A 124,397-nucleotide genomic window follows, 5' to 3' on the forward strand; every position below is an offset into this window, starting at 1 on the left:
TTGAGCCACAAGGTGAAACGTGAAGGGCCATGACGATACTATCATTTCCATATAGGTTGGCAGCAAAATATTTATCACTGAAATACCCCAAGACCAGTGGGTAGGCTTAATGAATGCCAATGAGTATTGGGCTTTCTCCACGACCCGTTCACTGTCCAAAGGGGCATTACCATGTCTGTGGAAGATTCCCACACAGGGCCAAATGAGGAACTTCCCCTTTTAACTAGTGCAAAACGCAATGAGACCACAACATGTTCATTTGTTTCCCGAGTAATTACACTGAGCCCAGCATGAGAGAGAGCTCTCTCATTTGCTGATGACAAAGAGTGCGGTGTAGTGTTGTTCACAGAAACCAGTGAATTAAAGGAGAACGCCGGGACTAGCTGCATCTTGATGCCTTTTATTTTCAGCTGCATCTTGATGACATTTATTTCCTTGCTTGGGGTTTGTTGTTGCTGCCAAAGCCATTGTCGACGTGCCTGTGCAGCTGCTCGTGCAGTTCCTTGCTGACCTGCAAGAGGGCAGTGCAGAACAAACCTTCTCAATGTGGGGCTGACATGAAGTAGGTTTTGGCAGGGTTCCATTCCCATGAACTGTTACAATCATAACCCAGCATAAGTACCACAGGTAGTGGAAAGAGAAAAGAAACAGCATGCAGAATATAGCGTTACGCCGACAGAGGGAACATATCAAATAATATGCAAGGGCCACAACAAAGTAGTTTTCGGGTTCGGGAATTCAGCCTTAGGGCCGTACAGGAATTTGATATTAACGGTGAAGAAGTATCACTGAATTTGGTGATACATGGTTTCAAGCTTTTGTATCTTCTGCCTGACAGGGCTGTAGAGTCACAGAGCTGTGCAGTACAGATATAGGTCCTTTGGTCCATCTTGTCCCTGGCAACCAATTTGAAAGTTGTAATAATATCAGCTTCTATAGCTTCCTCTGGCAACCCATTCCAGGCAAGTGAGTGAAAAGGTTATCCCTGATCTAAATCTCTTCCCTTTCATCATAAACCTATGGCCTCTAGTTTGAGACATCATCATTTTATCTGCTCCTATAGTGTAAATGGTCCTTGATTATGTTGGCTCTTGCTGAGGATGACACAGTGGTTCAGCAGTTAGAGCTACTGCCTCACAGCACCAGAGACCCAGGTTCGATCCTGATCTCAAGTAGTATCTGTGTAGAGTCTGCATGTTCTCCTTGTGACTATGTAGGTTTTGTCCGGGTGCTCTGGTTTTCTACTACATCCCAAAGACGTGTAATTTTGTAGGTGAATTGGCCATTGTAAGGAAGAATCAAGGTTAAGCAGAGCAAGGACAAGAAATCCCTCTTGGCAATCGAAGAGAGAGTTAGCCTCTCAAGCGTGTCCTTTTTACTATTTAGTGGTACTGCTTAATGGCATGGAGTGTCTTGTAGCAATTATAATTGGCTATACCTTCAATAATGCATATCGCACACAGTCATTCAAGACTGATGTTGCTGTACTCCCTCCCCTCTGATGATGTGGTTAACTCACTGATGAAATCACTTCTAGAGTTGACAGTGTGAATTGCTTCATTAACAAACAAAAGAGCCCTGAAGGATATTGTGAGGGTTTAATTATACATCCTTGGTATATCTGGATGACCACATGATCCCTTCATTCTCGACTCCTCCCACATCCCAGATGGAATAATACATCCAACATCTTGCCCAAGGGTGACTGTGGAAATGCATGGCTAAACACTGAGCTGGCTGTGACACAGTGAGCTCCAGTGGGCTGTGAGGAAGCATATCCTCACCATGGTCACCGTCCAGTCACTGGAGGAGTGGATGGACTGGAGATAGACGGACTTTGATGTTCTCTAGAAGTTATTACTGTGCTCGTAGTATCAGTCTTCAATGAGGTATGGTATCACCCCAGACAGCCACATGAGTGGCAATGGTGATATGTACAAAACACATCTGCAAACACCGCTACAAATAAAACCAGCACATTGAATGTATAGTCCGACACTAAGAGTGTATTAAGAGCTTCTCATTTTACATTATTTTTATAAATACAGTTTTTACAGTTATCTTCATTTGTGGCTGTATAAGGCTGTGCTCAGAACTATATTCAGACACCAAGTGCTGCTATGTGCTGAGGTTCTACCTGTCCCTGGTGTTGTGAATGATGGGACCGACCCTGTTGCTGCATAATGTTACAGACATTGCCGCACTCCCTGTCCTTTCTGGAAAAGTTATCCCGAAAAACACAATCCATCAGGCAACATCCTGCAGACACAGCGGGACAAGGACTCGATGGTCCAGTGGAGTGTTTCCCTAATCAGACTGTCCAACTCATCTGACAACACGCCTCATTGTCAGAGCTCACACAGAATTGATGGAACGAGCCTGATTCCCTATCTGTGGGTGATCTTTCCTTTCACGATGCCAGCCTTTCCATACTCATATGGGAATGTACTGAAGGAAACCGATTTGTTTTCATGCCCTTATGATGTTTAATCTGATTTGTTCCCCACAGATTCCTTACAGATTAATCTCTAATTCAAGACATTGTTGAGGCATTTGGGGTATGGTGTTCAGATTTGATCGCCATGCTATAGGAAAGATGTCATTACCTCAAGGGCCGTGAGGGCTTCTAGTTTAGGGAGAGGTTGGACAAGCGAGGGTTTTATTCTGTGGAATGTTGGAGACTCTAGATCTTATAGAAGTGCATAAAATAGATAGGGTAGACAGTCAAAGCCTTTTTCCCAGGGTGGAAATGTCCAACATTAGAAGGTGTAGCTATAAGTGAGATGGGGAAAATGTAATGGTGATGTGTGGGGCAAGAGTGTGGTTGGTGCCTGGAACATGTTGCCAGAGGAGATGGTGGAAGCAGATACTATAGTGGCGTTTAATAGACTTTTAGATACTCACATTGAAGTGCAAGGAAAAGAGGGACATAGATCATCTGCAGACAGATGAGATCAGTTTAACTTGACATCATATTCAACACATCCTGGGGCGCTGCATGATGGCTGCCTCTACCTACAGTCTGTTTGTTTTTCTGTCTTTTTTTAATTTTTGGTTTATTTGGGGTATGTTTTGGAGGATTTTTTTCTGTTTTTTATGTGGGGAAGGGGGGTTGGGTAAGGGGGGAACCGTTTTTCCGTCACTTCCTGGTGAGGATGCGACTATTTTCGCCCCCCTCCTCGCGGTCTAACAACTGGATTGGCGCAGCCTTTCCTGCCGGGGACCGGGCCAGAGCTTCAGCAGCGGCGGCGCAGCGCTGGATACATCACGGAGCGGGCGATGCCTCACTTGGGATCGCCGTTTGAAGCTCCGGAGTGTTGGGCCTGCTGCATCAACATCGCGGAGCTGTGGTTTGTAGAGCTCCCAGCACGGGCGACGCTGACCAACATCGCGGAGTCCTGGGACCCTTTGCCGTTGAATCTCCACCTAGCTCGGCCTGAGGACTTCGGGAGCCGCGGACTTCGGTAGGAAGTGGCCGATTCGGTGGTCCAAGCCGCTGAGGATGTTCTTCCGTTCCAACGTCGGAGTTCCATCGTCCCGGCGAGAGGGCCTGAACATTGGGCCGCCCGTAGCGGCGACTGCGGGGGGCTCGGTAGTCCCCGACCACGGGTGAACATCGGGGAACATGAACGAGGAGGTTGACTGAACTTTTGTGCCTTCCTTCACAGTGGGAAACTTTGATACCGCTGTGGGGATGTTTGTGTTATGGACTATCGTGTTCTGTGCTTTTATTTTGTTTTATTCATATGGCTGTATGGGGAAAAAACATTTTGTTGTCTAAGTACTTGTACTATGGACAATGACAATAAAGTTGAATCAAATCAAATCAAATATTGGGGGCTGAAGGGCCTATTCCTGTGCTGTACTACGTTCCCGTGCTGTGTTCTATTTTCTATGTAAAATCGTAGGGGGCATAGATAGGGTGAATGGCAAAGATTTATAGGGTTATGACTATTGGGTTAAAATAAGGCAAATGGGATTTACGTCGATGGGCATCTTGATCAGCATGGATGAGTTTGGCCGAAGTGCCTGTTTCCGTGTTGTATGGCTATATGACTAATCAAAGAGCAACCCGAATAATGAGGCATTGACTGCAGAATTAACCCATCTCAAAATCGGGACCATTATATTCTGTGAGGCTCCTGATGTCTTTCATCCTCCAGGCACCTTACTAATGGATTTTAATATTAGCAACCTTCTTGCAATACTTTATTCTTGCTGCGATGATTGACTTCACATTACCACAGGGAACAAACCTGCTGGGTGGCCCGTTAAAGCTTGTTGTGTGCATAAATATTTAATGATCACAGCATTTATCCTTTGACTGATAACAGTGGAGCTCGCCATTAATTTGCTTTCAGTCACAGGAGCCATTCTCAGGGTTGGGAATAAACCTGCAAAATATTATGATTTTTACACCTGAAGCTTGCAATTGAAACATTATTTAACTCTAAATCCCCTCAGCATTGAAATCCTAAGATGGGCACACTACACCTGTTCTGCCTTTTTAATCAATGATTCCTTTGCACCAACAATTATCAGCTAACTGCAGCACTCGATCCATTGGGCCCATGGAAGCTCCAGGCAGGGCAACGGCATCTGACTTCCTCTAGCAACAAGCTCTGTCACATCCCTATCAATTCCCTTTGATACTTTGGTCACCCACCTACACTACGGATAATTTACAGCGGACAATTAACCTACCAATCTGCACATCACTGGGAATGTGAGAGGAAACTGGAGCAATGGGAGAAACCCTGGTCATAGGGAGAAGATGCAGATTACACATAGGTCAGAATCTAACCCGTTTGCTTCGAGCTGATTGCCACATCACTGTGCCTTAAAGGGCCTGTCCCACTCGGGCGACCTAATCCGCGAGTTCTGGCGAGTTTGCCCTCGACTCACTCGCAGCATGGTCGACACGAGGTCGTAGGAGGTCTTTGTAACTCTCCTTCATGCTCGAGAATGGTCTCCGCGTACTCGAGGCCTCAGCTAGGTCGCGGCGTTTTTTTTCAATATGTTAAAAAATGCCCGCGAGTAAAAAAAGGCTGCCATGGAAAAAATCAATACTTTTTTTACTCGTAGGTTTAGTCGTAGCAGGTCGTAGTAGGTCGGCATGTTAGTCGTAGGTAATCGAAGGTAGTCGTAGATAGTCTTCATCATAGTCAAAGGGAGGTTGAAGGAGATCGAAGGAGGTCGTCTTTATTCTCCACTATTCGGTGTCCAATTTTCCCGAAGTTAGTCGTAGCTAGTCGAAGCTGGTCTTCAACATAGTCGAAGGAGGTCGAAGGAGGTCTTCTACATAGTCGAAGGAGATCTTCAAAATGTCATTTTTTCAAACTCTTCTAAACTCGCCAATTAGGTCGCCCAAGTGGGACAGCCTCTTAAGTTTCATCTTATTTCTCTTGTCTCCTCTCCTTGTCACATTTCCTTCGGACAAAACTAAATTTCTGATCATGTTACAGGTGCAACTGAAGTGGAAGTTGTCAAACCTTAATCCAGCAGCTTGCTGCATGTGCATCAAATATACACAAGAAATTTATGTTTATGTGAATTAATAGTTGAACCTTTGCTCTTCTAATCTTTGTTCTTTTTCAGTTTTAAAATGCTTGCAGATGATCAGTCTTGTTAGTTTATCACTGCATTCTCAATGGTCTCTTTAGCAAGGTAAAGGGGGATGAAAATGTGCTGGAATTAATGCTTGGGATATAAATCAAATCGCTGCAGATTAAACAATTAATTGGTCAGCATCTTAAAAATCCATTGACTGTAAATAAATTGTTTAATTTGTGTGCTTTAAATGTCAGGTCATCTAATCTTAATCTCGGTAAATGAGTTTTCAAACATTTGCGGTGGTCAAATCTGTTCCCTCTTTGGATTCATCCCTGCTGAACATGACTGTTGACACTACCTCCAGCACAATGCCTGGCTATGCGTTCTTCATCACAGTGCACACTTCATCCTCCCCCACGGAATCTTTTACCATTATCATAAATCAGCGTCTCTCAGTATTTGCAGCCCTGCCCTGGAAATAGTTTCTCTATTTTAAATATTACTGCAGGTTCAGAGTGGCACAGTTGCGCAGCACCTCACAACACCAGATTCCCAAGTTCGATCCTGACCTTGGATGCAGTCAGTCTTTGCACTTTCGCCCTGTGCCCATGTGAGGTTCCTCTGGATGCTCCAGTTTCCTCCCACATGCTAAAGACGTGCTGGTTTGCAGGTTAATTGGTGTCTGCCCATTGCCCCAAATGTGTAGGGAGTGGATGCAAAAGTGGGATGACGTAGTGTAAATGGGTGATCGATGGCCGTGTGGGCTTGATTGGTCTAAGGGCTTGTTTTCATGCTTTATATTTCAATCAATTCAATCAAAGCTAATTCTGGTGGTGGCAACAAGACAACAAATGTGCACCATGGATTAGGAAAGATAATTTGCATAGGAGCAAGATTATAGTTTTACATTGAATCACACTGAGTTCAAGAAAGCCTTAGATAGTCTTACAATTATAAATATGAATGCACAAAGTATATTAAACAAAGTTGGAGAGTTTCAGCCATAGTTATTAATGTGGTAGTATTGATTAAGAAGGATCTTGCCGTGCAAGTGAGAGAAGATTTCCTGGATGTCAAGAACAGTGTCTACTTGGTTAAAATTAAGGAACAAAATCTACTTGCGTTGCTGGCTCGAAGGGCCGAATGGCCTACTCCTGCACCTATTTTCTATGTTTCCTATGTTTACTTGGAGGATTGTACAGGCTGCTGAATGGTGGGGAGGATGTAGAGGTGCAATTTTACAGCGAAATTGTGCAGGCATACAAACGTCATAACGATTTCAGCCACCCTCATAAGCAATGGAAGACTAATATTGTAAGGGAAAGAAGAAGAGGAGGAATCTCAGAATTTTGTACGAGACATTCATGACCAGTATATTTCAACATGTAGTGAGAGGCATCATGGACTTATTTCTGGGGAATGAGATGGAGCAATTGAAGTGATGGAGGAACATTTTGGGGACAGTTATCAAACCAATTGGTTGAAACAATAATGGAAAGTGGTATAGGCCATTCGTAAGATAAAAATAACCTATTGGAAAAGGGCCATTTTAAATAGGATAAAAAGATTCGGCCCAGGGCTAAAATGGAATCAAAAGCTGGCAGACATCATCATTGAACAATGGTTTGGGTGCATTCCAATTAGAGGGAAACATAGTGGAATTAAAATTATTATTTCGATGATCAAAGGGATAGAGGGTTGAATAAAACATTACAAGTGTGTATGACAGATATCAGAGATACAACATCAAAACATCCAGGCTGATTGCAGGAAGCAGAGGGAAAAGAATAGGGAACATAACTCAAGTTAAGATTCGGCGACCGTTTCACTGAACATGTGCGCTCGGTCTGCCCAGGCCTACTGCCTGTCCAGCAGAATATTCCCAGCACGTTCTGTTTTCATTTCTGAATTTCCAGCATCAGCAGTTTCTCTTTGATTATCAATAACGTTGTACCATGGTTTCTCACAGTTATATGTGTAAGAAGGAACTGCAGATGCTGGTTTAAACCGAAGATAACACAAAAAGCTGGAGTAACTCAGCCTGACAGGCGAGACCCAAAACATCACCCATTCCTTCTCCCCGGAGATGTTGCCTATCCCGCTGAGTTACTCTAGCTTTTTGTGTCTATCTCACAGTTATATTGCAGGTAGAAGAACACCTGTTGATTCTATAGGTGTGTGCCCCCTGCCTAGAGCTTCTGTTAGGGGATGCCAGGTCAGACACAGGAATTTATTCATAGCCATTAAAACAGTCCAACTGAATTGCATCTGGAATTTCTAGTATTAATATAAATCAGTTCTTTATTAACAATCTTTGGAGTGGATAGTGTGTCAGTGAACAAAGTTGAATGCTTGCCAGACTGTCATAATGAAAGACTGTGCGTTCACAGAGCACAAAAACCCTGGTAACAGAGCAGAATGTTGTAGCTGTTATTCTAAACAGCCGCTCGGAGCTGCACACCATCTGCCGAGTGGTTTGGCCTTTTGCAGTTGGATTAGTTCATGTGGAAAACTAAACCATACCTCAGTTACTTTTTTATTTATGGTTGCCATGTTGTATGCTTGATTGGACAATGCTACTGAATTAGACTGCTCAATTTAACATGCGCTGGCTGTGTTTGAAGAACCATTTTAGAATGAGATTTACAACCTGACCCTTACCTAGTCCTTTTTGGTGGAAGCACTTAGAGGAAGTTTTCAATTTGAATGTAAATCACACTGTCTAGGAGATGGAATTGTCTTAAGGCATTTTACTCAATATTTAACATGGGCCTGGGTGTATTTGGGACAATCCAAAGGGAGTTTGTCACCTTCATTGCCTTTAATGGCTCATTCATTTAATACTCTGGTGTTAATATCATTTGACACTCTGTTGATCCTTCCACATAATGTCTGACATCCCTTGCTATTAGTAGGAGCACTTTCACAAAACATATCATAAAATCATTAACACAACCCATATCCCAGTCCCTCAAATTGCTACAGCAAGAGGGCAATAACCTGTATGATGCAAACGGTGGATAATCTCTGGTGTATAACATCAGTTAGTTATGGAAGTCATTGAAGAGTGAGATCTTCAGTTGGCAATTGGGATGTAGAATTCCAAAGTGAGAATCATGGATGGTAATTTTCCCAGCCGAGAGTTCCATTGCAGTGGACCAGTGTTGGAGGAAGGATATTATAACCTTTGGTCATTTCCAACGAGTCAGTAAAATGTCTAATTAACAATTTCCATCACTTGTTTACGTTTATAAGTCTCATTAATGAGCTCTCCTCTATATATTGGATTTCTTCCCTCCCCAATCTCAGTCCTGATGCAGAGTCTAGACCCGGAAAACAACCAACCCTACACCTCCACAGTTGACGTTTGACCCATTGAGTATTGGGAGGTGCAGCAGTAGAGTTTCTGCCTTACAGTGCCAGAGACCCAGATTCGATCCTGGCTATGGATGTTACTGTAGGTGCTCTTTGGAGTTTGCACGTTTTCCTTGTGACAATGTGGGATTTCTCCTGGTGTTCCGGTTTTATCCTACATTTTGGACACCATATCTGAGGAAGGATGTGCTGGCTTTGGAGAGAGTCCAGAGGAGGTTTACAAGAATGATCCCAGGAATTAGTAGGTTTACCTATGATGAGCGTTTGTCGGCACTGGGCATGTACTCGCTTCAGTTTGGAGGAATGAGGGGCGACCTCATTGAAACGTACAGAATAGTGAAATGCTTGGATAGAGTGAATATGGAGAGGATGTTTCCACTAGTGAGAGAGTCTAGTATTAAAGGTCATAGCCTCAGAATTAAAGGATGTTCTTTTAGGATGGAGATGAGGAGACATTTCTTTCATCAGAGTGTGGTGAATTTGTGTAATTATTTGCCATAGAAGGCTGAGGAGGCTATGTCAGTGGATATTTTTAAGGCTGAGATAGATAGATTCTTGATTAGTCCAGGTGTCAGACGTAATGGAGAGAAGGCAGGAGAATGGGGTTAGGAGGGAGAGATAGATCAGCCATAATTGAATGGCGGACTAGACTTGATGGGCCGGGTGGCCTAATTCTACTCCTATCACTTATGACCTATGATTCCAAAAACATGAGAGTTTGTAGGTTAATTGGCTTCTGTAAACTGCCCCAAGTGTGTAGGATAGAAGTAGTGTATGGGTGGTCGCTGGTCAACATGTATTCGGTGGGCCGAAACACCTGTTTCCACGCTGTGTCTCTAAACTAAACTAAACTATTTTAAACTGCTACAGATGTACTGTAGAAAGTATGCTGACTGGTTTCATCATGGTCTAGTATGGCAATTCTATGCACAGGAATGCAAGAGGCTGCAGATCATGGTGAAACCTCAACCTGGTAAAGCAGGAATCCAATATCCTGGGGTTGGTAGACTCCAAGATAACTGGAATGTCTGACCTGCTGTTGCCTTCAATCGTCTCCACCCCATCTTCAGTCTCAATGCCTTCTGCCGGCTAATTAGCCAAGAAGAAATTCCATGGGACAAAACACGGATCAGTACAGGGAGATACTGCTGTATACAACACATAGTAACAGGTCCTTCAGCCCAAAATGTCTCTGCCAAATATAATGTCAATTTTAACTGTACATCTGCCTGCAAGTGGTCTACAACCCTCCCTCCAATCCCTACCTCTTCACGTCTCAGCGAAAATGCCTTTTGAACATTGCTATCATATATGCTTCCACCACTCGCCTGACAGTGCATTCAGACACTACTGACCTCTGTGTAAAAAACTTGCCTCATAAACCTGCTTTATCTTTCTACTCTCACCTCAAACCTGTGCCCTCTAGTATTTGACATTTCCATCCTGAAAAAAAAGATTCTATCATCCCTATCTATGCCTCTCATAATTGTATACACTTCTATCAGGTCACCCCTCAGCTACCCAAACCACAGTAAAGTTTATCCAATGTCTCTATTCAGCTAAGAAGGTCCCACAGCTCTTTACCTAGAATCTCATCACAAGCTGTTCACAACTACTGGACCTCTGGAAGTACAAATTGTGGATATACGAAGCCTGAGGCTTATTAGAATCACAAGTGCCTCCACTGTAAGGAGGTCTCCGACCACAGATGCTGTTTAAGTTATGTTGAACTACAGGCTAAGAAAGCAGGTGTTTTGGTCAAAGTGATTACACTGCTTCAGGTGGAGCTGAGAGCCAAATGTCACAGTGAGGGAGTGCTGCACTGTTGGAGGTGCCAACCCTTGGACAGCCCATTATAGGGTGATTTCACGAAAGGTCACTGGAGCGTAAATCCCCACTCACGTGACCGAAAATTTTAACTGGGGGACAAGCGTCACTTCCGGTACATGTTAGTGAATGGGAAAACACGCACTTTCACACCCGTTAAAAACATCGAAAACGGCCCGTTTTTGAGCTGCAATTAAGTGAGCCAGTCGGGGTGACCGTGAGGCACAGCTACCTAAATTTACAGTCCAAAAAAAAGATAGAAACTAAGGTAAATACAAGAGCGAGCTGAAGGTGTAAAAAAGGCGGAAGTGCTAGCGGACTTTTTTCTTGGAGATTTAAAGATCCAAAATATCGGGAATTATCGCGTTTACTCGCTGCATTTCATCAAAAGTGGCATTATTGACTTTTTATCTTTATTCATTTGTTATATGAAAAGTATTAAAAGTTAGAAACCCGTCAGTAAAATTGCAAAATCGCCCATGGTTCTCGGATGGGGTTTAACATGCAAAATGAAAACGCTTCTGAAGCTCCATTTACCATTTAAATAATCGTAAGTTTGCATCTCAGTAAAATTGATTTCCAAACGCATTGAGATTTACGATTATTTAAATGGTAAATGGAGCTTCAGAAGCATTTTCATTTTGCATGTTAAAACCCACCCGAGAACCATGGGCGATTTTGCAATTTTACTGACGGGTTTCTAACTTTTAATACTTTTCATATAACAAATGAATAAAGATAAAAAGTCAATAATGCCACTTTTGATGAAATGCAGCGAGCAAACGCGATAATTCCCGATATTTTGGATCTTTAAATCTCCAAGAAAAAAGTCCGCTAGCACTTCCGCCTTTTTTACACCTTCAGCTCGCTCTTGTATTTACCTTAGTTTCTATCTTTTTTTTGGACTGTAAATTTAGGTAGCTGTTCCTCACGGTCACCCCGACTGGCACAGTTAATTGCAGCTCAAAACCTGGCCGTTTTCGATGTTTTTAACGGGTGTGAAAGTGCGTGTTTTCCCATTCACTAACATGTACCGGAAGTGACGCTTGTCCCCCAGTTAAAATTTTCGGTCACGTGAGTGGGGATTTACGCTCCAGTGACCTTTCGTGAAATCACCCTATACAAATGCCAGTCCACCAGATGTTAAAAGCAGGGGCAGAAAACCAGGGGGGGGCGCCAGAGCGGACATGTCCCCTCCATGTTTTGAGAGGTGGGGGACATCCCCCCCAAGTTTTTGTGATCCGGATTTTAAAATCCGGTGAAATCTCCGCTTTTCGCGAGACAGTGGGGGTGGGACTGATGATAGAGCGTGGTGATTGGAGGAGGGAGACATAGCACAGACCTGCGCTTCATCTGCAGCCAGGATCGATCCCGGCCGGGTCTCCGGCGCTGTCCCGTCCCCACCCGAGTACCCCCCCCCCCCCCCCCCCCCCACGGGTGGCTATAGAGGTCGGCGGAAAAGATACTCCGCTATAGGGTCTTTGGTCGGCAGTCAGACGGGCCAGCGCAGAGAAACAGCGCTAAACCCAGCTAACTCTGCCTGTCCCGCCAGGTGAGCTTACAACCCTTCCTGGACTTGCGGGAAATATGGCCAGCGTGGAGAAGCAGCGCTGGTATCCCGTCAGTCCAGACAGGGCTGTAGTTAACCCGGTGAGACAGGCAGAGTTAAGCTGCATTTAGCGCTGGACTGAGCCTCCGAAGCCTCGCGCGCTTGTGTGTGTGAGTGTGCGCATGCGCGTGTGGCCGCCAAAAAATTGTGTCCCCTGGTCCCCTCCATGTTTTGATAGCGAGTTCCGCTCTTAGTAATGGGGCTTTTTCACGGGGCGAGTTGACGCAAGATATCACCAGAGTGAAGTGGTCGTGGTCCAGCACGAGTCTCGCACGATATAACGGGGGGTAGATAAAGAGTTCCCACGGTACTCGGCATTTCTGTTATTTGTGCGAGTGACTTGTCTGTCTCCCGAGCTTTCGCGTTAAATCTTGAATGAACATCGTGAACTACACGTGACACAAATGATGTAACTTTTTTTTTCACACACTATAAATATCCTTCCTTGGTTGAATTGGCTCATTTGGAGACATGTTTTACTGTGTATGTGGGAGACACAGACAGGGCCGGTGCTAGGAATTGCGGGGCCCAATTAGAAAATTGATGGCGGGGCCCCTACTCTAGAAAAGTAAAAATTTATGTATGTTTATATTTCGTGTAGTATGCTCGTCTTTAACCAAAAAAAACATTAAATGCTTGATATACTAAAATTTTGAAAAACTATATGAAAGTGTCACACATCTAATAAAATGAGCGGCACTTTGAAAGATTGAATGTGTGTGTGTGTGTGTGTGTGTGTGTGTGTGTGTGTGTGTGTGTGTGTGTGTGTGTGTGTGTGTGTGTGTGTGCGCGATTGTGTCTCTGTGTCTGTGTGACTGAGTGTGTGTGTTTGTGTGTATGCGTCTGTGTGTGTGCGTGCATGGCCGGCCTTAGGGGGTTTAAATGGTTTAGAGATGTTTAGAGGGCTTCAGATGGGTTCAGGTGTGTTTACAATTGTTTAGAGGGGAATAGAGGGAAATAGGGGGGCTAGAGGGGATTTAGAGGTGTTCAGAGGGTCCCAGAGGGGTTTAGAGACGTTATAAGCCCCCCGTGAGAAATTGTATTTCTCTGAAATTGAAGATAGACATAAAGCTGGAGTAACTCAGCAGACAGGCAGCGCAGCGACTCTGGAGAGAAGACCCTTCTTCAGACCGAACTGAACTCGCGTCGGTGAGAGTACTTGTGATTGTCTGAAGAAGGGTCTCGACCAGAAACACAACCCTCTCCCCAGAGCCGCTGCCCATCCCGCTGAGCCACCTTCAACTTCAGAGCCAAACAAAAAACACAGAGTGCTGGAGGAACTCAGCGGGCCAGGCGAATGCCTCACCAGCTGAGTTTCTCCAGCATTTTTGTCTACCGCTAAACATCAATGATTCCGGGAATGCTGAGGGGACAGGGTGATAGAGAGGGAGTAGGAGAGCTAGAGAGAGACGAGACGGGGAGCGGGAGAGAGAGCGCGAGAGAAAGAGGGAGGGAGGGAGTGAGCAAAAGACAGAGAGACACAACGTGGGTCGGTAGGTGAATGACTAACCTGCACACCAGGAAGAAGCCCCTTCTCACGGTCCGGGGCCCTCACTCATGATGGTGAGTTAAATGAAATTCTCAACGTGTCATCGATCTACATTCCTCAGTAATGTAATTGTGTTTTAAACAAGTATTAATGACGCCGCGTGAATTTTATTCAAAGGAACACGGCGTCATTAAATGAGTCTGAAGAAGGGTTTCGGCCCGAAACGTCGCCTATTTCCTTCGCTCCATAGATGCTGCTGCACCCGCTGAGTTTCCCCAGCAATTTTGTGTACCTTCGATATTCCAGCATCTGCAGTTCCCTTTTGAACACGGCGTCATTAATACTTGTTCAAAACACTATAACATTTACTGAGGAATGTGGATAGATGCAGATTCATGACGTCGCATAACAAGGTGTTAACTACTTACCGTTAAGAAGTGCTAAGAGCACTAGTTAACAAATCGTTTGTGTATGATGGCCGTGCAGCGGTTGTCATGCATGTTCGTTTAAAAAAAATCCGGATGGCGAATTAAAAAAAATCTTTATTTAACAAAGAGAATTCGTATTTCCGTACGAAATACTGAACATTAGTGCGGGGCCCCCATTAGGCGCGGGGCCCAATTGGGAGCAATCGGTCAAATCGGCTTAATGCCGGCCCTGGACACAGATGGACTGAGCACAGTACCTCAGTCTTACTGTGTGTGGGAGAGGGGGAGAAAGAGACGTACACTCACAGAGGCAGAGTCTCTCAGCCTGTGTAATAGGGAGGGAGAGAGAGAGAGAGGCACACACAAGGTGGATGTGAAATCTCACCTGCCTGTTTCAGTGACAGACACCCGCCGCCAGTAAATGAAGACACCCCCATCTGTCTCCCCCTCCTCTCCCTCGACTCCCCCACCTTTCCCTCCCAACTCCAGTCCCGTCCCGACCCCCTGGGAAACTGAATAGAGCAACAATATAGATATAGAAACTGAAACAATATAGAAACTGAATAGAGCAACATGGCAAAAACATCTCTGACACGCTTTACCCCCTTTCTTTGAGATTTTCTGGGAGCCATCTCTGCAAGTGTTCCTGTTAAAAAGATTATCCAACAATGACAATTAGGTGGGACGTCCTCGAAGGACACATGTTCCCTTGTCGATATTGAGACCACCTTTTTTATTCACCTTCTGTCCCCTCTGTCCAGCTTCCGGGTTCACCGTTCGCAGGAGTTCCCACGGTACCCGCAAGAGTTATTACGGATATCGCACTGGCCACTACGTCCATATAATGTTGCAATGCTCAACCACAAGTGTATAAGTCACTCTTGGAGAAATTCAAACTTTCTTGAATTTTCTCCCGAGTGACCAAGATACACGATTACCTGCCGTTAGCGCTACGGTGGTCCACGGTGGTCCACGAATGCCGTACTGTTATCGCACGAGGTTCCCACGATGTTAAACTCTGGTTAACTCTTGCTTCAAGTCGCCCCGTGAAAAGGCCGCTTTAAAAGAATCACCAGTTGCAAAAGCACCAAAAAAAAATCGGGCAGAAGCAGGCAGGGGGCGGAAATCACTGTCAAAACATGGGGGGACACAATTTCTTGCGCGCACACACACACGCGCGCGCACACGAGGCTTTGGAGGCTTTAGCCGTGGGCCCTGTGGACGGTAACATCAGGAACTGACCTGGTTGGTGATCAACTCCGAACTTCAGCAACAGCAGCTTCGTACGCCTGAATCGTGGGGCTTCAACATCGGGAACCTTGATCGTCTTGACGCAGCAATTTTACCGCAGAGCGATGGAAAACTCCCGCGGCCGATTTTACACCGCGTGGGCGATGAAAGGCCCCGTGAAACCAAAGATCATAGAGCGGAGCTTTGCCACGAACGGGCTGATTCAAGTTCCGTTCCATGATCTTTCCTCCTCCAGGATGTCTCTCTCCTCCAATCATCGCGCTCTATCCTCAGTCCCACCCCCCTACTTCTGCCTCTGACCGACACCTCCCTCCTCCAATCATCACGCTGAATCATCATGGTCCCCCCCCCCCATTGCCTGCTGACCGTCGCCTCTCTCGTCCAATTGGCGCCCTTGATCATCAGTCCCAAACCCACTGTCACACGGAAAGCGGAGATTTTTAATAGATTTTTTTCCACCGAATTTCTAAATCCGGACTACAAAACATGGGGGGGATTGTCCCCCACCTCTCAAAACATGGGGGGAGGGGCGCGTCCCCCATGTCCCCCCCCCCCCCCGGGATTTCCGCCCATGGAAGCAAGCCATTACCCCTTAAGAATAAAGAGTAAGGCATTTAGAATGGAGATGACAAAACACTTTTTCACACAGAGAGTTGTGAGTCTGTGGAATTCTCTGCGGTTCTCTGGATACTTTCAAGAGAGAGCTTGATAAGGCTCTTAAAGATAGCGGAGTCAGGGGATATGTTTTCTCACAGAGAGTGGTGAGTGTGGAATTCTCTGCCTCAGAGGGCGGTGGAGGCAGGTTCTCTGGATGCTTTCAAGAGAGAGCTAGATAGGGCTCTTAAAAATAGCAGAGTCAGGGGATATGGGGAGAAGGCAGGATCGGGGCACTGATTGGGGATGATCAGCCATGATCACATTGAATGGCGGTGCTGGCTCGAAGGGCCGAATGGCCTACTCCTGCACCGATTGTCTATTGTCTATTGTCTATCCCCTCAAGCCTGCCCTGACATTCAATACATTCATGACATCAGCTTAAAAAATAGAAACACTGGAAGAACTCATCCAGACAAGCTGCATCTGTGGAAAAAGTAATCAGTCACATTTTTTCCATGTAACACTTCTGTCACTGATCCCAAATGTATACTTTTTTTTCTCTCTCCACAGTTGCTACTTGACTGAGTGAGTTCTTCTGGTGTTTACAGTTTTTTGTTACAGATTCCAAAATCTACAGTTTGATTTGTTTTCCTTCTTTGTGCTAAACCCCTCAATCCCCTGATCTTTCAAAACATGTATTTACCTTCTCTTTGACTACCTGTGATGATACAGCCTCCACACTCCATGGGGTAGAAAGTTCCTGAGATTCACCTCCGTCTATGAGAAGAACATTTCTGTGCACCTCAGTTTTAAATGGCCGCCCCTTTAAACTGCAACTCTTTTGCGACTCGTGGAAACATCTCAACGTTTACCCTGTACCACACCTTAAGACTTTATGATTGAATAAAGTCAGCCCTCATTTTTCTAAACTCTAGGGAGTATAGACCAAACTAGTGTAGCCTCAGTTCACAGGACAACTCTCTCATCTCAGGAATTAGCCTGGCGAATCCCCTTTAGACAGCTTTAAATGCAGCTATGTCATATCTACAGTACGAGGACTAAAGTTGTGCACAGTTCTTCAAGTGTGGCATCACCAACACCCTGTAACAAATCCTCCCTGTTCCTAAAATTTCAACTTCTTTGCAATAAATTGCACAGATTTGAAGAAATGGGAAAGATTTCCCCAGGATCCTGGCAAACATGGAATTATTACATTGCTGCTTCACATTGCTGTAATAAATTCTATTGCTTCACATTGCTGCATAAATTCCACAAGGCAGTGAAAAGAAAAGGGCTGTAAAAAAAAAGAAGATATTAAGCTCCTGGGCATGTCACAAATAAATAAATGGGGAAATGGACAGATAGGAATCCTTCATGAGCCAACCTCGACTCAATGAGCCAAATGGCTCTTACTATATCATGAGGAAATATGGCAACCTGAAAGGAATAGAATTGTGGGATCAAGGCAGGGAGCTCCCCTGGCGTGGATTTGATTCATTCATCCTGCATTGCAAGCCTTTGCGCTTGTGCTTGTGATTTGTTGTGGATTCTGTGCTGTTATGTAGTGAGGACACACCTGGTTATTCGAATGAAAGGAGGGTCAGAAAGGTGCTGATTGGTTGTTTGAAGTGAAATGGGCAAAAAGCCTGGCAGAGAATTGGAGTGAAGTTAGACACTGATTGATGAGTGCAAGGGGAAGATTACAGTGGCTTGTGTTGGTTGGCCAGTTTTGTTTAGTGCTGTTACACCTGGTAACGCGGCCGTACTTGAAAAGCAGTGGGAGGTGAACTGCCACAAAGTGGGAGCTGGGATTACTGGATAACCCATTGCCGTTCCTAGGGGTCTGGATGATGGCTGCCCTCTCTTGCCTGGGACTGCTGCTCACTGTTGTTGTCTTTGAGCGTGAGTATCAACATAGAGTCTCTGTCAGTCTTTCTAACATCACAGGGGCAGGCTGGAGTCAGTTGGACAGTCTGGAACTGGGACAAACTGGTCTCACTGAGACAGACTGTGATTGGAATAACCTATGATTAAGACGGGCTGAGATTGGAATAGGCTGGGATTGGGACAGGCTGGGATTGGGAAAGGCTGGTTGGGGACAACTGTGATTAGGACAGGCTGAGGTTGGGACAGGCTGGGTCTGGAACAGGCTGGTCTCAATGAGATGGGTTGGGACTGGGACAGTTTGATCTACAGCTTGTCCCATGTTAAAGACCCCTGCAGATGAGAAGGGCCTCTCTGGGAATAACAGCCATTTATCATATTTCTTGCACCTTTTGCATTCTCCTATGACATGAAAGGAGGCCGTTCAGCCAATTAAGTCTATGCCAGCTCTCAGAGAAATTCCATTGCCCATTTATTTAATGTAGCCCCTACTATTTCCCACACCCATTTGATTCTCCCACGCTCACAATAGTGTAGGAGCAGATACAGTGCCAAAGACACAGCTCACTCACTCACTCACTAAATCACTCACGCACTCGCTCACTCACACTCCAGCACTCACACCCATACACATTTGCTCATATACTCATTTATAGACACACTCACTTCCTTACACACTTACACTCACATTTATATACCCTCACACATTGACTCACACATTCACTCACACCTCCTCACACTCATTCACTCATATACACTCAATCCTTACACACATTCACTCACATACACATGCACACCCCTCGCACTCACTCACATACACTGAAACATATTTACTCACACGTACACACTCATGCACTCATTCCAATACTCTCACTCACACACAAAATCATCCTCACACTTACACACACTCACAAACACACCTTCACACACTCATTAACACACTCACACAACATTCATTCACACATGCACAGACACACAAAACCCGCTCAAACGCACTCACGACAATAGTCAGTCTGAAGAAGGTTCTCGACTCGAAACGTCTCCCGTTCCTTCTCTCCAGAGATGCTGCCTGTCCTGCTGAGTTACTCCAGCTTTTTGTGTCTATCTTCAATCTAAAAATAAGCATGTGGGGGAACCAGAACACCCAGAGAAAACCCACACGGTCACAGGGAGAATGTACAAACTCCATACAGACAGCTCTGGAAATTAGGATTGAATCCAGGTCTCTGACCGTATGAGGGAGCTCTCCACCCGCCGTGTTGCTGGGTCATGCACACATTCCATTCTGTACAGCAAGCAGAAGATGATTGTTCAGGAGGGGATAGTTTGAAGAAAGCCCGTTGGGAAGTTAGACCTGGAGATGACGTGGAGGGGAAGAGTAACGAGGTTTAGGAACACAATCGGGTGCGGGTTGGTCTGCATACGGTGGTGTCGGAGGGAGAATACAGAAAGAAGAGGAGCCTCATCTTGGAGCAGGCATGTGGGCCACAGTATGTGGGCATGACTGGAAAACTAAATGCGTGTGAGTACCTGTGCATACAAGCAGTTGTGAGCTTGTGTATATCCACATTGAAACAGTGCCTATACAGTGAGTGAGTGGGTAGGTGTATGTGTGGATATGAGTGAGTGTGTGTGTGCATCTGTACCACCCTCTAATATATTATTTCAAAATAATGTAAAGAATATCTAACACTTGAAAAAGATGAACGGGTTTAAATTCTCCAACTACTTCCTAGAATCTGCCTTGTTGCATTCTATGTTTAGGACATTTGTATTATTCAGATATTTAATCAAATACATTTCATATTATTTTTATTCCAGGTGATTTTGGAGCCAACGGACAAATTAGTATGTTTCTGTAAATAAAATGTTTCAAAAGAATGCACAGAATATTTGTTGTTTAAAAGAAATGGAAGGGTTTAAATTCTCCAACCATCTGAGAATCGACTTTGTTGCATGCTACATTTGAGACATCAGTATTAACTAATCATCAAATACCTTTCTTGTTAATTTTCCAGGTGATATTCGTGTCGGTGGACAAATTAGTAAGTCTCTGGAAATAATTTTTCAACTTTAAACGGCTGTGAATTTGTAGCTGGAGTAATGGAGCAGGGAGAGGGGGTTGGGAAGAGGAGGAAGCTGCAGGCTGCTGTGGGAGGAGGGTATTCTCTGTCATGGCTGCACATCAACAAGGCAAAGAATCACTGAGGTGTGTAAAACGTGAGGCAATGTGTACATAGTATGCTGCCACAAACAGCAAATGATGATGATTCTATTTGTGTTGTTGGTTACGGGATAAATATTGGGTAGGACACTGGAGAGAATACCCTGCTCTGCCTCAAAGTAGAGCAGACAGGGACTCAGCTTAACATCTCCTTCAACAGACAGCATCTCCAACTGCGTATCCTCTTGGCACTGCTGCACGGTCTCAACCAGATTTTAATGCATGGCTTCTGAGAGGTCATTAGAGTGAGGGACGAGAATGCAACCACTGAGTGAGGTGTAAAAATCTCATGGTTTTCTTTGTGAGACTATAATCCTATCTTTCCTTCCCTTGCCCTGCAGTCGTGGACAATTTCGATAGCACTGCTGCTGTCCCAGAGAACAGTCCTCCAGGAACCAGGATTTCTGAGTTCCGGATAATTGTGTACAACTCTCTCATTGCTCAAATTACCATCTCTTCTGTACCGAAAAGCGAATTCTTTCAGATAATTTGGAGGAAGACCCGTGAAACAAATGATGGAATCTATTTCAGAGCAGAGGTATACTCCTTCTTTCCCCCTGATCGCAGAATCACTGTGGGAAAAATGTAACTCTTAGTCGGAAACTGGGCAGGGGTGTTGGGCAATGGGGGTGATGGATATATGAAATGCACAACATTCCAACACATAGATCACAACAGTGGCACAGCTGGTCGTGCTGCTGTCTCACAACTGCAGTGACCTGGGTCCAATTGTGACCTCCAGTGCCATCTGTGTGGTGTTTGCACGTTCCCTCTGTGACCGTGTTAGTTTCCTCTGGGTGTTTGGGTTTTCTCCAAGAACCCAAAGGGTACTTAGGTTTGTTGGCCACTGTAAATTGCCCCCAGTGTGTAGGTGAGTGGGAGAATCTGGAGTGTGTAGTTGGGAATATGAGGAAAATAAAATGTGATGAATGTTAAAGCATGTTTGAGGTCAGCATGAAGTGACAGTGCTGAAGGGCTTGTTTTTATGCTTCCTGACTCTACGATATGATATGGTTCCCATTACATTATTGTTCCACAGATCTAGCACCTTCACCACAATGTTCCACTTCTAGCTCTGCCTGTAGAGGTCTATTTGCTAATGCACAGATGCTTTTGAGTCTTTATGAGTTTGTTTTACTACCTGCATCATACCCAAGTATTTGACCAGCAAAGTTTATGCTAAAAAATGCAACAACAATAAGTTGAAGCAGTTAGTACTCCAAGTTTACAATTAAGTACTTGCACTGGAAATCTCCCCAGCAGGACCAGGTGCCCAAGAGCCCCATTGGGTGGCAGTGGCTGGGAGACAGGGTCCCACCACTGAGAGGGTGCAACATGAAGGAGTATAACAGCAGATCTGATCTGATCTGTTAGTCTGTGGAAGGGGTGCCATTGATGTGGGCAGACATCAGAAGCTGCCAGGAGGCAGGCACCAGGCCTCCTGTAGGAGTAGTTCTTACACCTCATCCACTGACACTTTCTCCAAAACATTTTTAGATATTCCTGAACAATCATGCCTCATTGGATCATGAAAAGACTCCGATGTATGTGCTCACCATTTCAATCACTGCCTACAATACGAACAGTCTGAAGGAGCAACTCCGGCTGTACGTGTTAGATGTCCACGACGTGAGGTGTGGTGTACAGTTACAGAGCCCAGGAGGTGATGTTTCTTTCCAAACTTTCAGTTCTAGTTCAATTAGTGAACAGCACATTGTGACTAGTGTGGGGGGAGTGTGTTCCAAGTTTGTGACCTGTTACTAGTGTGGCTGGGTGGGTGGGGAGTGTGTTCCCAGGTTGGAGGGGGGTGAGTTATGTGTGGGGGAGTGTGTTCCCAGATCAGAGTGGGATTACTGCTGTGACGCGTGTGTGTTTCCCAGTCATGGGGATGTTACTGGTGTGGGAATTGTCTGTTCCCAGGTCAGGAGATTACTGGTTCAGGGGGATTGAGTTTCCAGGGTCAGGGGAGAGTGGGTGGTTACAGATGTGTGGGGGACTGTGTTTCCAGGTCAGGGTATGGAGAGGTTACTGGTGCAGGGGAAGTGTGTTCCCAGGGTCAGTGGGGAGTAGTTGGTTACTGATGTGGGGGGAGTGTGTTTCCAGGTCAGGGTGGGACGGTTACTGGTGTGAGCATGTGTGTTCGCAGGTCGGGGGTGGGGTTACTGGTGTGAGAGGGAGAGTATTCCCCTGTTTAGCTTACATTGGATGCCGTTTTCCAAAATCCTACGGACTGGGCAAAGAAACATTGGTTAATGTTGGGCCTTTGGGTCTTGTTAAGTCTTACAAAACCTCACGTAATAAATGTCTCGATTCTGACAGGAGCCACAGTTAACGTGCTGGAAACAGCGGTCCCTCTCTCCAAAATCTACACAATTGTCACAGCACCAACCTTCTCAGAGAACTTCACGGTAAGATTATGTGTGGCAGATTCATTTTCAGATTAGTTTATTTTCATGTACATCAGGATGCAATAAAATTCCTTGTTTGCATGAAGCTTTGAGTACACAGTATTCATGATAATGATAGATGTAACAATAAATATCATGACAAATGCAAAACAGAAGAATATTGCAAAGATTAGAGTGCAATCAAAGGTAATGCAAAAAAAAAACTAAAGTGCAAAAAGACTAACCAAAACCAGAATTATGAATAAGAATATGTGGCAGCACCGCCAGGAAGGGCGTGTGAAAGCGGTGATTGGGTCAGGAGTCTGATAACGGTGGGGAAGAAGCTGATCTTAAGTCTGGACATCTAGGCTTTCAACCTTCTGTATCTTCTCCCAGGCCGTAGAAGAGAGAATAGGGAATGGCCAGGGTGACAGATTTCCTTGATAGTGCTTACAGCTTTCCTGAAGATGGATTGGTTGGAATGAAGTGATGGGCCTTTGAAGGGTTAAGTTGTGTTCACCACTTGTGATCTTATTAAAGATTTTCACGTTACCTTGGTACACTTGACAATAATAAACCTAAACCTTTCTTGATCACCGCATAAGTGTGAAGGGACCTAGTTAGGCTGCCAAGGAACTTGAAGGCTTGGAACATCGCTACAGTTTCTCCATTGATGAGGACAGGGTTGTGTTTAAGCCTTGCTTTCTTAAGTCAATAACCAACATCTCCTATCCATGTTCTTCAAAGATGCTGCCTGACCTGCTTATTCCAGCACTTTGCGTCTTTTGTTTTGTAAACCAGCTTCTGCAGTTCCTTGTGCCTACATGAAACATTCAAGCTTGGCCTGAGAGTGGAAACCAGGGTTCCTTGCCTTTAGGCCAGTGTGATGGTGCTGGAGGAGATTCCTGGGTGTGAACTCACCAACAAAGTTAATCAGTGAATCTATTTTCCAAATATGGATTGCACAATCAGATGACAAGGAAACATTATTGCTGCTATTCACTGGGCCCCAACGATTGATTGGTCAAGTGAGAACCGAAGCATTAGATGATGTGTTGCTTGGAAGCCAGTAGCTAATTGCTCATTTTATAGCCGACTCTCCAGTTCAGCAATGCCACATGAGCTCCTGTGCAGGGATCCAGGAGAACGCCAGCCCTCCACCCCACTGAGTCACAGGGATGATTCCCATTAACTGCGAGGAAGGGTGGGAATCAGTGGGTTCATGCACCTCAGTAGAGGGGGCATTGGACAGTGCTGCACGCTCCTTAGTGCCGGCGCATTGGCCAGGACGTTGTGCGAATCCTGGCATGGGATCAGAGGCTGAAGCTCTAGACCTCCAGCTAGAGAGCACCAGTAACCACAGCTCAGCTGGTGAAAGGACCAGAGTAGTGAGACCGAGCAGAAGGTACGGGTACAGGAATGTGTTCAGTGTATCCGACACTAACGCCATCACACATTCATTGCTCTCATTGCAGTACGCCATTACCGACACCATTCCTCTGTCTGCGAGGGACCTCTTCAGTGTGGATTGGTCGGGCAGCATCAACGTGCCACTTGATGGCTTTGGACGACATAACATGGAAAGGGTAAAATCCATCTGTCGGCATTCTGGTTAATGGGGGGTGGAAATAGCAAAAATCTGCACAGCAACATTTTACCATCTGAAGGTGATGACAAGCATACCATACCTGCTCTGCCCACTCTAGAACTGCTCACAACAAAGTCTGGGCAGGGGAAAGTGTAGAATCTGTAGGGACTGAGTGGGAAATCCATGGAGATTATAGCTCTTAGTGTGAGACTCCTGGAGTTCCCATATCCCAGTATGAGAATCTTGGAGATACTATTTCCCAATATGAGACTACTGGAGATTATGCCTCCCTGTGTTAGTCCTGGAGATCGCAGCACCCAGTATGAGACTCCTGGTGATGCTCTCTCCCAGGGTGACATTCCTGGAGACACCATCTCCCAGTGTGAGATCGCTGGTGATCCCAACTCCCAACACAAGATTCGTGGTGATCCCATCTCCCAGTGTGAGACTCTTGTGGATTCGAGTTCCCAGTGCAAAACTTGTAGACATCCAAGCTCCTCATACGAGAATTGTGGAGATTCTGTCTCCTATTGTGAAACCTCTGGAGATCTCATCTCCCAATGCCAGTTTCCTGGGGATCCTGAGACATGCTGCAAGATGCCCGGAAGGGCCTGGTTCCCATTGTGAGTGTCCTGGTGATGTAGTCAAAGCGACCCTGCTGTTATTACAACTCCTCCTCTTGACGGAGAACTGCCTGGGTTTCCACATGAAGGAGATATGGGAACCCTGTGAGATACTCCCCATGCTCCTGTGCTGCCCCAGAAGGTTTGAATGGTTGGTCATAGGTTTTATCTAAGTCTGGCTTTGCTCTGTATTTAATAGAACTTCAAACTCTACATCGCAGTCACTGAGAACACAGTAACTGTTTGTACAGGGGTGGTGACCATTGTTGTGACTCCAGTCCGTCACTGGCCTCCAGTCTTCACGTAAGTGTGATCACTATGTCTCCCACCCACTTATCGTACCACCTGCCACACTGCACCTCCACGCACTAACCCATCCATTGTGTCTTTCATCCATTACCCTAACCCCTTCGTCTCCCACCACTTACCCCACCCCACTATTACCCACCTACAACACTTACTGAGCGATGTGATGAGATTTATTTAGTAGCTTTCTGGTTGCACTTCCAGGCATTGTTGTGGTCAGTCAATGTCCTAGAACTGGAGCAGCCTGCTCAACACCCGGCTGGGTCCCAGCTTCTGAGGGAACAATGGTCAGTTTTATTGCGATTTGAGTGAACATCACGGGAATGATGCCCATTAGGACTGCAGATTTATGCACCAAGCTACTGATCTGTCTCTTGTCTTCTCTCATAAAATCCCTCCACTACAGTGTCCCCTTCCTTCTATCAGCATTCCCTCCATCTACTCACATTTGTTCATATGTGTTTGAAAGGAGTAGGGCGATGCGTGTGCATGAGGGAGAGAGAAAGAGAGAGAAAAAAATAGGGGTGGGGGTGTATTTATGTGTGTGTGAGGGAGGATGGTAAAGATGTGTATATGAGAGAAACACTAAGAGTGTGTATTCATGTGGGATAGTGTGGACGTGTGAGAGTACATGGGTGTGTGTGCATGTGCCTGAGAAAGAGTGAGGTGTGTTTATGTGTGAGACTCTGTGTGAGACACTGTTCAGATGTCCAACATGGATTTGTGCCTGGAAGGTCATGTTTAACTAATCTTCTTGAATTTTTTGAAGATGTTACTCGGGAAATTGATGAGGGTAAAGCAGTGGATGTTGTGTATATGGACTTCAGTAAGGCCTTTGACAAGGTTCCTCATGGAAGGTTGGTTAAGAAGGTTCAATGGTTGGGTATTAATGGTGGAGTAGCAAGATGGATTCAACAGTGGCTGAATGGGAGATGCCAGAGAGTAATGGTGGATGGTTGTTTGTCAGGTTGGAGGCCAGTGACGAGTGGGGTGCCACAGGGATCTGTGTTGGGTCCACTGTTGTTTGTCATGTACATCAATGATCTGGACGTTGGTGTGGTAAATTGGATTAGTAAGTATGCAGATGATACTAAGATAGGTGGGGTTGCGGGTAATGAAGTAGAGTTTCAAAGTCTACAGAGAGATTTATGCCAGTTGGAAGAGTGGGCTGAAAGATGGCAGATGGAGTTTAATGCTGATAAGTGTGAGGTGCTACATCTTGGCAGGACAAATCAAAATAGGACGTACATGGTAAATGGTAGGGAATTGAAGAATGTAGGTGAACAGAGGGATCTGGGAATAACTGTGCACAGTTCCCTGAAAGTGGAATCTCATGTAGATAGGGTGGTAAAGAAAGCTTTTGGTGTGCTGGCCTTTATAAATCAGAGCATTGAGTATAGAAGTTGGGATGTAATGTTAAAATTGTACAAGGCATTGGTGAGGCCAATTTTGGAGTATGGTGTACAATTTTGGTCGCCTAATTATAGGAAGGATGTCAACAAAATAGAGAGAGTACAGAGGCGATTTACTAGAATGTTGCCTGGGTTTCAGCAACTAAGTTACAGAGAAATGTTGAACAAGTTAGGGCTTTATTCTTTGGAGCGCAGAAGGTTAAGGGGGGACTTGATAGAGGTTTTTAAAATGATGAGAGGGATAGACAGAGTTGACGTGGAAAAGCTTTTCCCACTGAGAGTAGGGAAGATTCAAACAAGGGGACATGACTTGAGAATTAAGGGACTGAAGTTTAGGGGTAACATGAGGGGGAACTTCTTTACTCAGAGAGTGGTAGCTGTGTGGAATGAGCTTCCAGTGAAGGTGGTGGAGGCAGGTTCGTTTTTATCATTTAAAAATAAATTGGATAGTTATATGGATGGGAAAGGAATGGAGGGTTATGGTCTGAGCGCAGGTATATGGGACTAGGGGAGATTATGTGTTCGGCACGGACTAGAAGGGTCAAGATGGCCTGTTTCCGTGCTGTAATTGTTATATGTTATATGTTATTATATGTGAGAGAGTTGGATGTGTGTGTATGATTGTGCATGTGTGTTTTCACATACAATGGAGTTGTTATGTGTATGTTCATTGAAGAGAATAGGGATGTATGATCACAGAAAGAGTATGCGTGTGTAAACGTTCTAGTGTTGATTATTCCTTGCACCCTTTGGGCTTGTGTGTGTTTAGGCACGTGTAGGCTCCCTCCATTACTCCATGCTGTGTGGTCTGCATACAACTCTATAACTCTCACCCTGCCGCCCCCCATGGGGACTTAGTTACGCCCCTAAGAATTCCCTCTCTGCCCTTCAAGGTGCCTTTAGCCTCTGTCACTCACTATCTGGACAAACAGAATACCTATCCTGGGGAGAAAGTCCCCAGGAAGGGGTGGCATTCAGGGGAGGATCGGCTGAGAGTTGCTGGAGGGGAACCGGCCTGTGGAAGCAGGGCTTGTTCTAATAATCACAGCCTCTGTACACGTGTCCACCTACAACTTCAATCTCAGCTGCTGGTGACCGTTGATGGCTGACCTCTTGTGTGAGTGAACTGGTGCCGCAGGGAGGAACAGGAAGTGACAGGGGTAAAAGAGTCATCATGTGATGATTGACTTCACTCTCTTCCTCCCTGCTACTCCCCCTGCACCCCTCCTTCACTGCCTCGTGATGTGTGAGGTGAAGGAGCAGACTGGCATGCCTGGTCGTCTCCCAGAGCTCACCAGCTGCAGTTCAGTGGGCAATGGTCACTTGCTGCCCAGTCTGAGTTGGTGTGACCACTGGTCTCTGCATCGTGGAGACCAAATGCAGGTGAGGTGAGCGCTTCGCCAAGCACCTGCACTCTGTCCACTATGGCCATTTGAATCATCCGGTTGCTTCATTCCATTCCATTCCCACATCAACATGTCTACCCTCGGCCTCCTCCTGTGCCAGAATTAGGCCAATTTCAAGCTAGAGGAGCAGCACCTTGCATTCCGCCCAGGTAGCATGAACATTGAGCTCTCCAATTTCAAGTAACCTAAACCCTCTCTGTCCCTTTCTCTCTTCTATCCATCCTGGTCCTCTCAAGCACACACTTCTTCCCAACTATCCCTGATTCCGTATCACATGATTTAATTCCCCCATCTGCCTATCACCCACACACCCCTCCCCCCACACACCCCTCCCCCCACACACCCCTCCCCCACACACCCCTCCCCCCACACACCCCTCCCCCCACACACCCCTCCCCCCACACACCCCTCCCCCCACACACCCCTCCCCACACACCCCTCCCCCCACACACCCCTCCCCCACACACCCCTCCCCCACACACACCCCTCCCACACACACCCCTCCCCCCACACCCCTCCCCCCACACACCCCTCCCTCTCTCTGTTGTTCCTATATGCCACCATCCCTCCTCATTCAGTTCCATTCTTCACTTTCTTCTATCACTTGCTAGCTCTTGCCACCTCTCCCCCACCTCTTTACACTTCCTCTCTACTTTCTTTACAGGTGTAGGGTCCCAATGCAAAATGTTAATTGGCCATTTCTCTCCACAGATGCTGCCTTACCTTTTGAGTTCCTCCAGCAACTCTCCTTTTTTTAAATCTTGAGACCACTGACAGTTGGAAAGTTGTTCTCGAAGAGTTCCCATAGAAACATAGAAAAATAGGTGCAGGAGTAGGCCATTCGGCCCTTCGAGCCAGCACCGACATTCAATATGATTGTGGCTGATTATCTAAAATCAGTACCCTGTTCCTGCTTTTTCCCCATATCCCTTGATTCTTTTAGCCCTAAGAACTAAATCTAACTCTCTCTTGAAAACATCCAGTGAATTGGCCTCCAACTGTCTTCTGCATCAAGCCTGTCCAATCCCTTAAGAATTTTATATGTTTCTATTAGATCCCCTCTCATCTTTCTATATTCCAGTGAATACAAGTCCAGTTGACCCATTCTTTCATCATATGTCAGTCCTGCCATCCCGGGAATTAACCTGGTAATCCTACACTGCACTCCCTCAATAGCAATAATTTCCTTCCTCAAATTAGGAGACTAAAATTGCACACAATACTCCAGATGTGGTCTCACCAGGGCCCTGTACAACAGCAGTAGGACCTCCTTGCTTCTAAACTCAAATCCTCTCGCAATGAAGGCCAACATGCCATTAGCTTTCTTCACTGCCTGCTGTACTGCATACTTACTTTCTGATGTACAAGTACACTCAGGTCTCGTTGCACCTCCCCTTTTCCTAATCTGATACCATTCAGATAATAATCTGCCTTCCTGTTCTTGCCACCAAAGTGGATATCCTCATTATACTGCATCTGCCATGCATCGGATCACTCACCCAACCTATCCAAGTCACCCTGCAGCCTCATAGCATCCTCATCGCAGCCCACACTGCCACCCAGCTTTGTGTCATTCACAAACTTGGAGATGTCACATTTAATTCCTTCATCTAAATCGTTAATATATATTGTAAATAACTGGGGTCCCAGTACCGAGTCTTGTGACACCCCACTAGTAACTGCCTGTCATTCTGAAAAGGACCCGTTAATTCCTACTCTTTGCTTTCTGTCTCTCAACCAGTTCTCTATCCATGTCAATACCCTACCTCAATACCATTTGCTCTAATTTTACACACCAATCTCTTGTTTCATGGCTGGGGTTGAGATGCAGATGCCTAGTCGCTGTATTACCTCCACCCGGTCCACACTACGCTCCCTCTGCCCTGCTAATGCACCCTCTCTTGCAGGTCAGTCCCACGCACTGTCAGCATTCCGGAGAACCAAGGGCCAGAATTCTATGTGACCAAGGTCAGTGCTAATGGAGAGAAGGTGCACTATCACCTGGCAACCTTTCACCCCTCCTTCAAGATAGGTGAAGGCAAGTCTCTGATAACCCCCCCCCACCCTGGTGCAGTGGGAGGGATAGTAGGTGGTGGGTGGGTGGGGGAAGGGGGGAGGTGGGGGAGGGGGAAGGGGGGACGAGCGATTAGATGTGGGAATGTTACCTGGAGTTTGACTGCTCCTGTTAATGTGTGACGAAGCTGGGTTTGGGGCAGTACCTGGTTTAGTGACTGATGGGGTCCATAAGCTCGGTCACCTGTGCAAATATTCCCCACGTCCATCCACCAACATCCTGCACATCCCCTCCCCTCCCTCCACCCCCCTCCAAGTCCTCCTATCCTGGGGGTGGAATGAATGGAATCCCGTATCTGGGAGTCTGCGACCAGCTACTGTGTTTTTGGAACATCGAACAGGCAAGCACAGAGACAGGCCCTTCGGCCCATAGTGTCTGTCAAGCATGATATCAAGTTAAACTAATTTTCCTTTGCCTGCATGTGATCCATATCCTTCTGTTCCCAGCATGTTCATATGCATATCTAAAAGCCTCTTAAACTCCATTTTCATATGTGCTTCCACCACCACCCCTGGCAGCACGTTCCAAACACCTACTACTCTCTGCTTAAAAATGAATGGTATTTGACATTTGCACCCTATGTAAAAAGCTCTGACGAAAAGGTTCTGCCTATCTCATAATTTTATATACTTCTATCAGGTCTCTCCTCACCCTCCAATGCTCCAGAGAAAGCAATCCAAGGTCCAATCTTTTCTTATAGCTAGCACCCTCTAATCTAGGAGGCATTCAAGTAAATCTTTTCTGCACCCTCTCCAAAGCCTCCATATCCTTCCTGGAATGGGCCAACCAGCGTTGCATACAATACTCCAAATGTGGTCTAATCAAAATGCTGTAAAGCTTCCTGATCCTTATACTCAGTAAAGAGGAAGGAGGTGGTGGTGTAGAAGGGGGAGGGGGTGGGGAGTTGCATACCTGCCTTCTAACCTGGGTGCCTTATCTGACAATACCCAGGTCACACTGCCCTACTGCATTCTGCTGTCCATCATTCTATCACAGGGAAATGCAGCTATAACGTCACAGTCGTACAGCACAGAAACAGGCCCTTCAGCCCACTATGTCTACGTTCACCTTTTAGCTCGTCTATACTAATCTCATTTGCCCACATTAGAACTATATCCACCTACACCTTGCCTATTTAGAGTCTGTCTTGAACATAGTGATTATATCTGATTCTATCATCGCAATTCGCAGCACATTCAAAATATCAACCATTCTATGTAAAAGCAAGTTCCTCTCAAATGCTCTTTTAAAACTTCTTCCCGTCACTTTAAATCTATGCCCTCTTGTTTTTGATACCCCTATACCATGGGAAAAAGATTCTGACTGTCTACCTATCGATGTCTCTCATAATCTATCAGGCCTCCTTTGCTTCAGGGAAAACAAGTGCAACCTGTTTGACTTCGCCTCATAACTGATTTCCTCTATTCCAGGCAAAGTCCTGCGAAAGATAGTAATGCCAAAAGATAGCAGATCCGAGTTGAGATAGGGATGCAGAGGGCTTATAATGGTTCTAGGTAGCTGACCTATGCTCAGAGATGGAAATGGAGAAAAGGTAAGATCAGATTTGGTCGAAGTGGAAGTGAGATCAAGGTAGCGATTTGAGAGAGGTTGTTTAAAATTATGAATAGTATTTATGGGTTAAATAAAACAAGTTTATATTCCAGAAGGGTCAGTAATCAGACAAAATGGGTTTAAGGGAGAAGGCAGGAACAGGGTTCTGATTGTGGATGATCAGCCATGATCACATTGAATGGCGGTGCTGGCTCGGAGGGCCGAATGGCCTACTCCTGCACCTATTGCCTATGTACCTATGTAAATGAACTAAGAATGGCAAGAGGGGAGCATTGTGAGCGCAGGCAATTGTTCTAAGAATGTGATTTAACTTGCTGTTTATGTGAATGAGGTGTGGGCTGACATTGCACGGCTCATGAACAAAAGTTTTACAAAGAGATAAAATACTCTTGTATTCCTATGTTGTCTCCGCCTCTTCCTTTCTTCTTCTCCACCCCCCCACCCCCCACCCCCCATCCCCCCACCCCACATCAGTCTGAAGAACGGTCTCGACCCAAAACGTCACCATCCCTTCGCTCCATAGATGCTGCCTCCCCCGCTGAACAACAAGGACAATTTTGGCTTAACACTATTAAATTACATTAGGAATAAAAGGTAGACAAAAATGCTGGAGAAAATTTAATAGTGGTAAGCCAAAAATGAAGGTCACTTTTCCTTGTTGTTCAGTTGAAATTTCCCTCTTCCCTTCCAGCAGATGGCACCAAGAGACAACGTGGGCTCTCAGTAGGCAGCTCAGCAGCCCCTCCCAGAGGCGAGGGGGATAACTACAGCCACCCTCCCACTGATGTGGTATCACAGGGGGTTGGCACCCAATCAGCAAGGAGTTTTATTTGTCCCAGTTGTCTGCTTCTGTCATGAAAGGATAGATATTTGCAATTTCAGATGCTAAATTTATAAAGTTCAGCCAGTTCAGCACAAATGCAAAAATGCAAGATGCTGGAATTCCGAATATTTTCCTTTTGCAGTGTTTAAGAATGATTCTGCTCACATGTTTCGGACTGAGCAGAGCACCTCTTCACATCCACTCTCTTTCTTTATGCTGGATAATCTCCTCGTCATTTAATCTCTCTGACTGCACCACTCTCACGTTTTCTTCCAAATCCGTACTCTGCATCTTTGAGCAATATAGGTCAAACATGGGCAAATAGCACTAGCATTGATGGGCATCTTGGTCGGCATGGCAAGTTGGGCTGAGGGGCCTGTTTCTATGTTATATGGCACCATATTTTCAGCCTGTTTATCTCTAACTTCTCCATTATCAACCTGTTACACACACTGGCTCTGTTTCTCCAGCCATAGGTGCTGTTTGACCTGCTGAGTATTTCCAGTAAGTTTGCATTTCGTGTTCAGACTGCAGTCAGACCGGAGTTTCCAAGTTAGTTATTGGAAAAAAGCCATTCCCCTTCTCTACAAATGTATACATACAATTATATTTTCAATTCATGTTTGAAAATTAGAATTATTATGAACACCACATTTGTGTTGTCTGTGTGGAGTTTGCACGTTCTCCCTATGTCCTCCTGAGTTACTACTCTGGGTATTCCAGTTTCCTCACACATCCCAAAGACATCAGGCTCAATTATTTAATTGGTCACTGTAAATTGCCAATCAATTTACAAATTGTCATTCCTTTAAATGATTTTCTTTTAAAGTAGGGTTTATCGTGACACATGACACATAATGAGGTAAAGGCATAATGAAAATATTGTTTGCAGCGCAAATTCCAAGCAGACTCCAAGCAACACACAAAACATTATACATAAATCACAAGAAAGAAGACTGCAAAGAAACATTAGTGTGAAACACAATTAGACAAACAACAAGTCCATGGTAGTGAAAGAGGTGGTCCATAGTGTCTTTTTAGGATTAGGTTGGTTCAAGAACCGAATAGATGTAGGAAAGTAGCTGTTCCTGAACTTGGCGGTTGGGACTGACAGTAGCAGCAAGAAGAACTGTCCTTGAATCCACCGTTTTCTGCATCATCTTGAATTCCTGTGCACTGAAATTGTTACACCAGGCCATGATGCAAATAGTCAGGATAGTTTCTTAAGTATATCTGTGGAGGTTTGTTAGAGTATTCGGTAATATGCCAAATCCCTTTAAACTTCTTAGAAAGTAGGGATGCTGGTGCACCTTCTTTGTGATTGCTCTATGTGCTGAGCCCAGGACAGGTTACCTTGAGATGGTCACTGGTCACCGATCTCCAGTCTGAATATTGTCCTTCAACCATAAATCACTGGACATGTCTCAGCCACATTACAGCTTTCAACTACTTGCACCAAGCTTTATGCAAGTAATACCTTCACAGCCATCTGTGGCAATGAAGTTCACAGATTCACCATCCTCTGACTAAAGAAATTCCTCCTCATCTTTTTAAAGGTACGTCCTTTTATTTTGAGGCAATGCCCCCTTGTTTCTATTCTCTCCCACTCGTGGAAACATCCTCTCCGCATCCACTCTATCCAGGCCTGTTTGTCGTTAATCATTAATCATGTACATAACACTTTTTAAACCTCCAGCAACTAATTCCTGATAACTAGCAGAGAGGATAGATGTGGTGCACTCCAGGCTGGTGCAGGCAGAGGATGTCCGCTCACTATTAATCTCCGTGTTCGTTTTCAAGCTCAAATGGTTTTGATCCCAATTACATAATTAACTTTATGCACCTTTTCTCGCAGATCATTGCTCCTCATACCACCATCAAACGTATCTACCAACATTATGACTGGATTAATAAAAGGGGTGAAGTACTATATAGTAGCAAGAACTTAAAGAACAGGGTGACTTCCAGTTTATCTGCTGATAGTCTCTGGGGTATTGCTGTGTGCAGTCGGGATTGTGGTACATTGTGTTTCTTCCTTTACGCCCTGTTAAATTTCTGTGAAGGCAATGCTGCCTGATCAGCTTTGAACCCTCAACCTCATCGTCATTCTACAGATACTGGGATCATCAAAACCTCGTTCAACCTGGACCTGGATCAGGACCCTGGGCTTGCTGTCAACCTGCTGGTGATTGTTGCTTATGATGATAGCTACCTCTACAGCTCAGCAACTAATGTCACAGTGTATGTGACTGACGTGAATAATAACAGCCCTGTCTGCACTCCACCCATCTTTGTGTAAGTGTTTGCGGGCATTCAACCACCATGACCTTTCTCTTCAGTGACTTTTCACTGTTATTCCAGTAGGATGTTTGGGCTTCATTGATATTTGGAATCACAGTCATACAGCATGGAAATAGGCCCTTCGTCCCAAATTACCCATGCCGACCAAGGTGCCCCATCTACACTAGTCCCATCTGTCCACATTTGGCCCATATCCTCCTAAACCTTTCCTATCCATGCACCTATCCAAATTTATTTTAAATTGTGCTATAGTAGCTGCCTCAACTACCTCTTCTGGCAGCTCATTCCATATACCCACTGCCCTCTGTGTGACAAATTTGGCCCTCAAGTTCCTATTAAATCTTTCCCCACTCATCTTAAACCTATGTCCTCTGGTTCTTGATTCCTCTATTATGGGTAAAGGTCTCTGTGCATCTACTCATCTATTCCCCTCATGATCTTACACGTTCTCTACCCCTCATGCTTCTGTGCTCCAACGAATAAAGTCATAGCCCACCAAATCTCTCCCTATATCTCAGACCCTCAAGTCCTGACAACATCCTCATAAATCTTCACTGCACGCTTTCCAGCTTAACAACATCTTTCCTGTAGCAGGGGGGGACCAAAACTGAACACAATACTCCAAATGAAGCCTCACCAAAATCTTGTACAACTGTAACATAACATCCCAACTTTTATGCTCAATACCCTGACTGATGAAGCCCAATGTGCCAAAAGCTTTTTTGAACATTCTATCTATTTATGATGCCATTTCAAGGAACTATGAACCTGCTCTAAGATCCCACTGTTCCACAACACTCCACAGAGCTCTGCCATTCAGAGCAATGGCCCCAGCACCAATCTCTGAGGCACAAGCCTCCAGCCTGAAAAACAACCTTCCACTATGACCATCTGCCTCCTTCCATGAAGCCAATTTTCAATCCAGTCAGATAGTTCTTCCTGGATCCCATGCAATCCGACCTTCCAGAGCAGTCTACCATGCGGCACTTTATCAAATACATTGCTGAAGTAAAAACTCAACCAGATTCATGGGACACGATCTCCCACTTACAAAACCATTCTGACTATCCCAAATCAGTCCTTGCTGCATAAATATATGATGCATATAATGCATATATATCTTATTCCACGGAATACTCTCCGTTAACTTCCCTACCACAGATGTTAGGCACATATATAGTTCCAAGGTTTTTCCTTGCAGCCCTTCTTAAATAGAGGCATGACATTAGCCGCCCTCTAGTCTTCCTAATTACTTCCTGAGGACCTTGCCCATCCCCTATAGTGCCATACAGAGATGATCACTGGTTTCTGCGGGGTCCTATTCTCACCACAATCACCATCTTCCCTCTAATGTACTTAAAAAATCTCTTTGGATTTCTCTTAATATCATTGTCTCCTTTTTGCCCTCCTGATTTCCTTAAGTGTGCTCCCCAGTTCCAGATACTCCTGAAGGGATACACTTGATCCCAGCTGCCTATATCCCATATCTCCTTTTTCCTGACCAGAGCCTCAATTTCTCTCGTCATCCAATCTTCTTTATGCCCACCTGCCTTGCCCTTCACTCTAACAGGAACACGCATGCCCTAAACTCTTGTCATCACACTTATAAAAGCATCCTACTTTCCTTTGCCCGCAAACAATCTACTCCAATCAACTCGAGAAAGTTCCTGAGTGATACATACCATCAAAGTTGGCATTGCCCCAATTCAGAATTTTAATTTGTGGGCCCACCCTGTCTTTATCCATAAACCAGTTCTTCCTGGTGACATACCCAACATTCATCCCTTCAGTTGTACACTGATGTTTGTTCGTTCCTGCATTACAATGTTGATTGATCCTTTAAAATACCGCCCTGCCTTTAAGAACTTAACAAACAACCAAGGTATGACAGGCACTATATACATACAGGATCATTACCTACTCATTGTCAAGACTTTATGTTTTCAAGGAGTGGCTGTGCTCAGAATGAGTTAGCTGCACTGGTGTGTTCATCAGAATCCAGTGACCAATTTAAGCTTTGATTAAAGCAGAACTTGTCCTTTATGAGCAAGGCAATCTGGGACAAGATTGGATCTGACACATAGCCTAACACTTGTAAAGGTTTGGCGTACCTTTGCTTGTGGAGCAGAAGAGGGAGTTTGATGGGGCACATAGGCTGTGGAATGCATGAGCTTGGTGACCACTGACTCTGGAGGTGGGTTGGGTTGCATTAATTGCATTGATAAGCCAAGCTTATCAGACTGGCAGTGGGGAGGAGGCAACATAATTCCCTAGAACTTATCTGACAGACTGATAAATATGGAAACAAGAGCAACAAGGAGCTGAGAGAATGCAAAATATAAAGTTATCAGCATGAGAGTGAATTCTGCACAACTGGGACTAAGACCCATCCTGTAAATATTCTCCCCTTCACTGTCTCTTACCAGGACAGAGATCCTGGAAACAACTCCCGTGGGGTCCACCCTCTTTGAGCTGTTGTGCAGTGATCCTGACCACTCCAATACCACCTTGTCGTACACCATTGTTCCCAATGACAACTCGCAATTTAAGTTCAAGTATGGAGACCATAGTGTGAAGGTAAGAGGCTTAACATAGAACCTGGAACAATATAGTACAGAAACAGGCTCTTTGGCTCTCTATATCTGTGCAAAACAGGTTACAAAGTTAAACGAATCTCCTCTGCACGTAATCCATATCCCTCCCTTCCTTGCATATCTAAAAGCCTCTTTAACATTACTATTGTTCTTCTTTTTCCACCACCACCTCTGGCAGCACGTTCTAGTTACCCACCACATTCTGTGTGAAAATGTTCGCAACATTTCATCTTGAAACGTTCTCCCTCTGACTTTACATTTATGCTCATTAGCTTTTGACATATTCACCCTGGGGGAAAGGTGTCAACTGTCTATCCTACTTTTGTCTCTAATTTGAGGGATGACCTCAAACTCTGTTGCAGCTGAGAAAATAATCCAAGTTTCTCCAACCTCACTTTATAACTAATACCTTCCAATTTAGGCAACATTCTGGTAAACCTCTTCAGCACCCTCTCGAAAGCCACCACATCCTTCCTGTAATGGGATGATCAAAACAGCACACAGTTTTCCAAATGCAGCCCAACCAAACTTATAGAAATCTGAAACATTACTTCCAGACTTTTATACTGAATGCCCAACCGATGAAGACGAGCAAACCATATGCTTTCTTTACCACTCCATCTACTTATGGCGGAATATTCAGGGAGCTATGGACTCGGACCCCAAGATCCGTCCGCACATCAATGCAGTTAAGGATCTTGCCATCAACTGTATTCCTTCCCCTTACATTCAACCTCCCAAATTGCAGCACCTCACACATGCTCGGATGAAACTCCACCTGCCATTTCTCTACCAACATTGGTAAGTGATCTATATCCCGTTCACTCTTTCGCACTATCCGCAACTCCACCAATTTTGATGTCATCCCAGTAAAGATTCCAGTGGAATACTACCTGCCCCAGAGATCGAATGTTTTACAAAGCTGTAACAAGTCGTCCCAACCCCTGTACTTGGTTCCTCACCCTTCCTTCCTACTGTTCCTGCAGGTGAACGAGAGCTTGGATTATGACTCTGCTGTCCTGGCGGCCCTGGACTTCCGCTACACCGCTGTGGTCACTGTGGTCGACGGTGGACTGCCTCCTCAGACCAGTAAGACTCTTTGTCTCCAAGAGTTGATCAGATTCCCTGCCTCACCATGGTCCATGTTCCTGTCTCTTTCTTCCCTCCCATGCCTCCCTCAAGTGGACACTGCCTCTGGGCAGGTCCAGTCATCAGGGAATGACCCAGTTGCCCTTCTTGGAAGTGCAGGTGATACTGGGTTGTTAGAATGTGTAAGCCAACCTGTGCAGAGTAATATTCCACAGCATGAATGGAATGGTACGGAGTTGCTTCAGGAGAGCTGGAGTCGGCTCCCCACTCTGTATAGCCGTGGGAACTCCTGGGCCCATCGAACCAAGGAGGCTTTGGTTCCTCAGCTCTGTGCAAGCTTCAATCCACAAGCTTCAATTCCTGGAGTCATGAGGCATGGAAACAGGTCCTTCGGCCCATTGAGTATACAGAGCATCAACCACCCATTTACACTGATCCCACAGTACTCCCATTTCACTAATCATCGAACAGTATCTCTGCCACTTTTTCATTATTTTATATACTTCCATCAGGTTTCCTCGCAACCTCTGGCTTTTCAGAGAGAACAATCCACCTCTAGCCAACTTCTCCTGTAGCTAATACCACCAAATCCAGGCATCATTCTGGTAAATCTCTGCACCCTTTCCAAAGCTTCCACATCCTTCCTGTAATGGGGCGGCCAGAATTGCACGAATTACTTCACTGTATTGGTGAAGTATTACGTGCGAATGGTGAACTCTCTGCCACAGAAGGTAGTTGAGGCCAGTTCATTGGCTATATTTAAGAGGGAGTTAGATGTGGCCCTTCTATGGAGAGAAGGCAGGTACGGAATACTGAGTTGAATGATCAGCCATGATCATATTGAATGGCGGTGCAGGTTCGAAGGGCCAAATGGCCTACTCCTGCACCTATTTTCTATGTTTCTATGTTTCTAAATGCAGCCTAACCAAAGTCCTATAAAGCTGTGACTTCCTTATTCTTATACTCAATTCCCTGGCTGACACTATAAAGGCAAGCATACCATATGCTTCCTTAACCATTCTATCTACTTGTGTTGCCACTTTTAGCGAGTTATGGTCTTGGACGTTTACGTTTATGTCCAAGTCATTTATATATACCATGGGGGACTTTATCAAATGGCTTACTAAAATCCATATAGACAATCCACACCCAACCTTTATCGATCACCTTTGTTACCTCTCAAAAAAAAAGATCAAGTTAATAAGACGTGACCTGCCATGTACAAAGCCATGCTGACTGTCTCTAATTAGCCCATTCTCTTCCCAAAACGTAAATCCTATACCAAGGAATTCTCTCTAATAGATTCTCTAATAACTGACATGAGGCTCACCAGCCTATAATTCCCTTTACTCCACTTCTTAAATAAAGGAACAAAATTAACGACTCTCCAGCCCTCCGGGACCTCTATGGCTAGAGAAGTCACAAAGGTCTTTGTCAAGGCTCCCGCAATGTCCTCCCTTGCCACTTTTAATCTGTGATAAATCTCATCAGGATTTGGGGACATGTCCACCTAATGTTCTTCAGGAACCCCAATACCTCCTCCTTCTTAATCTCAAACCGCCCTTACATATTAGTATTGTCCACACTGATCCCACTATCCTCCATGTCCTTCTCCTTGATTTTTATTTTTTAATTTTTAATTTAATTTTATTTTATTAATTTTTTTATTGTACAATCATATGGCACCAAAGTGCCTAATATATATTTTCATAATACATTTTATGTACAACTTCTTTTTTTTTTTGTTACATTGAGAAAAGATTAGAATAAGAAAAGGAAGTTAGATAGTAAAGGATAGAAAGATGTGAAATATATAGTGTGTGAAGAAAGAAAACGAGTAAATGAAGAAAGTTGAGAAAGAGAAAATAGAAAAAATAAAATAAAATAAAAAAAGGAGATCATTATTTATAATCTTGACCAACCCTCGTCCAGTCCTGAAACAGTTATTTTTTACAATTGTGTTGCACCATATGATTCCAAAAAAACGACGAATGGAGACCAACTCGTTATGAATTGGTCTGATTTATCCATTAGGAGGAATCGCATTTCCTCAAGATGAGCGGTGTCCAACATACTTGCAATCCACATTTTAAGCGTTGGTATTGATGTACCCTTCCAAAATTTAAGTATTAATTTTTTTGCTATTATTAAACCATAGTTAAAGAATAGATTTTGAGATGTGTTCAATTTATTCCCACCTTCCATTACGCCAAATATAATCATTTCATTATTAGGTTCCATTCTTGTCTTGAATAATTTTGTAAATATTTCAAAAATATCATTCCAAAATCTATAAAGTTTTATGCAGGAAACTAAGGAGTGTGTTATAGTTGCATTTTGGGCTAGACATTTATCACAAGTGGCGGATATATTTGGATAAAATTTGTTCAATCTTGTTTTTGAATAATATAATCTATGTACAATTTTAAATTGAATTCGATTATGTCTTACATTAATTGAACATTTGTGAATATATATCAAGTATTTTTCCCATGTAACCTTCGTGATTTTTATCATTAGTTCCCGTTCCCACTCTTCTCTAAGTACCTCTGTCGATGGTAGGTCTATATTTAGAATACTATTATATAAATATGATATTAATTTTTGTGAGTCAGCTTCAATATTCATTGCTTCTTCCAATACTTCAGAGGTTATTTTTTGATATCCTTGTATATATTTTTTCATGAAATCGCAAATCTGAAGATATTTAAAATATTGGTTGTTTTTCAATTTAATTTTAATTGTAATTGTTGGAATGATAGTAGGTTTCCCATTTCTCCTTGATGAAAGCAGAGACAAAATATTAATTTAGTAACAAAATGATCGAGAACTTCAAGTTCCTGGATGTAACCATCACCAACAAGTTGCCCTGATCCAATTACATTGATGCTACAGCCAAGAAATCATACTAACACTCAGGAAAATCAGCATGTCTCCAATGACTCTTACCAATTTCTATAGATGTGTAACATATGTTCCCAGCCCACCGTGTGGCAGAAGCTCCTAGCCCCTTGCAGCCTGCAAGGACGGAAGCCACCAAGCCGGTCCCTGCTTGTCCCTGTGGCCGGATGCCGGATTGAGGCCTGCAGGGGAGAAGCTGCCTGAATTTCACTGCATTTGCACATGTGACAATAAAAGCACCATTGAACAATTGAAAAAGCTTCATAGAATGTACCCTATCGGATGCATCGCAGTTTGGTACGGCAACTGCTTTGCCAAGGCTGCAAACAAATTGCAGGGAGTTGTGAATGCAGCCCAGTTAATAACACAAACCAGCCTCCCCTCACTCAACTCCATCTATATTTCACACTGCCATCTTAATGAAGGACCACACACACCTTGATCATTCTCTTTTCTCCCCTCAGCCGTTGGCAGAAGATACAGTACAAAAGCTCAGAAACTTATTGCAGCAGATTCAAGAACAGTTTCTTCCCTGCTATGATCAGACTCTTAAATGGATCTCTCATATGCTCAGAAAGATTTAGCCTCGTTGTAGACTCTGCACTTTCTCTATAGCTGTATCACTATATTCAACCATCTGTTTTCTCTTTTGCACTACCTATTGTAATTATGTATGTGTGATTTGCATAGATAGCATGCAAAAACCCCCCATTTTAATTGCACCTCATTATATGTAACAATAATAAACCAATACTAACATCAAAACTTTCTCTTTCAGCCACGGTCTCTCTGTTGGTGACAGTCACTCAGGTCAACGAGTTTCCTCCTATCTTTCATGGTACCAGAGTGTTTTCGGTTTCTGAAAACAGCGCGGTGAACACCCGTGTTGGTGCCGTGAATGCTACAGATGCTGACTGGGTCTACAACGACTTACGGTTCACCATTGTGGGCCATGATCCGCCCACCTTCTACATACATCCCTTCACCGGTTAGTGGTCTTCCTAGTGATGTGGTTCAAGGGGTAGTTGGTGAGTCAGCTCACTGTGGGTAAACACTGTACCTCAGGACCACATGATACATAAAACCAAGTCCACGCTTCTCATCAGTTCACATCATGGCCTGAGGAGAATGCAGAGAACTTCATAACCAATGTCCTAGCTCCCTTTGTGGGGCAGGCACTGTTGTAATGAAGGAAACAATGGCAGTAAATGTGTACATAGAAAAGTCTTGTGCAACAAAAACAATAAAGGATCTGGCAACCTATTTAGTTTAGTTTAGTTTAGTTTAGCTTAGTTTAGAGATACAGCAGGGAAACAGGCCCTTCAGCCCACTGAGTCCAAACCAACAAGTGATCCCCACACATTAACACTACCTTACATACACTAGGGACAATTTAACATTCATACCAGGCCAATTAACTTATAAACCTTTACGTCTTTAGAGTGTGGGAGTAAACCGAAGATCTCGGAGAAAGCCCATGCTGGTCACGGGGAGAATGTACAAACTCCGTACAGACAAGCAGCTGTAGTCAGGTTTACCCGGGTCTCTGGCTCCATAAGGCAGTAGCTCTACCGCTACACCACCGTGCCGCCACTTAAATCAAGTTGGTTGGGCCAGGATTTGGGTAAAATAGTGTCACGGGCTTGAACAGCTGAAGATACATCCCTGAGAATCACTGAAGTTTCAGTCTGGGTTCTGAGTTCAATATCTGAGCAACGATTCTGATGGAAAGTCACCGACCTGAACTCTCTGATTTCTTCCTCTGCAGTTGCTTGTCTGACCTGTTGAGTCTTTCCAATGTTTTCTTTTCTGCTGTGCTCATGTTCCAGAGTTGGGCTTGTACCACGCCTTCTCCAACAGAGCGATTATAACGCGTGTAGCAGAACTCATGCAATGAGTGGAAATCTGTAGCCCCCACAGGCTCCCACCAGTTTCAGCTGGTCAAGTCATGTGAATTCAAGTTTAATGTCATATGTACAAGTATGGTGAGGTACAGGTACAATGAAAATATTGCTTGCAGCAGCATGACAGGCACATAGACAACATATCAAAACATGTAAATTACATATAAATTACACATAAATTCTGCAAGATTATAAAATGAAACAAGGCATTAATAGAAAACAAGCCCATGATAATACAAGAGGTGGTCCTTAGTATTCTATTGCCGAGGTAGGATTAGGGTTGTGAAGGTCAATTCAAGAAATTGAGGGTTATAGGAAAGTATCTGTTCCTGATCTGGCGATGTGTGACCTAAGGCTTCTGTACTTCCTGCCTAAAAATGCTCCAGCGAGAAGTGGGCATGACCTTCTTGAGGCATCTTCTTGTGGTAGAGAGAGCTGTGCCTATGAAGGACTGGGCTGAGTCCACCATTCTCTGTAGCCTATTGCAATCCAGTGCATAGGTATTGCTGTACTATGCAACTAATCAAGATACTTTCTATAAGGAACTGCTGAGGTTGGTTTACTAAAAATGATACAAAGTGCTGGAATAACTCAACGGGTCAGGCAGCATCGCTGGAGAACATGGATAGGTGACGTTTCACGTCTACAGTATATCTGTAGAAATCTGTTCAAGTCTGCTGAATCTCTTAAAACTTCTCAGAAATTAATATACAGTTCTAGTTTCCCAAACTTCCCCTTATAATTCTTTCCCTGTGTTGGTATTGTTATTTCCCCTTTGAGGAGAATCCTCTTCCCATCACCACAATATCTATGTACCTTCATTCATGCTTTATTTCAGACTGATTTTGAGTCTCAGAGCGTAAACAGGTTTCATGTCCATCCCCTGACTTAACCCTTTATGGCACAACTTCCGACAGAGTGGGCCTGACATGTGGGAAGGAGAGAAATTTGAGTGGTTTTGCATCACAAACACTTCCTGACCTAAGACCATACGGTATTGAAATCCATAGTTCTGTCTCCACATACAGAGTGATGAAATCTGGAAATGGGGATCCATGGAGCTTTTGAGGTAAAGCCTTATCCGAAGGGTGGAATTAGTGACAGGAAATGTTATTGAAACACATGATCTTACCGGGAGCAGCTCAGCTCCTCAGAAAGAAAGTTCAAATAACAGAAAAGCACTGGAAATCTGTAATAAAGTTAGAAAATGCTAGAGACACTCAAGAGGTCCGGCAGCGTTTATGAAGAGAGAATCAGTCAATGGCCACGGATAACTCTGTTTCATTGAAAAACAAATATGACTCCAGTTGCTGAAATCTAAACAAAAAAAAACAAATGCTGGAAGAACTCGGCTGGTCAGGCAGCATCTGTGCAGAGACACCAGTCCACATTTTGTGTCAGCGACCCATCCTCAGATTGTGGGAAGATCAAACAAACTTTGTTTCTCCTCAACAGATGCTGCCTGGCCAGATGAGTGTTTCCAGTATTTTTTATTTCAGAGTTGCTGAATATTGGTTGACCTCTGACCCATGTTTCTGAGTTACATTTCTGTAAAATGTTTCTGATTTATATTGTCTAGGCCTGATCGTAATACAGTATAATCCGCAACTCCAACCACCTCCTGATCATTATTTATCATTATATCTCCAGGTGAAATCAACACATTGGTGCCACTTGACTTTGAAAGGGTTGACACCTATGCACTCACAATCCAAGCTGTGGACATGAATTATGATGTGGTTTTTGACAGTTTCCAACAGAGGACAAGCTATGCGCAGTACATCGTCAATGTCAAGGTATAAGAGAGGACCGAGAATGTACAAGGAAATGACTTTATGGTGTGTGGTTTAATAGAGCGAGTGGTTTGTCATGTGAAAGAATGTGTTTTACAGAGGACAGAGAGCAGAGACAGAGAGGGACAGACAACAGGGACACAGAGGGACAGCAGGGACAGAAAACAGTGGCATAGGGAGACAGACCAGGGACATGCAGGAACAAAGAGAATAGGGATGCAAAACGGCAGAGAACACGGGCACAGAGACAGAGAGTAGGGTCATGGAGGGACAGTACGACAGAGACAGGGACAAGAACAGGGACAGAAAAGAGAAATGGAGGGACTGAGGAACAGAGAGCATGGGCATGAGGACACAGAGGGACAGAGAACAAGGGTGAGGGACACATAGGGACAGAGAGGAATACGGGCAATCCCAGACCCACAGACAACCCCAACCACTCCAGGTGCTGGGGAGCTCCTTTCCATCCTGTGTATTCCCATGGAAACTTGGTTGAAGACTGGCAATGAGATCAATCAGTTACTGTGTCCCACAGGGTAGATCAGAGCAAGCTGTAAGTGTCAAATAGACTTTATTGAGGTGGTTCCAAAGATTACAGTATTTGCATATGTATTCCCCCCCCCAATGAGAATTAACAAACATGTTTGAAACATAGAAATTAGTCTGTGTATGATGAAATTGGAAATCATTTTATCTTCTGTCCCAAAGAAACATCCAAATCTGCCAACCACTGACTAAAGTCTTCAAGTCTATGGATGATATCTTTGTGTTGGGAATGGATATCATTCGGGGTGAACCAAAGGCAGGGAAAGAGAATGGGTGCAGATTAACTATGCCCTAACTGGATGATTAACTCTGGTTCTTCAAATCTGTCTCCATGTGTTGTCTCAGCATGATGAAGAGCAGGAGAAACAGAGTTCTCACCTATTGTAGTGCAGTTCCCTGAGTGTTAGTTTTCTGCAAACTCCTCAAGCAAGATCCTGATATTCTAGTTATGAGTTGTGATCAAGATCTTGGGGGGGGGGGGTCGATACTGAACCCACTCATGCCCTGGATGTCGTCCAACTTGGCATTTGAATCATGCCAGGACCATGTTATCCCAGTGCCATTCTCATGTGTGCTTGTCCTTCCTGTTATCCTGGGGATACCATGCAAGAGTGGCAGCTGAGTTGTGAAGTGTGCACTTTTTACTTACAGAATGTGAACGACATTCCTCCTATCTGCGACCCTCCATACTACAAGGAGACCATCTATTCCACGCGTGCAGCCAACATTCCCATCACCACATTATCCTGCACTGACAGGGATTCTGACCAACTCACTTACAGAATAGTTGGTGGTAAGATTGGTTTAAACTATGACTTTGCAAGAACGGGACTACAAGTTGCAGATAATACAATGCTTTATTTTTTTCCCAGCGCCGTTGTCACAGAGTTGTAAAAGGCAGACACACGCCTAGGGTGCAGGTTGATAGGCCCTTGAAAGTAGTAATACAAGTAGGTAGATAGGATGGTAAAGAAGGTGTTTGGCATACTTGTCTTCATCGGTCAGTGTGTTGAGTATAGAAGTTAGGAAATAATGGTGCAGATTGTATAGATTTTGTTCGGCCATATTTGCCGTATTGTGTGCAGTTCTGGTCGCCACATTACAGGAAAGATGTGGAAATTTTGGAAAGGGCGCAGAAGAGATTCACCAGGATTTTGCCTGGGTTAGAGGCTATTAGCTATAAGGAGATGTTAGACAAACTTGGATAGTTAGAGTGTCAGAGACAGAAGGGTGAACTGATAGATTTCAGTTTTATAAGATTATGAGGGGCATAAATAGTCAGGGTAGAGTGAGAGCCTTTATCCCAGGGTGGAAATGTAGCTAAGGCTTAAGGTTAGAGGGAGAAAGTTTGAAGATTTATGAGGTAAGTTTTTATACAACGAGTGGCAGATGCCTGGAACACACGGCCAGGGAATGCGGTGGAAATAAATATGACGTCAACTTTGAAGAACCATTTTGACAGCCAGGAAATGGAGCGATATAGATCAAATGCAGTTAGATGAGCAGGTTAAATTGGCATCAGGATCAGTGCAGACATTATGGGCTAAAGGGACGGTTCCTGTGCTGTGGTGTTGAATATTCTATAAACAGGCCCTTCGCCTACTATCTTCATGCCACCCATTGTGCTTATTTATACTGATTCTATTGATCACATTTGGTTTTGTAGCTTTTTATGCCTTGGTGATTCAAGTGATGTCTAATGGCTTAAATGTTGTGAAAGCACCTCCCTCCACTATCCTTTCAGGCGTGCATCCCTGATTTACAACCACCCTCTGTGTGGAAAGAATTTCCCCTCAGATCCCCTCTAGATCTCCTTTCTCTCCCCTTAAGCACATCCCCTTTTGTTTTAGACACTCCCTGTCATGGAAATAAGTTTCTGACTCTCCACCCTACCTAGACTGAGAGGAGGTGCAGGGCGGGAGATTTAAAGAACAGCTGTCAGGATTAACTGCTGCTAGTGGTGTACAAAAGGAAGGTAAGCACTTGTAGAGCACTCATTATTGGCAGAGGCTGGTCTGGGGTGCAAGTGCTGTTTTTTGAGGGTACGTGCTGTGGCTTTGGCTCAAGAGGATTCAGCGACAAGGCTGCACAGAGGTAGAAGGTAAGATAAGGTTTTGTTTCACCACTTCCTCTTCTGTCTTGCAGCAGTTGGGATGACAGTTAGAGCAGTATATGCAGCTCCCACATGATGTGTGAGATCATCTATGGATGTGGGTCAAATGTGTTCAGGAAAGTTTCTTCAGGCAAGATATAAAGGATCCTACAGGGGAAAGTGCAAATGCTGAGCTATGATCAATTACAGAATTAGAAAACAAGTCCCTGGTGGTGCAAGAGTTGGACTGCAGTGTTCCATTGCTGAGGTAGTATTAGGGTTGTGCAGGTCGGTTCAAGACCATGGTGGTTGCCGGAAATCAGCTATTACTGATCCTGGTAGTGTGGGACCAATCTTCTGGAGAAGATTCATTTCTAACTGTCTCCTGATCATACAGGAACCAAAGCCCTGGCCTGGGATGCTTCTTGCTCAGCCTATAGACTTGATATGGGGAACCCATCACCTGTGTTTTGGGCTCTCTCCCCTCACCAAATGTGGGCAGTGGCTTTACCCTGTCCACTGGCAGGGTGCGATGTCCTTCCTTCATTATCTCCCTACTAAATGTCCTCCACCTATTTGTCCCACCAGGGAATATAAACAGCCGCTTCACTTCACGTGGGAGTACTCTGTTCTCCAGGAATGCCTTCTCATACAATATGGATGGGATCTATGACCCAACGACCTATGAACTCCTAATTCAGGTATCTGATGTCGTTGATACTGATTCACAGCTTCAGCTCACCACCACGGCAATCGTCATTGTCCACGTTATTCCATGGATAACTACAGTGGCAACCACCAATACACTACCAACAGTAAGTATGTATGCGGGGCAGTGTTTTGGCTCGTTGGAGAGGTACCTTACACTAGAAGGCACTTAGTGAAGATGTGGACGGAGTAAGTCGAAATGGCGCGATGATCAGTGTGAATGTTGGGAAGGAGTGTGTGGCTGGAACTATGGATCACCGCATTCCCAGCTTTGGGTATGAGCTGGGGAGGAGACACCAGACAAAGAGAGGGAGGCTTAACTTGCCAGTGTTGAGAGTGAAGAACAGGAGCTGTCTCATTTCTCTCTGCCCCCGCAGACAAGAACGGCCGTTCACAAAATGGTGACCGTGTTGGAAAAGTACTGGAAGCCGGAATCCTGGTTCGTGGTCCTCCTGACAGTGGTGGCAGCGTTGGCTGCTGTGGCTCTCGCAACACTGCTGTGGAGTTGTCTTGCCAGGTCAGGCACCCTCGCTCACTGGGGTTGGGGCGGGTGGATGGTGTGCGGCTTGGCAAGGCACAACAACGTGCTCCATACTTGATTTACATAAAGGAAGATCTCACAAACAAATTACAAAGCTTAAAGGGTTACAAAGGACACGTTCCCCACTCTCCTTAAAATGATGCACCCTGTCTTTAGCATGAATCTAAATCAATAGAAATACATTTTTAAGCACTCAACTGATGTGCATAACCTCTAACAACACAGAATGTCCACAATGTATCTCCTCCAACAGTGCAAAACTCAGTTAATACTGTAGCCGTGACAAAGGAACAGGTCCTCGGTCCTGTCTCTAAGTGATTGGCACTCCCTCAGTGGCATCTTTGTAACTCCTTCCGTGCTACCTGAAGACTGCACTCTCTACATGTGCTCCATTAGTAATGCTCCTCAGAAAGTGTAGTGAAACTGCAATGCACACCTCAGTGTTAGACACTGCACGTGCAGCTCCCCTGCAGTACTGCACAGCACTGCTGTATGGTGCAAGCATGGGTTATATGCTCCAACCCTCAGCAAATTTGGTCGCAGGCAGCAAGTCTCGTCCCTTGTGTGGTAATTGGGATAGAATTTATTAGGAGACACCAAGAATGCTACAGTTTGATATATTTTGCAATGAAGGACATACTGATAATATTGTAGTTTTGCCTTCTACATCCTATAATAGTTTCAGCTGTGCAATATGCTCTTTGCAGGACCTCCTGGTATAAACGGATCTTCCCGCAGGGTGAGGTATCCCAGCAACTGCTGCAGGACAGGTAAGGGACCAGACCATGTCCATGGGGGTATTGAGTGTCGGTAAATACAAGTTATGCTGTCTAAAATGTTCCACACTTCGCCTCTACCTCCTGCCAGTCTCACCTCCTTGTGTGACTCAGCAGATTACCCTGTCTCCACAGCAATCAGTGTTTACTATGTCCATAGAATTTTGTATCTTTGGAATTCAAGGTGACCCACATCCATAGAACTCAGTATATTTATTTTTCAGGAGCTGGGCATTAGACAAACAGTCATGATGGCAGCAATAAGCAGTCATCTTGAACTGCTGCAGTCCATCTGGTGAAGGTGCTCCCACAGTGCTGTTTAGGTAGGACTTCCTCGATTTAGACCTGGTGACAAGGAAAGTCTAGTGCCATATTTCCAAGTCAGGATGGTGTGTGACTGGGAGAGGAGGCCACAAGCAGTGGTGGCCCAATATGCCCGCTGGCCATGTCCTTCTTGGCTGCAGAGGTTGTTGGTTTGGGAGATGCCATTGGAATAATTTGGGTGAGTCGCTGATTATGATCTCAGAGAGGGAATGAGGAAAGGCAATAGGCAAGAAGCCTGATCCAGGAAACACTAGAGGACATCTGGACCAGTCTGCTGGGAGAGGAAACTGAACAGGTATGGAGCAACTCTTGAGCACTCAGATTTATCGCAGATTGTGGAAGAGATGGCATGATGGAAAACTTTAAGATAGTTTGTGGAGAGCATGAGGATGAGTTTTGCACTCCCTGATTATCTAAAATAGTCAATAGCTTTTGCAAGTGTAATGTGATATAGCTGGTCCTGACAATGAATGGCTAGCTCAGTCCACATCACTGGGATCAAGGATCACAGATGACGGCATGATTCTCAAATCAGCCAATGTGAAGGGGGTGAAAGATTTCACTTAGTTACATTTGGAAGCAGTGATTGACAAATCATTAAGAACTGAACCACAGAAGTGTACAGGGGTGGACAGTTGTGAATTGGGAAGTGTGATTATGTGACTATGATGAGACTTTTATTCCAATGGGATTAGCCAGGAGGAAATGGGATAAATGTGTAGAACAAATAAAAAAGTGGTCAGAGTTAATCTTATTTGTTTCAAACATCTGAATTCACAAACTCGGTACAAACTCACACCCCAATCTGGGACATGCACAGTTCTTGCCACTATGGGAAGAATTGAAATCACCAGAGGAAGGCGGGAAGAGGATGTACACATACCTTTTCGCTCTGTAGCCGACCCTGCTTCCTTTCTTAATGCAGTCCACTGCCCGAGGCTGCAGCACAGAAGGGGATTGGAAACGGGGACACCAAGAACAAGGAGCTTGTGACAAAAAGCCCACTCAGCCTGGTGAGTAGGGGGGCAAAGGAAATCTGAAGGGAGTAGCATGCGTGTGAATGTCTGTGTGTGTGTGTGTGTGTGTGCGCGCGTGTGTGAGTTTGAGTGTATGAAAGTGCCTGTGTGTGTGCGTGAGTGCCTGAGGTGGGAGTGAGTCGATGAGAGTGAGTGTTTGATTGTGTGGCAATGTGCTTATGAGAGTGTGTATGTCAATGTGTCTACAAGAGTGTCTGTGAGTATGTGTCTGTGCTGATGTGTGTTTATAGGTAGGGGAGACCGAAGGTATCCATGATTTTCCATTATGGTTGTGTGAAACCTTGTGTGCAGGTGTGATTTTGTGTGTGTATGTGTGAAACTGCATGTGAAAATACAAGTGTTTATGTATCTGTGACTGAGTGCAAGTTTGCATGATAATGCAACTGTGTATAAGATAATTTGAAATGCGCATACGAGTGTGAAATGAGTTCAAGATAAAAAGTGACGTTATCCGAGTTTGTGTATGCATGGGTGGTTGAGAGACAGATGGTGTGTGTGTGTGTGTGTGTGTGTGTGTGTGTGTGTGTGTGTGTGTGTGTGTGTGTGTGTGTGTGTGTGTGTGTGTGTGTGTGTGTGTGTGTGTGTGTGTGTGTGTGTGTGTGTGTGTGTGTGTGTGTGTGTGTGTGTGTGTGTGTGTGTGTGTGTGTGTGTGTGTGTGTGTGTGTGTGTGTGTATATAAGAATATATGCGCAAAACACTGGAGTAATGGGGATTTTTCAGGCATCTGTTGGCGACTGTCAAGTTGCTAGCAGTCGCCTGAAAAACCGGCAACTGAAACGGCGACTGTCAGAGTGGAACACACACACATAGAAACACATCGCAAAGACGGGCGCCAGGGCAAGCGGGAGGAGCACTGTCTGAAATTCACACGGTGCAAAGCCTAGATTACACAGACACACACCGCGATGAACAGGAAGGTTGGCGCTGTTATTAAGACAGCTAAGCACAGTGTACAGTAAGTCCTTTAAAAGAGGGAGGGATGGGGGGGGGGGGGGGGGGGGGGGGAGGGTGAAGAAGGAGGGAGAAGGAGTGGAGACAACTGTTAAGAAGCCAGACAACATTTAAGAAGCCAGAGATACACGGCTGTGAAGTTCGGTGGACATTTCACATTACCAGTCGGTTACCCGTGGTTCTGAAAACTACTGCTTATGTATCTTTTCCCAAATTAAATTCACCGGCCACAGCCTACGTGAACCTAAGAGAACCTTCAACCTCCTGGCAACCCACTAGGACCTCCTTGCGACCCACCTACGGCTCGAGAATTCTCGCTACTATCCATGGCGGCTTCATTCTAGTCTCCGCTAATTTTTCAACTTTGAAAAATTCTCGGCGATCATAATGAAGCCGCGACTAGTTCTTAGAATGTGGGAACTTCTCATGACCATGAAGGCGACTTCCCGGCAACCACTCACGAACATGTGGCAACTGCATAGTCTCCTGCAGTCGCCTAAGTGGGACAGGCCCATAATTCAGCGGCAGCAGCTCTGGAGGGCATGGATAGGCGATGTTTCGAGTTGGGCTCTTCCTCAGACTGAAGAGACACTGCCTGACCCACTGAGTAACTACAGTAATTTGTGTTTTGTTCAACATTCCAGCATCTGCAGTTCCTCAATTCACTCTAATATATGCATCTATATGTAAGAGTGCTTGTTTATGTTTATAATAGTGACAGGGAAGGATGTGACTGTATCTGAGAAAGCATCTGTGTGTGAGTATGTATATTGAGTATGTGTTTCTGTAAGTTTCTGTGTGTGTGTATACAGAACACAGCAGTGTGAAAATATGTGTACCATAGTAGGTGTTTGTGTCTCTGAGAATGTATGTATAAAGGTGTGTGTCTTTCTGTGATTGTGTGCAGTGTCCTTGTATGTGAGTGTTTGTACAGTAACCTCAACCCTTGTCAAAACTAATAGTGTAAAACTTAGAAATCTCCAAGAATGAAGTGGGATTAACTGCATTCCTACTGAACATGGAAGAGGTAAAGCTCTCAGTTGGCTGCTGTGTCTCTCCTTCCTCGCACCTCTTGGTTATCACATTCCCCTCTCTGGTCTCACCCTGAACATGGAATGGGAATGTGCCTGCTCCTGTATGTTTCTTGTGGGTGTGTTCCTGTGTTCTTCTCTTTTGGTGCATGGATATACTGTACATGTTTCTCTCTGCATCTACACGTCTTTCTTTTCCACTCGCTCTCTCTCTCTCTCTCTCTACCTGTGTATGTGTGTGTGTTCTCTCTCCCCTCTCCTTCTCTGTGTTATGTGTTGCCTTTTTTTGTGCTCTCTCTCTCTCTCTCTTTGGTGTCTCTTTCAGTTTCTTTCTGGAATATTTGTCTGTCTCAGCATCCAAGATCTGCAGTGTTGAGCCTTCTTTTTTCCTGCCTCTGGTGAATTGTGGTGTCCTACTGCACAAGGTGAAAATAAATCTAGTCCAATCCAGGGTGATTGCAATTCCCTGCCGATCCTGTGGCATTTAGGGCACTGTTGTTCCTAGGGTCTTAATAACAGAGCTGATGGTGTGAAGCAAAGATCCTATATAGGATCTTTGGTGTGAAGTAAAGTGGGAAGTGGGAGCAGCAGGGACAACTCATCAATTATTTGTTTGTGCTTTGTTCCCACAGCAGTTTGATGGTCGAGCAGTCGATTCAAGTAAGTGTTGTCTTGCTTCTATTGCATTCTCTGGATAGATGCGTTACTGTTTAGATATTCAGAACGTTGAGTGCTTATCTATTGAGGCGTAGGGAATTGGATGGATCATACATGAGGGTACATTGTGGAGATGTGGTGAATTAACACCCTTGTGGTGCGTGTTTGACAAGGGAATTAAGTGGTGTGATGTTTATGTTATTGCTGAGTGTTGCAGAGGATAAAATGTGCATGAAAGGCTAGCAAATTGGAAATGGTACAAGGGATATCAGTTGGGAGGTGCTGACTGTTAGCTTGGAGGGAAGTATCAGCAGTACAGTACAGCAGGAGATGGTCTGTAATATTTGTTAGAGTAATGGGGACTTGGGTACTGGCAGTACATAGATACAATGAATAGTTGTGTGTGGGAAAGGATGTAGTGTAGGTGAATGGGGCACAGGGTGTACAAGAGTGGGTAGTCAAAGAGAGGGCACCTGGAAATGTTTGAATGGGGAGGGTGACCTATGAAAAAGATGGGGTGTTGTATGAGATAAAGTATTTATATGAATTAGTGTGGAATTGGACAGGGCATCTAAAAGGAATGGGTGAGATAAGATTGGGATCTTTTGAGAGGCATGGATGTGGAGTTGAATAGGAAGAGTTTTGGGGAAGGCTGGATGTAGAGAGTAAGGGGAGATTGGGTGGGGAGAATGGGAGAGTACTGAGATTGGATGGAAAGATGAGATTTTATTGAGGGAGTGAGGGAGAATGTAGCCAACTGCTCAGCTTAACATATGATATCTACAGTGGAAGGTATGAGAGATGTCATTGTTCAGGAACATGTAGAGAAGAGGGTGTTGGGTATATGGAAGGAGTTGCCAGAGGAGCTGTCAGAGGAAGTAATTGAGGCAGGTACTAAAACAGCACAAAAGACACATGGACAGCTACATGGATAGAAAAGATTTAGAGGGATATGAACCAAGCAGGTAAATGGGACTAATAAGCAAATTCGGTATTGCTACTGGACCATCCCCGTCCCCTCCTGAGTGTCTTATCCCTGTTTGGGGGTGGCCGGAGATGTTCGGGGTGACCCTGGGCTGATGGGAGTCAGACGGGAGTGGGGGCCCAGGCTTACAGCCAGCGCGGAGAAGAAGCGCTAACTCCATTGCTCCGGGCCAGTGTCCTGTTAGTCCAGGGCTGTCGGTTAACTCGGCGGGACAGGCAGAGTTGAGCTGGAGTTAGTGCTTCTTCACTGCGCTGGCTGTAAGTCTGGGCCGCCACTCCCGTCAGTCCAGGGTCACCCCAAACATCTCCAGCCACCCCCGGACAGGGATGGGACACTCGGGAGGGGATGGGGACGGACTAGGTTCGATCCTGATGAAACGCAGGTCTGTATTCATGTGGCAGCACAGCTGCCGAGAATGTTTATTGTGAGTGACCCATGACCTGGGCATTCGCAGTCGGAATACCAAACTCACTTATTAGCACGGCCATCTTGGTCAGCATGGATGAGTTGGGCCGAAGGGCCTGTTTCCCTGCTGTACCTCTCTATGACTAATAGAGGGGAAGGAGGAGGAGAGAACAAAAGGACAGCACTGTTGTTGTATGGAGGGCAGCAGATTTTACATGAACCAATAACTATTGGTCCAAGGCAAATACTATTAACAAATGGCAGGCCCAGAGAATTCTCTATTCTCTACAGGCAGTTTAAGCCAACTCTATAATTCGATATTAGTATGTATGTTGATCTGTTAATATGTTTACATATAGCTGAATGAAACATTTCCCTTCCCAGACACTGGAAGACATTACCTCTTCAACTCCATGACCGGGACGCGACGCTGGATGTGAGACCATCAGCTTTTTTATCGGGAATCTTTCCCTTGAATGGATTGCATCTCGGGTCTGTGTTCATTTTCTGCAGTATATTTCAGTATATCACAGTAGATTATTAGCGTTTTTCCTGGAGTTTTTTCGAGGCAAAACCCAAGTGAAGGACCACAGCTGTATCCCATCACTGTAATCCATGACCTCAAGCACCTGCAAACACCATATGCCAAGATAAAGTCTGTCGCTGTTACATGTCTGTACCTTGCTTTATTGATGGACTGCTTCCAAATAATCACTTGAAATATACATATGATTATAAATCCTTTACCTTGTCGGTTGCCTGTTCAGTGTGAAAGGATGTCTGACTGCTATGAACTGCAGCAGGTGAGAGCACATTTATACTAGCGTTCAATGTTACTATAAAGTAAGAATTGGAGATGGGGAAGGAATGCCTTCTATTTTGGCAGTCTTTCCCTGCCTCAGGCTGTGTACACCAAGAAGTCTCCAGGTTAGAGAAAGAAGAGGAGGGAAGGAACCCAGCAGTTTTTTTCCCCCGTGGGTGAGTTAGTATAACATAGGATGTTCAGCCCAGGAAGGGGCCATTTGGCCCAACCAGACCATGCCAACTCCTCTCCAGCACCCTCACATCCTTCCTCAGATAAACCCAACAGTGGAACTTTCTATGCCCTTCCACACATGCTTGTCTAATTTCTTCTTCAAAACATGAAGAAGAAACATGTTCCAGCCGCTCCCTGTAAATGTCTGTTTCACATATTTATCTTAAGTTGATGTCTCTCGTTTCTACGCTTTTCTCGTATTCTCTCTGTACCTACTCTGAGAATTTTCAATTATTTTAAAGGCCTCTTTTAGGTCACCCCTCAGTCTTCTCAAGTGAAAGAGGCCAAATTGGTTGCATCATGCCTGATTTTATCATGGCCTGGTTCGGAAACTCGAACACTCAGGAACAAAGGAGAGTATAAAAATGGTGAACACTGCCAGGTTATCCACAGGTACTGACCTCCCCACAATCGAAAGGATCTATAGAAGGGCTGTCACAAAAAGACAGCCAGCATCGTCAAGAACCCACACCCTCCTGGTCACATTCTCATTTCACTCCTGCTATCAGGAGGAAGGTATAGGAGTCTGAACACTGACATCCAGATTCAGTGTGCCGGGGATGCACACCGCTTTGCCCACCTGGAGACACGGGTCTGTACTCCGTGTGCTCCACATCAAGGCTGCATGAACCCATAGATTAAAGGAACTGCAGGTGCTGGTTGACAAGAAAGGACACAAAGTGCTGGACTAACTTAGCAGGTAAGGCAGCATTTCTGGTGTCACATGGATAGGCGATGTTTCGGTTCAAGATCCTTTTTCTACTGACTGCAGTAGGGGGAGAAAGCTGGAAGAAAGTTAGGGTCAGGACAGAGGACATGAACGTGTGCTGCCTGTTGCTTTGACCTGAAGCTTATGGTCTCAGACACCGAGCAGCAAACTCTTTTCTCATTCTCCTCAATTTAAAAAAAAAAACTTGTCTTCACCCACAATTAAATTAATTAAAACTCCCCAGCTTGAGAACTGCATGCATTACAGAACAGCTCTCCAATGCAGTCCGAATCAGAACTACAGGGAGATGATACAGGTGTCTGAGAACCATAACCTCTAGATTCAAAAACACCTTATTCCCATCAACCATCAGGCTCTTGAACCACCCTGCATAACACTAATCACAAACAGCTATAGTCTATCGTGGTCTGTGGACCGTCAAATGATTTTCAAGTGGAGACAATTCATTCAGTTCAACACTAGAACAAGAGAATGCTTTAATAATCCAAATACAATGCCAAGACATCAGGAACAAGAGAATGCTTTAATAGTGCAAATATAATGCCAAGACATCTGGTCAGATTAACACAGGTTACAGGTACCAGCTATCACAGTGCAACCCACTAACACGGGAAACCTTGTACAGAGCAACAGGTCGAAGTACAGACAGCAGAGCCTCGACGGTGCTCTGGCATCCAGTAAACCCACAGGCAGTGCTGCTTTTCAGTCAGGCCCACCTGAAGATGGGGTCAACCACCTCCAGGTGCCAAGGGAAACCTATAACCTCCATGTACCCGAGATTGGAGAGCTGTCCTATGCTGAGTGCTGGGCCCTGATACTGTGGCAAACTCTGGAATCACTGTTTCAACCTCTTGTCGAAACATCGCGGCACAATCACCAATTGTCGGCCTCCATCACAGCCAACCAGTCCAAAGGCCATCCATCAACCAGCCTCCACTTCTGCTTGTTACAACAGCAAGCTAGTCTCAGGAAAGAGGAAGGCCATAGACGATGCACTGGTTAGATGGGTGGCCAGGATCAAAGCCCATCAATCTGCACATAGACCCACAGGTTTGGGGCCTCAAACCTGGGGGTTCCCACCTCATCTTTTCTGCCCCAGTTTCAGTCTGCCAGCCATTTCCAGCGGCCAAGAAAGACTGCGGGGAAAATACTGGGAATGAATACTCAAGCATCCAAGGAGAAGTTAGTGCACTGATGGAGAAATCATACACCAACTATGGAACTGTTTACGTTCCTCGTGTGGCAACAAAAGTCCCTAAATTGATGACGGGCAACTCAGGAAGCCAAGAGTGACGTGACTGGAGACAGCTAGATAGAGCATCACCCAATCCAACCCATCTGGGATACCTTGGTGCCAGGGTCTCCTACAAACTGAGTGTGGTCTGGTGGAGGCTTGGAAGCTAATTCTCTGTTACTCTGAGGTTCAACAGATGCCAAGATTAGCAGCTGAGGGAGTTACTCAGTGGCCTTAAGTAAAGACTGTAGTGTGACCTAGTGATTTAAACCCACCTCACTGAGTTACTCAAATAAATTTTAGGTTCAACCCCATCGGTTCAATGCGTTGCTCACTGTATCCAGTGGTTGTGCCAATCAACAAGTATCCTTGGGAAAGGTCTGAGAGCAGAATCAGTCAGTTCACGGATTTACTATGAGTGAGCCTCATGTGGGATTTGGTCAGTTCTGCCCAATGTCAGAAGTCTAGCCTGGCTGAGTAAGACCAAATATCCCAGTCGTGGAACTCCCCACATGGTCAGTGACTGACATTAACTCAGAACTAACATTGCATCATTGACATCTGCCTGTGAGGATTGAAACAGAGCTGTCTGGTCAAATGATGCCACTAAACAGCCCAGCTGAACTAGCCTGCACTCAGCGAAGAGGATGTAGAACTTGCTTTAGTGTTTTTGTGTCCTGGACAGAACTCACTCCACCCTTGGCATCTGTAATATTGAGCAACAAGTTCAAAAGCGGTTCTGGAAGATTAACCCAACCAGCCCAATGCAGGAGGAAAGAAAGCAAGCTCATTATTGTTTCCCCAATTAAGGCAACTCTGGGAAGCCAACAGGTCTGTGGGTCTCCCAGGTGCAGGAGCAGCAAGGGACTGTCAGCACGTCACCTGCACCAAGTAACGGAGGTATGCCTGGCTCTCCTGGTAGACCACATACTCGCTCTGGCTAAAGTGGGTGGTTTTATCCAGCTTCATCTTCTTGGGTTTGCCCTGTGGCACCATCACCCTCTTCCCATCCATAACATGTTCCTTGTCCTTAGAGGGATCTGCAAAGAACAAGATAAAAATAACAAGAAAATATCTTCCCTTCTACCGGCTAGCTTCCTGAGTGTCTTACCTCCATCACATTCCCCCTCTCCCCATACCCTGGCTCCATCCATCATGTCTCATTACCAGTGGCTAATGTTTGTCACAGAGCCAGATAGTAACACAGTGGGGCAACAGGTCCCTCAGCCCACCAAATCCATGCCAACCATCAACCACATATTTACTCTTGTCCCATTTATTATTCCCACATTCCCATCTGCAGTAATTCAGGTCACGCAATATATTTGAAAAACATGGATCGGTGATGTTTCGGGTCCAGAGCCTTCTTCCAACCATAAGCCGTTTGGATGTGGAGGAAACCCACGCAGTCACAGGCAGTCAAACTCCAGATAGACAGCACCCAAGGTGAGGGTTGAACCCAAGTTGCTGGAGCTGTGCAATAACAGCTCTTCTGGCTGCGCCATTGTGCGTGATTATTGATGAATGTATTTCATTGTTTCTCCTTCCACTCCAAACCACCTGGTCATTCAAACCTCTTTGTGGGAATGTCCAGGAAAGAACTGCAGATGCTGGTTTAAATCGAAGGTAGACGCGAAATGCTGGAGTTACTCAGCGGGACAGGCAGCATCTCTGGGGAGAAGGAATGGGTGACGTTTCGGGTCACCCATTCCTTCTCCCCAGAGATGCTGCCTCTCCCGCTGAGTTACTCCAGCATTTTGTATCTACCCCTGTGTGGGAAGATGGTCAACAGATCGATTCACTCCATTTGATCCAAAGGCACTGGAGCCAGACGACATCTCGGCTCTGATATTGCAGGCGTGTCCTGAACAAGCGGCTCCTCTAACTGGTGTTTCAGCACACCAATCATCAGCAATGTGATGCAAGGTGTCAAGACAACAACGTCTCAATCTCAGCAAAACAGAGGAGCTGGCCATCGACTTCAGGAAGAGGGATGGAATACATGGTTCAGTCCATATCAATGGTGCTGAGGTGGAGATTGTCAAGAGCTTCAAGTTACGAGGTATAAACATCAGCAACAATTTTTCCTGGTCCAACCACATTGATGCTATGGCCAAGAAGACACACCAATGCTTCTACTTCCACAGAACCTATGTTTGTGATGTGTAATTGTGTGTCCTATACCTGTGTATTCATGTATTTGCGCACCTGTACATGTGTGTACGTGTGCGAGTGTACATATGTGCATGTGTAAACACTTGTGTGTGAGTGTTTGTGGCATTTAACTCTGCACGCATACTGGTGTGTGCCCATACGACTGTGTGCCAATATGCATGTCTACCTGTGTAGCATGTGTGCGTGTATCTGTATGTGTGTGTGCACGTACACCTGTGTGTATGTGCGTTTGCATGTGCGTGCATGTACATGTGTACGCTTAAGTTTGCACATGTTCCTGCATGTATGTGTGTGCCCGAGTGCAAACGTCCGTGTGTGTGTGCGCGCGTGGTCATGCTGTGAGAGGCAGCCTTCATGAAGCATGGACAGTCCTTACCTGGTTCAGTTTCACCACGGGCAACAACACAGTCAAAGCCTTTGGGAGGATTTCTCAGTTGACAATTATCGTTAAAAATGGAGTGTTCTCTCCCCAAAGCCACTTCCGTCAGGAACATGACACCTTCATTCTTGGATGTGAAGCCAACTGTAAAAGGGAACAACATCCTCAAACTACATTTTGAATTTTCATCAAGTAATAGTAATTTAATGTAACTCAGAAAACTGAATGGAAGTGATGACGTGTTTACTACAGTGTTGAGGATAACTGTACACTGCAGACAATAAGAATGGCCTGAACTATAGAGAGAAGTTGGGCAGGCTAGGATTATATTCCTGGGGACGCAGGAGGATGGGTGATCTGAGAGAGGTGTCTAAAATAATGAAGGGAATAGATAGGGTTAGCATACATAGGTTTTTTCCACAACAGTAGGCTGAATCAAGAAATAGAGGGCATACGTTAAAGGTGAGAGAGGAGAGATTTAATAGGAACAAAGGGCAACTTTTTCACTTAGTGGGTGGTTGGTATGTGAAACGAACTGCCAGAAGAGGTAGTTGAGGCAGGTATAGTAACAACATTTAAAAGAACAGGTACATGGAAAGGAAAGGTACAGAGGGATACCGGCCAAACACAGGCAAATGGGACTAGTGTAGATGGGGCATTTTGGGTGGCATGGACAAGTTAGCCCAAAGTACCCGTTTCCATTCTGTATGACTGACTAAAATAAACAGATGGAGATTGGAAATATGCAGTTCAGAATGGGTAGTGGGACAAGTTAGTGAAAAACTATACGATGTACTTGGGTTTGTAAATACTGACAAAGGAGAAGCCAGAACTTTTCAAATCACTGATTTGGCTTCAGTGGATGGATTTTGGACAAATCTGAGCTCCATGATTCAGGAGAATGTAGAATGGCCTTCGTAACACCAATTAGTGATTGAGTTGTGACGAGACGTATGGAACACGAGGCAGATTCTCCAGACACAGCTAACCTAACATGATGAGAAAGGTTCATGAGAAAAATCAATCCTTTGAGTCAGCATGTCCAATTGGAAGCTGTCAGAGTGCGATGCTGTTCTTATAAGGAGCCAGAGGAAGATAATGGGCCAAATGGGGATAGTCTGCGTAGCAGGTATCTTTGAATCTCACTAGATTGCTCCAGCTATGGCTCAGGAAAATGGATGTGCAAGTCAAGAATGAGTTCATCTGCATTGTTGCAGGAATAAATTTGACCAATGCACCAGAGAGAGCTCCGAATAACATCAGGGGAACTTCTATGTCCTCTGGGAGGGGCGGTTGAGGCTTTGTTCAATACCTCATCCAAAAGACAGCACTTCCAACAGCACCCACTCAGTGCTAAGTGAGTGCCGCAAAGAACTGCTCAGCTTCACCAGCTGTTCCAAGCTGTTCCTGTTTCAAGTGATGGGTCAGTGTTGCAGGGTAGTTACCATATGCTGCCGACTTGTTGTTTTCAGATGCAAAATAGATCCCACGACCAACACGGCCCCCTGAGTGCGGCATGATCCGCAGCCCAGTTTTCAGGATTGCAGCAACAACGGCAATGTTGGTCCCGTGCCACAGGAGACGACGGTTCTCGATCTCCTGGTGTTTCTTGAAACGTTCGGCCTATAAACACAGAAACTGTGAACTACTGTTGGCTGCAAGGAAATCCATCACCGCCCACTGACACCCAGTTCCAAGCACGTCAGAACCCAGATCAAAATCTGAGCTTCCCTACACTGAGCCGCTACCATCTCTGTATTCACAGACCGAGCTCTGGCCATCCCCATGGACACACAACGCCAGGTTTGACCATCCCCAGACACACAGACCCAGCTCAGACTTCCCATGCGCGCTCATGTACGCACACACGAGTTGGTAAAGAGCGATTGCTACTTTTCCTGCACTTGGCCTTGGTGTCAACACTTTGAGGGACGACAAAGCATAGGTCATATAATGAGCAAAGAATCCTCTAAATAGCTCGGGACAGGTAGAGCTGGGGTTGGATACATGCAAAGCACCCCCTGCATATGGCCTTTGCTGTATCTTAGCTACAGGGACAAACATCTTAAGTCATGGCGAAAGTAGCAGCGCTGGCCTCAGTGGGGACTTGGCCGGCTCATGGACTCACCTCTCCTTGTCTGTCCAACTTCCAGACATTGACAACCTTAATGGAACGATATGAGCAACCAGTTGCATCCACATATTTCTTAACCATCTGCAAGGAAATAAAAATCCAAATGGGTTTCAAAAAATAAGCAGAAATTATTTTGGGTGCCATTATCAACAACAAGGCAATGAAAACAATTCCCTTCTCTTATCAGCGTCACATTGGCACACCTTCAACAAGGTGGCTCCAGGGATTGTATGCTGATAAAGGACAGCTGGGATTAACCATGCAAATAGCAAAGCTGCTAACTCACTGGAACAGTCTGTACAAAAGGCAACTATCCAGGAACCCAATGCTGATCAGTCCCCATTCATCCACATGCCCCAGCATCATGGCCATTCTGAAACAGGCTGTGACGGACTTGCAATTACAGATCCTAATAGACATCAGCTCATCACTCCACTCTCATTTTGTTTTCATGCTCATCTCTTCTCCAAGGCCAGAATGGGGTGAGGAAACTACAAACCCTCTCAGAATCCTTCACTTTTGCTCCAGGAAAATGCAGAGCTGTCAGAAGCCTCTGGCCTATCATGATGGGATTCAAGCAAGACTCAAGTACACAGGTAATCCCCCAAAACAGCAGCTTGATTCTTGGGAATGGGTAGAGCATGGGCAACAGAGGGGTATGTCCACGTAACCTCAAGTGCACAGGTAATCCCCCAAAAACCTGCCCCCCAAAACCCATAACATCAACATAAAGATCTATTCTCAACGTTGGTGGCGAGTTCTGGACCCAGACATTCAGTGCCCCAGGTGAACTTAGTGTCATTTCAGAGAACAGGAATGCCGGGATCAAAGACCTTTCCCTTTCCAAGCAATCAATTGGATCATCACTGAGTCAAGTGCAAGACTAACATGGTGCCACGATCTGGAAAAAGCCTCTGTTCATTTCTACAGTGACCAGTATTATAGTCCTGCATGTAATTAGTTCCACGATGGTTTAATATCAGTTGTTCTTGGAGGAACAGAGCTAGGAGGAGTTGGTTAAATTCCAATGCCGAAATACAAATCTCATATATTTAATAAAACTCACAATTGTCTCCAGTCAATTCATAACAGAAACTACCTATGAATTTCATTAGGTACACAAAATTGTTGGGGAAACTCAGCGGGTGCAGCAGCATCTATGGAGCGATGGAAATAGGCGACGTTTCGGGCCGAAACCCTTCCTCAGACTCATGACTTCCTCAGAAAAGTGACTTTTGGAAGGAAGTGTGTTTTTTGGAAAAATTGAGGAGGGTGACATTTGGAGGGGAAGGGGTGAGTAGTAATTTTTTGGAGAGGAATTTTGAAAGGGAAGCCCAAGAGATTATTTTTTATTATTTTTGATAGGGAAGGGTGGGGGGGGGGGGTAATATTTGGAGAGAGGGGTGATTTTTTGGAGGAGAGCTGTGGAAGAGAAGGGGTTGAATTTCATTGCTGTGTGGAGCCTGGAGGCTGTTCTCCAGTTCGAATAGTCACACTCAAAACAGATTTGGAGTTTGCAGATGAGTTTTGGGATAGTTGGAGTAATTTGACTTGTTGCCTCTTCTGGAGAAGATGGGCATGAGGCAGGTGCTGGATGTTGAATATATTTTCTTTGGGGTGAGCTAGGATTCTGAACATGGAGGTGTTGGTGTTGAGAATAACTTCCCCATGTGTGGGTTGGAAGAATATTTGGAGGTGATTTGTATTTGGAGCAATGTGTTTGGGGAATGTGAGATGAGGTTAATTTAATCTAAGAAACAGGAGAGGATGATTTTTGGAGGGAAGGGGGAGAGTGATTTTCAGAGACAAGGAGAGTGATTTTTAGAGGAAAGAGGGAGGGTGACTTTTGGAAGGAAGTGTGTTTTTTGGAAAAATTGAGGAGGGTGACATTTGGAGGGGAAGGGGTGAGTAGTAATTTTTTGGAGAGGAATTTTGAAAGGGAAGCCCAAGAGATTATTTTTTATTATTTTTGATAGGGAAGGGTGGGGGGTAATATTTGGAGAGAGGGGTGATTTTTTGGAGGAGAGCTGTGGAAGAGAAGGGGTTGATTTTTGATGGGAGGCAGTGAGTTGTGCTTTTTACAGCAGTGGGTATGATTTTTATTTTAGAGGAGAACGGGAATGGGTGAGATTTGAAGGGAAGGGATGAGGGGTGAGTATTGATCAGGAGGACATCATCCCGGATTTACCTTGAATTCTTCATCGTTGCACGGCACAACTGACAGGTCACACTTCAATAGATTGTAGTCTTCATCCAGAGGATGTGGCACCTCAACATCCTCCATCTTCGGCTTTTCTTCCTTTTCTGCTTGGAGACTCTGTGCAAGTTCGATATCTGCAAGCACCTGGCAGGATTTGATAAAAATTTGCAAATTAGTAGATGCTGATGATTCTTTGGAAATTCTTGTTGCAATTTGTCTCATCTTCCGCACCATCTCTAGACGCATGTGCTGCCTGTGGTTGGAACAACTAGTGCCAGCTCAAATGGCCACTAAACATGCCATGGTCTACAGATCAACAGATCACAAACGGCACCACCATCATAGAGTCGGAGAGATATAGCACAGAAACAGACCATTTGGTCCAACAAGTCCGCAACAGCAATCCATCCTCCAATTCTGCTTATCGAGCCCACATGACAAGATTAAAAATTGTTCAGCCGGAGCTGAACGCACTTCTTGGCGTCTGCATACAATGGCGTCTTGCGTTTCTTGTGCTTCGTGGTGGAAAGATTGGTGGAAACAGGGCCGCAGCATGAATGCTCTTTCCTTGACCCCACCATCCAATTACATTAATCGTACATTTATCCCACATTCTCAACAACTGCCCCCACATTTCACCTACACACCAGGGCCAATTGATCTACCAACTCACATGTATTTGTGATGTGGGAGGAGTCTGGAGCAACTGGAGGAACCACCAAGGTCACAGGGAGAACGTGAAAAGTCCACACAGACAACGCCCAAGGTTGGAATTGAACCCAGGTCTCTGGCACTGTGATGCAGCATTTCTATCGCCCTGAACCTGTCATTATATTTAAAAGATAAACTATTTCCAAGGCTCTACCAGCTGCGCCACTGTGCTGTCCTAATGGTGGAGATCGATCATACTAGGGCTCTATGAGCGCATCTTTCACGTAGGGAATTTATACGGAAGATAGGTGGTCTTTGCACTTAGAGTAACTAAGCCCAGTGAAATCTTCTGTCAAATAGTGACCCAGACAGACCCTTGACTCTCCTATTTTTGCAACATAATTCTGCCTTTGTCAGGGAATTTACCATGAAAAAGCTTACCTATCTCCACCTTGTGACTTCCAGATTTATAACATGTTTAATTTTCAGCCCATTCACATGAATAGTATCAGTTAATATCTGGAGTATTGTTGAGGTCGCTGGCCTTTGGATCACTCTCCTCATCAGTCATTACCTAACACAGACTTTATTCACTTAGAGGACTTGGGCTTCACTGGCAGGGCCAGAGAACATTGCCCACCACTAACTGTCCTTGAGCAGTGAGGAGCCACGATTCGAACTGCTATAGACCAAATGGTGAAGGTACACCAAGGGTGCAATTCAATAGAAGTCCCAGGATTTAGACCCAGCAACAAAGGAATGCCCATATATTTCGTGGTGTCCTGGTAATATCGGAAAATCAAACACTGATAAAGTCATACAATGACATCATAAGATTGGTTCTGCTGTGATTGCTGTCGTGGCCGTTCTTAACCACGAATGGGTTAAGAACGTTAACCCATTTTTAACGGGTTAAGAACCGTTAATTATTCATAAATCATTTATTTATTAACTGGTTAACTGCCGAATGCCTGCCTCATTGATTGGTGACCGTTAAATTGATATGACAGCACCAGTGGGGACAGGAAACATTTGCACTTAATGTGCTGGAGTGACTCAGCGGATCAAGCAACATCTCTGGAAAACATGGATAGGTGACATTCCTTGTCGGGGAACATTACCTCTGCATGTTCTCTAGAGAGGTGCCTGGCCCTCTGAGTTACTCTTGCACTTTGTGTCGTTTTTTTGTAAACCGGTTCTTTGTTTCTAGCATTTGCACTTGTTGTTTGAGCAGTTACTGGGTAACTTTACACTCTGCACGGTTGAATGGACAGATGGAGAATATACATTATGATTGAGTGATGTGGTGAAAAAGTGGTTTGATGACAATTGAGAAACAAGGCGTGACATTGGTTAGAGATTGACTAATAGGATTTTCAGAGCCAACATCTAAGTATTTTGAAGATTGCTTGTGGGCAAGATTTATAGAATATAAGCATAAGATTACTGACAAGTAACCTTGGCTTGCACAATGAATCAACTCAATGAGAGCTCTGGTCTTTGATCTGAAACATTAACAGCATCTCTTTCAACAGATGCTATCTGACCTGCTGACTTTTCCAGCATTTTCTGTTTTGAACTCATTGAGAGTATTACTACACTGATGTACATTGCAGGGACAGAAAAACTCCAGTAATTCAGAACCCCAAGGGCCTTGGTAGTGCAGGGCGAGCAGGTGTTCTAATTGGATGTTACACCTATTAATACCCAAACATGTTTTTATTTCACTTTTTTTAATAGATTACATAGTAATATTATATTTTTTCCCATGAACCTGATGAATTAAAGGGAGCAAGAAATATGCAGGTACAGGTACTCAAGCTACAAATCAACCCATATCCCTGAAACTGAGTGTTTTGGACCCCAAGCCTGGCTCCAGCCACATGCCCAGCCCAATGTCTGCGATCCAATCCCAACCAAATTGCAGGCCCCCAGCTCCTTCTGGATTAACTAGTGAGAAAGATACCAGGCCATCAGGACTACCGAGCAATCAGATTCCAGATTATTGGAGTTTTATTCTGCTTGATACCCAGACCAATTCTAACCCAGACCTGTTTCAATTGAAGTGAGGCAGTGTTTAATTCATTTCTCAAGACACTTACCAGCAGCATGTCCTTTTTGGCTTGAAGCACTTCTGGAGTATCAATCACTGGGGGTCGATTACGTCCAAAGTCGTGAGGAATAATAGTGTAGAACTTTGAGGACAACTCTTCCAGCTGTTTTGTGTTGCGGGCTCTCTTCAAGGCCTCTTCCATATCATTCAGTACATCAAAGCCCTTGGCAATTTGTTGCTTACTCAGCTTCCCAAGGGGCATCTTCTTCAAATCTAGTAGGGCAATGGTGAACAGAATGTCACAACAACAGGGCAGTGGTTGTTTTGTTCTTATCCTGAAAATGACTGCTGCATCAATGTACCTGGTATCTCCACATGCAGGCAACCGTGTTTCAGAAAATAACCCAAATGCACCCACTTGCAAAAAACAGAACTAAAATATTTTCCCCCTGCTCCAATTTACCATAGCCAAGCTTACCTCATTCCATGAAACAGGACCTTCGCACGTGCCACAGCTCAATATTGTAAGATAAGAAGCATAAGCAGGAGTAGGCAACAAACAATTCTACTCATCATTCTGTTTACCAGAGAGTAACCATATTTCCCACTCCCAAGATCTCCCAATAATCCAAATTCTCTATAGATCAAAATTCTATCAGTCTCACGAATGAACAACAACAGCCACAGCCTCAAATCCACAGACTTCTAAAGATTCATAACCTTTTGCATAAAGGCAAATATATGCTTTCAATTGAGATTAAAATCTTACACAAATTTCAAATGAGGCATCACCATAGTAAAACCTAAACAAGCCTTACTGTTGTACTTAAACCCCTTATAACATACCTACCTCTCACCTTCCTAATTGCTTACAGCTTAACTTTGTATGATTCCGGAACCAATATTCAAATTATTTTTGCAGTAGCATTTGCAATTCTCACTTCCCTAAATACAGGGCATATTCTTGCTGACCTTGTTCCCATCACTGAATCCACTGTGGCCACTAAAGTGTAATTTTAGAAGTGCAGGCACCAGCCACTTTACCATTGTACAAGCAAAGATTTTCCTTTACAGAATTCATAAATCACTACCAAAAAATTTGAGATACAGTATGAAATTCACTCTCATATAATTTATGTGAAAGAAAAAATAAACAGAATTTGTTTTTCAACTCACATTTCTTGCCACATGAGCAGATGCTGTGGATTTGTGTTACAGAAAATCGCAAAATGAACTGTTTTGTTGGAATGCAATACTCCATTAACACGGGAGTGGTTTGTTTCCCAGCTTACAATAGCCAAACTGAACACCGCGACTTTCCCGAACAGCCGAGCAAAACTGGGTGGGACAGTGAGTTGTGAGGTGGGCGCAAAGAGACTTTAGAGTGATTTAGACAAGTTGAGGGAGTGTGCAAACACATGACAGATACGAAATAGAAATATTTTTAGTGAATTCTGTAAAGGAAATTTTTCTTTACCTGAACAGTTGTAAAGCAGGTGTTGCCTGTACTAGATAAATGTTACTTTTGGTAGGAAAACAGAAATGCAGAAAGTTGATGTGCAAAAGGGAGCCGGATGTCCTCGTACACCAGCCAACATGCAGTGCAGCATGCAGTTTAGAAGGGAAATGACACACTGGGTTTTATTGAAAGAGGATTTGAGTACAGGGACAAGGATGTCTTGCTACAATTATACAAGACCTTGGAAAGCCCACACCTAGAGTATTGGCTCTCTACAAATGCTCGTCATATGTTAACCCAATCATTCTGGGATCATTCTCGTAAACCTCCTCTGGATAGGGAGGCTTTTTTTTTTTTTTTTTAATTTATTTATTAAAATTTTCCATTATCAATTACTTCTGCTTCTAGTGTTTTTATTTTTTTATAGAAAGAGGGAGAAAAAGAGGGTAGAAAGTTACAAATAAAAAAGAAAGCAAAAAAAACACAACAGAAAAACAAGGGAGGTGGAATGGGTTACCTGTAATACGTCAATGGAGATAGGTTCGTAGGTTATAAAATATAGCTTTTCATCTGTTCCTGAGTTCAAGTTTCAGTTGGGTCCTCGTGCTGTGCCAATCTATCCCTTCAGATAGTTAATGGATGGAGCCCAAATTTTATGGAAAAGATCTTGTTTGTCCATTAAGACAAGTCTAATTCTTTCTAAGTATAGGGTCCCCGACATTTCCGTAATCCACATTTTAATTGTGGGGGTTGTAGGGCCTTTCCAAAATGTTAATATTAATTTTTTCCCGGTTATTATACTGTAGTTGAGGAAATTTCTTTGGTTTGTTGTGAGTGTTAAGCTTTGTTCTGATATTCCAAGTATTATTAATTTTGTGTCTGGGTCCAGTTTTGTATTAATAACTTCTGAAGTTATTTCAAAAATATCAGTCCAGAAATGTTTAAGTTTTATACAGTTTGCAAACGTATGTGTTAAATTAGCCTCTAGATGTAGACATTTATCACAAATAGGAGAGATTTGTGGGAAGATTCTATTTAGTTTTATTTTAGAGTAGTGTAATCTATGTAAGACCTTGAATTGTATTAAAGTATGTCTGGCATTTAATGAACATTGATGTATTTGTTGTAAACTTTCGTCCCACATATCTTTCGTGATAGGGTGGCCTATTTCATTTTCCCATTTGTATCTATATGGTTCGGTCGGTGGTACCTCATTGTTTAGTAGGGTGTTATAAATATAGGCTATTAGTTTTTCAGTATTAGGATGCTTGTTCAAACATTCATCAAGAATTTCTGATTCCCTATTCCTGTAGACTTGTGTATTAGATTTAACATAATCTCTAATTTGTAGATATCTGAAGAAATTATTTGAGTGCAGTCCATAATTCTGTTGTAACTCTTGAAATGAAAGAAAAGTACCTTTCCCATAAAGATGTCCTATATTTTTGATTCCATAATTTTTCCATTGTGTGAAACCTTTGTCCATAAAGGATGATTTGAATAAAGGATTATTTACAATGGGAAGGCAGAGTGGTATATTATTCAATTTTAAATCTTTTTTTATTTGTTTCCAAATTCGTATTCCACTATGTATTATGGGGTTTTCTTTATAGGTTTTTTTGTGCAGTTTTGTGGGGGCAAATATGATCGGTCCAATTTCAAAAGGTAGACAGTCTTCCTTTTCCATCATTAGCCAATCTGGTTGTTGATCCATTTCTTCCAGCCAGAAATTCATGTTTTTAATATGGACTGCCCAAAAATAAAATAAGAAATTTGGCAAAGCCAAACCTCCATTTATCTTTGACTTACATAAATGTTTTTTACTTATTCTATGATTCTTATAATCCCAGACAAAACTTGTAACAATGGAATCGACTTTTTTGAAAAAAGATTTTGGGATATATATCGGAATTAATTGAAGTAGGTACAGCAGTTGCGGTAAAAAAATCATTTTTATAGCATTAATTCTCCCAAGCATAGAAATGGGGAGTGTTTTCCAGTATTGAATATTCTTATGTAGTTTATTCAGTAAGGGTGGGAAATTTAGTTTAAATAAAGAGGTATATGTCTTAGTTACATAGATTCCTAAGTATTTAAATTTATCTTTAACTATTTTAAAAGGGGATTGATTGTTGTATTGTATGTAAATTGAATTTTGTTATTGGCATGATTTCGCTTTTATTCCAATTAATTCTTTATCCCGAAAACTGACCAAATTGAGTTATTAGATTTAATAGGTTTGGAATACTAGTTTCTAATTTTGTAATATATATTAGTATATCATCTGCATATAAGGAGATTTTATTCGTTGTGATAGGGAGGCTTTTGGCTCACTGGTACACAAAGAAACTTAGCGGGTGCAGCAGCATTTATGGAGCGAAAGAAATAGGCAACGTTTCGGGCCGAAACCCTCCTTCAGACTTTTTGGCACACTGTCCTTGAATAGTTAGGGAATTGAGTATAGAGGTTGTGATGTAATGTTACAGTTGTACAAGACATTGGGGAAGCTGCCTTAAAGAGTATTCCATTCAGTTTTGATCACCTTGTTACAGGATAGATGCCAATAAGCTGTAAAGAGTGCAGAGAAAATGTATAAGAATGTTGTCAGGACTCGAGGGGCAGAAGCAGAGGTATAGAAAGAAATCCTTGGAGCACAGAACACGGTGGAGGACCTTATGGAGGTGTATAAAATAATGAGGGGAATAGATAGAGTTAATGCACATAGTCTTTCTCCCAGCATTAGGGGATATCAAGAACTAGAGGGCATATGTTGAAGTGAGAGAAGCAAGTATATGAACATATCCCGTGGGTCTGCGGTCAAGAGAGGGGCAAGATTTAATAGGAACTTAATGGTCACATTTTTCAGGGGGTGGTTGGTATAATGAAACGAGCTGTCAGTAAAATAGTTGAGGCAGGTATAGTAACAACATATTAAAAAACATTGGAACAGGTACATGGATAGGAAAGGTTTAGAGGGATTTGGCCCAGGTGCAGACAAATGGGACTAGCTTAGATGGGCATCTTGGTCGGCATGGACACCCATGGACTGCAGGCCCACGGGATAAGTTCATATCTTTCAATACACCTTCATCTGAAGTTCATGATGTGATCCGTACAGGCCTCATCTCCATTTCAGCCCTCCATTTCCCAGTGAATGTGAAACAAGAGAGAGGACTTACCAAGATTCATCGTTTTCATCTGTTCCTGGAACATATCGTTGCTGAAGATCAGTTTTATCAGGCTCTGGGTGGCTTTGTCTAAAGTGCAAGGTTGGACATTCTTATTCACCACTTTACTTCCATCCACAGTGTCATCCTGTAATCAGACAAGACATGGCGTGGCATAAGGATTCTCCAGTTTCTCCCAGAAGCAATATCCAGCACCCTCCAGACATCATGCTCTTGCAAACTACCCATAATGCCAATCCCATCAACTAAAAACATCCTCCTTGATTATCATGCAGTGATGAGCCATTCCTCCTTCATTTCTAATGTAGAACTTCTCTCCATTGCACCTCTGGACTTCATAACCTTATTTTGTTCCTTCTCCAAATATCCGAGCCTAGTTATAGCTAAACGTCTAGCTCATTTTGTTTGAACAGAGATTCTGTGCACGGATTCTTACTCATGATAGTCTATTCTGGGACTTCACTCTGCCTTCCTCTTTCCATTCATCTCATCTCTCTGCAGCTTTAACTATCCTCTCCCTCTCGGCCTCAGAACCTTTAGCACCGCCTCCATTTAAAAAGCAGACATCCATCTTTGCCTGGAGGATTAAGGTCCATTCTGACAGATTACTTACCCAGCTCTTAAAATAGAAATCCACACTAACTTTCCATTGTGTTCACAGTCTCATCTTTCTAATACTACTTTCACAATGCGACAATTGGTTGCAACAGGCTATACAAACAAACTGCTGGAGGAACTCAGCGTGTCAGTGTCATTTATCAGTTTACATTTTGACAGTATCAATATCAGTTGACATTTTGGGTCAGATCCTTCATCGACTAGTTGACATAGACCCACCCAAACAAAGACACACCAAATATGATCACAAGGCCAAGCCTGACCCACCTTCATAATTGTTGTTTCTTCATAGCCCTGCTGAACTTCAATGATGGTGTATTTTCCAGGATGTGCGACAAAGGAATCTCTATTCGCCCAGTTGTTCTTCGTCTTGTCTTTGAACTTCTTTTCAAACTCCTTCACTGCATTGTCCAGTGTAAGTGAAGAACCCAACTTGTCTTGGCCAATTTCTCCCTATAGCAGGAGTAGGAGGGCAGAGGTCGAGTGTGAAAAAGCAAGAAACTCAAAGGCGTCTACACGTTAAAAACATCTTTGGCTCCAAACTACCATTAAATCCAATCTTCAAATATGTGATATTTATGAGTTGATGTAAAGGGTTAAATGTTAAGATCATGGAGGAGTATAAATTTTTCACCATCTCAATCTGTTCTTCCACGTAGCAAATTTAGGAAGTGTGGGATCAGTATATTAGTGGGATGTTGGGTGACCTAGGAGAGGATTTTCCATTGCGGTAAAGGGGCTTTTGTGTTAGACGTCCAGCCTTTCACAGCTGGGCAGTTTCACAGTACCATACGCATCCCCTCAGCACAACCAACCTCTGGAGGTTGCTATAATTGCTCCTCCATCACTGACGTTCATTTACCACCTTTCACCCATGCAGCTCTTCTCCCTCCCCACACATCTCCCCTTCTCTACATCCCACACCATCATCCCATCTGCCTCTTCCACAACTTCCCTACCTGCTATCTCCAAACACACCCAACTAACTCACACACTAGCCAGCTCACCACCTTTACACCAACTCTATGTCACTTCACCCCTCCTCCAAACTAACTTGACCCTCCCATGACACTTGCTCTACCAACTCCAACAACAACTTCCACCACACCCTCCCTCAACTCCCAACACCATACAACCATCCTCCATGCACCACCACCCTTCCCCTACACTGCCTGCCCCCTAAAAGCCCTCACCCACTAACCCTACCTCCACACCATCAGCCCATCATCCCCGTTGACCAACAGCCGCATCCCATGCACAGCTTCTAGCCATGGTTAAAATGTGGCACTAACAACCTGATTCCTGTATGTTAAGACTTCAAGGGGTAGGTTAAAGAATTGGGATGTTCTATCTGATCTTGACACAACTTCTGTGGAATACTGAAATACAGTGGAAAGCATTGTTTGTGTGCTAACAATTCAAATAACACTATAAACAAGTACAATCAAGTCACATACAAGTAAACCAGGTAGTGCAAAGATAAAAATACTAGAGTGCAGAATGTAGTATTAGGGCATTTTAGCATTACAGTTACAGAAAAAGCTCAGATAAAAAAGTGCAAGGTCCACAATGTGGTAGCTCGGAAGATAAGGACTACACCTTAGTGTTGGGCGGACTGTTCGGTATGCTGTTAACAGCAGGGAAGAAGCTGTTCTGGAATCAGATGGTACATGCTTCCAAGCTTCTATTTCAACTGCCCAGCAAGAGAGGGGAGAATAGGGAATGACCAGTGTGACAAAGCTCCTTGATTAATGACGTTGGGAACAAAGGGACGTGAAAGGAGCTGGTTTAGAGCTGTCACTAAAACTCACCACCCGGCCCCAGCGGTTCCAGCAGTAGTACTCGCCGTTCAGTTCAATCAGCTGGATAATGTAGAACTTATTGTTGTTGCTTCCAATGTTGGTTTGGTTCAGCATGCAGTCATAGTCCTCATGAACCTGCAACAAGAGCCAAACCGTCTGGATCTGTTACATTAGGATACCTATGTAGGAAAGAACTGCAGAAGCTGGTTTACACTGAAGATACACACAAAATGCTGGAGTAACTCAGCAAGACAGGCAGCATCTCTGGTTATAAGGAATGGGTAAAGAAGGGTCTCGACCCGAAACTTCACCCATTCCTTCTATCCGGAGACGCTGCCTGTCCCACTGAGTGACTCCTGCATTTTGTGGTCCCCTGGGTTGGGATGTTTCTTGAGACTCTGTAATCTGCCTTTGGCGAGGCAGTGAATGACCAGGAAGCTCCTAGACTACATCAGCCCTACGCCATGCTTTCTCCCAAAACTTCTTTATTTTACCCAAGGGTTTCAATCAACCAACCTTCCCGTAGACCCCCTCCCTGATCCATGCTTTCCTGTCTTATGGAAGCTGGAAAAAAATGCAGAGGATGCAGAGGAGGCTGCCACTCCACCGATTAGTTATGACACCACTTATGAGATCTCTGTCTGTAGCTATCGGTTGCCCACCCAACTACCGTTTACATGTTCCCGATGTTGGGGGAGTCCAGAAGCAGGGGCCAGTTTAAGAATAAGGAGTAAGCCATTTAGAACGGAGACGAGGAAACACTTTTTCTCACAGAGTGGTGAGTCTGTGGAATTCTCTGCCTCAGAGGGCGGTGGAGGCAGGTTCTCTGGTTGCTTTCAAGAGAGAGCTAGATAGGGCTCTTAAAAATAGCGGAGTCAGGGGATATGGGGAGAAGGCAGGAACGGGGTACTAATTGGGGATGATCAGCCATGTTCACATTGAATGTCGGCGCTGGCTCGAAGGACCGAATGGCCTACTCCTGCACCTATTGTCTATTGAAAGTGTTGGAAATATCGGGGAATGTCTTTATTGGATTCGGAGGCTAGTGATGTGAAAGGTAAGGTCCAGGGAAATTTGATATCTCCAACTATCAACAAGCCCCTCCTTTTTATCCCCTCTCTTCCCTGCACCCCGCCTGGATGCACTCTCATTTCTGCCAATCATAACCCCTTACCTGTACACACCTATCACTTGCCTGGATTTGCCTCATCCCCACCTCTCTTCCAACTTTCTCCCCCAACTAGTATCAGTCTGATAAAAGGTTCCGACCAGAAACATTGCCTATCTATATTCCCTAGAGAAGGTGCCTGACCTGCTGGATTTCTCCAGCGCTTATTCTGTAAACCAGCACCTGCAGTTCCTTGTAAAGACAATTCAATATGTTCAATATATGCAAATTCAATATAAAATTAGATCTATGGTTTTAAAAAATGTTTATATTGTCTACAACACCAAGAATACCAAATGTCTGGCATTGGGGCTTGCGTTCTGTGCTTCCCAGAGGCAGGAGTTAAGCAGTGCGCTCTGGGAGAGTGATAGCTGGAGAGCAGGGCCAAAATGGCCGGAATGCCCACAACCTAGGTCCACAACCTAGGTCTTACCTACCACAGCTGCATCGACACTCAGAGGGCAACATTCGTCAATCTTGGCCTTGATCTTCTCCTTTGGAGCTGCTTTCAGGGCGTTAGCAGTTGACTTGAAGTTATCTTCCTCTGGTTCAACTTTGACCTTTTTGCCCTTGGCAACAGCTTGTTTGGTGGCAACAGATTTCCTCTTTGGTGGCATGGCTGCAAACGAGAGGGAAGAAAAGACCACAGAGAATGAGTGAGGGGGATGGGATGAGAGTGGCGTAGAGGTGGGGCGGGAACTAGAGACGGGCGGGAGATGGAGATAGGGGCCTATGGAGAGGGGGCGCTGTGTAGAGGGTGGGGACAGCTGTGGGGTGGGTGGGTGAGGCAGGCTGGGGAGGGGGGGGCAGACTGGAGATGGAGGGGGGGGGGCACGCCAGATAAGGAGGGCAATTGGCGAGATTAGGGTGTGGGGGGAGGGGGGGGTAAAGAGGGAGGGCGGGGCAGAGATTGAGGGGGAGGTCCAGAGAGGGAGGGGGCGGGCCAGAGAAGCGGGTAGGGTGGCAGGACGGAGAACAGGGCGGGTCGGAGGGGGGGGACTGGAGAGTATTCCCATAGACCTTACCAGCTCTCCCCCTTACTCTCTGAAACCTACAGCTAACCTTTTTTTAGCATCATTTCCAGTTCTGTCGTAGGATCTTCGATCTGAAACGTTAATTATATTTCTCTTTCCACAAGTGCTGCCCGACCAGCTGAGTGTTTCCAGCATTTTCTGGATTAATTTCAGCTATCCAGCAACTGCAGTTTGTTATTTTCTCCACTACCATCCAATCAAGACGTTGCACCAACAGTGAGCATTCCACACTCTACCACAGCTGCACAAATCACTTTTTAAATCAGACAATAAAAGGGCAGACACTATTAAAACATTTTTTTTAATGCATGGCAGTGTTACTGAGGCAAAACTTAATCTAAGAAAATAAATTACTTTGATAGAATACACGCTTTCGCCACCCCTCAGATGATTTTGAGTTTAACTTGATTGTAAGTTAATTAAGTTATAGGAGCACAATTAGGCCATTCAGCCGATCAAGTCGACTCCGCCATTCAATCATGGCTTCTCCATCTTTCCCTCCCAAACTAATTTTCCTGCCTTTTCCCCTTAAAAATACCGAATGATAGCCTCCACTGCCATCTGTCACAATGAATTCCACAGATTCACCACCCTCTGACTAAATTCCTCCTCATCTCATTTTGTACTAAAGAACTGCAGATGCTGGTTTAAATCGAAGGTAGATACAAAATACTGGAGTAACTCAGCGGGACAGGCAACATCTCTGGAGAGAAGGAATGGGTGACGTTTTGGGTTGAGACCCTTGTTCAGACTGATCCTCCTCACCTCATCTGGATCGGACAGGTTTAGAGGGATATGGACTAATCTCAGGCAGATGGGTCTAGAGTAGCTGGGTAGTTGGTCGGTGTGGGCAAGTTGGGCTCAAGGGCCTTTTTCCATGCTGTATCACTCTATGACTATTTTCTTTCTAAAGGAACGTCCTTTTATTCTGAACCTATGCCCTCTGGTCCTAATAGCATGAGGGGCATAGATAAAGTGGATGGTCACAGGTTTTCTCCCAGGTTAGGAGAGTCTAAAAGTGGAGGACATAGGCTTAGGTAAGGGGGGAAAGATTTAAAGGGTACCCGAGGGACAAGCTTTTCAAACAGTGGGTGGTGGGTATATGGAACAAGATGACAGACAAAGTGGCAGAAGCGGGTACAGTCCAATGTTTAAAACAATTGGTCAGGTACATGGCTAGGAAAGATTTTGAGGGATATGGGCCTAATGTAAGCAAATAAGACAAGCTTAGGTAAACACCTTGATCAGCATGGATGCTGTAATACTTTGACTTTATTAATTGTGGCAGGCTTCACACAGGCCCCTGGGCACATATCTCTCTTATCTCCTGTTTCTCCATCCACAGAACCCACTCTCACATCTGCGCACTGCACCTCCTGATTCTACCCACTAATTGGGTAACTTTCCTTGTCAGCCAGGATTGCTGGGACTCGGCTGTGATATGTACCCCAGGGGCAATCTCCAGAATTGCAGTTCTGCAGCGAGGTATCGTCGTACATGACAACCGATCACACCCAGGCTCGGGAGCCTGGAGACAATAATCAACAAACAAGTGCCAAGCAGCCCCATCCCTTTTCAAATCACAAATATATGGAGGGACCCACATGTCCCTGCACAATAGACCCCTTCACCACAGGAACATGCCTTTCATTTCAGCCCAGCAAATATCCACCCATTTACACTAATCCCCTTTTTTTCTCTCCATATTCCCACCAACACCCTCCACTTACACCCGAGGGCAATTTAAAGCAAACAATTAACCTACAGCCTATGCGTCTTTCGAATGTGGGAACCAACATTAATAAAACCTCCTCTTCAGAAATAAATAAAATGAATACTAAAAAACTTAGGATATACAGTGGTTCTACTTTTCAGCTGGAAAATATAAAGTTCTTTGTTGCTTTTATTAAAAGAAAGAAACGAAATAAATCAGATTTATTTAGTAGACTGATGTAGAGCAGTCTACGCAATTCAGCTTGGAAGTGCCTCACTATGCAACCGCCAATGCGCTTAAATTAAGTAATGCTACAGTATATATTAAAATGGAATTCAGACATTTGTGTTACTGGATTTCTAATCCAGATCTCGGGACTGTAACTCAGAAACTGAGAAAATAGTCAATGACAAATCTAGATGCAGCTGCTCTCTTTAACCAGTGGCCTACCACCAGCAGTCCCAGAATAAACTGGTTAGTTCTGAACCATCCCACCCCCCTCTGAAATTCCCCAACAAGCTAATTTTGTTTGGAATAATGAAGAAAGGAGACTTCATGACCCCAGGTTCTGAAAATCTGTGAGCCTGGTACTTACTGACTGGGACCCGCAGCCTGGGAGAGTCTTTGAGTTGCTGCACACGCAGGACCAACGATCCTATAGGCTCCGCTATAGGATCTTTGCGCAGGACAAGTCGGAACAGCTAACGAGGAAGTACAATCTCAATCACAAAAAAACACAATCCAATCAGCACGAGAGAAATTCCTCCTCTCAGCCTCACGGGACAGGGCTTGCTGCTCCAGCTCGTGATCTCACTTCCTTGTCCCCGGCTGAGAGATCTGCTATCACTGTGGGGAAGACAAAGAGATACATTATCCGGCAAGGCTGTGCATGGGCAACAGAACTGCTCCAAAGTGCAGAGGATATCTAATTTTTCCTGTCAGACTTGACAGCAAGATGTATTCAAGAGGATGTCACATGACATCTGATCTTTGCTTCTGACCACTCAGCAACAGCTCCCGCCTCTGTTGGTTGCTGAAGATGTCCATCGTTTCCAAAGCCTAACCCTCCCACACAGCTGTAAGTGAACGCGGACACAGAATCGCTGGATCACAAAGCAGATATTAACCCTGCCTTTACCCCTCTTTTTTTTCTTATATCTCTGTCAGTTTTATTCCCATTACTGATATTTTTATAATTAAACAAAACATGTTCACAGGAAATGAGTGGCGGGGCAGCACCTGTCGAACCCGGGACTCCGGCGCAGCAACTCTACCGCTGCGCCACCGTGGCATTTATGCAACAATTCCTCACATATGAGCTATTGGCAATTTCTAACAATGGAGACCAAGATTACCGTGTGCTCCGCGAAGATTAAAAGTGGGACTGCGAAGTGATTTTAGCACAAATCTGTGCCTCACCTCACCCAGAGAGAATGTGCAAACTCCATAGAGACAGGAACCAAGGCCAGGGTTGCAGTTGGTTCTACCAGCTGCATCACCCAACTGAGTACAATTGTTGCCCCATCTCAACCAGCCGAGATGGCAGTCACTCTTCTGTTGGTTCTCTCACAGCCTCTTCCCTGCTCCACAAAAGATGAGGGGATGGCTACCGTCCCATCACACTGCCCTATCTTGTCATTAAGGCATAGAAAACGATACCATAAAAAGAGACCCTTCAGCCTACTAAGTCCCTGCCAAACGTCACCCACTCCTACATTTATTCCATTTAAAAAATCTCCCCACTTTTTCATCAACTACTCCCAGATTCTGCTATTCATCCCTACATTCGGGGCAACTTAGAGTGACCAATTAACCCAACAATCTGCACATCTTTGGGATGTGTGAGGAAACTGAAACACCCAGAGAAAACTTACACGGCCATGGGGAGAATGTGCAAACGCCACACACACAGCACAGGAGGTCAGGATTGAACCTGGTCCTCTGGTGCTGTGAGTCAGCAACTCTACTCGCTGCACCGCTGTGCAATCCTAAGCAACAATTGAATGAATGCGCATGATGTCAGGACTGGAGGTTACAAGTGGGTGTGTGAGGGCTGTGCAACAGGCGAGCAGAGGCAGGGCCACAGTCAGTCAATGTTACATTGTTCTACTCTGTCCTGCTCAGAGATGCAAATGCTGCCACTAAAAAAACACTGGCATCATGACTGTAACATTGGGCATTTTACACTTTCTTCAAATCCTGTCACAAGAGCAAATGCATTTTTTGAAGCCATCACATGCACAAGAATGTACTCATTAAGCAACCTGTTTCAACAAAATGTGACAACCTGACTTTTCTTTTCAACCCCCATATGACTGTGGTGATTTAAAACACAATGTGGCTATTTGGCCCATCATGCACCTCTAGTCTCTGTGCTCTGACAATCCAACTGCTTGTGCTGAATTACACAGTTCTCTCCCATTCAGTTTCACATCGATCTGGTCAAGTGCCAAAAGAAGGTTAAATGCTGACTCTCTCCGATGTTATTGGATGTCTATCCAACTCGAGTATGGAAGGGACAGGTGTAACATTTGCACTTAAGAAGGTGGAGTGGGTGATGTGACTCCCCGAGCCTGTCATGGATACACAAGAAACCGAAGATACTGGAATTTTGAGCTATACACAAAGTGCTGGAGGTATTTGGTCGGCCGGGCAGCATCTGTGGAGCAAATAGACAGGCTGTATCCAGTCCGTACCCTGCTTCAGACAGATTATGAAATATCTGATCCAAAACATCATCTGTCCATTCCTCCACCGATGCTAACTGAACCTTTTTACAGATACACCATGGAAACAGGACTTTCTGCCCACCAAGTACAATACTTCAGGAGTGGTCTCACAAGGGCCCTGTAGAACTGCAGAAGGACCTCTTTGATCCTATACGAAACTCCTCTTGTTATGAAGGCCAACATGCCATTCGCTTTCTTCACTGCCTGCTGTACCTGCACACTTACTTTCATTGACTGATGACAAGGACCCCCCAGATCCCGTTGTACTTCCCCTTTTCCCAACTTGACACCATTTAGATAATAATTTTCCTTCCTGTTTTTGCTACCAAAGTGGTTAACCTCACATTTATTCACATTAAACTGCATCTGCCATCTCACCCTCAATTCTCATAGCATCCTGCTCAGTTCACACTGCCACCCAGCTTTGTGTCATCTGCAAATTTGCTAATGTTACTTGTAATCCCTTCATCTAAATCATTAATATATATTGTAAATAGCTGTGGTCCCAGCACCGAGCCTTGCGGTACCCCACTAGTCACTGCCTGCCATTCCGAAAGGGACCCGTTAATCACTACTCTTTGTTTGCCAACCAATTTTCTATCCATGTCAGCACTCTACCCCCAATACCATGTGCCCCAATTTTGCCCACTATTCTCCTATGTGGGACCTTATCAAATGCTTTCTGAAAGTTCAGGTACATTATATCCACTGGCTCTCACTTGTCCATTTTCATTGTTACATCCTCAAAAAATTCCAGAAGATTAGTCAAGCATGATTTCCCCTTCGTAAATCCATGCTGACTCGGACCGATCCTGTTACTGCTATCCAAATGTGCTGCTATTTCATCTTTTATGAGCCTTGCGGTACCCCACTAGTCATTGCCTGCCATTCTGAAAGGGACCCGCTAATCCCTACTCTTATCCCACTTTCTCATCTACTGCCTACACACTAGGGGCATTATTTTTACAATTAACCATCTGCATGTTTTTTGGGATGTGGGAAAAAATTAGAGCACCTGGAGGAAACCCATGTGGTCACAAGGAGAATGTATAAACTCCACAGACAGACAGGGTCGAACTCGGAACTCCTGAGCTCTGAAGCAGCAGCTGTGCTATTGTCCCATCCAAGTTCCTCCGGCACTCTATATTTTGGCTGATCTATTCTTATCTTCAATACTACCTAAGATGGACACAAAGTGCTGGAGTAACAGATGCGGGTCAGGCAGCATCTCTGAGGAATATGCATAGGTGATGTTTCGGGTCGGGACCTTTCTTCAAACAGAATCTGAAGAAGGGTCCCGATCCTAATGTCACATATCCATGTTCTCCAGAGAAGCTGCCTGACCCACTGAGTTACTCCAGCATCTGCAGTTCCATTTTATCACTTCATTACTAGCTTCCTGCTCTCCCACCCCTCCCCAAATTACTTCAACTGATCTATCCTTTTCACACCTTACATGCTATTTGCACCCTTCACATATCTCTTGTTGCCCTCCTCCGACTCCCAGTCTGAAGAAGGGTCTCGACCCGAAACGTCACCCATTCTTCTCTCCAGAGATGCTGCCTGTCCCGCTGAGTTACTCCAACATTTTGTGTCTATTCTCAACTCGACTGTGTCTCCTCCATTGCCAGAGTGAGCAACAGCGGAAATTGGAGGAACAGCACCTCATATTCCGTCTGGGGACCTTGCGTCCGGATGGCATTAACATTGAATTCTCCCAATTTTGCTAGCCCTTGCTGTCTCCTCCCCTTCCTTAACCCTCTAGCTGTCTCCTCCCACCCTCCCATCCGCCCGCCCTCGGGCTCCTCCTCCTCCTCCCCTTTTCCTTCCTTCTCCCCCCCACCCCCCATCAGTCTGAAGAAGGGTTTCTTCCCGAAACGTCGCCTATTTCCTTCGCTCCATAGATGCTGCTGCACCCGCTGAGTTTCTCCAGCAATTTTGTGTCATTTAACCATATTCTTTTGAATATCTTTATATATATATAAAGCAAACGTATACTGAAAACAAAATCAAAGCATAACGAAAGGGAGAACAGCTTTAACTGGACAGTTTTAACAACCCTGTAGTCCGCAGATCTCCGTTACTCCGGCAACCCTGTGGTCCGGGGACATCTATCCTGTGACACCAACATCCGCCGCCTGACCCCGGAGCTGCCCGGTCCCCGCATCCAATCACGGAGCGCTGTGGGGGCGGGTTCACGGGGCCGCAGCAGCGCGTGTGAGTCGGGGGCAAGATGGCGGTGGAGAGCGGCTCGTTCTTCATCCGCAGGAAGAAGACAAGTGAAGCGAGAGGCAAGAAAAGGAAGGTAACGAGGGGGATCTTGGAGACTGTGGTTTCGCACCCGGGCGGCTCGGGGGGAATCGCCTGTCCCCGGGACTAGACTGAGCCACAGCTGATCGTGGACACGTGGGTAACGCCGGTGGCCCTGAGGGGCGAGGGCAGTGTACAGGAAGGGTGGACGGAGAACAGCCAAGGAGGTGGAAGTGATGGAAGGGCGTTAGGGTGGTGGAGACGGGTGAGGAGGTTGCAGGAGGATGGGTATACAGGAAGGAGAGGGAGGGGTGCAGGTGAGGAGAGAGAGGGGGGGGGGGGGGGTGCAGGAGGAATGATGGTTATGATGGGCCGAGGGAGCGGGTATATTGGACAGGGATCCGGAGAGGTAGGGGAGAAGAGAGAGGATAAGGGTGGAGAAGCGGATGAGTGGGTTGGGAGGTATGGAGGAGGGAGAGGTTGGATTGCGAGGTGAGGAGGGGGAGGGAGGGTTGGGCAGTGTGAAAGTGGAGGATGTGAAGGTGAGGGGAATGGAGGGTGGGGGTATGATGGAGGCTTGCAGGGGTGTGGTGCAGTTGGAGGGAGGATTGTGTGCGGAGAAGGAGGAAGGGGGATGAAGTGGAAGGCTAGAGGAGGAGGGAGAATATGGGGATGCTGGAGAGAGGGAGGGTATGGGGGTGCGTCGAGGAGGATAGGTTGCGGGAGCAGGGGACGGTGCGTGTGGAGGGGAGAGGGAGCATAGTGAGATGGAGGAGGAGGACCTGGTTGGGAGGGAGGGGGCGGAGGAAGAAAAGGAGGGAGGGTTGGGGGCGTGGAGATACTTCTGCCAAGCTGGCTGTGAACCTGAAGAATGATCGTCCACTTGCAACTTTAAATCTGTTGCCTGACTGCAATTACCTGCTGCTATTTATGGGGCCATGCTATATACTGATTGGTTGTTCCTTTTCCTATGTTACGAGCCTATTGTATTGCAGTTCAAAAGTTCTTTATTGACTAAAATGGTTTGGTGTACACCAAAATCTGTGAGCCGGACCGTATCAATATCACTTGATAACCACTGCTTCTGCCGGTTCTGTGAATTGTCCAATGAGATATAAATTAATTACTTCCCACTGACCTGGATTGTTATTACCATGTATAATACTGTAACGTTTCACTTTCGTCCAAACAATGAAGATCTTCTGTCATAGTTAGAGAATTTAGTGTTTATAAAATAGTGTTTAGAATGTGGATTATGTACAGTTATCCAAAAAATAAATTTGCTCCTGTAACTAGCCATATAAGTATTAACCCTGCTTCCACCCTACATGGGCAGTCTTACACATTGGAAAGCAATAACACATGCTTTGGTAGGACGGCCTTCTTCCCACCCTGCTGTGTGGGTCTTCTTCCCACCTTGCTTCCTGCATTTTTTCCCACCCTGCCTCCTGCACTACACTTCTTCCCACCCTGTTACTTGCAAAGACTCTATCCCCTACTCCCAATTCCTCTGCCCTCGTCACATCTGCACCCAAGAAGAGGTGTTCCAAGGTTTCAAGGTCAGTTTATTGTCACATGTACCAATTAAGGTACAGTGAAATTTGAGTTACCATACAGCCATGCTGTGAAAAGCAACAAGACACAACCACATAAAAATTAACGTAAACAACCATCAGAGTGGATTCCACATTCCTCACTCTGATGGAAGGCAATAAAGTTCAATCTTCTTCCTCTAGTTCTCCCACGGTCAGGGCAGTCAAACCATCCGCAGTCAAGGCGATCAAAGCCCCCGCAGCCGACGATCGGAGCCCCCGTTGGGGTGATAGAAACTCCCACGTTAAAACGCGGCATGGAGCTCCCGAGTCGGCCTCTTCTTACCAGAGACCGTGGGCTTCACGATGTTAAAGTCCACGGGCTCGTGGTTGGAACTTTGATCCCCGGCAAATGGATCGCAAGCTCCGTGATATTAATGTCCCGCGGCTTGGAGCGCCCGTCGGTCTCCAGGAAAGGCTGCCAACTCTACGTTGTTAGGCCGCAGTGGGGACGGAGATACGATATGGGAAAAAATCGCATCTCCGTCGAGGTAAGAGATTGGAATAAAAATTTTCCCCCAATCCCCCCCATCGCCCACATAAAACAAACCAAGGAACATTAAAACATACTTTTTAACACATACTAAAAATAACAAAAAGAAAGGACAGACAGATTGTTGGCTACCCCCTTTAAAATAGCCACAGAAAAATTTAAATATTTAGGAATTGAAATCACTAGAAACTATCACGCTATGTTTAACGCCAATTATAGCCCCTTACTTAAGAAACTAAATAATCTAATCAAATTCTGGAAAACGCTCCCGATGTCTTTAATAGGTCGAATAAATGCTATAAAAATGATCTTTTTACTGCAAATCCTATATTTATTTCAATCAATTCCAATATATCTTCCAAAAAAGTTTTTCAAAAAACTACTCAGACATTACAAATTTTATATGGGATTATAAATCCCACAGAATACAAAGAGCACACCTTAGTAAACCAAAAGAGATGGGTGGTCTAGCGCTCCCTAATTTTATGTACTATAATTGGGCAGTAAATATTAAAAATATGATTCACCTGCTGGACAATTCTGCCCAGCAGGTAGACTGGATTGTAATGGAGAGAGAGGACTGCTCTCCGTGTAATACAGGAGCGACTCTCCTCTCACCAATGAATCTGAATAACAAAAATTATAATAAAAATCCAATGATACATAGTACAATTAGAACTTGGAAACAAATAAAACAGAATCTAAAATTAAGAAATCTATCTCTTTTAATGCCAATAGTCAATAACCCGTCGTTTAAACCTTCAATTATAGATAAATCACTTACACAATGGGAAAGAATGGGAATCAAAATGCTCGGAGACTTGTATGAATTAGGAAAATTATTATAATTTCAACAATTACAACTGAAATATAATTTGAAAAATAATCAATATTTTAAATATCCTCAAATCAGTGACTATCTGAAAAAATACACAAAAGACTATCATAACATGTCCCCAGACTTATTGAATGAAGCCATGAAGACAAAGGCTGAATCAGCAAATCTAATATCATACTTATACAACATTATTTTAAATATAAAAATACCTACAACTGATGGTATTAGAAGAGACTGGGAACAAGAACTAGCTATAAAAATTTCAAAAGAGAGCTGGGATAAACACTTACTATATGTGCATAAATGCTCGATCAACGTACGACATACTCTAATTCAATATAAAACATTACATAGACTATATTATTCAAAAACTAAAATAAATAAACTTTTCCTCAATGTCTCACCCATTTATGATAAATGTCAGTCACAAGAAGCTACCATAGCGCACTGTTTTGTTTTTTGTATAAAAATCCAAAAATTTTGGGACGAAATATTTGAAATCTTCACAAAATCATTTAAAATAAAACTTGTACCAAAAGCAGAATGGATCATTTTTGGAATATCAGAAGGTAACCCCGAATTAAACGTGTTTCAAAAGAACTTACATAATTACGGGCTAATAATGGGAAAAAAGCTTATACTCAAATTTTGGAAAAATGCTCCAATACCAACAATAAAAATGTGGATTTCAAACATGTTCGAAACACTACACTTGGAAGAGATGAGACTCCTCCTAGCAGGCAAAGCAGACCACTTCCAAAAGACGTGGTCTGCATTTATGGAACTATTACAAGCATAAGGTGCAATAGTAATTTAAAATATAAATGGTACCAGGATCTGGTAACGGGGGGTATAAAATATATATTTTTTTTTAAACACGGTTGGTATTTCCTTTTTTGCGAGTTTTGTGTTACAATAGAGCGATTGTTTTTCCTTTTTTTCTTTTCTTTCTAGGGTCTTTTTCCTTTCTTTACTTCCTTCTCTAACTTCCTCCCTAAGGGGCTTTCTTTTCCCAACACTTTCCTGCACCTTCACGATTCTTGCTCACTTTCCTTACTTCTTTTATTTCTATCTTTTTTAAAGCTCAAAAAACGAAGTGGTACAACAAATGTAATAAGATATATCTGATGTGTATTATTGTAATTTACTGTACTTCTAATTAAAAAAAAAATTAAAAAAAATTGTTGGCGAGGCAGCCACTGCTGGTGGCGCCACCCGACGTTTTCAACAAGGACATCCGGGATGTCCTCATTCTTTAGGGAATGGAGGTTCCCCTCTTCCATCATAGATGAGGCCCTCTTGCGTGTATCCTCAGTACCCCGCAGCTCCGCCCTTGCTTCCCCCTAGTCTTTACCTGTCACCCATCGGCCGTCGCATACAGCACATAATCCTCTGACATTTTCGCCACCTCCATTAGTCACATCTTCCCATCTCCACCCCTTTCCACCTTCCGCAAAGACCGTTCACTCTGCAACTGCCTGGTTAACTCATCCCTTCCCACCCAAACCACCTCCTCCCCAGTTACCTTCCCCTGCAACCGCAGGAGATGCAACACCTGTCCCTATACCTCCTCCCTCGACTCTGTCCAGAGACCCCAACAGTCCTTTCAGGTTAGACAAAAGTTAAATTGCACCTCCTCAAACCTCATCTACTGTATCAGCTGTTCAAGATGTGGACTCTTATACATCAGCAAGACCAAACACAGACTGGGCGATTGTTTCGCTCAATCCCATCTCCCGGTTTCTAAACACTTTAAATCCCATTCCCATGCTGACCTTTCCGTCCTAGACCTCCTCCATTGTTAGTGAGGCTAAATGCAAATTTAAGGAATAGCATCGCATATTTCGTTTGGGCAGCTTACAACCCAGTGGTATAAATATTGATTTCTCTATCTTTAAGTAACCTCTGCGTTCCCTCTCTCTCTCCAACCCTCCCCCATCCAAGTCACACTAGCTTCTCATTCTCATCTAGCAAACAGCCAACAATGGCCTGTTTCTTTTCGATCGTTACTTTTTTGCATATCTTTCATTCATTTGTTCTTTATCTCTCTACATCACCGTCTATACCTCTCATTTCCCTTTCCCCTGACTCCAGTCTGAAGAAGGGTCTCGACCCGAAACATCACCCATTCCTTCTCTCTAGAGATGCTGCCTGTCCTGCTGAGTTACTCCAGCATTTTGTGTCTTCTTAGACATTGCTGCATTCCCGGTCCATATGGGGTTTGCCTGACGGTATTGATCGGCAACCTGGGATTCAACAACGTTAGCATCTATTTTCTTAAAGGCAATATCCTAAGAGTCACCTTTGACCTATCTCAACAAACCCTTGTGTATACTATAAGAGCAGATTAACGTTTGCGTTAAACCCAAAGTGCTGGAGGAGCTCTGTGGGTCAGGTAGCAACTTTGGAGGAAATGGAACAGGTGACATTTCAGGTTAAACCTTTCAGACTAAAGGTCAGTTATTTTATGAAGAGTGAGTCTTTTTTTTACTCCCTAAATCCTTTCCTACCATCTACAAAGTGCAGGTTAGGGTTATGATGGAATAATCTCTACTTGCCTGGAGAAAGCAGCTGCAATTACAGTTAAGGCTTGATGTCATCAGTACTAAAGCAGTTAATTTGACTGGCACCTTTTATCCTACTGTAAATTTCGCTCCCATGTGTCATCTACTAAATTCACTATAGCAATTTGACGAAGGTTCTTTGGAACTAATTGCCAAAGCTGCTGCTGCAATTAAGACTAGAGCAGTGGGACATGTCTGCAAGTTCTCACTCAAGTCTTAAGCCAAGCATGTCTGTCATTTCCCCCGAGTCGGCTCCTGTGACTTCCTGCCTACACGACAAAGCATGAGAATGAGGAGGATGGAGAGGCCATTTGGTTCTTCAGGCCCTTTCTGCCATCTATCAAGATTGTGGCTGATTTCTTACCTCGGTACCATTTTCCTTCACTACCTCATTGTCTCTTGATTTCCTTAATATCCAGATATCTGCTTTGAATGAACTTGGTGATTGAGCCTCCACAGCCCTTCAGGGTAGAGAATTCCAAAAATCTACGGGGCCCAATGTAAAGGAATTTATCTTATCTTGTTCTTAAATGATCAGCCACTTTTTTTAATCCCTGGTTCCAATGGGATCTTCTCTCATTCTTCTGAACTCTATGGAATACGGTCCTGTTCTATATAATCCCTCCTCAAAATCAAATCTGTAGAAGGTGAAGACACAAGATTATGTCACTTTAGATCACTTACCCATTCCTATACTGACCTATCTGCCCATGGTCTTTTCCACCACCATAGTCAGGCCAAATGTAAACTGGAAGAAAGCATCACAGTCCACTTGGGTCACCTACATTTTAATTGCATGAACATTGAATTTTCAGGTTGCAGGTAACCCACACCCCTTATGTTGCTTTGCCACTTCTATCATTCCACTCTTCCTTTTTTCACCTTTACTATATTATTGTGCCCATCATCCATACACCTGCATTCCTACCATCACCCCCACCCATCATCACCCCACCCCTTCCCATCATCATCACCACCCCATTCCCATCATCATCATCCCCCCCCCCATTTTCCCATCATCTCTCCCTTATCTGGTTACATATGTCACTTAGTCTCTATCTCTTGCCCCACCTGGATCCCTCTGCTCATTATTTTGTTTTGTTTTTTTACGTTTCCACCTATCACCTGCCACCCTTTGTCTCTTAACTCCTCCTTTCCTCAATCTGGTTCCCACTGCCCATGATCCCCCACCTCCCGTTGGTTCCACCCATCACCTACCAGTCTCCGTCTCGCCCATCCCTTTCACATTATAATGTCTACTTTCCCTCCACAATTCTGATGCAGGATCTTGACCCGAAACGTTGATCATCCTCCACAATACTGCGTGACCTGCTAAGTTCTTCTAGCAGTTTTTTGCTGCAGTTCAAAAAGGTGACTTACCATCACTTTTTTGGTGATTGGGATGAACAATAAATTATCATATATCAGCATTGCTGTTCGATATATTAAAAAATATTCACATCTATTAGCATTAGGAAATCAGCACACACAAAAAAGAAAATGTGTCATTGTGTCTTGTAGCAGGTTGAAAAATGGATATGTGATGGTGAAAAATGTTTGTTCTCCATGTACAGGGTTGTTCAGGCTCTCTACATGATAGAGTGCATACAGGAGTACGAGAAAACATTTGTAAACCTGGGGCACTTTTTCTCAGACCATGAGTGATTTGATGTAACACAGAGTTTAATGTACAGGAATGCTGCTGACTTTCTTCTGATTAAGCATCTAGAACAGGATGCACGACATAGGGTCCATGAGCAGCCCGTCGGATGTTTTAGTCTGCTTCACCAGAGTAAGCAGCGCATTGTCTGTTTCTCTGCCCTGCTTGGAGTTACCTTGAGCATGGTCCCAAAGCTTGTTCTCGGACAGCAGAGTGCTTGAGCATTAAAGATTCAGAACTACACTGGCAGCTGGTTAAGCTATGCCCCCAGGTTTGCTGACAATCAGATGTCTGAATTTTCATTGTGAATCTCTGGCACTGACAAACATTGAAAAAAACTTTAATGTAAGATTAATTGATAGATTTCTAAAGGAACTATCTTTTAATTGCATGTTAAAAAGATTAAAAGAAACACACATTTAAATGCCAGAAAACAGCTTAAAAATAAGGTACCTCAATTATCTAAGTTATCTGAAAAGGCCATCTTATTGGGGTTTGCTTTCCATATGTAATGGCTAGGAAACAGCTGCAAGAAGAACCTCTGAAGTATTCAGACCCTCAGAAGGCACTTGGGTTGTTAATCTGGCCCTTCCAGCACAACAGTTGAGGTCTACAGTAAAGTGGGGCAGGTGTACAGCAACCAAAGGGTTTAGGTTCTTAAGTAGGATAAATGTTTAAGCACCATAGGCTGTGAAACTCTGGAGTGTGTTATTAGCTTTCATCATTGAACCAGAGAAAATGTGCAGAGATTTAATAGGTTCTCTGCCTGATTAAGGAAAAAGAAGAACAAAAGTACATGATCAGAATCCACACACAGTCATAGAGTTATACAACAAATAGGTCTCTCGTCGCAATGAGCAATATGGTGATGAAACGGTAATTTTTGTGAACGTTTGTTGTGCTGATCAAGTTCAGTATGTGATACTCAAATCAGAGGCGGCACTGGAGCTCTGAAGCAAAACCAGACAATTGGAACAATACAGAGGTGTACAGTGATATGGAACTGATAAGGCTCATTTCTCACCTCCCTGTTACTGAGATGCTTATCTTGGTCAAATGGCCGGATTCGATTTTATAGGAGTGCTGGGTTGAGAGAGGTACTAATCATCATGGAGAGATCTTGTATTCTTCTGTTCAATGTTGGGTGCTCATTTTGTATTTAATCCCCAGGCAGAAGATGGCAAAGATAAAGTTCGCAAGAAATTTGCCCCGAAGCTGAATGAAGAGATTTCCAGTGACTCGGAGACTGAAAGGTAACCGAGTGCTCACTAGTTCTATGCTACTTAGTACTAACAATATTTGCTGGTACTGGGTTGAAAATGATACCTGTTGAGTGAAACCCAGGTAACAAGGTAACCATCGTGAGATTATCTCAGACCTGCTTGTAACCGTAGAGCTCGGTCTCATCTACATTAAATGCCTTCCACACCAGCTGCCCAGCCCATTTCTCCTGCCCAAGGCACTCATTTGTTTAAGTTATTTAAACCAGACATTTTAATTTACATTACCTTTGGAGATCAAGCATCCATTTTTTACAGGAATCCTATTCTGATTTTTGTTTCTGAGAATCAAAACATATTTTGATTCTCCCCACATTTTCAACAAGCTGATTTCTCCCTGCCAGATTCTGCCACTCGTCGTTGCAGAGCAGCCAATTAATCTCCCAATATTCACGTCTGCGTGGGGTGGCGAGGGCCCCATCTGATCACAGACTGTACAAACTAAACGCTAACAGCACTAAGGTTCGGTGAGACAGATAGCTGTGAGTCAGCAGCCCCTATTGGCTACGCCACTATGCTGCCCTCCCTTTGGAACAGGGAACTGAGGGGAGCCATTACTGAGCATAAGGTTAAGGGTGAGCAGCGAAGGTATAAATATTAAGGACTTACTCCTCGTACCAGAATGTTCTAAAACCAAAGGGCATAGGTTTTAAAGTATCTGATAGAAGAATTAAATCAGAGATGAAGAAACATTTTACACCCAGAGTGTGACAGGGATCTGAAAATCTAGGTCTGCAAGGGTGATGGTGGGAACAGAACCATCAATGTATATAAACAGTACAATATGTACAACCTGCAGGGCATCTGACCCAGTGCTGGCAGGTAGGATGAGTAGGTAGCTCTTGACAGCAATGACAAAATGGACAATGTGGTGTTCTGTGTGGTAGGTTTTGCTGTCTGCAGAGCGGAAGTGTTCTGTTTGAAACAACTGCTGTCCTGACCATCTGCAGTGCCTCCATCCACTGGGTTTGATGTGTGATTTGTTAGTCTCGGTCTGAATCCTAATCCTAACGTTGACTGGTCATTGCCACTATCTTCAGACAGGAAAGCTTCTATTCATTGGTAGCTATTGAATTCTGTTTTCTAATTGCCTTGCAAGCTGGGTTGAAAATTTGTTATACAAATGTTCACTCTGAAGGAAATGCTGGATAAACTGTAATTTGCTTTCTTTAAGACAGAGGAGATTGAGTGAAGGTTTAAATGAGATGTAAATAAGTTGACCCATTGGGATTTGTGCACTGTGGTGGTGTCTTGCCGCTTAATGGAACTTTGAAGCATTGACAGCATTTTAATTATAAAAGACCTCAACCAGTGTCCATATCTGGCACTTTCCAGCAAGTGGTTACTAAACTTAATCAGGAGCAGACCTTTTGGTCTTCCTTCCATCCTGTCCTAACCCAATAGTAAACCCAAGAACCTTGTTCCTCCTGTAACCTGGATGTCTAACTGATGGGGGGGGGTCAACATTCAAGTTTGAAGTTTCTGGGATTGGATTAGAAGCTTCATATACATTTGCACACCTCTTTAAAAATAAAAATAAATTAAAGACTGTTTAAATTCTCTGACAGTGCTGCTCACAAAAAGAAAGTTGCTGAGTCATTGGAGATAGAAGAAACGGCACAGGAGAAGAAGCTGCGACTTGCCAAACTTTACCTGGAACAACTCCGGGAAGAAGGTACAGATCAGTCTCCCTATTTGTTAACATTGTATAGATTGCCAAGCAATTCGTATGTCTTTGATTGTAAATGATGCACAATAAAACTCTAGTAATCAGTATGCACAAAGCTTTGGGTTGGTGGACGAACAGATTTTCTGTTAGTCGTGTTATCAGAAACACTGTTTTTACTTCACCTTTTATTATGCTACATGGTAGTATAATTTTCTGGTGAAACTCCTGAATTTAAACGAGCGAACCAGGTAAGTTACCAGTTCTATGTTTCAATTTGTCGGGCACGTTGAACCATGCAAACATTCTGGTCCTCTGTTCTGGCTGCAAACCCCTCTGCAATCTTGGCTCCTGTTCCAGTTACTCACTTAGCCCACTCCCTATAACACATGGCTGTCTTCATGAGTGCATAGGTCCTTGGGTAACAAGGACGTGTATAAATGAGTTGAACAGATGCCGAACCATAGGGATTTCCGAACAATCAGATACCAAATAATCAGGGTATATTGTCGTTATATATTCCAGGTCTGGTGCTTGGTTCCTATGCAAAGTTGCAACAACTCAACAGCACTGAGCATTTTCTGTTTCCCACACTGCTCCTGTTCAGGGGAATTAGAGCAAAATTATTCCTGGTTCTTCCAGCAGCAACAGTTGCAGCAAATTGCCTATATGTAGCACTGGGTTTACTGTAGTTCTACCTCATTGCATTGTTCAATACAGTTTGGGCAGGTAATGGGAAGGGTGGAGTTGTCATCATGCTTCAGAGCAGTTCTAGGATCTGTTTAAATATTTTAGAAACATAGAAAATAGGTGCAGGAGTAGGCCATTCGGCCCTTCGAGCCAGCACCGCCATTCAATATGATCATGGCTGACCCTGTTCTGGTTTTTCCCCAGATCCCTTGATCCCCTTAGCCCAATGAGCTAAATCAAACTATCTCTTGAAAACATCCAGTGAATTTGCCTCCACTACCTTCTGTGGCAGAGAATTCCAGATTCACATCTCCGGGTGAAGTTTTCCTCATCTCAATCCTAAATGGCCTACCCCTTATCCTTATTTAGATAAACTAAATTTAAACAAACCAAATTAACATCTATCTGTATATTACTAAAACTCGCATCTCATCATTTTATTTTTGTTTACAGAACAAGAGAAGGCAGAGGAGGAACAGCTTGAGAATGACCTCATTGGAGGGAGGTTGGAGGAGGATGTGGTAAGAAATATTTCCTTTTTAAAGGGAACAGAAGAAACTGAAATAGGTAGCAGTCCTTTCCCACCTGCTGTAACAATGGAAATCTTATTTTCAATATTTTGTGCTTATGCTTTGTTTCCTTTTCTTCGCTCATAGGGTCAGTAATTCTTGATCTTGGGCGGACATCCAAGTCCCTCATAGTAGTCGGTTACAGGTGTGGCCTTGACCATGTCATAACATCTTGTGTATTGATAGTTTATTTATACAGGCTGATGTTACATTGAAGTGTAACTACTGAAGCTATATTTTTCATATTTAATAAAAGTAAGGGAATATTTGCCCAATCAGCAGTTCTTCCATGATTCCTTCTTATTGGGGCAAAGGAGGAGCCAAATCGACTAATCGTGTCTGTCATTTTCAAATAGACGAATCTCCCGTTTGTCATATTCTCATTAACTAACAACAGTAATTTGTGATGCGAGAGGTAACCAAGAGAATCCTACATGGCCTACAGAGAAATTGTGCATCCTGCCAGCGCCCAGGTTTGAAGCCAAGTCCCTGGAGCTATGAGGCAGTAGCACCAACACTATATCACGGTGTTACAATAAGCCACTTTTCAATAAAATTGTCACTTTGGAATATTTTACCAAGGATAGGCTGCAGCTGCTCTATATCAAATTATATAATAATAATAATAATAATAATAATATCTTTTATTGTCATTGCACGTCAGTGCAACGAGATTTAGTATGCAGCTTCCAACCGATGTAAAAGAAGAGTAAAATAAATAAATAAGCTGTGTGACGTGGCCATCCGAGGGAGACAGTCCCGGGGGGGGTGGGGGCACTCAGCAGGGCCGGTTCAGAGCCGCTATAGCTCTGGGAATAAAACTTTCTGAGTCTGGAGGTTCGGGCGTAGAAGGCCTTGTAACGTCTGCCGGAGGGAAGTAGTTCGAACAGTCCGTTACAATGGTGTGAGGAGTCTTTATGGATGCTGACGGCCTTCCTGAGGCACCGTGTGTGGTAGATGCCCTCCAAGGCTGGTAGCTGTGTCCCAATGATCCTCTGTGCTCTGTGGACGACGCGCTGAAGAGCTCTCCTCTCCGCCTCCGTGCAGCTGAGATACCACACAGAGATGCCATACGTTAATATGCTCTCTGTGGTGCAGCGGTAGAACGTTGTCAGCAGCTGTTGGGGCAGACCAGTCTATTTTAATGTCCTCAGGAAGAACAGTCGTTGCTGTGCCTTCTTGACCAGCGCAGCGGTGTTGGTGGACCATGTGAGGTCCTCAGAAATGTGAGTGCCCAGAAACTTAAAGCTGGACACTCTCTCCACACTTTCCCCGTAAATGGAGATTGGGGCGTATTCTCCATTATGGGACCTCCTGAAGTCAATAATCAGCTCCTTGGTCTTGGAGGTGTTTAGTGACAAGTTGTTACGTGTGCACCAGTCCGCCAGGTTCTGCACCTCCGCTCTGTATTTTGTTTCATCACCGTTGGTGATCAGCCCAATCACTGTTGTGTCGTCTGCAAACTTCACGATGGTGTTGATGTCGAATGCAGGAACACAGTCGTGAGTGAAAAGGGAGTAGAGCATGGGGCTTAGTACACAGCCCTGTGGTGTGCCGGTGCTCAGGGTGATAGTGGAGGACAGGTGCGGGCCCAGTCTCACTGCCTGCGGTCGCTCCGTCAGAAAGTTCAGGATCCAATCGCATATCGGCGAGCTGAGGCCTAGCTGGTGGAGTTTGGTGGTGAGCTTGGTGGGGATGACCATATTGAATGCAGAGCTATAGTCAATGAAGAGCATCCTCACGTACGTGCCCTGTCTGTCCAAGTGAGTCAGGACAGTGTGAAGAGCCAGAGAGATGGCATCCTCTGTTGATCTATTTGCCCTGTATGCAAATTGATGAGAGTCCAGTGAGGCAGGGATGCTGGATTTGATGTGGGGGAGGACCAGCCTTTCGAAACACTTCATTGGGATTGGAGTTAGGGCAACCGGGCGGTAGTCGTTCAGGTTGGTGACTTTGGACCTTTTCGGCACCGGCACTATGGTGGCTGTTTTCAGGCACTTGGGGACCGTTGCCAGAGATAGAGACAGATTGAAGATTCTCGTGAATACCTCCGCCAGCTGTACAGCACAGTCCTTTAGTACCCTTCCCTGGACTCCATCCGGGCCTGCAGCCTTGCGTGGATTGATCCTACGCAGAGCGCCCTGTACCTCCTGAGTGCTCAGTGTTAAGGCCTGTCCCTCCGCCATGCAGATACCACACAATATCGATTACCTATTAGAATATTTATGTTAATCCTTTGAGTTGGTCAGGAGCCATAGGTGAGGAATGTGTCACTTAATGGTTCTTTGCAATATGATTTGAATTTTTTCTCTTTCATAATTTAAACTGAACTTGTCTTTCCACGTGTGTTGATTTTAATTGTGGTTCTTTGCAGCTGGAACAGAAGGGGAAACTTAAACGACTCGTCGCCAAAGATGTGAGTAAAGGATTAAAGATCCACAAATAAAAATTCATCACATTATGAACATGTGCAAAATCTAAGTGTGAGTGTAAAACAGGGAAGCCTGTTCTATTCTCACAGCTGTAGTTTGTGTTTTTCAACGATTGTTTCTATGTGAACAGTGTGACTGCGGGTTTCACAATTAAACTGTGACACCGACTGGATCTTACCCAGACCCCTCAATTCCTTACAATTATTTAGCCTAATAATTGTTAAATTTAACAAATAAGTCCGTGTAACAGTTAGATTACAAGGAGAGTCGGTTGGGGGCGCTGCGAGTCGACTGCCCTTCCAGCAGCGTGTTCATTATTTTGATTTTTTTTTTTTTTTTAATATGTCCAAATGTTTGCTTTAGTGTCTCTTGGTATGTCTTATGTGGGGGGTGGTGGGGGAGAAAGGGGGGAAACCGTTTTTCAGTCACTTCCTCGACGGAGAGGCAACTTTTTTCCATGTCCCTTCACCACCTCCCCTCTCACGGCCTAATAGTTTGGATTGAAGCGGCCTTTCTCAAGAGTCGGGCCCAGAGCTTCAGCAGCAGGCGCAGCGTGGACTTTTCCTTTGCTCCGATCGCTGGCCTGGTGACTGGCATCGTGCGGCTGTGATCTGCGGAGCTTCTAGGCGTGGTGTGGACTTACCTCCGGAGCCTGGGATCCCTTGCTGGAGATCGCCGGAGAAGAGCTCCGACAGCAGGCCTGCGGTCTATAACATCCTGATGCAGCGGTCTCCGGTAAGAAAGTGGCCGATTCGGGCACTCCAAGCCACGGAGTGTGTTCGACCATCCCGATGTCGGTTTCAATCATCCCGACGTCGGGGGTTTCAATCATCCCGACGAGAGGGCCTGTACATCGGGGAGCCGTAGCGGCGACTACGGAGGGTTCATGGCCCCGACCACGGATGAACAAAGGAGGAGGACTGACTGAACTTTGTTACCTTCCACCACAGTGAAGAATTCTGTGGTGGATGTTTATGTTAAATTATCCTGTGTATTGTATCTTTTTTTCAATTGTATCGCTGCACGGCGAATTCATTTCATTGTATCTTAGTTGGTGCATGTGACGAATAAATTTGTATTGTATTGTAAATTATATTTAGCTTTGATAATTGACTAAGCTACTGTGCCATCTGATTATTACATAGAAAAATAGAAATAAGGTGCAGGAGTAGGCCATTCGGCCCTTCGAGCCTGCACCGCCATATTGATTGTGATCTCTTGAATAATATGTGATCTCATATATTCATATTTTTTTTAATTATTTGTTAATTTGCGAGCCACAGATGTGACGCTTTTTGCAGGTCATCATGCATCTAATGGTGCGATGGTATATATGTCACTTCCCACACTCGCTTACAAGATATTTCATATCATCCAAAGCAGAGCAGTCCACTTGATTTATTGCCCTGCCACTGGGCTTGCATTATGTACAGTAGAGTGTGTACTATACCAACTCACAACCTTCCTGTCAAAATGTTATGGTCAAAATGTGACAGGATTACTGTACCTGGAAGTTCCAATGCATCATTTACATCCACAATTGGACATACTTTCATTAATGAAACCTGAATTAGTCAGAACATACTGGAAACACTCAGCATGTGGGTAGCACCTAAAATAGTAACTGTTTCTTGTGTTGCCTGACCTGTTATTTCCAGAATATTATGTTTTTAGTTCCCAGTTTTGATTGTTTCTGTTTGTACCTTGAAAGTAACTGTTCCTCTGTTTGTTTCAGTATCTTCCTCCTGATGTATCTGAAATTCGCCTTTTACGTGGTCACCAGCTTGCTATCACGTGCCTAGTTCTGTCCCCCGATGATAAACATGTATTTTCAGCATCTAAAGATTGTTCCATCATTAAATGTAAGTTTGAGCAGCCCAGTTTTAAGATTGTGGCAGCACCCAATGCTAAGAACCTGATGCGCTCAGATTTTATTAGCTACTTATGCTTGGTTTCTCCTTGTTACTGTTACTACTAGTATGCAATGTCTGGGTTTGAAAGGCAAAGCTGATACTGTGTCTCTCCCATGGTTTTAGGGGACATTGCTAATGGTAAAAAGGTTCACACAATCCGTGGAGGGCACAAGGGAAAAGAAGATCAACATGTGAGGCATACAATGCACATCCTCTCCATGGCAATCTCATCAGACGGCAAGTACTTGGTAAGTGGGTCCATTTCCCTCAGCTTCCACTATAAAATAGGATTAAACATTTCGCTTTGAGAATTTTACTGCATACCCATTTTCAACTAGAATCAAGAAAGAAGAAGCATAACTGGCACTTTTCCATGTTTCAAGATATTTCAAAATATTTGACGACCAGTCATGTACTCGCTGAAGTAGTTTTACTGAAATAAATACTTAATGTTTTTGCACAGCTGCAACTCAGATTGCACTTTAATCTGTGACACTGAATCAGAAATAAATATTGGCTAAGATACTGGGAAAATCTGTTTCCCTCTGAAATGTTGTACGATCTTCACCTTCGCTTGAAGGTGGAAAGGATCAAGGGCCAACGCACCAGTGCCTCTGATTCTGGAGTGGGACTTCAAACTCTTAAACTTCTGATTCAACAACAAGAGCTCTGGAACTGAGACATGACAACCGTAATCTTCCACGGTATTTAGCACGGAAGAGGTAGTAGCAAGCTAACCTGTCCTGCCAACATCTGCCCCTCAGTCAAATTATGACTGATTAGATATTTTGGATGAATCCATTGCCCTCCCGAAACAGATTTGTCTGAAGCCAAACATCTCCCAACCTTAGGCTTGGACATACTCAGTGTCCATAAGACTTTGGCATAGAGAATTCTAAGGTTCACTGTACACCACTGTGTACATTGCTGGAAGATGTCTTTTTAAACATATTCAGAGTCTTCTAAATTTCAGCAAGATTTTTTCTACACCACAAGTGCGGGATCAAGCTACTCAGGCATTATTAAGACGAGCTTTTTTTCCGCGGAACCAACCTGGTGATGGCTCTTTGAACTCCTTCCGATGCAAGTATATTTTCCCCCTTAAATAAGAGGGGGAGAAATGCATTCTATACCCTACACATATCCCACCACTGTAGCAAGACATTTCATTCTGCTGAACCAATCTGCTAGGAGCAGTGGCATGATGGATATTAATTATCTTGTTAATTGCTTCCTACCAGTATATAATGATCCATCTCCCCATTACTATGAATTGCTGGAGTTTGAACCATATGATGTATTTGGCAGATCCTGTAGATTTGTACTGGATGTAATAGTGTACTGGATGGTAAAGGTACGGATGCACTGTGTGAAACTCGATCTGACAGCATTTTTCTCTGCAGGCTACAGGCGATAGAAACAAGCTGATCTTAATATGGGATGCCGCTACCTGCCAGCACCTTCACACTTTCAAAGGGCATAAAGATGTAGTGTCGGTGAGTCAGTGTGGGGAGTTGAGAGTGCAAGAAATGATTGTGGAAGAATTTCCATAGTACATTCAGTCCACTTTGTGGGCACTAGTCTTTGAAAGCCAAAGTGTGCTTTTCATTCTTCCATAGTCCTAAATATTATTTTATCCAATTCCCTTTTAGAATCTGCAATGCTTCCGAGTCACAACAAATACTCAGTAATTGTATTTGCTTTCGTTGCCTCGGGTTCCTCTGCCAGTTACTTGAAATCTGCATCTCCTGATGAAATCTGCATTTCCTGATCCCTCTGTCATCCATAACATGTATTTTAGCTCCTACCAGGACCCAAGAACACATGAAATCTCATCAAAACCCATTCCTCTCAGCAATGTGATCTCAGTTTCTCATGATATCAGAAGTCTCTGATTCTATTCAAGGAAAATATCTGCAAGGTCTCTGATAATCTTCCCAAAAGGCAGTGTCCAGAATTGGATGCATTAGTCTAACTAGGACTCATTTGTGATTTAGAAAGTTCACAATTTCATTCTAGAATGAATCTCTCGATGTGTCCTGCCACCTATTAAATATTTATGCGTCTTCACCCCCAACCACTTTACTTGCAAACATCTTTAATATTGTACAATGTAATTAATATTGAATCGCTCTTTTCCTACTCAAAATAATTAATTCTTCTCTGCTTTAAATCACATCTGCCACATTTCTCCTGCTAAAGCTAGTTACTGTCTCCTTATCTCTGATGTCCCCTGTAAATTCGTGCCAGTGGGGTGCTGCATTTTGAATCCTAATATGAGGTTTGGTCGCCCTCTGGTGGGAGTAATTTTAGTTTCATAAAATATTGCACATGAGCAGTGGCAATATTTGGGAATGGTTAAGATTAATGACTCTGTGCTCAATTATCATAAACCGTGTGCCTGCATGTATATAAAGCAGTATCTGGGGAACAAACAAACTTTAACAGTTGGAATGAAATTAGGAGTCCAAGCACAGGGGAAGCAATAAACAACACCAGTATTATCCCAGTGTTCTTTTGTTTGGTTTAGCCATCGCAATGTCTCGACCCAAAACATCACCCATTCCTTCTCTCCAGAGATGCTGCCTGTCCCGCTGAGTTACTCCAGCTTCTTGTGTCTATCTTCGGTTTAAACCAGCATCTGCAGTTCCTTCCCACACAATGAGTGAGAGTTCAGAATGAAAGCAGTTAATACTCTGTGAACCTGCTGCCTTGAGACATTGTCGTCACTGTGGTCTTGTGATGAGCACAGGGGGAGCTTCACATTCTGCATTTCATGGAAATTTGTCTTGAGATATCAAATGTGATTTTTTGAAACATGAGGAGCTAAGGAGCTTCCTGTACAGCATTTTTTTAAATACCTAACTCTTGTACGGCCTTTTAATTACACCCTCCTGTATTCAGGGTTTATCCTTTAGGAAAGGGACTCATCAGTTATACAGTGCCTCGCACGATCGCTCGGTTAAGGTATGGAATGTTGACCAGAACGCCTACGTTGAAACTCTGTGAGTACCGTGGTAATTTGTAATCCACTGGAAATAAATTCATGCTCAGTTCAATAAATTTGCGCAAACGTTTGAAGAATTAAAGTAATGTGAAATCCATCTGAATGGTCTTTATAGATGCGGTATTGACTTTATGGTACACTGCATTTTGCTGAATTCAGGGGGACCATTATTTTTTTCTGATGCTTGTAGAAGAACTGTGTAGAGGTCCTAATAAACTTCCCATAATCTCAGTTGCAGAATCAGCAACAGTAAATTTTAAAAATATTAACCAACGTGACAGTGGCTCCCAACGATATGGATTTAAATCTGGTGGTGTTGGTGTAATGTTTGCATGTTCTTCCTGTGATTGTGAGTGTTTCCTCTGGATTCTTCAGTTTCCTCCCTGGCCCCAAAAATGTGTAGATTGGGTAGGTTCCATGACCACTAAACAGTGAGTCTTGATTTAAACAATGAGGGTCAGTAAAGGGGGAGTCGAGTGTTGAGCTTTATTTCGCTTTGTTCTCCAATTCCATCAGGTTTGGTCACCAGGATGCAATCACAGGACTGGACAGCCTTAGTCGAGAGCGCTGTGTCACATCTGGGGGCAGAGACCGGACGGTGCGCATTTGGAAGATTGCAGAGGAAGCACAGCTTGTATTTCATGGTCATGAGTGAGTGATGTGATTGCACATACAGTGCCCTCTATAAGACCCATCATTTATTTATTTGCCTCTGTACTCCACAATTTGAGATTTGTAATAGAAAAAAAAAATCACATGTGGTTAAAGTGCACATTGTCAGATTTTAATAAAGGCCATTTTTATACATTTTGGTTTCACCATGTAAAAGTCACAGCAGTGTTTATACATAGTCCCCCCATTTCAGGGCACCTTAATGTTTGACAATGTCATGTAAATGAAAGTAGTCATGTTTAGTATTTTGGTACATATCCTTTGCATGCAATGACTACTTGAATTCTGTGATTAATGGACATCACCAGTTGTTGGGTGTCTTCTCTGGTGATGTTCTGCCTGGCCTGTATTGCAGCCATCTTTAGCTTATGCTTGTTTTGGGGGTTAGTCCCCTTCAGTTTTCTCTTCACAATATAAAAGGCACGCTCAGTTGGGTTCAGGTCGGGTGATTGATTTGGCCACTCAAGAATTTTATAGCTTTGAAAAACTCCTTTGTTTAGCAGTATGTTTGGAATCATTGTCTTTCTGTAGAATGAACCACCGGCCAATGAGTTTTGAGACATTTGTTTGAACTTGAGCAAATAGGATGTGTCTATACAATTCACTATGCTACTACCATCAGCAGTTGTGTCATCAATGAAGATAAGGGAGCCAGTACCTTCAGCAGCCATACATGCCCAGGCCATAACACCCCCACCACTGTGTTTCACAGATGAGGTGCTATGCTTTTGATCTTGGGCAGTTCCTTCTCTCCTCCATACTTTGCTCTTGCCATCACTCTGATATAAGTTAATCATCGTCTCATCTGTCCACAAGACCTTTTTCCAGAACTGTGGTTGCTCTTTTAAGTACTTCTTGGCAAACTGTAACCTAGCCATCTTATATTTGCAGCTAACCGGTGATTTGCATCTTGCAGTGTAGCCTCTGTATTTCTGTTCATGAAGTCTTCTGCAGACAGCAGTCATTGACAAATCCACACCTGACTCCTAAAGAGTGTTTCTGATCTGTCAGACAGGCGTTTGGGGATTTTTCTTTATTATAGAAAGAATTCTTCTGTCATCAGCTGTGGAGGTCTTCCTTGGCCTGCCAGTCCCTTTGCGATTAGTAAGCTCACCAGTGCTCTCTTTCTTCTTAATGTTGTTCCAAACAGTTGATTTTGGTAAGCCTAAGGTCTCTAACCAGTTTAATTCCTGTTTCTCAGTCTCATAATGTCTTCTTTGACTTTCATTGGTGCTACTTTGGTCCTCATGTTGATAAATAGCAATAAAAGTTTCCAAAGGTGATGGAAAGACTAGGTGCTGAGAGCTCTCTTATACCTGCATTAAGGAGGCAATTAAACACACCTGAGCAGTTGCAAACACCTGTGAAACCATGTGTCCCAAACATGGTGCCCTGATGCCGGTTGTCATTGAGATGGAGCCGCCTCCTGTTAGCTGTTCAGTTGTCAACTCCAATTCATGACCAGTTTTGCAGGACTGCAAAACTTCGAACTGATTTGTTGACTTATATACGACCATCCGTTCAGAGCACATGTAGTCCTGTATTGAAAATCAGAAAATGTTGGAAACACTCAGAAGGTCAGGCAGTATCTTTCTGAAGATAAACAGAGTTAATGCTTTAGTTTGTAGATCCTTCATCAGTATTGAGAAAGAGAACATAGTTAATTTTAACTGCCGAGTGGGCAGGATCAAACAAAGGGAATTAGTTTAGTTTAAAGATACAGGCCCTTTGGCCCACCGAGTCTGCGCCGATCAGAGATCCACATACATGAGCACTATCCTGCACACTAGGGACAATTTGCAATCTTTAACGAAGCTAATTAATCTACAAACCTGTACGTCTTTGGAGTGTGGCGGAAACTGGAGTACCCGGGAGAAAACGCATGAGGTCACAAGGAGAACGTACATACAGACAGCACCTATAGTCAGGATCTAACCCGGGTCTCTGGTGCAGTAAGACAGCAACTCTAGCCCTGCAGCATCGTGCTGTCCCTGCCTGTGGTAGGTTGAACCAACCGTACCAGATTACTATGGTGGTGATTAATGGTTCTTGATTTTGGGGGCGGGCAGGCTATGCAAATAGACAGGGGGATAAAGTTCCCCCTGTTCTAAAGACAGGGGGAACTTTAGAACAATTCTAAAGTTCTAATTGTACTTTAGAAATACAATTTCTAAAGTGAACGTAGAAATTCACTTTAACTTACAGCACAGTATTGACAGCTTAATACATCATTTGAATTCCCATTTGGGATTGGTGTGATAGCCTCAATTTATAGTCAGTAATGTACATTGTAATGCTGTGGATGGAAATTGAGAGTAGAAAGCATGTTGGGGCATTGTTGAATGTGCCTTACTAGTGGAGTGGTATAATGCACTGAGCAGACTTGGGAGGAGAGGGTGGTGTGCAGTGGTTGATGCTGACATTGCAGAGAGAGTTGCTGACATAATGCCACAATAAAAAAAACCGAAGTGATCAGTTTAACATAAAGGATGTGCCATACTATCAGACATTCCAGACATCCCTGCCATTGTATGCATAGCTGATAAGTTGACATTGGTGTTGCGCTTTTTCCAGTAGCCAGATTGTTTTCCTTTTGGTTTATCTTGCAGGTATCAGACAGTATAAAGGACTACATGCTAACACCAGGGCCCAAGCCTTGTCTAATCTGCTCCCAATGTCACGTCTGACTGGAAGCAGCAGAAAACTATATCCTCTCAATGGGAGATGAGAGTAGAATTTTTAGATCAGAGCTGCTGTTTCAGTGTGTCTCAGTTAGATTACTTGCAGTTTGAAATATAACAAAAAGCTACCGTTGCTCAGCATGATGGGCAGTGTCTGTAGAAAGTGAAACATTATTCTGTTGTTGGCCGCTTGAATGTCTTCCAACATTTTCTGGTTTTATTTCAGTTTTCCAGCATCACCAGTTTCTTGCTTTTCAACTAATCATCGTTTCTTGTTTGCTCCCCAGGAGTTCCATAGACTGCATTCAGCTGATAAATGAGGAGAATATGGTTTCTGGAGCTGATGATGGGTGCGTTTATGCCTGAAGTATTTCGGTTTTATTTCATTTTTTAAAGTATATTTGATATAAATCTTTTTTACCTAAATGCAGAGAATTAAACTACAAACCTCTTGACCTTTCTGTCTTCCAGTTCCTTGGCCCTTTGGACAGTTACTAAGAAGAAGCCTCTGGTAACTGTCAAGGCAGCTCATGGTATCCAAGGAGACCCAGGCATAGAGCAGCCAAATTGGATTACTTCTGTGGCAGCACTGCTGAACAGTGATTTGATAGCCTCAGGTGCTTCAAGCTGTGAGATTTACTTTAATGTTCCTTGTGCCTCTTTATTTGCTTCTACTGCAAGCAGTTACACAATTTTTTTGAGAATGCATTGTCCAATTTGCTTCTTTGTGAACAGAGAATTCTCCTTGTTTGTCTTATTCTGAAATGACTTTCAGCCCCAAACCCCAGCTCCTTTTCTGGTATGTGGATGACTATTGGTGCTGTGCTCATGTATACCTCGAAGAAATGTTTCTATCCTTATTGTCAATTTCTACTCTACTCACTCATTCATGTGTTCTATTTCCGACTCTTCGCCTTCCTTTTACCCACGTTTCTCTCCTGGGGGATAAATTGGTTGCCAATATCCATTATAAATCCACTTGCTCCCATATTTGGCAATTACCCGTACTCTAGTTCTATCCTACACAGAATTTACAGAAGCCAATTAACCTGCACGTCTTTGGAATGTGGGAGGAAACCCATGTGGTCACAGGGAGAAAGTCCAAACTCTCTACAGACAGCACCCATAGTCAGATCAAAACCAGGTCTCTGGTGTTGTATGGTAACAACTCTACCACTGTGTTGCCCCCCCTCCCCCCAGTAAATATTCTTCTACCTCCAGTAACCTCCCTTTATTGCGGCACTTGACTATGTAATTGCCAAAAAATGTACCACCTCTACCTCTTCCCTTCCCACTGTCCAGGGACCTAAACAGTCTTTTTAGATGGAAGCTTCTTCCATTTGTGTTGTTGTGTACTATATTTGGTGTTCACAATGTGATCTTCCCTATGCCAGAGAAGAATGATGTTTGGATGACTCTCTTGCAGAACTTTTCAGTTTGCCAAGAGCGATTCTGACCTTCCAGTTTCATGTTACTTTAATTCTCTGTCCACTCCTGCTATCTTCTCAGCTAATTCTCAGCTTGTTCTTCAGTTTCCTACTTCGTTTTAGCAATGCCGTATAAATTCAAGAAACAGCACCATCTCTTCCAAAAAGACACAGTACAACAGTCACACTTAACATTTAGTTTGACATTTTAGGTTAAAAACCCACATTCTCTGTTTTACAAAAATGTGGCTGATCTTTGTTTCAGTATGCTACATTTTCAGTTTCTCTAATATGGTTTCACTGCTACTTTCTTATCTATTTTGTGTGGGGTTGTTGTGTGGGCAACTTGGGTCTGCGTTCTATCACAGATATGACTTCAGTTCTCTCTACCCCTCTCCCTCACTACAACTTCAATTGCATATGTCCCACAATGCGGCTCATGTCCTTGTAAACCAGGTGTCCATCCACACTGATTCCTCTTATTCTATTTCTGTCACAGCGCACCAGTTGAAAAAGTTATCGAACCTCTTCCCATGTGTTAGAACGTTTTGCCACGTTAACAATGCTATAAATGCAGATTATTGATGCCTGAATGCTGGCTCTGAATTTGGCCTGTCAATTCTGGGCATCAGCAACCATTGCTGGATTATATATTATTCTTGTTTCCAGGTTACTTCCAGTGCTCTTGAACACAATGTAGCTGGGAAATGTTTCTGTGTCAGTACATTTGTGACTACCTACATCTTTTTAAAATTCTGCAGCATCCATTTTCACTGTATAGTGATAATTTGCAGGTTTGGGTCATTTCTATCACATTCCTATAACTTATGACCATATTTCCTCTGAATCAAGTTTTGAATGCATCCCAGAGCAGCCAGCAACTGTAAAACTGAAAAGGGATCCTTTTAATTCTTAATTCTTCCTATGAATCCCATTTGTGTTGCCCTGCTTTCTTCTATCAAACGCTAAATTCTGTGTGATGCCATCATTTAATGTACTTTTAAAGTGCATTAGGCCCATTCTTAGTCACGTGTGTGACCAAAAATATGATAAATTGTGGAATGCATCTCTTCTAATTCTGAAAGCATTATGGGCATATTATTTTGTACTGTATATATGATTCATATTTTTTTCAAAGTTTATCAAGTGAAATTTATGTTATGCTGACAATGTTTATTTAGTGTCAGTCGTCAAATATAACTAGTCACGTGTGTAACCTCACACGGAAGCATTTTTTTCATAACTCAGTTTTATTTTGCAAACTCTTTTAAATTTAAATATAAAACTGGACTTTAAAAAGCTAAATTGTTCATATCTTCAGCAGACATGCATTATAGTTCTGTAGGTAGGAAAATAGTAATGAATAAGATTAATCTCTTACAATAATTTTTTTATGTATTACTTTATATGATGCCATCTGGTCACGTGTGTGACATTTTGGTTCACTTTCCAAAGAATGGCCAATTAAAGTGTACAGAATATTAGCTGACAGCAAATTACACCATTACATTTCAATTAAGAATGTGACATCATCTGAATTCTTTATCTGCAGTAATTGGCTAAACTGCTAAATTGCCATGATATTATCTGGTTTATTTGTATGATTGCAGGTTCGCAAAATTCCCAGATCAGACTCTGGAAGTGTGGAGAGGGCTTTAAGCGACTGGATCCGCTTTTTGACATCCCTGTGGTAAAGGCGTTTTTTAAGTAGTTTCTGTATCTGTTAGATTACTTTTCTGAATGCTGGGATGGATTACATGGCCTTCTTTGAATGCCTGACTCAATGGTTGAAATCTGGGTATCTATTAGCCAAAATTACCTTCCCCAGATTCTACCCCACCTCTATTGGGGTTATCAATGGCAAGTTTTTTGTGCATGCTGGATGGTAGCAGATCCTGCTATGTTTATGAATACAACATGGCAAATCCAGAGTTGATAAAAATTGTTTAAAACAAAAATTGAAGCTGAGCAATATTTATTTGAATGGACACAACATTTACAATAAGATAGGTAAGTTGACAGCGCAGGAAGCAGTGTATGAGAGTGATCTAATAGCTATTGTGGCGATGTGGCTGCTGGGTGATCATTATTCTAGGTTATACAAAGCTCCAAAACGACAGGGCACAGGAGAAAGGAGGTGGGATAGGATTGTTAATCAAAGGTATCAGAACAGTGGTGAATCATAATATAGGAGACACAGAGAGTAATGTTGAAGTGGTTTCTGTTGAAATCATGAATAACAGGCAAAATACATGGATCTATAAAATGTGCCCCTTCAGTAGGCGGAGCAAAATATCGAGCATATTTGAAAGGAACTTAAATTATCCAGGGAGTTTTTAGTCTATATATTGATTGGACATAGTGAACTGACAAGGCTATTGTGGAAGAAGAATTTGTGGAGTGCATCAGGGATTCATTCTTAGAAACATAGAAAATAGGTGCAGGAGGAGGCCATTCGGCCCTTCGAGCCAGCACCGTCATTCATTGTGATCATGGCTGATCGTCCCCAATCAATAACCCGTGCCTGCCTTCTCCCCATACCATTGGTATGCTGTGGAACCCAGGGCCTCTGAGAGGAATTTTATCAGTGGGTACAACATTTCTTTCGGGCCCCCTTTCCTTCTCCATTAATCATCCTGTAAATATAAATAAAATAAAAGGATCAGAGAGAATAAAGCACATTTGTTTTGAACATTTTTGTTTATGCTACAATACAGTTAAGGAGAAAGAATTCACATTGAAACATCCTTTTATATTTCAATGCAGATCAGATCATCAGAAGACATAATTATTAGTAAAAAGTAAAAAAGGTAGATAGGCTCAGTATTTACTTTAAATAAAGAGCTTTTCTGGCCTTTTTTGGTGAAGATTTTTGAAACACAGCATGAAACTGTATTGTTCTGCCAATGTTTGATTGAATACTTAGCCTGGCCAAATCCACAAGACATTCCCGAGACATTGTAGACCTTAAATAATTCTTCGTCAGCTAAATGACCTCTCCGCAGAAGCTACTGTTGCTGGAATTGTTAATCATATTGTTAAGCTAACACAAACATTTAGAAACGGGTCACCAAGTCTGTACTCTGTTAACAAGTTCAACAGATCTAATGGCTTTAAATGTGCATTTACAAAATTCACCCTCCCACTCACTCACCCACTCACCCACTCACTCACTCACTCACTCACACAGACACACCCACTCACACAAACCCACTCACACACACTCACTCTCACACACACCTACCCACTCACACACAGACACACACGCCCACACCCGCCCACACACCCATTCACACACACCCGCCCACTCACACACCCACTCACACACACACCCACGCACACCAACACACCCCCACTCCAAACCGGCCCCTCCACCGACACTCCTCGACCACCCGCCCACAGGCCCGGAGCTCCACCGCTGGACCGCGGTGCCACCTGCTCGAACACCACGAGGCCGAGATGACCACCACAAGAAGCAGCAACAACATCCACCGCCTCTTCGACCCTCACTGTCTTCCCGGCCAAACCCAGGCCGGGACCACCGAAACTGCAGCGGCTGCCGACTCTCACCACCTCCCCGGGTGTGGCCACCGCTGTCGCTGACTCTCACCACCTCCCCGGGCGGGGCCACCGCAGCCGCTGTCGCCGACCTTCACTGTCTTCAGAAAGCCACCGATGCTGCTGCCCGTATCTCTACTCCAGCCCCCCACAGGCCTCCACCAGCAACTCCGCCGACCCTCGCCTCTCCACCGGCCACCAGCGGGCCAGAGCCGTCACCTCACCAGAGTTCCAGACGCAGCACTAAGCCCACAACCTCCACGATGCAGACAGTGATCAGTAGTGATGGGTCTTCCCCTTCCCCCTCTTTTAATCAGGTTACCCCGACCACACACCCACTAGTTTAAATTCCCCACTTTATTATGGATCATAATTTCTACGAATTACAATATATAAAACTATGTAGGCTCACACAAAATGTGAATGCTAGTCTTCACAAAATATATGCAAACATTTTCTGAGATTTCAGGAAATTTCCTGCCCCCCTCCTTTGGCTCCCGGGCCCCCTTTTGGACCCCAGGCCCGGGTACGATGCACCCCCTGCACCACCCTCTCATGAGCCCTGATTGAACCTACTCAAGAATAGGCTGTTTTAGATTTGGTCGCGAGTAATGAGAAATGATTAATAAGAGTTAAATAAAACTCCGAGGAGTTAGTGACCACATTATAATGGAATTCCAAATATGGTTCGGTAATGAACACCACAGGGCCAAAACCATGTCTTCAGCCTAAATGGAGGCAATTGTGAGGGTATGATGGATGAGTTGTCTAAAGTGGACGGGAAAATAAGCTAAGAGACAGGTCAGGAGACGAACAGCGGAAGGTATTCAAATAGCTATGACACTCAGCAGGAGTTTATCTAAGTTAGAAAGAGGGATTCCATGAGAAAGAGGCACAGTCTGTGGTTAAGAAAGGAAGTCAAGGATGTTAAATTGAAGGGTAAGGCAATCAAAGTGACAAGGGCTGATAATAGGCCCAAGGATTGAGATGTTTTAAAGATCCAGAAGCAAAAAATCTAAAAAAAACTAGAATGGAAAATATTGATTTTGAGACAGAAATTGCGTGTAATATCAAAACGGTAACGGTTTCTATAGATATAAATAGGAGGATGACAACTAAAATACCTGTGGGAACACTAGAGAACGAAGCTGGTGAATTAATAGCTGGAAGCGGACATGGAAAATGTATTAAATCTGTATTTTCATCAGTCTACACCATAAAGGACACTGCAAATACCCCTAAGACAACAGGAGGGCTCATTTCAAATAACCAAGGAACTTGGAAAAATCCCAATCACAAGGGATAAAGTATTAGAGAAATTCACTGGGTTAAAGATGGACAATTCACTGGGATCCAATAGCCTGCACTCATGGTTTTTAAAGGAAATGGTTGCAGAGACAGTGAGCCCATTGTTTGAAATTTTCAATTTTTTATTTCCAGGAGCATATCATAATGTGACTCCTTTGTTTGAATAGGAGGACAAGGCAGGGAACTGTAGGCTAGTTTAACGGCTATTGTCAGCAAAGAGGCCAGAGTAAATAATCGAAGAGGAAATAACTTTTCACTTAAAAGCTGAATTTAATCTGAGTCAATCATTGATTTTATGTAAGGTCGAACATGTTTCACAAATTGTAAAGATTGAGGAATTATGAGTTATAAAGAACTGACTGTTGAATACTCTCATTGATCAACCAAGATCTTATTGAATTTTTGGACAAGTTTTAGGGCTTCCTGGAGATGATGTAACACCAAAGTATTTTTTTAGTTTCCTCTGATAAGGAAAGAAAGAGGAATATTTTTTTGAAAAGCACCACAACTTTCTTAAATTTACTTTTAATACACCTAGCAGGTACTGCTCCCCCTTCTGAGACTGCATTTTCATGACCTGTTTCACTTGCACTATTTCAGTATGAATGAGTCCCGTTAGAAGAAGGTGCTAATTGCCTTCTCAGTGCCTATTCCCCAGTGGTGTACTGCTCAGGCATACAGCTCAAGTTATTGCTGGAGAATCCCTGCTGTCAACTGACCTTAAAACATCAACATGAGTTGAGATGGATAATTAGTTGAGAAGCTGCTGTCCAAGTTTGCAGTCTCGTTACCTTCTTAGCCTTTGATTCGCTGAAGTTACGATCAGCTGTTTTCCTCTGGTCAGAGTTGCGGACTGCTCTTGCATTTAACTTCTCTTTCAATAGGATGTGGCGTCACTGAAAGCAGATTGCCTCCTCTGCACTAGAAAGACCATTGTAATGTGGCGCAGATATGAATCCATTGCCACCTGTTGACTGAAATATCTAGATGATTTCCAGGTGAAGGATCTGGACACAAAACATTGAATGTCCATTTCCCTTCAGAGAAGCTGACCTGCTGAGTTCCTCCAGCTGCTCACTTATTTCTCCAAATTTCAGTATCTGCAGTTTCTTGTGCCTGAACTGAAATCTCTGGTTTACTGTTTAAGCAATGAATGTTTTCTAGTGGATATTTTTATTAGTGCAAGAGGGAAAGAAACATGAGACAGTGCTCTGGGCAAAGTACTGGAGGGACAAGGCAGCCTATCTGCAGTAAGGGCAGAGCTGGAGTCAGAAGAGCAGGAATTAATGTCTCCTTAATCAACAAGGCCACTGGCACATTTCAGGAATGTGTGTTTAAAGATTCATTGTTATTTTCCCTTCCAGTATACCTTTGTCTTCCTAGAGAGAGACAGACACTAGCCGTGATCCTCAAGGCAAAAATATAACTTGGCAACAGATAAACAGTCGGTAAACCTTCAGGCCAGTGGGATCCACACCAGACAGCTCATCTCACTCGGGGTGGAATATCCGGGCTATGCAAAATTGGGAGGTGGCAAAGAGATTGAATGCATTTTAGCTGTCTGGAGTCGCTTTGGTTGAATATTATATTGTGCATTCTTGTGAATTTCTTTTGTGTGAGGAAAATGTTGAAAATGATTTCAATGCAAACCATTTCTATCACAATGCTCTGCATTGCGTGGGGAATAGAGCTTTTCATGAGATTTCTACGTTCCTATGTTTGTCTTTTTGGTCCACACCACAAGACTTACTTCAGCCCTGGCTCAGGGTGGCTAACATCAAACTCATGCAGCTCGTTTATAACCTGGGATATGAACGTAACAGGTTTTGGGGGAAATTGAGACTTGCAAGCTAGATTAAGAATTATCTACAAAGTTGAAACTAATCCTGTTTTCCCTCTTTGCTTCTTTCATAGGTTGGATTTGTGAACTGTTTAAAATTTTCAAATTCCGGTGATTTTTTAGTGGCTGGTGTGGGACAGGAGCACAGGTAATGAGCGATAGCAATCTCTTGTAACTCATTCTCAGGTCATCCACTAATGAGATCATTGCTTCTCCAGACAAGTTGCATAAAAGGTTAAAAATATTGCGGTATGTATAATTTCCCTCGCTGACAGCCATACAGCATGGAAACGGGCCCTTGGCGCTAATTGCCCATGTTGACCAAGATGCTTCATCTACACTAGTCCTGCCTGCCTGTGTTTGGCCCCATATCCTTCTTTCCTTTCATGTACCGTCCAAATGTTGTTATAGTACCTGCTTCAAATACCTCCTCTGGCAGCTCATTCCATTTGCCCACCACACTCTGTGTGGAAAAAGTTACCCTCAAGTTCTTATTCAATTTTTCACCTTAAACCTGTGTCCTCAGGTTCTTAATTCCTCTACTCTGAGCATAAGACTCTGTGCAATTACCCATATATATTTCCCTCGTAGACACAAATTGCTGGAGTAACTCAGTGGGACAAGCAGCATCTCTGGAGAGAAGGAATGGGTGACGTTTCGGGTTGAGACACTTCTTCAGACTTTTCGGGTCTGACTTTTTTCTCAGACGTTTCAGGTCGAGACCCTTCTTCAGACAGAAGAAGGGTCTCGACCCGAAACGTCAAGAGTCTAGTGTTTTATTGTCATATGTGCCAGATAGAACAATGAATTTCTTACTTGCTGCAGCACAACAGAGTATGTAAACATAGTACACTGTAAATGATATAATAAACAAGAGGAAAAAAAGTTAAATGTGTATATATACATGTACACACACACATATACATGCACATTTGCACATACGTAAACACAAAAAAAAAACAATAGCAGTGCAATAAGAATAATAGTCTATTGTAGTTCAGAGCTTATTTAAGGTTGTAGTATTTAATAACCTGATAGCTGCAGGGAAGAAGCTGATCCTGAACCTGGACGTTACAGTTTTCAGGCTCCTGTACCTTCTTTCCGATTGTAGGGGTGAAATGAGTGTGTGGCTAGGATGGTGTGAGTCTCTGATGATGCTGGCTGCCTTTTTGAGGCAGCGACTCCGATAAATCCTTTCCTTCTCTCCAGAGATGCTGCGTGTCCCGCTGAGTTACTCCAGCATTTTGTGTCTATCCTTGACTAAAACCAGCAACCTGCAGTTCTTTCCTATCTATATATATAAAATCACCTCACAGCCTCTGACACACCAAGGGATAAAGTCCTACCCAACTATCCCATATAGTCAAGACCATCAAGTCCTGGCAACATCATCGTAAATTTTCTCTGCGTACTTTTCAGCTTAACAAGATTCTTCCAATAGCAGTGTGACCAAAACTGAAGACAATACTCAAATAGTTTCTTGATCACCCTATCTACCTATGACACCACTTTCAAGGGACAATGTACATATATTCCTAGGTCCCTCTGCTCCACGACACTCCTCAGGGCCCTGCCATTCACTGAGAACATCCTGCCCTAGTTTGATTTCCCAAAATGCAACACTTTGCACTTATCTGCATTAAACTCCATTAACCATTCCTCAGCCCAATTGATCAAGATCTTGCTGTAAGTTTTGATGAATATCTTCCCGCTCTATTACGTTAGAGTAATCTGCAAATCTACTAATCTTGCCTTGTATATTCTCATCTAAATCATTGATAATGAGCACCAACAGCAATGGGCCCAGCCCTGATTTCCTGGGGCACTAGTCACAGGTCCACAGTCTGAAAAACAACTTCCTGCGATCACCCTCTTACTTTCCATGAAGCCAATTCTCTAACCGAACAGCTAGTTCTCCCGATAGATCCGGGTTGGTGTGTTTTGGATATTGTCTAGTAAGGTAGATAATATAGTGCTTTAGGAGAACAGTGTATTGTGCAGTGCATTGTGCTCTTGTATTGTGGGCTGGTTTCAGAACACAGAATGCTTTATTGAACCACTTTTCGGTTATTCAGAGGTCTGGTGTTGATTTGTTCCAGATCATTATCCATTAAAATATTTCCAAATGTACAAACTTTTAAATGATATCGAGGCTTGTCACTCAAAGTAGACTGGATGTTGAGAGGTCAGCAGGCCCTTCTCTCCCTCATGTTTTTCATTTCCACAAGGTAAAAGTAGGAGTAAGCCATTCAGCCGTTTCAGCCTGAATTGCACTGAGATCATGGCTGATACATGACTGGTCCTTTTTCCTTACCTGTTATACCATTATCTGTATGCCAGCAAAAGCTGTTGTATGAAAGGGCTAAAATCGGGTAACATTCATACAAAAGTGCCAGTCAGCCAGAGAGTGATACCATTCATATAACTTTGAACTCATCCAGTAGTATAGGATAGCTCAGTAGAGTTTAAGCCACGTGTTATCCACATAAGCTGCTTGCAATACTTGATTGAATAAAAAGAGTCATTATCGATGCGGTGGCAGCTGATTCTGTTACTCACCCTGTAGGATGTTGCAGTCACCGCTGGTAATATTTTCTGAAGCCGATATAATTGCTTTGTTTCCGAGCAGGAGAGGATTTACTGTAAAACTTTCATTACCGCATGTTGCTGGTTTGGATCTTTGATCTTTTCTAAATATTTCTTTTGGTAATGTAGTTCTATCTGCGTTGAAAAATTACTTACAGCTGCCATTACCAGGATGTGTCAAAGACCTTTGGATGTCCTTGTGTTAGTAAATGTAGGTTGTGATTGGAATGGATACTGCAAATGGTGGATTTATTTGGATTTTCTGCTGTCTTGGCTGTTTGAGGATTTCTACTTCTGTACTGCTTGAGCTCAATACTCCACAATGCAAGTATCTCCAATTAAGCATTTCTCTTTTCAAATGCACTTGTTGTGACCTACAAAGACATAGAAGTCGGTTTGATGTTTAGTTCACCCTATCTTGGATGAATTGGTTGTGGCACTTTAGAGCTCCTAGGCTATTGGTTGGCCATGCTTCCTTATTGGTGACCTGAGAAACATTGTGTCAGTGTGGCAGATGGGGATAAGATCAGTTTTCCCAGGCCAGAGGTTTGGTTGGTAGATGTGCTTGTAGAGTGAATCACTTGTGTTATCAGATTTGGCATTGACTGGAATGCAGACCTTCTTGCAGTGGAGTTGTTTGTTTAAATGCAAACTTCAAATGCATGTCACAAACTATCCTTTGCAGTCTATACTGCTCTATTAGAATTCCTGACTACTGATTCAACATGTTTAAAAACTGCAATAAATGTAATAAAATTTGTGATATCTTCGCAGATTAGGTCGGTGGTGGAGACTAAAAGAGGCCAAGAATGGAATATGTATAATACCCTTGAAAAAAACCATGAACTAAACAACAATTGTGAGATAGCAAAAAGTTGTGATATAATTAAATAATGTTTGAGATTTCTGACATTTGAGTGCCTATTTTATAAATAAAATTATGGTGTATTCACAGTGTTGGGTGTATGTTTGTCATGTGTGCAATGCTACTTGTGTGAGACAATTGGATGATGGTGTCTGTTTCAACAGTCTATCTCTGAAGTGCATGTCCTCTACTTCCATGACCCCACTACTGGTGTAGAGGATTTTCATCCCAAAACTGCTGCGTGTTACCCTACCTCCAACACAACGCTCAGGTGTCAGGTAGTCTGCCCATTGTTATGGGAGCAGATGTTAACACTCTAGCTGACATCACAGGAGAAGCTGGGCTCACAATGTATTTTAATCAGTTTGATTATTTTAATCAGTTTGACATTTGTTCAAATCGTCAATGACTCTCCCTATGTGTGGACAGCTTTGCCCGACCTATGCATTGCCCGACCCATGCAGGAATTGATTTTCATATCTAACATTAAGCTGAAGGATGCAAAGCCTAAGGATGGCGTCTTCTTTTTTTTTTTTACTCGGGATGACTGCAGTCTTTAACATTGACTGAGGAAACCAGTCTCCAGGCAGTGTTAGAAATTAACTGTTGATTTATAAAGTCATAGAATCTGTGATTGCCAGCCATCTGAACGCCATCATGACCAATAGCACGGCTTTGAATGACCTGTTGGTTTCCCAGGGCAAGCTGCACAGGTGAACAGCCATTGTATCGTCTCCACACCACTCCCTACCCTCAATAGGTCCTGCTAAACTAGGCTTCAATTTCAACACTGCCTTGGACCAATATGTTTTTTGAAAACTTACCAAGTTGTCATTCATTAACTAAGCATGATAATTATGGATCTGCAGCAGCCATTACTGAGTTGCCAAGCCCCAGGAGTCAGCAACCCAACCTACATGTTGATACACACATACAAACAGGGTCCCACATGCAAGGTATGTAATCTGATGCAGGTACCAAGCACAGGTAGTAAATGGCATGCAAACTTCAGTTTAGTATATTGTCACATGTACCGAGGTACAGTGAAAAGCTTTTTGTTGCGTGCTAACCATTAAAGTTTTTTACACAAAGCATGGTAAGTGCCTGGAACGTGATGCGAGGTGTAGGCACATACATTAGTGGTGTTTAAGATACTTTTATATGGGCACTTGGATATACAGTACAGTGAATGGAGGGATAATTATCATGTGCAGGCAGAAGAGATTAGTTTATTTTGGCACAAATATTGTGGGCAGAAGTGCCCATTCCTGTACTGTTCTATGACCCAAATCATCTCTGATTTTCACCCAATGAGGATCCCTGTCTTGCTGAGTATCTCCAGCAATTCCTGATATTTGTGTACCTGCCTATTAATGTCCAGAACTGTGTTCTTCGGTGCTGACTTCCTAAAGTTGTTCTGTGACTTGCTACCCTGCATCCTGCACCTTGGATTTTCCAGTCATTCCAAGTGCCCAATTAATGTTCAACTAAACGGCAGCAAAATGTTTGGACCCCCTCCCTGATCAATGTGGTGTCAGATCGGGACACCAGGCCTCAGGACATGCATTGCAGAAACCTCAGGGGACATCCTGCTCCCCCAGCACTGTGCTCAGAGTTCAATCAGAGGGAATTGGCAGCTTACCACATGCAATTATTGGCTACTTCCAAGAAAACACTCCGACACTTGGATTTCCTCAAAATGCTAAGGCATGTCTCCAATGACTAAACAAATCCTGCACATATACCATTGAAAGTATCCTACCTGATACACCATAGCTCGGTAGTGCAACTGTTTTGCCCAAGACCACTTGAAATTGCAGAAAATTATGAATGCATCACGCACACACGCTTTCCTCCGTCAACTCCATACTTCTTCTTACGTATGGCGTGCACAGCCTAAGGTTGTAGGACAACTTGTTCTATTTGATCTTATTTGATTGTGCACACCGGGTTGATTGCATTTGTCGAAACAGGGCGAACCACGTGAAGGTTGCAATCTCCCACCCCGACTCCATACTTAAGGCTACTAACAAAAATCAAGAAGCATTCACACCCAGTCATTCTATCTGTTCTCCTGTTGGGCAGAAGATACAAAAGCTTGAAGCACGTACCACCAGAGGTATCTTGTCATATTTATGACATTTATTTATGTGCACTTTCTCCGTAGCTGTAACAATATATTCTGCATTGTTTCTTTTCTCGTTTGCCCCTCCTAATAAACTTGTGGTTTGCCTGGTTAGTGGACAAAACAAAGTTGTCCATGTATCTCAGCCAATAATAAACCAATACCAATACTTTGTCCAATAACTTTATGTGGGTTGGGTGTAATTTCTAATTGAGTACTCCCAGCATTGGCCAAGAAGGTGAAATACCTCCAGGCAATTTGGTAACCACTTAAAGGGATCAGCTGCCATTATGAGAAATTTAGAAGCCAATGGACATCTGTGGAAAAGAACATGTCTGAAAGGAATCTTGAAAAGAGGAGTAGCCTTTTACTGAAGTGGGAATAAAGGGAGAACCGGGGTTGCAAATTACCCACATCATCTTTCTTGATCCAAGGTGAGATAACCCATGCTTTCAAAATTGAACTCCATTTGTTAATTTTCTGACCCACAAAATCTGTCAAGGTTCATTGACAACTCTTCTTTCAACATGCAGCCCCTCCTAACTGCATTATTGGCAAACTTAGAAGTAGAACTCTTTATTTGTTCATTGAGATTGCAGATAAATATGCTGTACTGGGCTTTAGGCAGTATCAATCTGTCACGTCTTGTCGATCCAATCACATTCCCCACATCTTTCTCCTGCCATTCAATCAATTACTGTTGCATGTCCCAAGCTTATCTCTGAGTGCCCATGGGCTCCTCTTTGTGAATAATCTCTTGTAATAATCATATTTTCAAATGTCCAATTCTAAGTCTTGTTACTAATTCCTCAAAAATTAGATCATAGATAATAGGTGCAGGAGTAGGCCATTCGGCCCTTCGTGCCAGCATTGCCGTTCCATGTGATCATGGCTGATCATCCACAATCAGTACCCCGTTCCTGCCTTATCCCCATATCCCTTGATTCAGGTAGCCCTAAGAGCTCTAACTCTTTTGAATGCATCTAGTGAATCGGCCTCCACTGCCTTCTGAGGCAGAGAATTCCACAGATTCACAACTCACTGGTTGAAAATGTTTTTCCTCATCTCCAGTTCTAAATGGCCTACCCCTTATTCTTAAACTGTGGCCCCAGGTTCTGGACTCCCCCAACATCGGGAACATGTTTCCTGCATCTAGCTTGTCCATACCCTTAATAATTTTATATGTTTCCATAAGATCCTCTCATCCTTCTAAATTCCAGTGAATACAAGCCCAGTCGTTCTATTCTTTCATCATATGACAGTCATGTCGGGAATTAACCTCGTGAACCTACTACGCTCCACTTCCTCAATAGCAAGGATGTCCTTCCTCAAATTAAGAGATAAAAACTGCACACAATATCCCAGGTGCTGTCTCACCAGGGCCCTGTACAACTGCAGAACTCTGCTCCTATACTCAAATCCTCTTGTTATGAAGGCCAACATGCCATTAGCTTTCTTCACTGTCTGCATACTTTCAGTGACTTATAAGGACACCCAGGTCTCGTTGCACTTCCCCTTTTCCTACTCTGACACCATTCAGATAATAATCTGCCTTCTTGTTCTTGCCACCAAAGTGGTAAATTTCCATTCAGATCAACCCTTTGCAAATGGTTTGTTGAATAATCAATAGTAGCAAGAGAGCTAATGATCAGTTTGACATCCTTTTAACTGATTGTATTTTTGTGTATGCACATATAAAAACAAATGAGGCACCAAGAGGTCCACAGTCTAGTTTTTATTCAGTTTTGTAAAGTTTGAAATACCTACAAAATATGAATTCATTAAAAAAAATCACTACATTCTCCAATATAACATTCAGCGCTGAATGAGTACAGGTTCAAATAAACTTTATGCCTTGTTGAAATCTTTGTCAGAAATGTTCCACTGAGTCTGGAGCATGATGCATTAGAAGTCTTTCTGAACTATTCTGGACTCACTAGGATCTCACTGCCTACTTTTGTAAACACATGGTCCAATGATATATTAGGTAATCCTAATGTTCTGATTTGCTTGGCATCCCTTTCTCATTTACCAGGAGTCAGTATTTCTGTCGAGCTTTGACTTAACTCATTTTACTTTTTACCTCCTTAACTACCTTAATGCTCGTAATGTCATTTAATTTCTCAGTGAATTGAATGTTCCAGATTTACCAGATCATCCTGGGATTTCTGACATTCCTGACCTTCCCATATATCCACGCCTTGCTTCACAAAATCCTCTGCTCTGTGGATTCCACCCTCATTCCAAAAAATGTTCACGAGTGCTGAGGGAGAGAGCCTAGATCCATAAAATCCTTTCACGGCCTTATTACAAAGCATTTGCCAGAACATGGCGGGGCGGGGTGTGGGGGAGGGGGTCATGTAAATGTGGGTGGCTGTTGCAAGGTGGACTTACATAAGAGCAGGTAAAACAGCAGTGAGATAAATGACCAATATATGACCTGGCACACTAATATATGTGATCGCTCCCTCCACCCTCACAGCATTCTAGATTGTATGTTCAAGTGATTGAGTGGTACTTGAACCCAAACAACTGACTCGGAAGCAAAAGTTCTACAGGGATCCTGTCCCCCAAAGTAGCCCCATTTACCTCCGTCAAGACTATTAGGTGAATGTTTAAGGTGTTCTGACACTGTTCGAACAGTAGTAAATCCTCTAATGCTCCAATCGACATTCTTCCATTCACCAACATCACTAAGATCAGATCAATCAGCCAGTTATTCAATCATTGCTATTTGTTAACTTTTGCAGGACATAAAATGAGTATTTATTTCATATTGGAATTTAGTAAATTCCAAAATAAGGAAGTGAGCTGCTAGAAATGCATCCTTCTTCGCAGACAGCTAGCCACAGAGATGCCCCTGATTCCAGCACTTTCTTACAAATAAAATGTCCCTACTCTTTAGCCATCCTAGTAATACATTTTATCAACATCTTTACTGCCTTCATAGTTCCCCTCATCACAATGACTTTCATCTTCTTGATGCAAATGAATGTTTTGTTGATGCAACCAATGAGAACATTATGATTTATCATTTTGGTTACAGTTATATTTCTAACTGTCTTTTTTCCCTCAAGCAGGCCAAGAGGATAAAGAAAAGAGAGATCATTTACTGTTACTAGATTAGCGAATTGTACTTTCTCTGAATGTTTGTTAAAACTGTCAGGCAGAGCCATACTGTTAGGATACTCTTCAGTTAGAGGGACAGACAGGAGATTCTGTGGCAGCAAACAAGACTCCAGGATGGTGTGTTGCTTCCCTGGTGCCAGACCCAGGATGTCTTGGAGAGGTGGCACAACATTCTCAAGGAGGAGGGTGAGCAGTCAGAAGTTGATGTGCATGTTGGTACAAATGACATGGGTCGGAAAAGGGAAGATCCTGCAAAATGAATATAGGAAGTTAGGTAAAAGATTAAAAAGCAGGACCTCCTTGATAGTGATCTCTGGATTACTCCCAGTGCCATGTTCACATGCTCGTGGGGGTAGGAACAGGAAGATAGGGCAGTGGATAAATGGGATGAGATGCCAGAGGAGATACTTGAGGCAGGGACTGTAACAACATTTAAAAGGCATTTGGTCAGGTACATGGATAGGAAAGATTTAGAGGAATATGGGCCCAATGCGGGCAGGTGGCAGGATCATCTTGATCATCATGGGAAAATTGGGCCGAAGGGCCTATAGGGTGATTTCACGAAAGGTCACTGGAGCGTAGATCCGCACCCACGTGACCAAAATTTTTAACTGGGGTACAAGCGTCACTTCCGGTACATGTTAGTGAATGGGAAAACACGCATTTTCACACCCGTTAAAAACATCGAAAACGGCCAGGTTTTGAGCTGCAATTTACTGTCCCAGTCGGGGTGACCGTGAGGCACAGCTACCTAAATTTACAGTCCAAAAAAAAGATAGAAACTAAGGTAAATACAAGAGGGAGCTGAAGGGGCAAAATAAGCGGAAGTTGTTAGCGGACATTTTTCGTGGAGATTTAAAGATCCAAAATATCGGGAATTATCGCGTTTGCTCGCTGCATTTCATCAAAAGTAAGGCATTATTGGCTTTGTTATCTTTATTCATTTGTTAGATGAAAAGTATTAAAAGTTAGAAATCCTTCAGTAAAATTGCAAAATCGCCCATGGTTCTTGGGTGGGTTTTAACATGCAAAATGAACACACTTCTGAAGCTACATTTACCATTTAAATATCCGTGAATCATAAATGCGTCTTGAAATAAATTTTACTCAGATGCAAGCTAAGGAATGGGATAATTGTCAGCTGTTCATTTGACAAAATCAGGACATTTTTTGGCTAATAATAAAATGTCCTGATTTTGTCAAATGAACAGCTGACAATTATACCATTCCTTAGCTTGCATCTGAGTAAAATTTATTTCAAGACGCATTTATGATTCACGGATATTTAATGGTGAAGCGTGTTCATTTTGCATGTTAAAACCCACCCGAGAACCATGGGCGATTTTGCAATTTTACTGAAGGATTTCTAACTTTTAATACTTTTCATCTAACAAATTAATAAAGATAACAAAGCCAATAATGCCTTACTTTTGATGAAATGCAGTGAGCAAACGCGATAATTCCCGATATTTTGGATCTTTAAATCTCCACGAAAAATGTCCGCTATCAACTTCCGCTTATTTTGTCCCTTCAGCTCCCTCTTGTATTTACCTTAGTTTCTATCTTTTTTTTGGACTGTAAATTTAGGTAGCTGTGCCTCACAGTCACCCCGACTGGGACAGTAAATTGCAGCTCAAAACCTGGCCGTTTTCGATGTTTTTAACGGGTGTGAAAGTGCGTGTTTTCCCATTCACTAACATGTACCGGAAGTGACGCTTGTCCCCCAGTAAAAAATTCCGGTCACGTGGGTGCGGAGCTACGTTCCAGTGACCTTTCGTGAAATCACCCTATATGCTTGCTGTATGTCTCTGGCTTATTTTGGAGGTTGTATATTCAATACAATTTTGTAGAGATCTTTGATCTTCCAGTCCAGTGTTTATCCCTG

General features: G+C 43.8%; 3 protein-coding genes across 5 annotated transcripts; 2 read left to right on the plus strand and 1 right to left on the minus strand.

Annotated features, from left to right (window-relative positions):
- The first annotated feature begins 22,395 nt into the window (after positions 1-22,395).
- On the plus strand, positions 22,396-55,807 carry cdhr4 (cadherin related family member 4). Its single transcript, XM_033037353.1, has 18 exons — positions 22,396-22,645; positions 24,100-24,210; positions 25,035-25,138; positions 29,867-29,997; positions 32,297-32,394; positions 34,284-34,446; positions 34,543-34,723; positions 37,156-37,306; positions 38,310-38,412; positions 42,092-42,301; positions 44,868-45,013; positions 46,208-46,349; positions 48,237-48,463; positions 48,734-48,873; positions 49,605-49,667; positions 50,923-51,010; positions 53,649-53,676; positions 55,448-55,807. Exons 1-18 carry the CDS (start codon positions 22,490-22,492, stop codon positions 55,501-55,503), a joined length of 2,298 nt encoding a protein of 765 aa, XP_032893244.1. The 5' UTR covers positions 22,396-22,489; the 3' UTR covers positions 55,504-55,807.
- A 1,471-nt stretch (positions 55,808-57,278) lies between these two features.
- Positions 57,279-83,508, minus strand: parp3 (poly(ADP-ribose) polymerase family member 3). Of its 2 annotated transcripts, none has more exons than XM_033036848.1 (12): positions 83,427-83,508; positions 79,234-79,484; positions 76,328-76,509; positions 74,732-74,857; positions 73,188-73,373; positions 72,294-72,429; positions 67,705-67,928; positions 64,940-65,095; positions 62,746-62,832; positions 62,063-62,240; positions 60,615-60,761; positions 57,279-59,103 (listed from the first exon to the last, which is right to left on the minus strand). In XM_033036848.1, the coding sequence occupies exons 3-12, from the start codon at positions 76,505-76,507 to the stop codon at positions 58,934-58,936; spliced, it is 1,590 nt and encodes a 529-aa protein (XP_032892739.1). In that variant the 5' UTR covers positions 76,508-76,509; positions 79,234-79,484; positions 83,427-83,508; the 3' UTR covers positions 57,279-58,933. The 2 variants fall into 2 exon arrangements, with proteins under 2 accessions (XP_032892739.1, XP_032892738.1); XM_033036847.1 differs by lacking the exon at positions 83,427-83,508 and having other exon boundaries at positions 79,234-79,285; positions 79,328-79,473.
- A 9-nt stretch (positions 83,509-83,517) lies between these two features.
- rrp9 (ribosomal RNA processing 9, U3 small nucleolar RNA binding protein) lies at positions 83,518-117,347 on the plus strand. Of its 2 annotated transcripts, none has more exons than XM_033036849.1 (15): positions 83,518-83,672; positions 91,935-92,017; positions 93,613-93,719; positions 94,854-94,921; positions 97,344-97,385; positions 99,137-99,263; positions 99,438-99,562; positions 100,718-100,810; positions 102,219-102,319; positions 102,838-102,972; positions 105,962-106,024; positions 106,146-106,303; positions 108,712-108,791; positions 113,882-113,955; positions 117,168-117,347. In XM_033036849.1, exons 1-15 carry the CDS (start codon positions 83,601-83,603, stop codon positions 117,241-117,243), a joined length of 1,404 nt encoding a protein of 467 aa, XP_032892740.1. In that variant the 5' UTR covers positions 83,518-83,600; the 3' UTR covers positions 117,244-117,347. The 2 variants fall into 2 exon arrangements, with proteins under 2 accessions (XP_032892740.1, XP_032892741.1); XM_033036850.1 differs by having other exon boundaries at positions 106,146-106,291.
- The last annotated feature ends 7,050 nt before the right edge of the window (positions 117,348-124,397 follow it).

Source organism: Amblyraja radiata, chromosome 18 (assembly GCF_010909765.2).
Source record: "Amblyraja radiata isolate CabotCenter1 chromosome 18, sAmbRad1.1.pri, whole genome shotgun sequence".
Taxonomy (NCBI): Eukaryota; Metazoa; Chordata; class Chondrichthyes; order Rajiformes; family Rajidae; genus Amblyraja; species Amblyraja radiata.

Bases quoted from the DNA above. Each gene is read 5' to 3' on its own strand.
- parp3 (XM_033036848.1), bottom strand. From the start codon at position 76,507: ATGCCACCAAAGAGGAAATCTGTTGCCACCAAACAAGCTGTTGCCAAG. The intron at 72,430-73,187 runs GTGGGTCAGGCT...GTCTGATTACAG, and splicing joins AAGAAACAACAATTATGAAG to GATGACACTGTGGATGGAAG. The intron at 59,104-60,614 runs GTAAGGACTGTC...TGTTCTTTGCAG, and splicing joins CCGTGGTGAAACTGAACCAG to ATCCCTCTAAGGACAAGGAA.
- cdhr4 (XM_033037353.1), top strand. From the start codon at position 22,490: ATGTTGGGCCTTTGGGTCTTGTTAAGTCTTACAAAACCTCACGTAATA. The intron at 51,011-53,648 runs GTGAGTAGGGGG...TTGTTCCCACAG, and splicing joins CAAAAAGCCCACTCAGCCTG to CAGTTTGATGGTCGAGCAGT. The intron at 53,677-55,447 runs GTAAGTGTTGTC...TTCCCTTCCCAG, and splicing joins TGGTCGAGCAGTCGATTCAA to ACACTGGAAGACATTACCTC.
- rrp9 (XM_033036849.1), top strand. From the start codon at position 83,601: ATGGCGGTGGAGAGCGGCTCGTTCTTCATCCGCAGGAAGAAGACAAGT. The intron at 83,673-91,934 runs GTAACGAGGGGG...TTTAATCCCCAG, and splicing joins CGAGAGGCAAGAAAAGGAAG to GCAGAAGATGGCAAAGATAA. The intron at 99,264-99,437 runs GTAAGTTTGAGC...CCATGGTTTTAG, and splicing joins AGATTGTTCCATCATTAAAT to GGGACATTGCTAATGGTAAA.